The following is a 142471-nucleotide window of genomic DNA, read 5'->3' on the forward strand; positions in this document are numbered from 1 at the left end:
GTCTCACTCTGTTTCTCAAAAATAAATCAATGTAAAAACAAATTTTAAAAAATCAATTCAAGTCTTAGAGAATCAGTGTTTGCTCCTTAGGTCTTACTCCAATGTCATCCATATGATTTCATATTATTTGGTATTTATTGATCCTCTGCTGTGTGTCAGGCAGTGCACTATGTACTAGTTGTATAGTGATCACCTATAAATAATCTCACCCCCTCGCGTGCCATAGTCAAATTGCAGGGCCGGGTGAACTTTTGAAATAAATATTTCAGCCTTTGGAGGGCCGAGAGGCAAAACCAAGAAGATTATTCAGGTACTTCTATAGTGAGAGAAAACAAATTTCCACAAATGTGTTATTGATGAAATTCAAAATATAAAAGCAATTAATTTTTTGTGATACAGGTCTGCTAATGAGAAGAATAGCATTCTTTTATAGAGGGGATAATATTTCACTTAATTAGGGCTCAAAGTGAGTGTTCTCTATCATCAAAATCTCTTGCAATCTCAATACACCTGGTCAAGGTGAGTGTTTTCAGAACCTCATTTTGATTTTGTAATGAAAGTTGACAGCTTTTTTCCAAGAATCAACAAACTGAAAGCACTTGTTAATAAAAGTCTTACTGAAATAAAGCGGTCGCCAATATCCCTCTGTTAATACTTATCTGCAGTGAGATTTTATGTATTTCATCTTTGAGAAAAGTTTTAACCCAGATACACATTGCCAAATACTGATACCAAATATCTGATTTCAACTGAACATATTCATATTTTAGAAGGAGCTTATAGAATTCAATTGGATTCTTCTCTTGATATTTGCCTCTTTAGTGCGGCATTACATTACGGAACAATCACTTCCAACGGAAATTTAGGTGGAAGCTCCCGAGATGCACAGTTAAACTGATTTTTAAATCTAGAAATTTCCGTTGCGCTTTGCATCGAGTTCCGAAAAACACCACTGGAATTGTAAATTTGGACCCAGAAAATGTATTCATCGCAAATTGGTGAGGGAATTCAAATCCCGATTTTTGTTTTCATTTTTGACAGCGCAGGAAGAGATCAAAGTAAAGGCGTTACTTGTGATTGAAACAATGTTCATTGTCATTGAAATGACTTTACTGAAATACAAGTTGCACATACAAGCAGGGTTTTGCCTTGTAATTTTAGTCTCAATGCATTAAGTAACATTAAGCCTACAGCAAAAGCTAATTTAAAAAACAAAAAAAACCATCCAGTGTTTAATAGTGGTTGCAGGTGGTTCTTCTCATTCAGAAAACGTTCGGTCTCAGCCTTGAGCTCAAAAAAAAAAAAAAAAAAAAAAAAAAGGCTGGTTTTTGTTTTTTTTTTTTTTTAATTTTTTTTAACATTTATTTATTTTTGAGACAGAGAGAGACAGAGCATGAACGGGGGAGGGGCAGAGAGAGAGGGAGACACAGAATCGGAAGCAGGCTCCAGGCTCTGAGCCATCAGCCCAGAGCCCGATGCGGGGCTCGAACCCACGGACGGCGAGATCGTGACCTGAGCTGAAGTCGGACACTCAACCGACTGAGCCACCCAGGCGCCCCAGGGCTGGTTTTTTTTGACTGAGAAAAACTTTACCACTGCTGTTGGTTGGGCTTTGTACATTTCTCCAACGAAGCCTTGTTCTGCTCCGCACGTGTTTGCAACACATCTTAGCAGATTCTACTTCAGGTTGTACCGAATTAGTATTTTCTTGACTTCTTTGAAAACAGTCTCCTCTGAGTCATTCCACACAGACTATCCACACAGGCCAATTCTGCCATCACGTTAAACTCCGCATTAACTCTTTGAGTGAAGTGCAGCAACTGAACAGTATGGCCACCTCATTGCCCTGTGTTTTAATTTTTTTTTTTAATTTTTAAATGTTTATTTATTTTTGAGAGACGGAGCATGAGTGGGGGAGGGGCAGAGAGAGAGAGACAGAGAGACAGAGAGAGACAGAGAGACAGAATGGGAAGCAGGCTCCAGGCTCCGAGCTGTCAGCACAGAGCCCAATGCGGGGCTCGAACTCACGAACCACGAGATCAGGACGAACCACGAGATCAGGACGAACCACGAGATCAGGACCTGAGCCGAAGTCTGCGCTTAACCGACTGAGCCACCCAGGTGCCCCGCCCTGTTTTTGAAATGACTGTTGGTGTTGCTTCCAATGTCCTCAACTCTTCAAGCCAGTATTCTTGCTTGAAAGGTTGATAGTCGTTGCAAAGTTTCCCTGGGCCTATTTCCTTGGCTTCTGCAATCAAACGCGATTTAATTAACTCATCCTCAGTAAACAGCTTTCCTAGCTTGGCTAACGAATGAGCCACTCAGAAAAATTACTGTGGTTGCAGCCTCATTTTCGTTTTTGTGAAGAATTCTGCTATGATGAGATATCCCGTTTTAACCTTTCGAATTTTTCTAACCGTTGCTTTCCTGGGAGTTGGGAACATTGCCCTGAGCACTTCTTTTGGTAATGTCGCGTAGTGGATTGTTCCAGCAATGCTACGGTGTCATTGTGGAACAGGCACAGCGCTTTGACATCAAATGTGATAACCAAGTAACCTCCATTCCCCTGTGCCTTAAAAAGCATGACATTCCAAACCCACTTTTCTTTTTTTGACATGAGAGGTAGGCACTTGCAATAAAAAAAAAAAAAAAAAAAACCACCAAAAATGCCTTGATATGGTGGTACACGTGGCCTTCAAAATGTTGTCGAGTTACAGCTGCATTACCGCAGTTTGTGGTACACCCAGCAACGGTGTGATGACAGCGCCACGTACAGTCTCTGTCACAGCTACTCAGCTCTGCTGTTGGAGCACGAAAGCAGCCACAGACAATACAGGAATGAAACAGCATGGCTGCGTCCCAACGAAACTTTATTTACGGACATTGATCATTTGAATGTCATATCATCCTGTGTCATGAAATATTATTACATATCCTCCTTTTGATTCTTGCAGCCATTTAAAAATATAGAAAATCACTTTTAGCTTGCAGGCCCTAGGAGAAAGATGGCAGGGTGGATTTGGTTGGGGTTTGCCGGTGGATGTGGCCAGTTTGATTGAATTCCTACACCCAACATTGCAGCCGTGTATGTTAGTTTCCTATTGCTGTCGTAATGAAGTACCGCAAACTTAATGGCTTAAGACAACATAAATGTATTACCTTCTGGCTCTGGAGATCAGAAGCCCAAAATCAACCTCACTGGTCTAAAGTCAAGAGGTCAGCAGGGCTGGTGGCTCCTAGCAGCTCCAGGGGAAAACCCATTTTTGCCTCTTCCGGCTTCTAGAAGCTACCGCCATCCCTTGGCTCCTTGGCCCGTGGCTGTATTACTCCAATCTCGGCTTCCAGGTCACGTGGCCTTCTCTCTGAATTCAGACTTTCTTCCCTCTTATAAGGACTCATGTGATTACATCAGGCCCACTGGTTTTACCCTGGATCATCTCCCCATCTCAAGATTCTTAATTTAACCACATCTGCGAAGTCCCTTGTGCCATAATAAGGTAATATATCTATAAATTCCAGAGATGAGGACGAGAACATCTTGGGGAGGGGGTGCATTCTTCAGCCCAGCAAGCCACGCCTTTATTTTTGATTCTGCAACTTAGCAGGTAGTGAAATTTTATGTTCATGGCCCTAATTTCCTCACTTCTCTAAACATCACTACTTCTCTCTCCTCTCTCTCCCTCTCTCTTTCTCTCCTTATGTCCTAGAGGCTATCGATCGACAGCGGACTATTACTTTTACTGCCAAGAGCACGCACTGTGACAACTGTTGTTTCCTATAAGCAATTCTCTTGACTTGTCTTCTGAGGTTATTGGAGTCAAGATGGACTTTTTAAAAATATTTTTAAAGTATTTTTTGAAGATTTATTTATTTTTGAGAGAGAGAGAGAGCACAAGCACGGAAGGAGCAGAGAGAGGGAGGGAGAGGGAGGGACAGAAGATCTGAAGTGGGCTCTATGCTAACAGGAATGAGCCTGATGTGGGGCTCGAACTCATGAACCGTGAGATCATGACCTGAGCCGAAGTCGGACGCTTAACTGACTGAGCCACCCAGGCGCCCCTGTTTGTACTGAATTTTAGCAATAGAAGTGGGAACTATAAGGAAATAAAATTCCTTGCCTTCACTGGCTAACAGGAGTACAAACTCAGAGCCTCATAAGGCAGGAAATGATAGTTTATTCAGTGTCTCTCTCCAACCCAAAATAGTTCAGGAAAATCACAATCCAGTCTGCATTTTGAAGGCTTCATGAATGCAATTCCACAATTTCCCTAGTTATATATTCCCATATTTCACAGTCCTCCCTTTCAGGAAAATTCTCAGATCCTTGCCTATGGATGGTTTGGAACTTTTTATCTTTCCTGCAGCTGCATTGCTAACATTCTTTTCTTTGCACTGAAAAAGACTTCTATTTCTTGACCCCTGCTTTTGGGGAGGGGAGTGATGCTCGGCTGTGAAGAGGGTTATTTCTTCAAGATGTCAAGGTGAAAAGGGGATGGAAGGAATGCTTGGCCAACTATGCTATAGCTAGTATGTTCTACCCTGATAATCATCTGTGCTAGAGAGCAATCTTCTGTGTTGCTGATTGCTATGCTCCTGATGAGGAATGCGAGGGCACAGTATTTCTGCCATGTAATTCCACAGTGCAGTCAGGGCGTGCTCTCCCCGTACCCTGCTGCCACGGGGCTCCCAAACTGCTTTGGTTCATGTCCCTGAGTTTTCTTGATTAGGTAGTCAAAGAGCTACTCATCAGCTAGAGCAAAGGAGTTTCAGAAAATAAACAGGCCTCCAACAAAGTCAGATACATCTCTGGCCTTCCGTGAATTTCAGACATTGACATCCAGCGGCAGGAGCTTCCCAGTCTCCTTCCTGTTCTCCAGCACGTGATAGCAGCTTCTCAGCACCTATGAAAGCTATACCTCTAAAACCTGTCAAAGCTGCCTATCAAGCCTAAAGCCCTCATCCTTGCATTTGAGGGCATTTAATCAACTCTGTCACCCCCACTTTTCCAGGCAGACGTCTCGGCATTCCCCATTAGCCCTGCTAACCTGCCCAATATCCCCAGAACATGGTTGAGCCCCGTGTCTTTTTTTCTGCTGTTGTTCTCATAGAAAGTGCTTGACTCCTCTCCAAGCCTTGCTGTTGCTTGTTTTGAAAGAAAATTGAAACTGACCCATTCCAGGAAGCTCATTCTAACCCCACCAGACTGAAGACTCCCCCCACCCCGTGTGGCCCCTCAGCATTGATAGATTCACATGCTTCTGCTGTGTATCTTGTGGCCGCTCTGGCAGGCAGAATTCGAAGATTCCTGGCCACTGATGTACACCTACCTTCTTCCAGTTATTCAAACACTAATCTAGGTTCTGCTGTAAGGGCATTTTGCAGCTGTTGCAGTTAAGGTCCCAAATCAGATGATATTAAGATAAGGAGATTCGCCCATGGTGGGCCTGACCCAATTAGATAAGCCCATAATGTGAACGGGGCTCTTCCTGAAGAAAGAGTCAGAGCTTGAGAGGGATTTAATGGGAGACAAGTTGTCTGCTGCTCGCTTGAAAATGGAGCAGGCCATGTGGCAAGGGATATGGGTGACCTCTAGGAGCTGAGAATGGTAGGTGGCTGGCAGCCCGTGAGCAAATGGGGGCCTCAGTCCTACAACCCCAAGGAACTGAACTTGGCCAACAGCTTGGGATAATTTGTTGAGTAGCAATAGAAAACTAACGCACTCGCTTTTGTAGATTACATATGCGTGTATTAGACTGCAAGCTACTACACGAGAGGAAATTCTCAAGTTATTTTTGTACCTCCTTCCCACCACACTCACTATGCGATGCTTTTAGGGACACTTGCGTTAACTCCTGATGGGTTGGAGTCGGTGGGAGATATAATTCCTTGTCCGTGACTGCAGCTTCTAGAATCACTAGCATTCCCAAACATCCCCCGCCTCCCACCTTCGTAACAAATTTCTGCACATCTGACATCTTATGGATATCATGGCTCGATGTCTCACCAGTCCCGTGAACTCAAGAAGTCCCCAAACTTTCTCTCCCCAAACTGCCCCTCCCCACTCTGTTCCCCAATTCTGTTCATGGCACCTTCAAACCCCCAGTTATCTTGGGGCTTAAAACTCCAACCATTGTTGACTCCTTCCTCTCTCTTGCCTCCAGGTTCAATCCGTTGCCAAGTCCTCTCCAGTCATCCCCTCCTCTCCATTTTTGTTGTCACTGCCTAGTTCTGTATTTCTCACCTCGACTACTTCCAATGTCTCTTAGCTGCTCTCCTGGGACCAGTCTCTGGCTAGTTCGGTTCTAATTATGTTCAGCCACCTTCCAAAGAACCCATTAGGTTGGCGTTCGAAGCTGTCTATGATTGAACCGAAACTTACCTTTCTCATATTTTCACAAATTCGTAAATGAGTGTTCTGCCGACCTTGTAAGTTACTTTGGGTTGACGTTAACAAATTATTCTTTAAAACTGTTATTGCTTTTGCAGGTTCCACATACTAACCTGTGACTCTTCTCTGCAACCTGCAGCTTTTTCACGTGCGTCTTACCGTTACTTTTACTTCAGACTCTCTGCCCTTCCAATTCTCCGCAGTCGGATATTCTCATACCTTGGACTCTTCTGAATATATAGTAGCCGCTTGGCTTGTTGACGTGCCAAGGGGAAATGTGGTTCCAGAGCCAAATTGTGAGTGCCCAGAGCTAAAACCTCATTCTGCTTGCCTTAAGCTCTCATTCCCTCCCCCAGGACACACGCCACCATTTTATTCTGCTTTGGGGGTGATCACGGGCCTAAACATTGGGACCGGAATGCCGCACATTCGTCTCATAGACAAGGGACCCACAGCTCCCTTTCCTAGTCGGGGCCGGTTTATCCTTTTGCTTTGCAGTGGTTTTAACCAGTCACACAGCCTCCTCCCCCCCCCTTCTCCCGTGTGCACAGGGGGTCTACACCCTAGATTTCCCGCTTTTCAAGAACTAGATTTGCCTCCGTCCACTCTGTCCTCCTCTCTACTTAGGGACTTCCACCCTTCTCGCTACCCGCCCGGCACAGGGCGTACAGTACTGTAAGAAGTGATCATTTAAAAAAAAAAAAAAAAGAGAGAGAGAGAAAGAAAGAAAGAAAGAAAGAAAGAAAGAAAGAAAGAAAGAAAAAGAAAGAAAGAAAGAAAAGGGGGGGGGGACAGAAAAAAAGCTTCCCGGGGTTCGTTTCAGCCCGGGCAGGTGGAGACGGACCCCACTGCACCACGAATTCCTAGTGAATTACGGGCTTGCGCGCGGCCGGTAGCCTGCCTCTCACCCCGGCACGAGCCGAGCAGGGCGCTCCCCGCCTCCCGCTGGGGTTTAATGACCTAAGCAACTTTCCTTGCCACCCCCCTCCCCGCCCGGTGTTGGTACGGCCTGTCCGGCGTTCGGCGTTCCACACCCCCCCCCTCTCCTTCCAGGTTGGTTCAGCCCCCGTCTACTCTGGGGTGGTGCTTAGCCGGCGCCAGACCGACCCTCGACTTCGGAGGGGCAGCGCCGTTCCTCTGGGCGCTTCCTCGGCGGCCGCTTCGGCTCCTTCGGCCTCGTCGGCCTCTTCAGCCTCCTCAGCCTCCGCCGGGACCCGAGACGTCGGTGTATGCCCCACCCCTGACCCCGCTAGAGATATGTCCACCCCGGCTCGGCGGCGCCTCATGCGGGACTTCAAGAGGTAAAGCACAGGGAGCGCCGAGGCCGGGGGCTGCCAGGCGGGGCACAGGGCGGGTCCCGAGGCGGGCTGGCTGCGGTAGGGGGCAGCCCGGAGCGGACGCGGGGGCCGGATTGCGGAGCCCCTGTCTGTTTCCCTGAAGGTTGCAGGAGGATCCTCCGGCTGGAGTCAGCGGGGCTCCGTCCGAGAACAACATAATGGTTTGGAACGCGGTCATTTTCGGGTGAGTCTGCGTTCCGGATGGTGGCGAGAGGCGGGGGACGCGGGCCGGCCCAGCCTGCCCTCGGGGACCGGCCCCCCTCGCGAGGGCGGAAGGGGAGAGGGAAAATGTTCGGGTCCGGCTGGGCCTAGGCGCCTCCCCGGAGCCTGTGCCTCGATTAGCTCCGTTCCCGCTGCCAGGGGAACCGTTTGGGGTTCTGAGGGGGGCGGAGCGGGGAGTGGTGGCGGTCAGGCGCGGCGGCCTGCGCCGGGCTTCGGAGCCCGAAACGTGGATCTGGACTGGCTTTTCTGACCCAGGAAGCAGCGGTTTACCAGAGGTTCACTTGGCAGAGCTTGGAATAGCCATCTCTTAAGATGAGCCTCTTAAGGGAGAAGGGAGCCCCTTAAGCGGGAACTGACTGTTTTTCTCTGTGTTGCAGGCCCGAAGGGACCCCGTTTGAGGATGGTAAGAGAGTTTCTTTACCCACCTTTCAGGAGCCTGGTCGTCTCTGGGGGAAAGGGGTCCCGGTCATCCTGAAGTGCCTCCTACTTAGGAACCCGCTTCTCCCTAGCCTCTGCCTGCTAAAGGCTTGACTGGAATCCAATAAGTGGCCGGTGGTTCTGACCATTGTCCGCTTGACTAGAACTGCACCTTTTTCCTTGCTTGTTTCTTTAAAAAAAAAAAAATCAAAAAATCTGGGTAAGGCAGCCGCTTTTTGGAAGGAGCTTCATAGCACCGATGTTAAGGATTTTTGAGGTCTGGGCTGTGGTCCTGTTAAATTCAGCTCCCTCCCAAGATACTGAGCTAGTATCAACCCAGCGACTTGCTGATAGACTCAGAGACCCCAGGGACCGCCTAGTTCAGAATTCTACCACAAGGGCAGCAACTGTGTTCAGCAGGTGCTTAATTTGTGTTGGCCGGATGTTGGAGGGGTGCAAGAATCCCTTGCCCAGGACTGTCGGGTTTCTACCGTGGTCTTTCATGGCCAGTTTGAGTATAACATTGTTTCTCGTTTTAAAATGAGTTTTCAGTGTGCTTTTATCAAGACTTTACGGTGAGTAGTCTCCAAGCAGCTTCACAATTGAGGGTATCCTCAATGTCCAGCCTACTTGAAGGCACCATGTGTACCTATAGGTACGTGAGTTTTCGTGGATTCAGGTTTGACTTTTAAAAACACTTGAGTTGCTTTTTAAGGATTTAAAAAAAAAATTTATCTTTTGAGATAATTATAGATTCGTGTGCAGTTGTAATTAATAATAATACTCCAGAGAGACCTTGTCTACCCTTCACCCATTCCTCCACCCCTCTGGTAACATCTTGAATGACTATCCTACAATATCGCAACCGGGAAATTGACACCGATAAGAGTTTTATGTGCATCCAGTTGCGTGCGTGTATGTATGTGTGGTTGTTTTCTGAAAGCTTAAAACATTTAACACATGATTAAAAGTGTTTGAACTACCGATCGACATCTTTAATACTTGAGGTATTCAGAAAACAGAACAATCTTTGTTATTTTTTGCAATGACCATCTCTACTCATTTAGCAGTTGCCACATACACACACACACACACACACACACGTGCACACACGCATGCACATAACCCCGTTTGAAAGTAGGAACAAAAATATTACTGCAAACTACTAAGTATATACTTCTGTTACTGAGCTGGATTGCCTTTTGATGCTACCAGCCTACAAGACGTTGTGAGATGGGGCAACATTGGCCAGGTTTATACTTTGCCCGAAATACTCAGGTTTCCCGAGGAGACTGTGGACAGTCGCCTGAATACTTCGTCCACCCCCTGAGTGTAAATATCACTGCTCCTCAGTGTCGCAAGCAAAAGAAATGACAGCAAGAGTGAGTGATTCTGAAGGCACGCTCCGTGGGTGCAGTAGATCATTTGAGCACATCCGTACATAGCAAGAGCTAGCTAGACTTCATTTTCCTCTACTAGACTGGTGCTAGTTCTTTGTACCTGGGCACTGTGTGCAGATTAACTGTGTCTTTGCTTTAGCTCCAGCAGACTTTGTTTTCATCGGCTTTCTCTCCCCCCCACCCCCCGATTTTCCTCCGACAGCTTCATGCTGGGCACAGCTTTATTAATAGTACATCACTTTGCCGGAGGACTGGCTACTTAAATATTTCAAGGGTGCTTCACTTGTTTTAAGTGGTATGAAATGAGAAGGTACTTAAGGAATCCATTATCTACCTGAATCTTGCCCGTTGATATCACTTGTTCTATTTTTGATGATGTGCCTATCCATACTGGCATTACGGAAAGGAATTACTCCAGCTAAATAACAATACCCTTCCCTGATTCATTCTGTCGAGCAGTCTGCTATCCGTGGATGCTTCCTCGGGTGTCTAGAACACTGACTGTGGGGACAAAACATATTTTGACCATATTTTAATACGCTTTGTTTGCAATGAGGGAATTTACTAGAAAAGACTGATGAAGGACAAGTGTCATAATTGGTTGTGAGGTTTCCGATGTAGTATATAAATCAACAGCTCCAAAACTACTTTTGCTGCTTCCTTGTAAACGCTTTGTGGTGGAAATTTCTGAAACAGCCAGGCCCTACTTAAAGAGATGAAGACTTAAGAAAAGGAACCCTTCAAGGTATTTTGATTTAACTTCACACACTTAAAGTAAGAGGAAGATGTTCCCAAGAACTTACCTTGCTACCAAACGAAACACTGGGGGGCAATGCTTCCTCATCAGAATATCGTAGTGTGTATGCTGAATTCAAAGACTATGGAAAAAAGTATTCTCCTTTGCATCATCTAAAAATTATTAACAGACACAGTAAGATACTAGTATTTGCTTTTCGCAATAGGTGTATCCTTAAGAATTTGGGTGTAAGTCTTTTAAAAATGAATCACTTAACATTCACCGAGGGTGTTCTTAAGGTAAATACATCCTATGATGAAGAGGTATTATGTTAAAAATCAGAATTTCCAGTTCAAAACGAAACAGAAGCACGTACTTCGTTTTCTCCTCTGGGGTCACAAACTGGTGGCCAAATGGCAGAAAACACCTGGCGAGGTGTTTCCTTTGGCCAACATGGTATTTCCAAAAATTTGAGTTTGTAAATGTCTTTAGCAGAACATACACTCTCTAGTTTAACGATATCACTCCTCATTGCCATACACCAGCCATTTAATACATATAATTTCCCAGCCCCTGTGTATAGACGGATTAACTGATACTTTCCGTACAACGTTTTGTCCTCGTCGGGAAGATGAACACAATCAGTACCGATTGTGTACAGTGGTGAGGCTTAAGTTTTCAGTTAATTTAAAGCCTAATCTCAATATCCAGAGGATAAGAGCACTAGTCTCAATTGCATAGTGTTCTAAGATTTTGAATTTCCTTAACGTTTGTTTCGGATCTCCGAAATGGCATCGAGGGTTGTATTAAAAAAGAGATTCTGATTGTTTAATGTGGCTAAAAGTATAAGATTTGGGGTAAGTCCCAATTTATATTCAAGTACACGTAAGCAGGTGGCTTCTCTACTCAAGATACTAAATGAGCTGTTTTAAAAGACTCGATTAACTTCTTTGGTAGCTAGCTAGGTAACCACCTTGTTGAACTTCTGGGCGAGCATTAGGCAGAAAATTCAAGTCAAGAACCTTTTGAGAAAGTTTGAGAGCCACCAACATACATACTCACCTTGAATTCAGCTGTGAGCGTTTGGTGTAGGTCAGAAAGTAAGTACTGTTTAGGATCTGAATTCGTTACTTGTATATTTCTTACTGATGGTGAAGTTTGGATTTTTGGTTCTTGCCTCCTTCAGTTGAGCGTTTGCAATTTTTATAGCTACGGTATGTATGGAGCACTTGCTTTGTGTTACTGTGCGTATTTTCCCCTCCTTTAAACCTCACAACAATGTTGTCTGCTGGTTACTGTTCTTGATCCCATTTTACAGATGAGGAAATTGAGGTTTAGTCGAGTTGAGTGGCTTTCCCAGCTAGTAAGTAGCAAAGCAAGGAACTGAGCCCCCGTCTTGGTGCGAAGATGCTGTTTTCCCCACTATGCTCTACCGTTTCCACGCACGCCCGCCTTATGCGTTGCTTTACCACTTTTAGGCTATCCTCTTGAATCTAAAGTACCTGGGAGCTCTGTGTGCTATTAAATCCACCCAATTTTAGAGCAATTCCTTGATGATAAATCTCTTCTTACCTATAATCTAATCAGATTTCAACATCGAGCCAATGTGTTTATACTTGAGATACCTAAGGAAGCTCAAAGTTTTGGACTAACACTCATTCCCACTTTCTCCTGCGTATTTTAATATCAGTAGTACTGACAAGGAAGAACCGCTATTTTTTTCCCTCAAAAATAGGAAGATTTATGACCAGGTGGTAGGTTAATAAAGTAAAGTAGGTTCGGATGGAGTATAGCATGTTTGTCCATTGCAACATATTTTACTTTTTGCTCTTAGTTATAATGCACAGTATCTTCAGGTCTGGCTTTGCACACAGCTTAGGGAGTAACAATAGTTTGGGGGAATAGGTCTATGTTACATTTTAAATTATTCTGAAACTTCGGGAGACATGTTCATACTAAGGGCAGCTTTGTTACCAAATTGTTTCCTTGCAGTGTGCTGGTAGAGAACAAACTTTGGTATTGTTACATGTAACAGATCTAGCAACAGAAGGTAGTCTTTTCTTTTTTCTTAAGTGGTGGATAAACCTATTCACGGAAGGAGGAAATAAATTGCCAACTCTAAAGGAACCGTTAGCAGAGCATACTCCACGTGAAGGGTGGTCTGTGGTATCAGAATAAATGTATTCAGTGGACCAGAGTAATACAGTAGAACACCCATCACCTTAGGCCAGACAGTAACTGATTCCTTAAGATAACCTGAAGAGATTTCAGTCAGGAAAAAACAATCGCCCAATTGTTTCCTTGAATTTATTAAACCCAATTTAAAAACTGTTTGGGAGGAAATAGTCTCCCCCAATCACAACATCCTATGATTCTTGAATGAGATCCAGTTTGTTCATTCCCTATAAATAAGTCTATAGTATACTTTAGGGCCTCCTGCTACCTTCGTTGACGCGTATTCAAGGGAAATAAATTCATTTCACTAGTGGCCTAAACAAACATCATTAGAAAGGTAAATTTGCTGGAGACGTGAATGCAATCTAATGTGATTTTTTAATTATTTCTGCCATTAATTCCCTCTATTAGTGTGAATAATTGAGTTGATTTTATAGTGAAGTACCTCGTGAGTCATACTTAAGGACTTTTGAGAGAGATTGTGAAGTTTTTCCTGGCTTGCGTTCAATTATGTTTTCATTATAGTGTTGCTATTATACGAAAAGGAGCCAGTGAACACTTGTATACTTATTCCCTTCCATGTTAAAAAATAATTTGGTTATCGATTTGTATTTCTAGCATGGATTCTGGAACCTCTGTACTCCGTTCTTTTCTAGTCCATTTCCAAATCACCGGAGAGTTCAAGATGGAGGCCGGTTAAAACAGGCCTTTGAGGCCTTTCAGCCATCTAAGGGAAGAAGGCCAAATTCTGGCTCTTGTTTCTGGTCATTTTGAGGATGTCTTCAAAATGTACAGTGGCTAAAGTCATCCTGCAGGCCATAATTTTGCGTTTAGGATGGCTGTGTTTAAGTTCGGGGGAGAGTGATGGCAAAACAAAACAAAACAAAATCCCCTTTGGGCGGTGGTTCCTACCCTATCTATTTTTAGAGCAGTGTCTGGAGATCTTGCCTTCCCCCCCTACCTGGCCTCTCTTTCCTCTCTGCAGTATACCTTTGCATTATTTCATTTAATACTGGAAAAAATGCCACGTAGCATTAAAAGAAAGTGCTACCGAACAAAGTGATAAATCTGTTTCTTAAACCTTTCTTTTCCAACTACAGGAACATTCAAGCTTACAATAGAATTCACTGAAGAGTATCCAAATAAGCCACCTACGGTTAGATTTGTCTCTAAGATGTTCCATCCAAATGGCAAGTAGCACTCTTAATGCAACATTTTAATTTTTTTTTTTCAACGTTTATTTATTTTTTTTGGGACAGAGAGAGACAGAGCATGAACGGGGGAGGGGCAGAGAGAGAGGGAGACACAGAATCGGAAACAGGCTCCAGGCTCTGAGCCATCAGCCCAGAGCCTGACGCGGGGCTCGAACTCACGGACCACGAGATCGTGACCGACTGCGCCACCCAGGCGCCCCTCTTAATGCAACATTTTAAATGGGTACACTGTTAATTATGGAGGTGTCTCACGTTTCCTACTTATCGGTCTATAGTACCTGGGCATTTGTTTAGGCATCTTGCTGTTTCCTGACAACTGAACTCGTCCGTGAGGGTCTGTTGCTGTCTTGATCTCTAGTCACAGAACTGAAGCAGTGAAGGCACTTTGCCTTTGCTTGGAGCCTGCAAGCCGCCTGGTGCCGATGATCTTTGTCATTCACTTATTGCACAAAAATAAGGATGCTCTTGATGTTTCCTTTTAATGTCAGGCTGGGATTGGGGTAGTCTTGTGGCGTGGTTATTTTCACGTTAGAACAGTTTATTTATTTAGAACAACAGTTTTCAAATTTAGATGCAGATCAAAATGATCGTGGAACGTTTTCAAAAATACAGATGCCTTGGCCCCACTCCAGAGCCAGTGAGTATCAGATTCTGTGGCTGAGGGGCTACAGTGTATCGGAAGAGCAGCACAGGTGATCCCTAACTTACCTTCTGCCCTTTTTTTTTTCCCCCCTTTCTCTCCTCGTAAGCCTCAGAACAGCTTGCTTTTTATTCGGGTTAGTAAAGTATTTTCCAGGATATCAGATATTCTTATCTTCATGTCAAAAATGAGACTTTGCGAACTCTGCGCTATCTGTCGTTATTTCAGATAAGAGACCGAGTTTACACATTTTGTGGAATAAATTTCCCACAAATCGGGATGCCTAGGGACCCTGCCGGAAAAACGTGTGTGATGTCCTGGATAATACGGCAGTCTTTTCAGAAGAAAGAGCACAAAGTAGCTTCTAGTTTTATACCAATTCTCTTTGACATTCTCGGATTATTTCACTAGCAGTGATGAGGACTCTTTTTAGGAAGCTAAGTGAGAAGCAGCTTAGGAGTCTTTTTAAACCTCACGAGCAAAGTATTCTTGACTGTACTTGTCTTGACTATGTTACAATATTAACGGGTTTTATTGTGTTTAACGTACCGCTTCTATGCTCTCAGTCTATGCAGATGGTAGTATATGTCTGGACATACTGCAGAACCGCTGGAGTCCAACCTATGACGTGTCTTCCATTTTAACATCCATACAGGTGATTGTTCTTTAATGTGACCAGCTATGGCCTTTGCTGTGTGTATATTAGCACTTGAATTGTTTCTGACAGTCCTACCTTAGGGCAAAAGGCGGGTCATTAAGACCCAAGCGCCCCGAAATCATGGATTTGCCTAGCGAGCAGCGCATTGATGGTTACTCTAGGTTAGGATGCTAAGAGAGCACATGTAGTCGTTACTTAGGACAGTTCAGCGGATTGTTTGGAATATATACTTCTCTGCATCGAGGGACTGACCTGTTACAAATTGTTTCTATAGTCTCTATTGGATGAACCCAATCCCAATAGCCCAGCAAACAGCCAGGCTGCTCAGCTGTACCAGGAGAACAAGCGGGAATATGAAAAACGTGTCTCTGCGATAGTAGAACAGAGCTGGCGTGATTGTTGACCCGGGTGCAGCGAAAGAAGAGGCCGGTCAAGAGAAAAATCTATATTGATGTGTTTGTCACCTCCCTATTCTTCAGTGTCATTACATTTACTTTATTAAAAGCAAAATAGCTGTTGTGCTGTTTCCATCTTCCCTTGCCCAGCTTTTCCCACCCCTTCTCCCCTCTCCTTGAACATCAGAAAACACCCTCTAGGAGATCAAATGTACTGTACCTGGGTTACGTGCAAAATTGACTAATGCTCAACTCCTTTTCTGTTGTGTCTCATCTCCAGTTTTAGGGCAGGATTGTGCTACTGTGCTTTACACTGAGCTTTTAAAGTGAACCGTTACACAAGTGGTGCTTGCGCACAGCTCGATGACCAGGATGTTATTTTTAACAAAATGACTGCTGAAGTGTTTCATCCTGGCCGGCCCTTCACTCGTGTTGGATTTAGACGTGAATGTTTGCAATATGGCCTATGGAAAACGGGGGAACAGATCCATGTAAACACCCATTTTGAAAGAGCAATGGAAGCCCCAAACGCTAGGATGGTAAGGTCCAACCAGTACGAATTACAAGATGGTCTTTACCGGTAGGAAGGGAACGGTCAGTGAAAGGGCTCCGCCACAGGCGCGCAGCGATCGCCGTAACTGACACGTCCTCTCCTTGCGGGATGCTCGTCGGGCTCACCCGTGCTAAGTTTCAGAAGACCGAGGTCGTCTTCTGGGTTTTTGCTTTTTGAAGAGGTGTGGGAGCAGAGGAATGGAAACAATCATTAGTTTGAAGCTAGGGAACGTTAGAGATCCTTGAATCTTTTAAAAGGAGAAGTGCTACCCTAGATAGACTTCTAATCCCCCATCATTTTTTAGAGTTTTAATTAGCCCAAGGAAGGGAGCCTGTCTGTGGCAAACTGTTTTTCCACTCGACTCCTGAGTTCATGCTGCATGCTTTTAGTTTCTTCTTCCCTTTCAGTATTATAAGAACCTTAACGTTCTTTCTGTGGATATTTATACTTTAGATAGACAGTACGTTTCCGCAGCAGCGTGGGACAAGGCTTGTACATGTTTCGTCTAATGTTCCATCGTCCCCTTTTGTGCATTTGTCACTCTTCTAAATCAAACTTTGCACAAGTAACCCATGTAAAAAAATGTACATTTTTCAAAACTTGTAAATAAAAATAACCTTAAAATTTTGTAGTCAAGGTATAATTATATTTTAGCTCACTATGAACTTTTAGTATTAACTTATTGGAATCTCACAGCTACTCACTTTCCCCCTTGAAATAAACATGGTGAAAGCAAAATCACAACACTCTGCGAGAGGAACAAGAGGAGTAGATCTTGTTGGAGAGGACCTTCTTTCTTGTCATAAGTGTTAATGCTCTGTTCTTTTTTTAACGTTTTAACAAGAATGTAAAACTGTTAAATAAAACGAAGTTCCTTCAGCATACAGTATGGTCAATCAAGCGAATGAAGCGGGGTCGGGGGCGTCGACGCACCTGGGTGTCTCCGGCACCCTCCCCTACCGAGACCTAACTTGTCGATCCTGACATTCCACCCCTTTCAAAAGCCCTGGCTTGTAACAAATAGCACAAACTACTCTAGACCGGTACTTTAACCCCCCACATGAAGTTGGGGCGTACAGGTAGCCTCAGTCTGCCCTTGTTTAAACAAAACCGCTCTCTCCCGAGGAGCAGCCTAGCTCGCGCTAAAGACGCCAGAGCAGTGACTTCCTAGAAACTCTCCTCTCTGGTTCGGGGTAGGGGCGAGATGACATTAAACGGTCTTTACGGTGTGTGTACTCACTCAGCCTTTAAGACGCGGCACTTAGAGGGGCCTCCGTGGCAGAGAGCGTTCAACACGTCAGAGGCGGCAGCATCCTTACATGTGCTCACGATTTTCCCTTAAATCCATTTCTGCTTCGAAGTAGAGCCACGTTACATTGCTCTTTATTTGGTAGATTAGTTTGACATTAACTTTTTCACCCTACCGTGGCTGGGTACCTTAAATATTGACACTGTTCGTCACACTTGAAAAAATTAAGGTGAGACGCGGAGTGCGCAGATTTAATTTTTGTTTTCTTTTCACACACCTCCTGAGAAACCCTATTCCCAATTTGTTTCATGGGATAATCCTTTGAAAACCTTACACCCGAGTCAACAAGCTGATCAAGCTGATCTCTGAAAAGCATCATATCCCGAGGTCAAAGGCACTACAAAAACCATTCATTCAAACATTTAATGCTAATTTGCCTTTTTTTCTTTACATTTTTTTTTTTTTTTTACAAATGCCACAGGCTGCCTGCATATAATTATAACCAACAAGTTAAAACAGATTTGGAGGTCCCTTTATAAAATGACAGTGTGATTTGAACTTGAGTCTTCAATTCTGCACCTGCTGATACCGGGGTGGGGGTATGAGGAAGAACCAAAGTTGTAATCAAGAGTCCTTTATTTATTTAGGACCCATCTCTAGCTTCAGGGGTTATCACAGCAAAGTGAATGCATTGTATTCCACTAAAAATAGAATCCCAACAGAATGCATGAAATTCCCATTCATTTTGCAATCAAAGGGGAGGAGAAAAATCTAAAAAGTGTATCTGTGAGACTCAAGGCTATATATAACTGACAGAGTTACTTCCTCAGTATAACGTATTTAAGTAATTCAAATAAAACTTGAAGCAGCTCATGTATGCGTGCTGGTTTTATGGCAAAGGTACGGAGTTAAAAATGACTGCAATTTTGAAGAAAGGGAAAATACAGGAGCCAACAGAATGGGCACAAAATAGAGCAGCAAGGTTGCCCAACAGCTCATTCTCATTAAACCCATTTCTCAACAGATTTTATTTTCAAACAGAGGTAAGTGACTTCACCCTAATTCCACGTCAATAGGAAAGCTAACCTAAGAAGTTAGGAAATCTGGACCCTCAAATCCAGAACCAAATATATACTTGTCCCCCACCCTCCACAAATTGTGTATGTATGCATATATATGTATATGTACACACACACACACACACACACACACACACACACAATTTGGCCCAATTATTTGGGAGCCTTAACTGTGACCACATTAATATTCTGTTCCGTTGAACTTAATCTAAGTAAACCAGATTCATAGATAACATTTCCCTACTTCCCACCCCACCCACCCAGCCCCGCCCCCAAAATCATGCTGGGGAGAGGAAAGCAACGTAAAGAGAGAAAGGAGTTCTCTCACACCCCTTGATCCCCAAAGCCAACTCCTACTCAAGGGAACGAAGGCTGGCTTTTCCAACTCACTAGCTGAACCGCAGCTTCTCAAGTTTGGCATGAGCCTTGTGGGGTGGAAAAAAAAAAAAGAAAAAATCCTGTAAAATCCATAAACATGCCGGCTTCTGTTCCCTTTGCTATTGTTCAAACGTGAAGGGCCAAAACAGAACGCACACCTCGTTCCTCTTTCTACCAACGTCAGGAAAGGCCACCCACTGTAGGAAGAAAGGGAGTCAGTGAGAAGCAAACAGCACACACAGTTAATCACCGTGGGTGACTAAAAGATGGAGATCCAGGTGTAAAAGTGAATCCCTTTATATGTTTAAAATATCGGTTTAACTACCATGGACAGCTTCTTCATGCAAAATAGAGGGGAAAGGAAATTACTGTTTATGGTGGGCCGACTGCATGTCAGATACGGTGCTAAACGTTTTAAGACACTGTGAGCAACCTAACTGCCCTGTCATTTCGTTGGGAGTGTTTAACTATCGATATGAATAGTCCTCTCTAAATAGTAATACTGTAAATATTAATACCTGCTCTGAGATACAAAACCCAAATCACGTAAAAGTAAACAAACAGCCTGAGATCTGGTTGCAGCCGGCAGGCTGGGCCATAGGAAAACGTGACGGGTGACTGGCTAGCTGTTCGTATCTGCCAAGTCCTTTTATGTTCATCCACATGCGCTCTGGGGCGGAAATATTTTGTGCAAACACCACTTCCCCCCTCCAAAGATCCAAAGTGTCGCCACTAGGCTGCTGCCCGGAAATAAGCACGCCACCATTTTGATCAACTTTGGCTCCTTTTTATTCAGGAAGCATATGCTAATTCTTTTTATACATTTTTTTTTTTTTTTTACATTCCAGAAATAAGCGAAAATAGCAGTTTTAAATATGTTACAAAGTTGGCTTTTGGGGCTTGGTAAGCTTTTTGAGAGAGGGACCGGCCAACTGACCTTTTCATCAAAGCACCAATGTATCTGCAGTCTTTTTACCAAGTTCTACCACGGTTGTGGCCGCCTCGGACGTGCGGTACGTCCAAACCGTGTGAAAAAGCTATAACGGAGAGTTGCTGTGAGTCTCTCTGCAAGGCACCAAGAACAAACAGCTCCAGCTTCCTTTCTTCAGACTGAATCAAAGTTTTTGAAACTTTTCAACTGCTCTCTCAAGTAGTGCTCTCTCAGCATGAAAACTAGAATTGGTTAAAACTCCTATATCACAAGATACAGTAAATCACTTTCAATATTCTGGAAACCACATGGTAGAAGTTATAAATAAAGGAACACTAAAATTACTTTAAGAAAGTTTTACATCATTTAGTCGGTAAGGACATTTACACGTACAGCACAATTTACTGTTAAACATTCTTTAACTGGCTTCACACAAAGATGAAAATAGTAATACAAAACGATCTGACATTTTCAGTAAGTCTGGAATTAAGACGGTAGTTTTATTGTCGTCGATATCAACTTTACATATTGTTGCAGATTGCTGTGCTATGCCCTTTCAAATGAGAATTTCTCTCTCGGGGTGAAATTCCATTTGGACGTGTGTTCTCGCTTTGTACAAACTAGCAAAATCTGAGGGACACAGCGATATCAGAGACACAAACAATAACCGCACAGTATCCTCTGCTGAATGAAGCTAATACAAGTGGGCCGAGTTCTTCGGGTTCCAATACCTAATAAAGCACTATATGAAATGAACAAGGTGAAACATCTTAAGAATGAATATACTCTGCAGTCAGGACATGTAGCATTTCTTTAATTCACAAATCTGCCTCGTCGGGCATTTCCAAAATAAATTAGCAACATCTCAATTTGCTTGAGGCATCACAAGCTCGTAATGCCCCACCTGGCCTTCCTGTTTGAGCTGATCTAGGAGGTCTTCCTTCCGTCTCTTTCTACCTACCACCAGGTACCTATCGTGGCCTACCCCATGCGACTTACTCTTAAGACCGTACTTCTGGGCAATCTGATGTATTTGCTTCCGCTCATCGTTAGTCAGCTCCGTAGAGAAAGTCAAATCCGTGTGGCTCTCCGAGCGGGCATAGTTTCTGATGATCTGTTCAATATCTCTCTTGGCGATTTTGTTCACCCTCTCTACATCGAGACCCAGCCCTTCTCGCTTATGCTGCTCTTTGACGGAGATGGGCTCCCGAATGCCCTCGCCAGATTTACCTAACCCGCCACCCGTCCAGCCCATCTTTCTCAGCAGCTGATTTCCTATGTTATCTTCCTTGATTTGTTGTTTGTAAGCCTCCTCTGCCGAGCGGCCCTGGATTTCATTTCTTGAAATCACGTCTTCAATAGCTCCTTTCTTCAAGTTGTTAATGACGGTCGGCTGGGTCTTTTTGAGGGTCTTTACAGCTTCTCCAGCAGCTTCGTATTTGACGGTTTTCTTCACCCCAACTGCTTCTGCAATTACTTCGCTCTCCAGAATCACCTTGCACTTCCATCGGAGGCCCGTCATCCTTTCGTACACGTACTCGACCGTCATCCGGTTAAACTGAGCGGTGTCGTTCAGCGTGCACACCGGGTTCGAAGAATTCTCATAAACTACGAGATCCTTTATATCCTTCTTCTTTCCAGATCCCCTAGGTGAAGAACCTGTTTGGCACTGTGAACTTTTGACAGATGGGTAAGTGGGCTGTGTTTTCTGAAGGATTTTCAAAGCCTCATCGGCAGCTGCGTGCTTACTTGTTTTTTTGGTTCCGTAACCTTCAGCTAAACAGTGATCTTGCAAGAACACTCGACAACGCCACGTGCGATTTGGCATCATCTCGTATTTGTATTCAACTGACATTTTGTTGTATGAGGCAGAATTGTTAAGGATGCCAATGGCATCGTTTGCATTTTCCGTAAGGACAAAATTGGTCCAGTGTTTGGCGGAAGCATTAAAAATCGGCTGCCCAGAAGCATCTTTGGCCAGCACCACCAGCTCTTCTGGTGGTTTCAGAGCTGGAGGAAATTCATAGGAAGGCATGCCAATCTGACACACCACAAGGTCCTCCCCGATCGTGTGCTTGAATTTCCGTCGGACAACTCTAACTTCAATACGTTTCTGCAAGAGTTTTACAGCTAGCTCAGTGGCGCGATCCCTGGACCCATTCTTGCTGCCGGCATAACCTGTGGTTAAGTAGATATTTTGGCATCTAACTTCACAAGCATAACCATCTGTTAGAAGTTTTTTATTTTTGGGGATGTCAGCAGGAGGGATTTCTTTTAAAGGAGCGTATATATACTCAGGATTTGTCTTACATGCCTGAATACACCGAGTTAACATATATGTGTAATTAATTTTATCAGATCCAGAAGTCATCTCTGGATTAGAAAGGTTCTTCCAGATAGTCGCTGTTAATTTTTCAATAAAATACTGCTTCTCAGCTACCACTGACTCAGGAAATGTCTGTGACGGTGAAGGCTCAGGAGCTGACTGAGAGTTTGCCTGCTGTGATGTGCTGCTTGGGGCAGGGTTCCCACTGTCAAAATACATGTTGGCTGTTACAGGCTGGTCTTTTGTGAAAATAAATCCCGATGAATCACAATACTGAGAATTCCCATCTTGTATACTGAAAGAGTCTTGAGTATAATCTTGGTAGATGTCTCTCGGCATGCTGGCAAAATGTGTTTGTTCATTTACCTCTTTTGTCTGAGGGCCATAAGGATCTTCCTGTCTTTCATCTTTTGAACTACTAGCTACAAAATGTACAGGCTCAAAACGAGGTCTCGCATGGAATTTGGAACCGGCTTGCTTTTTAGGAGGATTTTGACCTATAGAATGAGTGAAATTTACAATTCATTAAAGAGGGAATATTTCAAAAGAAGCAAACAGGAAAAGAGCACCAACTGTATTATTTGCAAGTGGCACTGTCGGTACAAGATACTTCCCATCACAAAAACTTCAGGTCATCTAGGCAAAGGGAGTCAAGTATCAACGTAGGATTCCAGCATAAGGACGGATGTTCCCTGTCCTAAGTGTAAGGGAAGAAACTTGATAGAAAATATGCCACTGCATCAAGTACGCAGGGCACCACCACACGTGACTGGTGGAAACTTTTGTAGCCAATGAGTTCAAGCACAGGTGAAGTGCACTGAGGAAGAGGTAGTTCCAGTATACTCTCAAACCACCTGTGCTGAAAGGCGCCCTTCTGAAAACCTGCAAATGGAACAGATGGCTCTGATGCAAAAGAGAAGACGGCCAGTGGCGTTTACACAGCCTCTCTCTTTGGTACCAGGGGTGAGTGACTCTGTGATCGTTCTCTACAGAGCTGTGACTAAAACTCAAAGAATAATAATCATCAAAAGACCCCAAAGGTTTTCAAGTCAAAATCTTAGTTCCGACCTATTCAGCACAAAAGGGCGGTTTGCTATGTTTCATTTCTAGAACAAACAGCAGCTGGGAACGAATGATTTATGGGGGATATCAAATTTAAAGCTACGGAAGAACTCTCTGTCGAGGCTACAGCAGACACTAGAGCTTCCTCCCTGTAACACCGTTCAGTAGAAAGCTGGTCCATCTTGGACCCATCCAGGAGGATTTAGTTACTTAGATGTTCTAACGATCAGAGTAATAAGGCTGTTCTATTTGGAGGGAGGTTCCATGGCATGGACTTCAAGGATAGCATTATAGTGTGACCTCAGTATTCTTAGTGTTCAGTTCTATTTAGCATCCTCGGGAAAAACAACAACAACAAAATACTGTACATAACTAAAAGTTAAAACTCTTTTACGTAAGTCCGATGTTACCCATGCTATTTAAAATCACATAGCATGCTCATATCATTCTGAAAAAGCCATGTCGTTTCTTCAAATCCCACCTTCCAGAAACAAGCATACTCACCATCACATGTTGAGAGGTGACGTTTTTGACCTTTGGAAGGTTTGGACAGCATCAGATCATATGAAGGCATCTCCCCAATATCAATACCTTCAGCCATTTGCAGAATTTTTTCCATCAGGCGTGGGCTGTACCTATTTAAATTAATATAATCTATAGTTAAAACAGACAAGAATGTCGTTTTGAAAAAAGCTTCTAAATGAGCCAATCTTGTAATTGCTCCCAGAGGACCTTATCAACAGAGCATCTTGGCTATAAAACTGAAGAATCTACTCTAAAACATTTACCTATCAAATGAGTAATTATGTTATTTCATTACAAGACACAAAACATAAAATCAAGAAGTTTAAGTGGGGGCGCCTGGGTGGCTCAGTGGGTTAAACGTCTGACTCTTGATTTCGGCTCAGGTCACGATCTCACTTCGTCAAATTCAGGCCCACACTACCAGCGCAGAGCCTACTTGGGATTCTCTCTCTCTCCTCTCTCTGTTCCCCTCCACCCACTTGCACTCTCTCTCACTCTCTAAATAAATAAATAAACTTTAAAATATTTAGGGGAAGATCTTATCTTTGATTTGCAAGTACTCATATAGACTCATGATTCATTTTTTTCTATCATATATGTATACTATATGTAAATAACCACTTTATATATTTATAGAAGTACTAAGAGTGTTAAGAGTGGCTGGGTTGTTAACATCCAGACTGTGGTCTCTGCCATTTCCCACAAAAAGGAACCGGGGTCCTTAGGGGAATGGCTGATTCCAAGTCTGGAGCAGGTAATGTACAAGATGAACGTGGGAGAGATTACTGTGCTTGGAAACAAGAAAGCTATGAAAGACCTCATGGGTTGTGTCAAATGGACTCAGAAGCCAATCTGAATACACTACTACCGGCAAAGTGAGACAACTTGAGCATCAGTAAGGGAATCAAGTCATTATTCCAAAACAGGTAGTATTAAAGGAAGAAAGCAAGCATTTATCTGGAATTTTCCTGTATAAATCGTACCTCTGAGCAACTAAGAAATACTCAGCAACGGCCGCTAAATCTATTAGGTAAAAAGCTGATGGGGAAGAATCCAGAAACAACTCCCAGAAACATGCTCAACGAATTGTTGACAAAGCTGCAAAAGCAACTCAACAGCGGAAGGACAGCATTTTCAACCAATGGTGCTGGAGTAAGTGGGCATCTCTAGGCGACAAACAGAACCTCAACCTACAGGCTCCCGGCTGGCTCAGTCGGTTAAGCATCCGACTCTGGCTTAGGTCATGACCTCACGTGTTCGTGAGTTCGAGCCTCACATCGGGCCGTCAGCCTGTCAGCACAGAGTCCGCTTCAGATCCTCTGTTGTCCTCTCTCCGCCCCTCCCCCCTTGCGCCCGCCCCAAAAATGAGTAAATGTTTAAAACAAACCCTTAACCTAAACCTTACTTCTCATCCAAAAATTCATTTGAAATGTATCATGTACTTAAGTGTAAAATGTAAAACTACAAAACTGATTGAAAAATACAGGAGAAATCTTCAGCATCTAGGGCTAGGCAAATAGTTCTCATACTGGACACCAAAGGTATGACCCATAAAAGGCAAAATTGGTAAGAAGGACTTCATCAAAATTAAAGCCCCTGCGAAGAGGATGAAAAGACAAGCTACAGACTGGGAGAGATATTTGCAAACCACACACTTGACAAAAAACGAGTATCTAGTACAAACATCTCTCAAAATGCAACCGTAAAAAATACGTATTTACAAATGAACAAAAAGACGTGAACAACATTTAACCAAGAGGACAGGTGCACTGCAAATAAGCACACAAAAAGATGGTCAACACCATTAATCGTCAGAGAACATGTAATTTAAAACCACAACGGGGTATCACAACACACCCTCAGAATGGCTAAGTAAAAAACAGCGACATCAAACGCTGACAAGGACACAGAATGCGGATCATTCATATGCTGCCGGTAGGAGTGTAAACTGGAAGGGCCATTCTAGAAGACAACTTGGAAGTTTCTTACAAAATTAAACACACAATTACCACAGGACCTAGCAACTGCACTTTTTTCGGGCCGTTTATCTCAGAGAAATCAAATCTTATGTTCACACAAACACGTGTACGTGAACGTTTACAGCAGCTTTATTTGTAACAGCCAAAACGTGCAGTCAGCCCAAAAGTCCTTCAACAGGTGGGTGGTTAAGCTCTGGTACATACACACCTCAGAACGCTACTCAGCAATAAAAAGGAATAAACAGATACACACAATACTGCATACGAGGGGCAAGGAAAGGGATGTGCTTATAAAAGGGTCACGAGAGGGATCCTTGTGGTACCCGAACTGTTCAGTATCTTGACTATGGTAGTGGCTACACAAACCTACACATGTAATAAACTGTACTCAACTAAGTAAGTTGAGTACACACACGAGTAGTAGTAAAACTGGGGGGATCTGAATAAAATCAGTGGCTTGTGAACAAAGGCATTATCCTGATTATGATATTACACAATAATTTTGCAAAATGTTATCATTGGGGGAACTGATTAAAGAATGCAGGGCATCTCTGTATTATTGCTTACAACCGCGTGTGAAGCTACAATGATCTCAATGAAAATTTCAATTCAAAAAAGTGGATGGGAACTTTATAATCTTAGTATCACGAAAAATGAGACAAGCAGACATGTGTCCCCTTACGTGATGACAGGAATTTCAAAGCACTATCTATAAAGTATTCTGGCCCTCTAAATAATCGAACTCAAACCTAATCAAGCCCCTAATTCCCAGGAATATGTTAAACATCACCACAAGAACATAGACAGCCAAATCCAGAACGAAGGAAACACTATGTGACAGTCCAATTTCTTCATCAAATAGCGTGAAAATAAAAAGGACAGGGGAATGGGTTTCCAGGTTAAAGCAGACAGATCAACCAAATACAACGTATGGACCTGGTCTGGACCATGAATCAAACAAACCAACTGTAAAACACATTTTGAGGGACACCTGGCTGGCTCAGTCGGTACAGCATGCAACTCTTGATCACCGGGTTGTGAGTTCGAGCCTCACGTCGGGTGTAGAGATTACTTAAAAAATAAAATCCTAAAAGAAATACATTTTGAGACAAATGGAGAAGACTGAACATGGACATTGGATGATTCTAAGAAATTATTGCTCATTTTGTTGAGTGTAAATAATGGCGTTATAACTCTGTTTTTAAAAATTCTTGGGGGGGCGCCTGGGTGGCACAGTCGGTTAAGCGTCCGACTTCAGCCAGGTCACGATCTCGCGGTCCGTGAGTTCGAGCCCCGTGTCGGGCTCTGGGCTGATGGCTCAGAGCCTGGAGGCTGTTTCTGATTCTGTGTCTCCCGCTCTCTCTGCCCCTCCCCCGTTCATGCTCTGTCTCTCTCTGTCCCAAAAATAAATAAAAAACGTTGAAAAAAAAAATTTTATAAAAATTCTTGGGGTGCCTGGGTGGCTCAGTTGGTTAAGTATCTCACTCAATTTCGGTTCAGATCATGATCTCACAGTTCATGCGTTCAAGCCCTGCATCGGGCTCTGTGCTGACAGTGTGGAGCCTGCTTGGGATTCTCTCTCCCCCTCTCTCTCTGCCCCTTCCCTGCTCTCTCTCCATCACTCACTCAAACATATAAACTTAAAAAACATAAGTTAAAAAAATTATCTGGTACAGATACATACTGAAGTATTTGGAAAGTTTATTTATTTAGAGAGAGAGAGAGAAGAGAGAGTGCAAGGTGGGGGCAGAGAGGGAGAGAGAGAATTGAGAGTCTGATGCTCGACTGAGCCAGCCAGGTACCCCAAGATTTTAATATACTCCAGACTATCTCCCACAAGGAACAAGGGGCATAATAGATGAAACGAGGACAGCATGACAGACTGTTGATACTTCCGAAGTCAGGTGATGGGGCACGTGGAGGTCCATTAAGGTCTTTTACTTTTGTGTGTTACTTTAATTTTTTTAATGTGTATTTTTGAGAGAGAGAGAGAGAGAGAGAGAGAGAGAGAGACAGCACGAGGAGTCAGGGAGGGGCAGAGAGAGAGAGGGAGACACAGAATCCGAAGCAGGCTCCAGGCTCTGAGCTGTCAGCACAGAGCCCGATGCGGGGCTTGAACTCAGGAACCATGAGATCATGACCCGAGCTGAAGACGGACGCTTAACCGACTGAGCCACCCAGGCACCCCAAAACGATTTTTAAAAGGGCTCCTTATAAAGCAGATTGGCTGCTTGACAGACTATCATATAACTGCAGAGAAACAAACACACGGGCTCAAGTGAAGTTTTTGTTATCATGGGGACCTACTCACCCTTCCTACCTTGAGAGCCTTTCCTGGCCAATGACCAAAAGAGAGACTCTGGGTGCCATTTGGGAAGAAAGTTCTGAATGCGAGTAACTATCACCCCTTTACATGAATAGGTTCTGAACTTGAAGGAGGGTAACGTTTCCCACTTTTGGCACAACCGGTTCCACACCCATCGGACGGCTTTCCTCGCAAAGCGGAGCATCGAGACGCGGCGGCCTTCACAGATTACCACAAGCTGGCTCAGTCGTAACCTGCACTCTCCACCGGTAATCGCTACTGCTGCTGCTACCGGTATGGAAATGCCAAGAGCAACCTTGTGTTCACTTATTCTTACCTAAACAGCAGAAAGTAGAGCCTCAAACGCTGTACTTTCTATATATCACTTCCATCCATATTTGGGAGTTCGATTTCCAAGGTATGGGATGAACACAAATGACTGTGAAAATGAAAGTCTATAAATCTTAAACCTGTAATGCCACTTTTGCTACCTGAATTGGTACTATAGTCAAGCCACTCACCTTGAGTTCCAGGCATACCCTCCAGACCTTCAATTCCGGCCTGATTCCAAATATGCTGTACAGCTGTAAATGGCATGCATCCGGTGCTCATTCCGTTCACTTTTGTCTCGGGTTTCTTCCAACAGTAGTAATAATTATACCTACTTGCTGTTCCCTGTTCATTACATCTGCCACAAAATTCAACATCACCCATGGGCTATAAAAATAAACCTCTGCACAGGTTGTGAACACAGACAGCTTAGTATTAGTCATAACACTGAGGAAACCCAACCAGCTCAAATAATAATGGGAAAGACTGTATAGTCCCTAACTCTCAACATTTCAGAGAACAATGCAAATATTAACCTAGAGTCTTTAACAAGACCCTTAGGATTGCATTCCCATAAAATACTTCTTCTTATTTTTTTTAAGTTTATCTTATTTGAGAGAGAGAACAAGAACGAGTAGGGGAGGGGTAGAGGGAAAGGGAGAGAGAGAATTCCAAGCAGGCTCTGCCCTGTCAGTGCACAGCCTGACGGAGGGCTCAATCCCACAAACTGTGAGATCAAGACCTAAGCTGAAATCAAAAGTCTGATGCTTAACCAACTGAGCCACCCAGGAGCCCCAATTATTTTTATTTGAGAGCGAGAGAGAGAGAGAGAGAGAGAGCGAGCATGAGTGCGTGAGGGAGAGACCTAGCAAGCATGAGTGGGGGAGAGACAGAGGAGAGAGAATCCCAAGCAGGCTGTCAGCGCAGAGCCTGATGTGGGGCTCAAACTCACAAACCGTGAGATCATGACCTGAACCGAAATCAGATGCTGAACTGAGCCACCCAGGCACCCCAAGAACCTTTAAAAAAATTTTTTTTGATGTTTATTTATTTTTGAGAGAAAGAGAGAGCATGCGTGCAAGCAGGGGAGGGGCAGAGAGCCCAATGTGGGGCTCAAATTCAGGAACCATGAGATCATGACCTGAGCTGAAGTTGGATGCTTAACCGACTGAGCCACCCAGGCACAGAGGGAGACAGGAAAGGAGAAAGAGGATATCTTTGTTTTTTTTGTTTTTTTTTTTTTTTTTGAGAGAGGGAGAGGGAGACACAGAATCCAAAAGCAGGCTCCAGGCTGCAAGCTGTCAGCAGAGCCTGACACACGGCTCGAACCCATGAATCATGAGATCATGATCTGAGCTGAAGTCAGATGCTTAACTGATTGAGCCACCCAGGTGCCCCAGAGAGAGTGAGTATCTTAAGCAGGCTCCATGCTCAGCATGGAGACGGATGCAAGGCTTGATCCCATGACCCCGGGATCATGACCTAAGCCGATATCAAGAGTTGGACTCTCAATCAACTGAACCACCTAGGCACCCCTGGTTCCACAAACTGAAATTTTTTTTTAATGTTTATTTAACTTTCGAAGGGGAGAGACAGTGTGTGAGTGGGGGAGGGGCAGAACAAGACGGAGACACAGAATCCGGAGCAGGCTCCAGGCTCTGAGCTGTCAGCAGAGCCTGACATGGGGCTCGAACTCACGGACCGAGAGATCATGACCTGAGCCGAAGTCGGACGCTCAACCGACGAAGCCATTCAGGTGCCCCTGGTTCCACAAATTGTAAATAAGCCAAGCCAGTAAAGCTTTCATTACTGTTTTCCATTATATTTTTTCTGTAGGTTTATATATATATATATATATATATATATATATATATGTATATATATATATATATATACATATATACATATATTTATACTTTACTTATTTTTAAGAGAGAGAGAGAGAAAGCAGAAGAGGGGTGGGGGGTGGACAGAGGATCTGAAGCAGGCTCTGCGCTGATAGCAGAAAGCCCAATGCAGGCGCTCAAACTCACCAACTGTGAGATTATGACCTGAGCTGAAGTTGGATGTTTAACCAACTGAGCCACCCAGGCACCTCTGTAGATTTAAGTAACACCTTTACTCCAGAAATTTTAGAGAACCTACCAAGCAAAGCACCTGCAAATTCAACCACTGATAACTTCATTAACATTTTGGAGTTTACTTTTTATTCCTTTTTTATGCTTTCCATACCACCGCCCAAAAAATTCCTATCAGATCATCTATATGCAATCTGGTAGGGTGACGGCATCGTTCTTACAATAAGTTTTTTTCTACGTCATTACCACGTTTTTTTAAAATTTTTTTTTAACATTTATTTATTTTTGAGACAGAGAGAGACAGAGCATGAATGGGGGAGGGTCAGAGAAAGAGGGAGACACAGAATCTGAAACAGGCTCCAGGCTCCGAGCCATCAGCACAGAGCCCGACGCGGGGCTCGAACCCATGGACCACGAGATCATGACCTGAGCTGAAGTCGGCCGCTTAACCGACTGAGCCACCCAGGCGCCCCTTACCACATGAGTTTAATGGCTATACAATATTCTCTTACGGAGAGACCGTGATGTAAATAAAGGTCATTAAGGCAAATCTAATCAAGTGATTTTAAGATGCATGCGTATTATATATTTATGTCTATTAATTTACCCACTTGATCATAAATGCTTAAAAAACAAAACCAAACAACCTCAGCAGGTTTTTAGAGTCTTCAAAGACAGCTTATTATGTACGAAGCTTTTGGAAATCAGGACATTATTCAAGTCCCCTCATGCCTGGCATACATAAAGAGGATTTATAACAGACAAAAACATTTCACCTTATGAATCTTACGCTCTTTTTATTATTTTGAGAGAGAGAGAGAGAGAGAGAGCGAGCATACAAGCAAGCAGGGGCGGGGCAGAGAGAGAGGGAGACAGAGAATCCCAAGCAGGCTCCATGCTGTCAGCACAAAGCCTGATATGGGGCTTGAACTCACAAACCATGAGATCATGACCTGAGCCAAAATCAACAGTTGGACACTTACCCAACTGAGCCACCTAGGCAGGTGCCCCATGAATTTTACATTTGTGAAAAAAAGATACGTGCATACTTAAGATCTACAGTGGCACTTGAAATTTAACAAACATTCAGCAATGCTTCCAAAATTTTATTTATTTATATTTTAAGGTTTATTTTTGAGAGTGGGGGAGGGGCAGAGAGGGAGGGAGACAGAGAATCCCAAGCAGGCTCCACACTGTCAGCACAGCACCCAACACAGGGCTTGAACTCACGAACCATGAGATCATGACCTGAGCCGAAATCAAGAGTCTGGCACTTAACTGACTGGGCCATCCAGGTGCCTCAATGCTTCCAAAATTGAAAAAAAAATATTAAATTGCTCTACTAGGTTCAAAAAAAAAAAAAAAAAAAAGCTGAGGTTTCAAAACTAAGCAAAGACCAGAATTCCCAAGTATAAAATTATTTATTCAAAACTATTAATAAGACTCCTAACATCGTAAGTGAATAACACACAACCAGATTATTGATCAATCTTTTGAAAGCTCCCACTCCCACTTCTTTAGCTGGTGGCTGATGCATGCTATCGACGTGCAAAGTTATTTTCACAACGTGAATGCAACTGGCCACCTACCTTCCAGAAACCAGTCTCTTATCAACAAGGAAGAGACAAATAATCAAGGTGGCACACCTGGTTTCATCTTAAGATATATTTTTTTCCTATTAACATCTCATCAAAGATCAATAGGCCAGGATTCTTCTTCTGATCCTATCGATGAAGAACGATTGGAAAAGAGAATGCTCCACTTAACCAAACATTCTGCTTTATTAAATATGGTTGTTGCATTATCTACAGTTTTTAAGTAAAACACTGCACGGTTCCCTAGGCATTCATACAAACAATTATATAAGTGCTGTACGTGCAGCTGATTAGAAGACTGTGCTAACTTTTCTTTAGCCACAGGACATATCTTAGAAATTGCTTGCAGAAACAAATCTTGAGAGGTTGTTTACTTTTATGAAACAGACAAATAAGAGTGAAGAGAAATAATTTCAGCTATTTGAGCTTCCTGGCTGCCCGGAAAATGATGAAAAAGCTGACTGGAAAACATTGCTTATCCTATAAAGCAGTGGTTCTCATAGTGTGGACTGGTACCATAAAGCTGTTGTTAGAAATGCTAATTTGGGGGTCCTGCCCCATACCTCCTGAATCAGAAACTCTGGGGGTGGGGCCCAGCAATCTGTGTTTTAACAAGCCTGACAGGTGATTCTGAGGCTTAAGTTTGAGAACCACTGTTACAAGATACTCAAGCTTGTTGTGGGGAAAATCACTACTATCACCAAAAGGAATGAAACATGGTTTGCCTCCCTGATCATGTGGGAGCTCCTCCTGGCTGGGTCTTATGATCAAGAAGTTTTCAAAGCTATCCTTGACCTAGGAGGAGTTATTTCAGCCCCAACTAAAACAGAACACAGAAAGTCCTCCAGTGGGGGAATAAAAGTGCTATTATTTGCAACCTGTTCTAAAAGTCAAAGGATGAACTTTGAACAACAACAAATTAACAATTTAAATTTAGAACGGGCTGTTTCACCATGTATTCTGCAGTTCCTTCGACAAAACAGTCTTCTCTCATGGAAGAGACCAGAAAATGAGCTCTGCCAACATCAACCTTAACAAGTACTGGAATATAGATTTTACCCACCTGAAGATGACAGCTAACATAAAGCCTGACTCAAGTGGAAAACGGCACTTGGTCCCTAGCTTCCAAGATTCTTTCTTGCCTTTGCCCTTTCTCCTGTATCTATGTGATCAGATATAATGCAAACATTATTCTTGAGTTAAGCTATTTGATAATGTTATGGCAATTCTTGTATGGATGGAACTGACTTAACTAAAATGTGACATGATGAAGAATGGTGTCACACACACAAAATGTCCTGAATGCTTGAGCTTTTAACACCAACTACCATTGGCCTGTTTTGTGTTGTTTAATGCCCTAGTTACATAAAGGGCTGTTGTTCTTGGAACGAAATCCTGAGATATAATAATGATGTGACTTGTGTCAGTTACTTGCTCTCACTCCTGGTCCATCCTTCCCAAATATGGCAGCTGTGTCTCAGTGGAAAGAGCATCAGAAGACCTGGGTACTGGCCCCAACTGCGGGACCTTGGAAAAGTCTCTTAACTTCTTGGCCTCCATTGATTTAGCTGTAAAAATGAGACACCACCTAATTCCCAAGGCTGTTGTAGTAAATGAGAGACATAAATAATGAATACATTTTGTACAGTATAAAGCTATATTCATCTGTTCACTCCACACATATACTGAGTGGCTATTACGCAGAAGACACTCTTCTGGGCACTGAGGATAAAGGTGTGAACAAGAAAGTAAAGACCTCTTCCCCAAAGGAGCTCACATTCTAGAGAGAAGGTAAGATTTATTATTAACACAAAGGATAGCTGTTCTCCCCCATGTACATTTTTTCTTCAGGATTCAGATTTCCTGGGACTTTCTATGATATCAAGGAGATCTATAATTACAGGATAAAAGTACATTTTCAACTGCAAACAATAATATTGTTAAGTGAAGGTCAATTAGATTTATCTAAATTAATAACTGAGGCTTCCCCAGTTGTAACCAGTTCCTCCAGTGAAATCATTGTCTCTGGAGGCAGAAATTATACTAACCTAGAGAAGATAGGAAAAAAAATAGTGATCGAAAAAAATAGTGAGCAAAACAAAGTATATACTGGATACTACATTCAACAATTAAGGGTAGATGTGGACAATCCTATTTTTCTGTATCTGTTATGGTCATTCCTAGAACTGAATTGGCTGAATTTGATCTGATCATTTTCCAGAATTTCTCATCCTAATAAAAAATTCACCGTAAGCCCTAAGTGTCAAAAAAAAAAAAAAAAAAAAGCCTCTCAAGTCTACCAAAGGAATGATTAGTTTGGGGGGTTCCGAAGGACACAGGTCCAAGTAGTCTTGTTTTGTTTTGTTTTGTTTTAATGCGTTGGAACCATACTGCAGTCTCCATTGAATGCAAAGAGCTTTCAAAGAGGCCTGTTCAGAACATGCACCAGGTTCTAGGAAAGGGACACGGACACAGACACACACGCACACACACCCACCCACACCCCTAAAACCTCACCCACAGGCCAAATGTTAATCCTTCTGATCACATGCAAGGTGAAAGGAGAGCAATCCATTTTTAGAATAGATATATCCATCTCTTTGTTTGCGTCCAGGCACATTATGCGCAAATCTACAAGCAAGGCGGACCCTGCAGCTAAGAGACCTCATACAAACCGCCTCCCCAGCAGAACACAGTAAAACCCCGCCGGGGGGGCTGGTGTTGTTTTATTTAATGGGGCTGGAAAGAGGGAGTGGTCAGGAGGAGACTAGCAGGGATCCCTCCCCTCCCCCTCGCCCAGCAGACCCTCGAAGCCCCGACTGTCGAGTATCTCTGCGGCTACCGCATCCTTGGAAGGTCCTACGCAGGTCCGAGATTCTGCTATTCGTCATTTCCCACGCCCTCCCAAACCACCACCACAATGACCACCTCTCATCAGTCATCTTCCAGGTGCTGCTTTATTTCCATCCCTGGTCCTGGAGGAGCTGCTCCCGCGATTCCCGCACCCTCTACCACCTCGCGCGGCCAACCCCCCAGACCAATACCGAACCCTCTGGAGTCCTCCAGCACCTCCCAATCTCCATCCAGCCTCTAAGTCCTCATCCGTATCCTGCCCCCGTCTCTATCCCGATCCCCATCACCGAGCCCCCTGCCCCGGTCCGTAACCCGACCCTCACACCTTCCTCACCTGCAGCCCAAGAAAACGTGGTTGGTCCAGGCGGCGGAGAGCGCGAGGAGCTGGTCCAGGGCAGCCCCGGGATAGCTGTGCAGGTGCCGACAGATGAAGCTGCGCCGCAGAGCCCACTGCCAGTCACTTTCGTGGCTATAGCGCCACTGCTCCAGCACTGGCTCGGGCGGGGGCGGCGGGAGGGGCGGCAGCGGCGGCGGCGGGAGGGGGGGCAGCGGCGGCGGCGACAGGAAGTCGCCCCCCAACAGCAGACGTCCGCCAGCCATCTTCTCCGCCCCCAAGCAGGGACCCCGGGGATGAAGCCGGCTACCCACCAGGAGCGAGCGGGAACGGGGTGGGGGTCGGTGGGAGGGGCCGGGTGAGGAGGGGGTGCGCCGAGGCGCGAAGACCAACTCTCAGGGGACTGGAGTGTGTGCGTGGGGGGCGACCGTTAAAAAGGAAACGGCGAGCACGCGCTCACGTTCCGACGCCGGGGCGCACGCCCGCGGCACTCCTCCAACTCTCGGAGGCGCAGGACGGCGCCCGCCGCAGTCACACGCGCACCGGGGAGACCAGGCCAGGCCCGGTGCTCCGCACCTCCAGCGACCCGCAGACCCACACACTGCGCGGCGACCGGGGGAGACACCAGCACGCTCTGCCTCCCCTCCTCTAGGTTCTAGCCTACCTACCCGCGTGCCGCCCCGAGGTTGTGAGGCCAGTACGCGTGCGCCGCGGCTGTTCCCTAACTTCGAAATCCCGTCGCCGAATCTCGCGCGACGTACATTTTTTTTTTACTCCTATGACGACTACGGGCCTTTGACGCACTACGGAGACGAGCGGGGGGCGGGGACTTCGGGAAGGGAATTTTGGAAGGTTCTCCGACGTTCGGGAACTTGAGTCCGTGAAATCCCTGGAAGGCGCCCGCTGACGATTGCTGGCACGACGGCTCGGCCGACGCTTTGGCCTGGGTTTCCGAGCGGGTGCGACAGTGTGACCGTGCCCTTTGGGGAGGGACTTCGGTTTGGATTTCACACTTTAAAAAAAAAAAAAAAAGTCAGCTCGCCCAGGCGCCTTTTCTTCAGAGGCTAGCTTGAAAACCTCTGCCCCGTGCGTCATTAGCTTTGTATTTTATTGTGAAAACGTAGGGGAAAGGTCACGCTTGCAAAGAAAATCATCCACAGCGCCGCGTCTCAAGCCAGCCACTTGTATCGTCCGTACGCCATTCCAATTGCGGACAAATGGAGACACCATGTTGACACGGGGCTGACCGCAGTTGCAAGCAACTCCGTATACCATGTACCAATTTAAAACGCGCAACATAGTGCATTCCAAAAGGGGCCGAAAGAAGAGGGGGGAAAAGCTGCACAGTAGCAAATGGCTAAATCACTCTGGAGTGAAATGTGTCACTCTACCTGTGGAGCTTCTTCCCTCAGTGTCTGCCGCCAACCCGCGCTATTCAAGTAATCAAGAAGTGTCTCTCAGCGGGAATTTACACAGCACCTACTGTGTGCTCAGTATAATGGAAATACAAAGGAAAAAGGGACAGGGGTGTTCTCTGTTATCCTAGAACTGATTACAGTCTTGGTAGGGGGGAAATAGTCCTGCGTAAAACTCAACGTCCCGCTGGCAGGACCGTTGGGTGAGGTGACTTTGATCCATTGCCCTCTTTAAGTCTTTAAATGACATACTTAAAAAATATGTTTATCTAGGGGCGTCTGGTTGGCTCAGTGGGGTAAGCATCTGACTTGGACTCAAGTCATGATCTTGTGGTTTGTGAGTTCGAGCCCCGCGCGGGGCTCTGTGCTGACAGTTCAGAGCCTGAAGCCTGCTTCGGATTCTGTGTCTCTTTCTCTCTCTCTGCCCCTTCCTCACTCGAGCTCTCTCGCGCGCTCAAAATATTATTTATCTTTGAGCGAGACAGAGAGCGAGAGAGCATGAGCAGGCAGGTCAGAGAGAAGAGAAAAAGAGGATCCCAAGCAAAGAGAGATCGGGAGAGAGAATGCCAAATAGTGTAGATCCTGACGCGGGGCTGGAACCCACCAACCGTGAAATCACGACCTGAGCCGAATCAAGAGTGGGCACTTAACCGACTGAGCCACCCAGGCGCCCCTAAATTGTATATATTTTTAAATGACATATTTCTCATTGCGTGACACATCTAACGTGTAGGGGTGTATGGACTAAGAAGATATAGCACTTTTTACAGTTTCATAATGATTTATTTCCACGTCTGTCCCATTACACAGAGTGCGCTTGGTTTCTCACTCAATGGTAAGCGTTCAGATTTATCGACGTCATGGTGGTCTTCAAATCAAGTCAGAGAACACGATACTAGGAAGGAAGCTCAGAGCTCATACATTCAAGTCACCCTTGTATGAGTCACAAAAATAAGGCCCGAGAGGTAAAGTGACTTGCTGAAGGGTGTAGACCATTCCCGGCAAAGCTGAGATCAGAATCTCGGTCACCTGACTCCTTAGCCAGTGCTCCCCCAGTCATTTGCACTGCCCTGAGTTTGTTTTGCTTTGTTTTTTTCTTCTTCCTCACAGAATGTATCACCTTTTGAAATTCATTTTGTACAGCTTGGCTATTCCCGCCCTCCCCCAACCATGGCAGCTCCATGAAAACAAGGAACGCATCCATTTCGGTTTTAGCACCACCAACACCTGGCTCCTGTAGACGCCCCATAGGTACTTGTTGAATTAAATGAATTGCTGAATGAATGAAGGCTCTTCCCATTGTCCCAATCTCGTGAAATTCATTTTCTTGGAGCTTACATTTTAAGCCGATTTATTATTTCACAGCTGGGTTAATTTCAGCCTAAACTGCCAACTTTTATCAAAATCAGCATTGTATTCAATACACATCTCTCCTAGAAAGAGATTTGAAAAAAATAAAAACTCCTTCCTCTCAGCTTGGATTAAAGCTTTCCCGGGGCGCCTGGGTGGCGCAGTCGGGTAAGCGTCCGACTTCAGCCAGGTCACGATCTCACGGTCCGTGAGTTCGAGCCCCGCGTCAGGCTCTGGGCTGATGGCTCGGAGCCTGGAGCCTGCTTCTGATTCTGTGTCTCCCTCTCTCTCTGCCCCTCCCCCGTTCATGCTCTGTCTCTCTCTGTCCCAAAAATAAATAAAAACGTTGAAAAAAATTAAAAAAAAAAAAGCTTTCCCACCATATAGCAACAAATAATTGCAGTCTGAGTTTTGAACTTGGGTTATAAAATGAAAGGCTAGGGCACCTGGGTGGCTCAGTTGGCTAAGTGTTGGACTTCAGCTCAGGTCACAATCTTGCCTTTCGTGAGTTTGAGCCCTGCATCAGGCTCTGCACTGCAGAGCCTGCTTGGGATTCTCTCTCCCTCTCTTCCTGTCCTTCCCCCGCTCTCTCTCTCTCAAAATAAATAAACTTACAAAAAAATGAAAGGCAATGAAACTGATGTTAGGGGCCATTTCCCCTGGGACCACCATAACTGGATTTCATTTGTAATTCCCACTATGGAAAAAAACACTTCCATCCTCTAGAAAATGAAACAAAAACTTGCATGATATTCCATGACCTTCTTTCCCTGGTAATCCTTCTGATCAAAAAATCCTTCAGCCAACCTATCTTCAGCCCAGTGAGTAAGAGCTGAAACCTCTAAGCAGAATTATCTGAACCATGGTTGAAGGGAGGTGTGGGAGGGAGCAATGATAAAGTCAGCCATCACAATCTTTTAAAACAATTTTTTTAATGTTTTATTTATTTTTGAGAGAGAGACACAGAGACAGAGTATGAGCGGGGGATGGGCAGAGAGAGAGGGAGACACAGAATCCGAAGCAGGCTCCAGGCTCTGAGCTGTCAGCACAGAGCCTGACGCGGGGCTCAAACCCATGAACCACTGGATCATGACCTGAGCCGAAGTCAGATGCTTAACCAACCAACTGAGCTGCCTAGGTGCCCCAAGGCAGCCATCACAATCCTAAAATGATCCAGAAACTTGGTGTAATCATCCATCGTCCTCTCCTCCATCATCTTTCTCTGCTCTAACACAGGCCCTTGCCACTGTCTTTACACTACACACACACACACACACACACACACACACTGACAGCTCTGAGCTGTCCTTTCCCTGCCCTTTCCTGTGGGGGAGTCAGTGAGTGATGAAAAGAGGGAAACCTGGAGCCTGGCCCTACCCCACGCCCATAAACGACCCCAGAAATTAGATCACCGAAAATTCTTGACCACAGTAGTCTACACTACAATATCCTCTTGCGGAATGTTTCCTAGTGGATCAAAAGCAATAGCTGAGTGCTCCCACTGATCAACTCTTGGTAATTTGAGCATCAAAATTATTAAGGACAGTAATGAACTATTGAAAAAATAGGAAGCCTTAAGTCCACAGCGATACGAAGTAGATAAAGAAGTAACGTGGGAGAAGGGAATGCCCTCACTTACTATGTGCTGACCAGTAAAAATGAAGGGAGTGCTCGAGTTGGAAAATCGTCATTTTGCAGATTGGTTCAGGCAAGAATTATCAATAGATACTAAATCTAGGGGGGGAATTTTTGAGGAGCAGTAGGATATGTGCATGAACTTATGGTTTCCCCCCACAGATTATTAGTAGCAAAGAAGGGGGAAAAAGCCCCAGTAATTATATAGTGGAGAAAGTGGGCAACACCTTGACCTAAAATGAAAATAATCGATTTTTTTAAGATTTTGTCTCATTTAAAGTTTATTTATTTTGAGAAAGAGAGAGAGAGAGAGCAAGCAGGAAAGGAGCAGAGAAAGGGAGAGACAGAATCCCAAGCAGGCTCTGTGCTAACAGCCTGATTGCGGGGCTTGAATTCACAAACCATCAGATCACGACATGAGCCGAAACCAAGAGTCAGACACTTAACTGACTGAGCCACCCAGGTGCCTCAAGTGTGTGGATATACTTTATAGTATTCTCATAACTTAATTCCAAAATTAAATGTTTGAAAAGTGCAATAACTCCCTACATTGTTGGAAAATCTCAATCTAGCTACCTCTTACTTTTTATTGTGTGTCCAACTTTACTGGGCTCTCTGAAGCGCTATAAATGATGTTCCTACCCTTAGGAAGCTTAACATCTCTTGGGGAGGGATGTCTCTGAAACAGGAGGCAGCAGAGATAAAAGTTCAACTAGGAAGTTTGAAAATGGAGAAGAGATCAGGATACGTGGATGGGGTCAAGAAGGACGTCAAGGAGAAGGTAGGGCCTGAGCCTCGAAAGCAGGATTTAAATCAGTAGAGGATATTTTAGACAAAGTCACCAACTAGTTTCTGTAACTCCAGGAGAGGCCTGTGCAGACTGAGGGACTAGAATGAAGACTGGGTATCAGGAAGGATTGAAGCATCTGGTTGAGTAGATGAGATGCGGCTAGCCTGTAAGTTCCTCAAAAGCAGAATCTAACTGGATCTCATGCAAAGGTATCCCCCATAGCATAGGGCACTGGGCCGAACCCACAGAAGGTGTTCAGTATATCCTTATTGTTAGATTGAGCACAAGTAATTTAAGCCCAAACCCAAAATAAGGAGTTTGGCCCCAAGTCTATACATAACAGATAGACATATACTTTTTTACAGCTGTTGAGCCCAGGGCAGGGACTTTCTAAAGCCCAAGCCAAACAAGCTAGGAGGTGGTGCAGGATCTGGAGAGACACCAGTGTAAGGTAGGACCAGGCAGCAAAACCACAGTGAGGTACCACTGTTCTGATACAGAACTCTTTCAAGGGGTACCCACATTTGAAAAGAGTGGCTTTGCAAGAAAGCTGTGCTTGTGGCAAAGAGAGCAGTCTCCCTAAGTGGGGGCATTTCAGAGAGCAGAGGGTACTGCTTAATCTCAGGGCTTACAACTGGAGCCCTGGTTGCTAGGTCTTTGTTGAGGGTTCTAGGGGCCCAGCTCTTTCCCTAGAAGCAGTTGGCATTGTCACCTGCTCAGCAGTGCCCCAGGAGCACGCCCTCATGGCCACAGCAGGCCCCTGGCCCCACCGATGCTCCAGCAAAACTGTATGCACATTTTAGTTAAACCCATCCCCCACGCCCACCCCACCCCACCCCACCCCCCACTACCTTGCATTAAGTGTTCAGCCGTTTGTCTTTATTTCTGATTTCTTTTGACTGGCCAGTTACTTCTAATACCTTTGGTGTGGTTGATGCATCACTAAGCACTAAAATGCCTTAGAGGTGGGGTCGGCAAACTACAGCTCACAGGCCCAAACTGGTCCCACCGCCTGCATTTGAAAGGCCCTCATGCTGAGAATGGTTTTTACATTTTTGGATGTTTGGACAAAATCAACAGCAATAATTCAGGACATGGGAAAATGAAATTCACGCGTGAATTTTGTTTTTATTTTTTTAATGTTTCTTTATTTTTGAGAGAGAGACAGAGTACGAGCTGGGAAGGGGCAGAGAGAGAGAGGGAGACACAGACTCTGAAGCAGGCTCCAGGCTCAGCACAGAGCCTGACGCAGGGCTCGAACTCACAGACCGCAAAATCATGACCTGAGCCAAAGTCAGACGCTCAACTAACTGAGCCACCCAGGCGCCCCTCACGGGTGAATTTTAAATTTCAGTATCTATAAGTAAAGTCTTATTGGCACCCAGCCTATGCTCAGTCCTTTTACATAGTTATCTATGGCTGCTTTTGTGTTTGTGCTATAGTAACAGTTGAACAGGTTGCAGAGGCCACATTGCCTGCAAAGCCTAAAATAACTTACCAGCTGGTCCTTTATAGAAAAAGTTTGCTGACCCCTGGCTTACAACAATGGTTCTCAACATGGGACGATTTGGCCCCCCAGGAGGCATTTGGCAACATCAGGAGACATTTTTGGTTATCACAACTTGGGGGGAGAGGTGGGTGCTACTGACTTCTAGTAGGTAGGGACGCTGCTAAACAGGCTGCAATGCACAGGGCAGCCCCTACGACACGGAAGTCTCTGGCCTCAAAAGTCAATAGTGCTGAGGTTGAGAAACCCTAGATTAGAGGAACCTAAAGTGCTCCAAGTAAAGGGAAAACTCCATCCTTAATAAGGGCTGTGGCTTATGGAACAACCAGGTCGTTAAGTTACATTAGCTCACGTAGCTTTCACAATCACCCTGCAAGGGAATTACTTATATTCTCCTTTTACAGAGAAGTTTTTAACCCAACTTGCCCCGGAGCACACACGGATAGCAAGGGTGCTTGGCTCCAGAGCCTGTATTTTTCCACACCTAAGTGCCCGCCCCTGCTCAGTGACGTCATAAGCGAGTGTTTTTTTTTTTCTCTCTCTCTCTCTCGACTGCCCCCTAGTGTGCGAGCTGCGCAGACGCAGGCCAGTGTCGTTTCCTCCGGTACAGAGAGAGAGGATAGGGACCACGCTAGGGTCTCCCGCATCTGACCAATAGGAAAATGAAGCCGAGGAAAAGAAAACCCTACCTGGACTGCAACCGGAATTGTCGAAAACTGACCGTCCTCCCCTCTTGTCTACTTTCATGCTGGGGACAACAGAAGGCTTCCCTCCCTGGTAGACCCAGGACATAAAGTCCTACTTGCTATCTATAGACTGTCATAAAGAACAGTCATGTTCATGAATTTTCGGGATGCTCACATCACAGGGTTACATGAAAGAAAACATGCGGCGCAGAGTTCTGAATTTGCTTCAGGAATCAAAACTCATCCCAGAATCTTGGGAGGATCTGGCACTTCATTTCCAAGACACCTTTTATCCTGGAGGATAATCAGCTCAACGCAGCAGTTAAATCCACGCTAATGAAGGAAAAGTAGAGGACTTCCTGCCCCTGCCCCACCCCCACCCCGCCCCGTGGGAATTTCAGGCCTAAATGGGGAGGAGGGGCACAGCAGGGCCCACCTCCTAAGATTGCACACGGGCTCACCTCCCTGAGCCTCTTAAGTCATCCACGTGGAAGGCAGCCACCCACCCCGCCCAGGGCAAACCGTGGTGGAACGCATCCCTTAAGGATTTAAGATCAGATCACACAGCCATTGAGCATTTCTTTGAATTTTATTGAAAATTGACATGGACATTAGAAAGGTACCAAGCTAAACAGTGCTGGTTTCGGGAGGTTTCTCCTGGCGAGTGAAAGCCCCAGAGGGGCAGTGACTGGTCACACTCTTGAGCAAAAAAAAAAAAAAAAAAAAAAAAAAAAAAAAAGGAACGAAGGAGAAGAAAGGAAAAACAAACACAGATTCTGGAAAACATGCAAAGAGGCTCTCTCAGGAGACCCTGGACAGCGGAATGGCGATGGTGGTAGGGCTATACGGGAATAAGCACACTCACATACATGGTATTTTGATGCAAGTTAAACCAATGAATTCAAGGCAGATTTCTCAACATCAAAGCTCTCCTTGCAGAACCCGGGTTGGACGGAACCCTCTCTCAAAACCCCAACTGGCCTCGGAGGGTTGAATGAAGTCATTTTGCTCTAAGTTTAAACCCGCCTCCTGTCTCTCCCTTCCCCACCTGAGTGTTAGCGGATCCACTTCCCCCCTTGCTGAGAGGGGAGGTCTGCAGAAGGTCTGTGAATGCTGAAGATAGGACTGTCGCGTGGCTTTCTCTTCCGTATTCAAAGATGTTTAATGGTGGCCTTAGACAGTCAACCCATCGAACCGGAGAATTGGCATTTAAAGAGGAAAAACAGAAAACTTGTGAACAGCACATCCACACCCACAGCTGAGGTCTCCGGCCCCAGTCACTTACACTTGGGTGAGTCGTCTGCAGTTGTCTCTCTGAGGTCACATTTGGTCCATTCTCCAGCTCTGAAGGTTCTTTTCCTGCCTTGTTAGGTTAGGATATTTCCATTTAAAATACCAAGTAAGTCAGGAGAGAGCTTCTTGCCTGGACACAGGGACACATGAACACTTGTGGAGTGTGCGGTGTGTGTGTGCGCGCGCAGTTTGAGGGGAGAGGGGGTTGGTTGGTTTCTGGTTTGAGACAATATGGAACCCTAACTCTTCTATAATGGCAGTCTTCTCCTTTAGACTTAGTGCAGCTGCTGGAGACAAGATTAAAAAAAGCTAGAGAGGGAGAGAGAAAAGAGAAAGAAAACACGAAATTAGCCGAAGAAAAAGGACATCCAAAGTAAGACAAGGCAAGGGGAGTGGGCAGTGCGAGGTAGCAGAGATTACACTTGGAGAAGACAGGTTAGAGATGGGGACACTGATAGACGGCAAACACTGGGAAATTTGCCGAGAAGGTTTTTAAGAACACCACACACCAGTTTAAAGCTTCTTGTTTTAATTCAAAACAGCCACATGTGAATGCCAAATGATTAAAACCAAAACCAAAACCAAAAGTGATCTGCACCTCAGGTAGGAAAAGCAAACTTCTCGGCTTAAGAGAAATGAGGGTGTGTGTGTGTGTGTGTGTGTGCGCGCGCATGTGTGTTTGTGTGTGTGTGTGATCGTGATCGTGATCGTGATCACATGTGGGGATTTTCCAGGAAAGCTCGGACCATTCCTAATGACTGGTTTTCTTTCACCTGAAGTTAACAGAGTATTTAGGTACTTAAGAAAAACAAGAACCATTGTACTAATTTAATAGCCTTTTCACTGCAGAAGGAAAAAAGAAACCCCTTTCTGTCTACAGTGAGAAAAGCTACCCAATAAAATAACTATTTTAACCCTTTTAATCGGCTTTCTAAAGGCCTCATGTTCACTCCCAGGTTCGATTTTTTGTTTACCAAACTTCCTTGATTACGAGGATCATCTAGGGCACCTGGTAAACATTCGCAGGCCTGGGCCCCACTCCAGACTTCCAGGAAAGCCGACCAGCCAACAGGCACCGTCAGCAGAAACACTCAATTCAGGAGCTGGCCTGGTCCGCTGCTTTGCCCGCCCCTACCCACTCCATCCTCAGATGTTTTTCTCTGGGGGGGAAAAAAACCCTTCAAAGGCCCTGTGATGCTAACTATTCATTTTCTCCGAACATCAAAAGACCTGGGTCTCCAGGAACATATAGGAACAGGTTGAATCCAGTTGTGAAACGGATCGGGAGTCAGGACACACTGAATGTCGCCTGGCTTCTGCTGTGAAACACAACTGGGACATCTGGCAAGTCCCTGGACCTCTCTGGGCCTCAATTGCCCTTACCGGGGAGGGGCGGGCGAAGCGGGTCATTATCTGTTTAATGGACCGAAGTTTCTCCCTCGAGGCGAAATTTCTGCCTAGTCCCTGAAGTCCTCCCAAAGGCTGGGTGGGCTACTACTTTTGAAGTTTTCGGGAACTCCACAGGTCTCAAGTAGTTAATCCGTAAACAAATGTAAATGAGGGGGGCTCCTACTTGTAATGCAAATAATAACCCAGAATAATGGGAGTCCACTGGTTGTTTAAGTTTGAGGTTCTCGGGGGAAATAGCCGTAAAACCGGACACGGAGACATCAAAGCTGCAAATAAGATGCCTTTCCCAAGGAGACTTGACAACTTTAACGTAGCATCTCTCTGAGCTACTGGCTGAGTATCCACGTTTTTGTGTGTTTTATACTGTTTTGAACCTCCAAGCACGGGGTCTCCAAACATGCTCCACGATGAGACTTTCTAAAGGCCCTTGCTAATTTCTCAAGAAACTAGCTTATGTTTCATACTCGCCTCTGGTCACTAACCAATCAGTGACTCACCAAACAATACACAGCAAAACCGCGCGCTTGTTCTGCCAGCAAGAAAATGTAAAGTGTGTGTGTGTGTGTGTGTGTGTGTGTGTGTTTGTTTTTTCTACTTTTCGCTTCCTACCATGGAAGAGAGGAAACCCCCTCCCCATTCTCAACACTGCAAAAAGCCCGGAAAATTTGGCATAGCCTGGTTTAACTGTGTGTTTTGAAGAAGGAGGAAAAAAAAGGCGATAAGGAAAAAAAAAAACCTCAAAAAAAAAAAAAAGATATACAAAAGAAGGTCATGATCAGTGCCAGTGGACTCGGAGGCAGAACTCAAAAGAAGAAATGGGGCTCAAAGTGAAGTACACGGCAGGGGTGGGGGATGCTGCCTGGCACCCCAAAGGAAAGCTGTCAGTTAAAATAGGAGCCTTGGCTTTAAAAGGCTAAATGGAGTCCAGTCCAGCTGTAGCAGGGGATACTATTCAGTACACAGCCATGGATTACTGCAAAGGAAGGGCAGAGAAACGGCGTGTTAGCCACACATCATTGCCAGGTGACCTTCAGCTCGCTCGCTCGCTCGCTCGCTCTCTCTCGCTCTCGCTGGCCAAACACCAAAGGCCACACTGTACCTCGTGGCCCTGACGTTGGAGGGCTCTTTACCTCACACGGGTTCCCAAAGTCACTATCAGGTGGGCCCGTGATAAAAATTGGGGCTGGAACAGTTTTAGACTGGAGATAAGGTTTGGGACCTTCCAAAGCACAACACCTGGTGTTTGCCTCCCCAACCGATTGTCTCACCTCTTCTTATGGGGGCGGGGGGAGGGGGGAGGACACATGCAAAATACGGATTAAAACTCCTGACATGCGCTAAATAGACGGGAAGACCCATCAGTGCAAAACTGAAAGACATTGCTTTTTTGACCGCTCGGTTTGGCAGTTTCCAACGTGGGCCTGCTACTGGCTCTGCCTGATTGGGGTGGTGTGGAGCCCTAAGGGAGATTACAAAGATACTGAGACACCTCAGAAGAATTCCAGAAGTCTATCATTGAAGACACTAGGCTGGTGAGAATATTCAGGTTTATTCTCCCTTCTGCATTTGTGGGGTACCCGGCATTATAGAGAGGAGAAATCTATGCTATGTTCTTCAGCAGTCGAGTTTTCTGGAAAGGCCTCGGCATAACTAAACGCGTTCTGGATTTTTAACACCACTTGAGTGCACCTACTCGGAGCAACTCAAAACTGGAAAGGGCTGGGCTCGGAGGCCAGAGGGAAAAGGCACCAGAGGACCTCCTACTGGAGCCCTCTCAGAAGGGGCCGTGGCCCGGTGCCTGGGGACCAAGGGGAAGAGCCGTGCTGACTGGCTCTGACCCATCCACGGTGGACGCAAATACTTCAGGGGAACAAGCAGCAGTCACGAGCAGGGAAGCTGGTGGTGGGGAAGGGCAGATGGGACCATGGAACGTGTCACAGTGTGGCAAAGATGGCCGGGGAGAGGCCGGCGGGGGAGGCGCCAGGAGGGGGGCTGGGATGCGCCAGGCATCTCCGAACCACGGCGACCGCTGGCTTCTCGACCAGAGGCCAGACACCATCCTCAGACTCCCGGGCTTCTATAAACTTTGGCAGGAAGAGAGGGGAGGGCACAGGTGGCGTGCTCCCCCGGACGTGTTAAGGGGGAGTTAGAGAAAGGGAGGCCCAGCTCTGTTGCGCAGGAAAAGGGCGTCTACAGGAAGCCCAAACTGAAAATGAAAAGAGAAGTTGGGTTAATGAACGGATGGATTAATGTACCAAAAAAAAAAAGGTTAGAAGAAAATTGTCATGACGACTAATGGATAATTAGAATACAGCTATGTTAGAATAGGGTCTTAACTGCATTGGCTCCTGGGAACATGCTTTCTCTCTCACACACCCCCACACACCTCTGAATGGCAGGACAGTGGCGTTAAGCTGGCAAAATCATTATCAACAGCCACCAGAATACTTTCTTCTGAATTACTAGGTCCTAATGCCCTCCCCCCCCCCCCCCCCCACGCAGACACTACAGGAATCCAGTCAGCAAATCTCCAGGTGGCCTCAGGCCACTGGATAGAGCGCCAGGCTCTCAGGCTCTCAGCCACCGACCGCGCTGTCCCTTAGGGGAAGCAGAGGGGGTGGAGCTTACTTGGGAGCAGCCCCAGTCAACTGACTGGTGCCCCGGGGCAAGACGGTTGGAGAAGTATCCGGGGATGGTTGAGGGGTTCTGCAATAGGGTCCGGACCACAGTTATCTGACAGACCTGAGCTACGGCAAATCCATTATGGGTTTGTGTTCGCCCAGCACTTTCACCTTGCTGTCATTTAAACTTTCATGCCGGTGACATTAGCAGAGCCAAGTAGTATCAATCCCCTTTTGAAACTTACGAGGAGACGGGAACAGAGATACCGACGGACGTTTCCGTGGTCACAAAGAAAGAGTCACAGGATCAGAACCTGACTCCTTTGGCTCTTTGATCAAGACTCTTTCCATCACACTGACGTGTTCCTGACAACTCCTTGCCTGTGTTTCTAGCCTCCGTTTTATTACCCGCAAAGAATACGTTTATCTCATTAAATAAAAGCTATTAGATAGTCGCGAGGGATAGTTAAAGGCATATGCAGATGTGAGATGTGAGTATATTTGTAGTCACTTCCTCAGAGTGAACATATCCACACACCCACACATTCTCTCCCTCTCATGTGAATAGCCATTTATACCAGAAATTAGGCGTTCTGCTTTCTTGTTCCAGTTCTGCCACTAACTCACTGTGTGACCCTTGGTAAGGCTCCGAAATCGCTCACTCCTCCATTTGCTCATCTTGCAAACTGAAGATTAATTATTCCTTCCTTCTCTACCTCCCATGATTGTTGCGAGGTGAAAAGAATATATCGTCTGGAGACACGCTCTGGAAAGTGTTAAAACACTATACAAAATGCTCACCTCTTATTTTAGTCTGTCTACTCCCGAGGGGAAGAGAGGCCTCAACAACACTGCGATGGCCTATGCTCTAGGCTGCACGGGAAGGTGGATATATTTGGGCATGTGTGTACTGTCCACGTGCTGCACGCCCCCCCCCACACACGGGTCAAGGGGCCAGTAGCCACCGACATACGGTATCTGCGACTGCGTACGGGTCACAGAGGAATTTCTCTTACAATTGCAGACAGCGGGCCGCAGCACCTCAAGCAATTTCGAAAGCAGTGAGGAAACAGAGAGCCTCCCTCTGCTGGCACTCCAGTCAATGAGGGGTGGCCTTTGTGATCCGCCCCTGGACCGAGGGCTTTGGGGAGGGGGCAGGCTTCCTTTGTGGCTTTCAGATCCCATGGGGCCAAGGCCTCCCTCCCTTATTTGGATTGGAACCACTTTCGCGGTCTACTGGGGAGAAGCCTGCCAGGAGAAGCCGACACTCGGGGTTGGGGTTGGCTGTTCCCACCGTGTGCCAATTGCTTCTCACTGGTACGGCGCGGCTTTAATGATCGTTTCGCCAGAATTCATTTTCATAATGGCTACCGACAACGATCTACTCAGGGAAACCTGACCCGAGTTGTGACAAGCCATGTGCACCGAAACCCGAATCAACTGAGACCTAAGCTACCGCGATACAGCTTTCCTGCTGTCCTCACTGAAAATGGGGGAACAAAGAACGGAGCTCCTCTGGGCATCAGCCACTTGGCTGGGCACCAGAACTACAGCAGCAGACACGCGCTGTAGGAGCCCGTGGCCTTCCTAAATGGAAGTCGGCCCTTTCATTCCTGTCAACTAACAGGGGCCCCGAGACTCGCCTGTCAGCCAGACAATATATCATCTCGTTGTTCTTTGAGGGTTGTTCCCTTCGGCTGTTTCAGGGGCTTTATGTTCCAGAAGCCTGCCTGGACTTCCTCTTCGAGACTTGCTTGAAAGTAGGATGTTTTGCCCGCTGTCCAAAGTCCCCAGAGTAGTAGCTGTGGCCATCGGTTTGGCGACTTCACAGCGGGCTTGCCATTTAAATCATAAACTACATTGGTGAGTGGGGAGAAGTCTTCTCAGTGTTTTATATTCCCTGATCCAAACAAACCATGCGGAACAGGCATTTATGAGACAACTAGAGTATTCTGAACACTGACTAGAAATTTTACGTTAACAAATTGTTAATTTTGTAGGTGTGATAATGGTAGCGTAGTGGTTATGTTTGTTTTTTTTTAAGCATCGCTGGCTCTTAGAGCTACATGCTAAAGTATTTCCAGATGAAACGATGTGGGTTTTGCTTTCTAGTGCTCCAGCATGTTTGGGATAATAGAGGAAATGGGACTGGCCAGATGTTGACAGTTGTTTGGGGGCAGGGTTTGGGCACACGGGGCTGCGTTATACTATCTTCTCTCTTCTTTTGTTCCTGTTTGGAAGTTTCTATGATAAAGTGTAAAAAACAGTATTAGGCCTAATTATGTTAAATGAAACATATTTATGTTTCCTCCCTGCTCACTGAGCCTAGAAGAATAGACAGAAGGTGCTTAATCATTGCTACAACCAACCTATAAACCACATGACGTCAAGGACGGCTTTTATTCAGTCTGTAGACGTAACGCCCAGCCCTCAGGAATCCATGTTACCAAAGGTTACCTGCTTACCTTCTTGTCAAAGGCGTACATGAAAGCTGGTATTCATAAAATGAAATGTGAGGAAGTCTCTATAATATTTGAAATCTCTTTTCTTCCACTTTTACTATAGGGTTTTTTTTGGGGGGGGGGGAGAGGGGTGCACATAGCCAAAGGGAATTTGAGAACTTGAACCCCTTGAATAAGAAACAGCCACCACAGGGAAATAGAGAAGCAAGTTTCCATTGACTTGGAACATACCCAAACCTGGGGTCAATGCCAAGTGTGACATTGCAGGACAGCCTCGCAAACCCAAAAGCTTCCCTCGTCACTTACACGTTAGTTAATTTTGAAAGCAATGACTAAGGCACTTGTAAGAAAAAAAAGAACGGCCACAATTGAAACCTCAAATATTGAGGACCCACGGGATCCTCCTGCGCTACTCAACTCTTCCAGCAGCGAGTCCGAAAACGCTCCGCTTTGAACCACGCAGGCAAACATTCCACACGTACACCTGAGACCACAGCAAACTATGTCCCCATACTGTAAAGTCCCAAGAGCTAGGACAGTGGAGTGGCTTCTTGCGTGATTAGATGTTGGGTGGGGAGTGGGATGTGGGGACATGTGTTCTAGAAGCCACTGGCGGTTCTATTTAGAGTTAATAAAGCTTACCAGGACCCTGGGTCTCATGCAGCATGCAGCAAACAGCAGAGTTAACTGTAAAACAGTAAGAGCTGATGAAGAGGGAGTGAGCTTGAGGAGAAATCCAATATTATGAGCTGACACAAACAATGACAGGTTAGAGATCAAAGGAAATGAGGAAGAGTGGGGGCGGGGAGGAAGGGCGGGCTGGGAGGGACCCCGGGAACACCAATATTCTTTCGTAACCTCTTTCAGGGCAGCCAGTGGAAATTCTGAGTATGTGACTCTATTACATCCAACCACCAACTCTTAAGAAGTGCCTCCTGCCACCGCCTCTACCCTCCAAACCTCCCCCCCCCCCGCCCACCAGCAGCACTATGGGAGCAGAGTGGCCCAGATCTAAAGAAGGGTTTTCCAGAATTTAGCCAACTGTTCATGGCATCACAGAAGAAGCCCAAGGAGCACCTGGGTGGCTCAGTCCGTTTAGCGTCCAACTTCAGCTCAGGTCATGATCTCATGGGTCGTGAGTTCAAGCCCTGCATGGGGCTCTGTGCCGACGGCACAGAGCCTGGAGCCCGCTTCGGATTCTGTGTCTCCCTCTCTCTCTCTGCCCCCTCCCCTGCTCACACTCTGTCTGTCTCTTTCTCTCAAAGGTAAGTAGACATTAAAAAAAAATTATTAAAACAAAAAAAGAAGCCCAGGCCTGGGCCATTTCTGTGTCTGGAAAGATGGGAGACGACAGTCTATTTTGCCCTGATTGCTAATATGAAGTCCCACACGCCAGCAAGGTTTTCATACGTCTCGGAATTGGACAAAGGCGCCGCCACCAATTCCAAATATTCCTGGAGACTGGAGAGACACGCCTCCCTATATAGGGTCCTCTGCCTGGAGTGAGAGAGGGGGATCAGTTCATGTGAGACAACTAGGAGAGAACCTGGTCTGACAGAAACTTCCACTGAATAACTGAATTGGGAGTATTTATAGTTCAGTGTCAGTGGGGTCCAAACAAAGGAATCTCCTAGTTCCGGCAAGCGGGCCACGAAGCTGCCCCAGGGATTGAGTTGACAAATACCACAGGCTATGAAGGCAGCCGGTTGGAGCCGGAAGACACATTTAGGTTTTTCTGATCTTAAAAATAGGAACCCATTCCTGCTGGTGCAACTAACACACAATGCCAGATCCGTGTGTCCAGTGACACTCCTTTTCTGGCTAGTTAAAGCTTATCCATCAGGTAACACCAAAAAAAGTTCATTAGTCAGTGATCTGACACCTAGTGGTTTAACTCCGTAACAAACATCTCTGGACTGATTGGTGAAAGTGTTCAAATTACACTTTTGAGTCATTGGATTGCCAAGTTGAGTGCCTACAAATATTAGATCTTTTACTGTTGTACGGAAGCCACTGTTTCACTCCTAAGCGATTGGCCAGGCACAGAGGCAAGTTAGAGGTTTCCTCCTTCCGGCAAATGTCCAACAGTTGAGTCAGGAACAAGTAGCTAAGAACAGAAGGCAATGACCCTGGACACCTTTCAGACCCTCAGGCCCCTTTAGTAAGGACATCGCCCAACAGTGCCTCCAAGGGCTCCCCGAGTCCCACTGCAGAAACTAGAGCAAAAGGGACGACCGGACAGTTCCTGGTGTTGTGTACATCCCTCTGGAAATGCTTCCCTGTCCTCTGGCTCCGGGATGACAAATGGGTGACTTCGGCAAGCAAAGCCTGGCATTGGGTCAGGGTTACGGACCCACACGTAGGCGGGAATCCACGCTAGCCTGCCTTACCAGATCCCAGGAGACCTAGACACCCTGTGCAATCACTCTCCACCTTGAGGGTGGGCCACACGGAATCTACTAGCACCTGAGGTCTCCCCACCAAGTTCTCAGCAGCCCAGGCCTGAAAGAGCTAAGCAGCCAAGAGGGATGGAGAGCACAGGGTGGGAGACCAGGACTGGGCAGCAGCCTTCAGTAGCAGCAATTCAACTGCTGGCTGCAGCTAAGTGAGAATGGGGTTGGGGGGGGTGGTGGCTACAGGCATGGGGAGGTGAACACCTCGGACACAGGATGAGCAGGCCGGCCCGTGAGCCAGATCGGCGCCAACCTCTGGGGAGAAAGGGGGTGCCCAGAGGCTCCGCCAAGGCGCTCTCTCTCCCCCCGACCCTCTATCTACCCTTCCTTTCATCCATCGCTTTCTTACAACTCTAGAGCTCTTTTGATTTCCTTCTTTCTTCTTTGTCCCCTCCCACATTCCGGTTGCCTCTCCTCTCCTGTCCCTCCCTCTCCCCCTACCTAGAGCTTTGCAGGGCTTTCCTAAGCGGCCGAGCACAGGTGCCGGGCCTCTGGGACGTCAGCCGTCCCTAGTCTCAAGTCACCCAAACTCAGGGGACACTGAGGCCAGTTCTGGGTCCCCAAGTGCATCTGTCAGCCCACGGCTCACCTCGGGCCACCAGCCCTCAGGCCCATCTGTCTCCAGGCCCTGCACTGAGGGGGGAGGAGCAGGAGGAGAAAGAAGCCAGAAGCCCAGAGCAGCCTAGCACTTACTTTTTCTTCTCTTTGTCCCTTTTCAGCGTCTGGGAGCCTCCGGCCTGGGAGCCCTGCGACTGGAGCAGCTCAGCCGCCGTCTTTCTCTGTTTGAAGGCATTCACTTCATCGTCCAGAGATTTCTTCTTATCCTCCAGTTTCTTCTTCTCGTCCTGGTGTAGCTTCTTCAGCCGGTCAAACTTCTCATGCAGCTGGCGGGGGGCACAGGGAGTCTGAGGACAGTCCTTGCTTACAGTGAGTTCCCAGCTGAGCCGGCCCGGGGCGGGTAGGTACTGGCAGCGGGGGGGGGGGGGGCGTCCTTCAGGGCCCTGGGACCTTAGGAGACTCTCTGCCAGGAACTGATATGAGGGCCCCAAAGGGCACTGTGTTCTGGAGAGTTCCCTTCTCCTGCCACTTTACCTCCACGTTTCTGCTCTTGAATATGGGCAGGGAACTATGGCCATATTAATTGTGAGTATCAATAGCCTTTCTGTTATCATCTGTACGTCATGAGGAAACAGAAGGTTGGAGAAGTTAAGGAATTTGTCCAAGGTGAAACCATTCTTTAGAGGATGATATTGTGAGATCTCCCGATATGAAAGGGGCCCCTGCCTTTTCTTATGCGCCTTTTTTTTTTTCAACGTTTATTTTTGGGACAGAGAGAGAGAGAGCATTAACGGGGGAGGGGCAGAGAGAGAGGGAGACACAGAATCGGAAACAGGCTCCAGGCTCTGAGCCATCAGCCCAGAGCCTGACGCGGGGCTCGAACTCACGGAGCGCGAGATCGTGACCTGGCTGAAATCGGACGCTTAACCGACTGCGCCACCCAGGCGCCCCTCTTATGCGCCTTTAATCAAGGAGGATCATCAAGGATTGCAGAGAAGACTTCTGCAATGCCAAAGCTGGTCAGAGAAAATACTTGTCCTCAGACATGGAAGGAGAGAAAAGAATTTTATAAAATAGAATGAGTGCAGAGACCTCAGCTTTGACCAAGGGGAGACCCAGCTAGCTCTGAACAGAACCAGACACCCAGGGGACACCTGGGTGGCTCAGTCGGTCGAGCGTCTGACTTGGGCATAGGTCATGACCTCACGGTTCGGGAGTTCGAGCCCTGCATCGAGCTCGCTGCTGTCCATGCAGAGCCCACTTCGGATCTTCTATGCCCCACCCCCCACTCTCTGCCCCTTCCCGGCTTGTGCTCTCTCTCAAAATTAAGTAAATTAAAAAAAAAAAAAAAAAAAAAGAATCAGACACCCAAAGGAGAATGGGAAGAATATTCTGGCAGGCCATTGTGGTGGCAAACTAGAATGTGATCGATTACCCTGAATACTAAGAATGGACCAAGCATAACCTCACTCGCTTTTGGAGAGAACTTAGGATTCTGTGGCACTCGAAGCACAGGACGGAGGGGGCCAGGTGTCCGGGTCCTACAGGTATTTGGGACTGCCACGTAGTGAGGGCCGGTGGGTGCCAGGCTTGCCGTGTGGACCAGCTTTCAGTAGCCACTTGGGGTAGGGTGGTGGAAGCCCTGCCCATCAGCTGCTCTAACCTGGCTTTTGTTCCTTGGCCTTTCATTCATCTTTGAGATCTCCTCACAACTCCCTCCAAAACTACCGGGTGACATTTTTCTTTTGGAAAGTGACACTGAAATAAAATCAATATCCATGCCATGGACTTTGGTGATGACCCTAGAGAGCCACAGCAGATGACAGGGGGAAGAGACTTGGGAAGTAAGTAAATGCTTCCCTTTTATTTTTTTTTTAATTTTAAAAAATGTTTGTTCATTTCTGAGACAGAGCGAGACAGAGCATGAGTGGGGGAGGGGCAGAGAGAGAGAATCCGAAGCAGGCTCCAGGCTCTGAGCTGTCAGCACGGAGCCCGACGCGGGGCTCGAACTCACAAACCGTGAGATCATGACCTGAGCCCAAGTCGGTCGCTCAACTAACTGAGCCACCCAGGCGCCCCCCCGCCCCACTTTTTTTTAGAGAGAGAGAGAAAGTGAGCACGAATGGGGCAGGGGCAGAGGGAGAAGGAGAAAGAGAATCTTAAGCAGGCTCCCACCCAGCGCAGAGCCCAACGCAGGGCTCAGTCTCATGAACCGTGAGATCATGACCTGAGCCAAGATCAAGAATCAGACACTCAACCAACTGAGCCCCCCAGGCGCCCCGGTCCTTCCGTTCTGTATGGGTCTCAAGGCCCAGAGAGATGAAGCAGTCACTGATGGCTAAAACCGTAGCTGAGGCCACTGACTTGGGCAGCAGCAGGCAAACCAGTAGTGGACCTTGGGGACAAGGCAATGGTTGGAGGACGAACTTCACTCTGTCAGCCATGACTTACCTGATGAAAACCCCAGATAGACCAACCGGAGTTTAAAAACTTGCCAGGGCTGCACAGATGTTCCCTTATTGCTAATGTGAAATGGGACCGAATATCCAAGTGACCAGGGAAATGCCCCAGCTGTCACTGATGTAGGTTTCAGCAAGGTCCTTAGGACCGCCTGGGAACACCTTTCCCTGTGGCCGTCAGAGCAGGTAGCATGGGGTGGGACGGCCAAGAAAGTGATCACCTGTCCCTACCGAGCTCTGACCTGCCAGGAAGAGGGAAAAGAATGAGTCTGCACCTGACTCTGAGGGGGTAGGTCACGTCTTGATTCTTGAGCAGCGTTGCCCACTAGAACTTTCTGCGGTAATGGAAATATTCTGTACCTGGGCTGTCCAATCCGATCGCCACTAGTCACATGAGGACTGAGCATTTGAAATGCGGAGGAACCGAGTTTTCAATTTTACTTAATTTTAATTCATTTAAATTTAAATAGCCCCAGGTGGCTAGTGGCTACCATATGGGAGTGTGCAGCTCTAGAGAATTATGTAGCTCAGAGAACGAGAACACATCCTGGCCTTGGGGAATGAGGGATCAAAATGACATGTATCTGGGGCTGCCTGGGTGGCTCCATCGGTTGAACGTCCCAACTTTGGCTCAGGTCATGACCTCGCATTTGAGTTGAAGCCCCACGTTGGGTTCACTGCTATCAGCGCACAGCCAGCTTCGGGTCCTCTGTTCTCCTCTCTCTGCCTCTCCCCCACTTGGGTGCACCCTCTCTCTTTCTCTCTCAAAAATAAAAAAACATTAAGAAGAAAAGAAGAAGACATAGATCTCTCAGTGCCCTCGGTGCCAGCCAAGGCAGGGCTGCAGATACCGCACCCCTTCCTGCCTGGAAGCTGCAAGGCTCTAGCTGGCTGTGCTCCTGGGGCCGAAGCCCCTGCTGTGCCCAAGCTCAGCCCCCTCTTTCTTGCCTCCTGGGCACTCAGGGTTGCATTTACCTCTTTCTCCGCCTCTTTAAGTTCAGCTTCCTTCTCTTTGACTCTCTGGACGAACATCTGTCTCATCTCTTCCTCTTTCTTCTGGAGCTCCCCTAGGAACTCGTTCCTTTTGGCCTCATACGTCTCCTGTAAGCTGCAGACACGGTCAGGTTAATCCCCCTGCCTCTGGAACGGTTCCCATTCAATGAAAACTGGCGCCGGCGATCCTCCTCGGGTTCCCCCCAGCCTCCCCCAATTCCGGGACAGGTGCAAAAACAGAACCGCAGAGCTGCAGGCAGCTTGCCTAGCATGTGACTGCAGGATCACAGGGCTGCTTGAGGGGGACAGGGCAGCCCTGGTGAACGGACACAATATTTGGAACCGGACTTAGAACATCTGCTTCTGTGCCCTGGTTACACAGGCGAGGAAACCGGACCAGAGAGGTGAGGTGATTTGCTCAAGACCACACGGCTAGTCAGGCGAAGGGCAGGGACCGGAAGCTGGGTCTCTCATCTCTTAATCTGGATCCTTCCTCTGCATTGTGCTCCCAGGTCCTGGCTCTGAAACTGACTGCAGTTTCAGAGTTAATAGTTAATGAGCTATTAACTAGCTATAACAGTTCATGAGCTATTTCTTTCTTTTTTCAAGTTTATTTTATTTTTTTGACGGGGGGAGGGTCAGAGAGAGAGGGAGAGAGAATCCCAAGCATGCTCCATGCTCTAAGTGCTGAGCCCAACATGGGCTCGATCCTATGACCATGAAATCATGACCTGAGCCTAAATCAAGAGTTAGACGGTCAACTGACTGAGCCAACCAGGTGCCCCTTAATGAACTATTTCAAACACTTGGTGAGACTCCATCATGTGCTAGACACAGAACTAAGTGACACTATGCTAGTCACTCAACATCTAGAGCGGACAGCCACTATGCCCACCATCAAGGAACTCATGGTCTACTGGGAGATGCCTAGGCCAAGTCTCCCTGACCCCGGCCTGGACTCAGTTTTATAGAAACAGGAGTCAGCCTAGTGAAGAAGAGGAGGAATCATGCTCCGAAGAGGGCGGCATGTGGAAAGGCACGTGTGGAGAAAGGATGATGTACTTGGGGAACCAGGCGTAGTTCAACATGGCGGGAGGGGATCAAGCAAGCTGTGAAGTAGAGGGCGTTGAGATTCCTGAGTCTGTCTGACAGGAGAGAGTAGGTGTTGGACGCTGTGTTACAGACTTGGTCATGTATCCACTGCGGGGTTTTAAGCAGGAGGACTGGTTTTTTTTTTTCAGGCAATTTGAAAATGAGAAAGACCACTCTGGCTGCTGCATGATGGACAGACTTCCCAACAATCCAAATAAATGATGGGATCTCTGCCTCCCACACACACAAAAAGCCACACACACGCACAAAAAGAATGAGATCTTGCCATTTGCCACAATATGGATGGAGCCAGAGGGTGTTAACGCTAAGTGAAATAAATCTGTCGGAGAAAGACAAATACCATGAGATTTCATTCACATGTGGGATTTAAGAAACAAAACAATTGAAGGAAAAAAAGACAAACAAACAAACAAAAAAACCAGACTCTTCAATACAGAGAACAAACTGGTGGTTGCCAGAGAGGAGGTGGGTGGGGTATGGAGGAAATAGGAGAAAAAAGAAAAAGAAATGATGGGATCTGAATGTGAAGGGCTGGTAGGGACAGAGGATTTGGGGGAAGTTAGGGAACAGTAAGGGAAGCAGAACTCCTGGAGCTTGGACGCACTTTAAAATAATTCGGGGGGTGCCTGGGTGGCTCAGTCGGTTAAGCATCTGCTCTTGGTTTTAGCTCAGGTCACGATCTCACATCTCCAGGACTTCGAGTCCCACTGACAGCACAGAGCCTGCTTGGGATCCTCTCTCCTTCTCTCTCTGCCCCTCCCCAGCTTGCGCTGTCTCTGTCCCTCCCAAATAAATGAATACACTTAAAAAAAAAAAAAGGAGTAAGCTGAAGAAAATGGGGGTGCCATGAAGCCAAGAAGGAGTAGCGAGAGAAGGACTCAAACCAGACAGGTCGGTGCTAGAAAAGCCAGGGCAGAGAGAATTTCCGGAAAGGAGGCAGTGGGGTAGGAATATCTAACGTTGAGTTTAAATCAAAGATGGGACTCGGAGCCCATCTGAAAGCTTTCTTAGCCCGCAAATATCTCCCTGACTTCCTAACTGCGGCCTGACATTTCCTGAGAGGGGACTGAGCTGTAATAAAGGGCACCACATAATTTAAAATGTGGGGCTTGGGGCGCCTGGGTGGCTCAGTCGGTTGAGCGTCCGACTTCAGTTCAGGTCACGATCTCACAGTTCGTGAGTTCGAGCCCTGCACCAGGCTCTGTGCTGACAGCCTGGAGCCTGCTTCACATTTTTGTCTCCCTCCCTCTCTGCCCCTCCCCTGCTCACACGCTGTCTCTCTCTCAAAATAAATAAAGATTAAAAGAATTTTTTTTTTTAATGTGGGACTTAGGTCACGCCGCATGCATACAGATCAGACGATGATACTTGGCGTGTGGTTCCTGTCGGCATAGCAAACCGCTTTGAAAACAGTCCTCTTCTCTGAAAGCACCTCAAGTTCTGATTTGAGACGGACGTCAATGGTTATTAACACCCGGTGGTCAAAACCAAACTTGCGCCTGAACGCCAGACACTAGGGACAGCGCCTGAAGGGCCTGAAGTTCACTGATACGCGTGCAATGACGGCCACCTGGTCCCACCTGGTTTGATAATGGGAAGGAGGGGAAGGAGCGGGTTGGACACCCGGCGGGGCAGTCGGAGTCTGCTGAAGGACGTGGGTCAGAGGACAGGCACAAACTGCCACGTTGCAGAAAACAGCCTCGGCTCCGGAGTCCCCTCTGCTAGAGTTGCCCGCGGCTAGTGCGCATGTGCATACGTGCGCGCGCAGCAAGGAGCTTGGGCGCCCCGCCCCTGCCCGCCGCCCCCCGCCCCCCCCCCGCCCCCTCCCTGGGTCCTCTGGGCCTCCGGGGCCGGGCGCTCGACAAGCCCGCTCTGCCACAGCCGCGGGGGCGACAGAGTGGACCGGGCAGGTGACAGCCCTGCTGCTCTAAGGTCTCGGCACCCGCGTCTCGCCTCCCGTGTGAATTCTCCCGGGCAAGCCTTCCGCAGCCCCTGGGTGGGCTGGGCTGGCCAGAGAGGTACCTGAAGGGCTTGCTGTCGGGGTCGGTGTCCTGGAAGCCCATCTCCTCCAGCTTGCAGCGGCGGTACAGCTCGTAGTGCCGGCTGTGGGTCTGCTCCCGGAGGTCCTCCATGTTCACCCGAATCAGCATCTCCCGCAGCTTCACAAAGTCGCAGTGGGCCTCGTTCTCAACTGCACGGCAGGGGCGGGGACATTGAAAGCACACTGAAAGGCAGGCTAGGAGCAGCGGAAACGGACAAAACGACAGGCCAGGCGCCTAACAGCGACATCGCCTTTCCACCTCGCGTATGCAGAGCCCGCGAATGTGCCTCCCGATTCACTTTCCCGCTGCAAACGCCCATGAAGAGTCACAAGGATGACAGTAAGGGAAGATTGCAAGACGGCCAAAAAATACCTGGGAAGACATTCCGTAGCACCCCGACCCAAATTCGCGGAGCAGACACTCACAGGACTGTTTGTTTGCTCTGCACCGCTTTGGGGATAATGGCGAATGCACATTCAGCCATCTGTCCCAATACATATTTGCGGCATCTCTGTTGCCAGTATTGTATGAGGCGCCGGGAATTCAGAAACGAAGTCATGGAGTTTTGCCCTAAGGAGCTTAGTTTAGTGAAAAAGTAGATGCAAAGAGACGAATATAATACAATGTAAAAAATTACCAACACGGTGTATGGCCAAGGCACAGTGAAAGCCCAGAAGAAGGGGGCGGCGGGGGGGGGGGTGCGCTAAGAACTCCTAGCAGAGTGAAGCCTTCACCAAAGAGGCAATTCTTAAGTTAACTCTCGACGGAAGAATCAGAATTTATCAGGCAGATACGGAAATAGCCCATGCAAGGCCTCGGTAAGGGCAGGCAAGGTTATGTGGCTGGTAAATTGCAGTTAGGATTCAGACGCAGGCAATCTAAAGGCCAGGCAAAGGCTCTGAGCAGGTGCCACGTCTAAAGAAGGACATCTATAGATGGCAGTGACAAGGAGGGGTGTGGCCCATCTGGACTGTAGGTAGTAGCTTCAAAGGACGTGTTTTTTAGGGGGTGGATAATGGCCTGACAGCAGCAACGTGGCCAGGACAAAGTGGACCCCACTTTCCGGCCTGAACGAACGAGCCCCCTCCTCAAAAGAGTATGGCATATGGCAAAGGGTCTGCATGCGGGGCAGTGGCCAAGAAGGATGGAGACACAGACCAAAGCAAAGCAAAGCGGACTTCTGGTTGGAACGCCAGGCTGTGAGCAGCCTCTGGCCCGTGTCTCCTCCAGGCATGGCTCCACTGGGCTGCTGTGGCAGTGTCTGGCCTGACCATGTGGGGACGGTGGTGTCTGAGACAACCAACAGGCACACTCACCCTAGGTTCTGTCTTACTGGGCCTGGGAGAGGGTAGTGGGCGCGGGGAGGGGGTCTGGGACGACAGGGTGGGGCACAGTTGCAGCAGACTGCCTCGTGGCCATCAGAGCAACCTTGTCAGAGCTCAGATGGGCTCACATAACCCCTCTGCTTACGACCCATTGCCTTGGGGCGCCTGGCTGGCTCAGTCCAAAGAGCATGTGACTCTTGATCTCGGGGTTGTGAGTTTGAGCCCCACGTTGGGCGTAGAGATTGAATAAAACTTTTTTTAAAAATCAAAAAAGACCCATTGCCTTGGGGCTAAAGCCCCTCGCTGCCATAGAACCTAGGGTAACATTCAAAATCACATCAGGGGCTCCTGGGTGGCCCAGTCAGTTAAGCATTTGACTCTTGATTTTGGCCCAGGTCATGATCTTGCAGTTCGTGAGCTCGAGCCCTGCATTGGGCTCTGTGCTGACAGCACGGGGAGCCTGCTAGGGATTCTCTGTCTGTCTGCCTCTCTGCTTCTCTCTCTCAAAAACAAATAAACACTGAAAAGAAATCACATCAGTCAGGCAACCTCTCAGGTCACTCGAACACGACAGCGAACTCCAACTTCTAACAAAAACTTTCGAAAATCCCTTTGTTGGTTAGGTGTGTGTGATCTAAATCGGACGAAGTCACTGGAACCACGCCTGCTGCTTTCTCCTCATTTTATTTCAGGTTCCCGTCTCTCAGGCCACAAACTCATTCCCAGTTAGGACCGTGAGTCCAGGAACCATTCACAAATGTTCCTAGCAGAGGATCTCAGCCCCAGATGGCAGAGAAGGACCACAACCTAGCACAGCTCTGATAACCAGTCTTGTCCTATCTATGGAAAATCCAGCTATCACTGGAGGGTCTTTGGTGCGCCCTAAAGCATGCCAGCCTTGCATGGGGGTGGACAACTTCCCACCCTCTTTCTGTTGTTTGCTCAGTGGCAGGGACAAGTGTACTGTGAATCAGCGTCCCTCTGGCACACGGTGCCCCCGTGCTCAGAGACCCAGCTTATAGCTGAAGACTTGGAGGACCAGACACCTTCCACCCATGGCAGTGGCCTAGGCCTTGCTTTATCCACAGAACTGGCTAGCCCCAGGGACGACTTACAACATGTCAGGCAGACCACAAAAGGAAGTTTCCTGAGTGTACATATAATACATCTGGGCTCTTTTTTTAGAGACAGAGCATCAGTGGGGGAGAGGGGCAGAGGAGGAGAGAGACAGAAGCCTAAGCAGGCTCCACGCTCAGCGGGGCTCGATGCCGTGACCCTGGAATCGTGACCTGAGCCGAAATCAAGAGTCGGATGCTCAAGCGGCTGAGCCAACCAGGGGCCCCACAATACGTCTGGGTTTTTTTTTTTTTAATGTTTATTTATTTTTGAGACAGAGAGAGACAGAGCACAAGTGGGGGAGGGCAGAGAGAGAGAGAGAGGGAGGGAGACACAGAATCTGAAGCAGGGTCCAGGCTCTGGGCTATCAGCACAGAGCCTGACGTGGGGCTCAAACCCACGGACTGTGAGATCATGATCTGAGCCAAAGCCGGACGCTTAACTGAGCCACCCCAGGCACACCGATACATCAGTTTTTGAATTGTAAAATAATCCTATATATACAGAAATAAAGAAGTAAAAATGAATACCAATGTATGTACAACCCAGGTGAAATAGTACCCACACCTTGTGTCCCTTCCTGGTCTTGAAACGGGACTTAAGCACTATCCCGACTTTGGGCTTTATCATCCTTCATTTTTCCTTATAGTTTTGGCACTTACGTATGAATTCCTAAAAATATATTTATCTTGTTTAGTTTTGTCTACTTCCGGAATTCATATAAATGGCATCATGTATTCTTCTATGATTTATTTAATCCAACGTTATGTTTCTGAGATTCATTTATGCAGAAGTAACTGTAATCCATGCGTTGTCACCACTGTCTAATATCCCATCATAGGAACGCTTTGCAGCTCATCCAATCTCTTTTGGACGGGTATCTGGGTTGTTTGTTAATCATTTGCTATATTCTGGTACATCTCCTGGTACACTCGGGCCAACACACACGCTTCCTTGGCACGCTCCTTACCTTGCTTCACGTACATTTGTTTTTGTTTTGGGAACGCTTTCTCCATTAGAGACAAAGAGAGCTTGCTCGTGGCAGAGAATCGAGGTATGGGGCCAGAGCTTGCCTGTGGCTGTTTGAAGCCCAAGCCGAATGGGTAGAGACCCGGGACAAGTTAGACACTGGTCACACAGAGGCTGGAGACAAGCAAAGATGCAGATGGCAAGGGCTCCCTTGTCCCGGTCTCCTGGAGACTCACTCACCTTGCACCGTGCCCCAAGGATACTGCCGTGCCTTCATCATCTTGTTGCCTATCTTGAGTTCTTCTGTGCTGCCGATGACAGCAAACGGCAGGTGCGCCTGCAAATAGAAGGCAAACCAAAGCTCAGAGCTCCAGGGGAAAGGCACCGAGCGTCCCTCCATACGACTGCTGCCTGGCTCTGGGGCCTCGGGCCCTCATACCGTGGTGTCCCTCCCTGTCGTCATCAAGAGGCATTTCTTTTTTGTTGATTTTTAAAAAACATTTACTTATTTTTGAGTGAGAGACAGAGTGCAAGCAGAGGAGGGGCAGAGAGAGAGGGAGACACAGAATCCGAAGCAGGCTCCAGGCTCTGAGCTGTCAGCATAGAGCCCGACGCAGGGCTTGAACTCACGAACACGTGAGATCATGGCCTGAGCTGAAGCTGGATGCTTACCCGACTGAGCCACCCAGGTGCCCCAAGAGGCATTTCTTAAGCTCCAAGCTGTGTGGGCATAAGAGGCCTCACCCAGGCTTCTCCTGTTCAGAAATTCACAGCAGGTGATATTGACATGGCTGAATGCACACAGAACACACGAAGGTGGAAAACAAGGAGAATAATGAGCAGATACAACGATTAGCTAGTTATTCAGAATTCACAGGTGCTGATGGGGAAAGCCTCTGGAAGATGGGGAAGTGGGATGTGGCACCGACGTGTGGATAGAGAGGCTCAAGGGGACGGAGGGGGCTAGGATCACCGCCCCCTCCCAGAGGGCGAGAGCCCCTGGAAACCGGTACATACCGGTGACTGAGCTGTATACTCCTTGTTCTCATCCTTCCCCGGAGCAAGAGCTCACACCGAACTCTTGAGCCTAGAAGTCAAGTCCACAAGTATTTTCCCACATGCCCATGACTGTGCTGGGTTCTGTTTTAGGTGCTGTAAGGGAGGCAAAAGAAGTAGAAGACACACTCCCTCACCCTCTAGGAGCTTACAATCTTGTTGGGGGCACCTGAATTACATACCCAGACTCGTCTAAGACAGAATATGACCAAAGGTTCAAATGTATGGTCCCGTGCCCGCACATAGTAGGTGCTTAATAAACACTCCATGAATGGCAGTAGCAGGGCCATGAAAATGGTAGGGAGGAAAGAAAGACAAAGTACACCCAGGGGTATGAGCGTGGTGCTTGCAGGGGTAATGAGGAGCTAGGTCCGGTTGATGAAGGTTTTGTAGGTCAGAGAAAAGGCAGCTGACCCCAACTGGTAGCGTGGAGCTTGGGGAACACAGCACCCTGTCTCCCAGGGAGCTGGCCAGGTTACAAGTGCCGGGACCACTGGCCAAGTGGAGCCACTGAATAAAATAGTGTTTACAAACCAGGTGATCCTGGGTGGGGCTTTACCCAAAAGGGCTTTACACAGACAAGTAAAAGTCCGTTGGGGGAAGCTTCCTTGGCCTGCTTGGAGAAATAGGCCTCAGTCTCAGATATTTGGACTCATTTGCTTCCTCATGCGTTCTACAAATATTTACTGAGCCTCTGCTATGTGCTAGGCATAGTAGTACCACGTTGAGAAGGCTCAGAGCCTGCCCCTGGAGAGCGCACAGTCTGGTAGGGGAGAAAGCCATGCCAGCAATAATACTACAGTAAAGTCTAGATTATAAACAGAGATTCAAGAGCTGCAGGAACAGAGGAGGGAGCAGCTGACTTCATGAAATCTAAGCGGGGTTCACAGAGGAGGTAGTAACAATTGAATCTTTCCAACAGCACTGTGAAGTTAGGTATTATTATCCCCATTTTATAGAGAAGGAAACTGAGGCCCAGTTGCCAGCAGAGACACCGTAGTAAGGACCAGAGCCAGGGACGGAACCCAGGGTCTATCTGGCTTCAAAGCCCACCACTGGTCTGCCACTCCCATGTAGGGGGTTCGAGCAGCAGATGGGCTGAGCACTCTAAACCCTGGGGTGAACTTGGCCGGGCAAGGCCAGATTATAAGAAGCAGTTCAATTCTGGAAAAATTCAGGGGGCACCGAGGTCCTGAAAACCCTGCCCAAGGGCCAGAGCCTCCTTGACTTCTGCCACCCGGCTTTGTAGGAGGGACATCGGGGCACAGTTCATTCCCACTCAGGGCCCCAAGACATGTTGGGAACCTCAAATCCACCCTCCAACACTTTCTGGGAAAATGCTGTCTCTCTTGCACAGAAGAGGTTCCAAAGCTTCAGCCACGTGACACAAAAGTGCCAGAGGGCGGCGATGCCTGAGGGCTAGACCGAGGGAGGAGGTGAGAAAGAGAACCGCCTTGTATCTTTCTCACGCACCCCCGGCTCTCAGCTGAAAGTGATGGAGGAGGGCATGTCAAGTGGGAGGGACTTCTCTGGGTTCTAGAGGAAAGGAGAAAAAAAAAAAAAAAAACACCAGGAAGAGAATAAAGGCATAAAAAACGTCCGGTTTTTATTCCCTTGGGCCTGTTATTTTTATCTCCACAAGACACTGTTAGTTAGAATGACGGGGTCACTTGCTTCCCCTCTGCCTTACAGCGCTGTCATTTTATCTGTCCCCGCTCCAAGACACAGCCCCCGCCAAGGCAGCTTCAGAGGGCTCCTGAGACCTCCCACAGCACACTTTGCAACTGGCATCCAAGTCCGTCCCGATAAGTATATGCAAGGTATCACTTCCGAGGGCCCCCAGGCAGATTTCACTGGCTTGTCTCAACAGCCCTACTGGGCGGTTATCATACACCCCATTCGTGATTTGGGGGAAGCGACCTGTCTAGGTCCCTAAGTCCCAGGCCCAAATCTTCCTGGGGGGCAGGAAGGACACGGCGCTTTAGCTGCCAGCCTCTCCCAGCCACCCACAGGAGCCTGCGCTCTGCCTCCTGGCTTAGATGGCATCTGCCGGAAGCCAGCTAACCATGAAGGGCAGGGAATCACGGGGCTGGGCTGTCTGGCCCTCCTGCCACTCTTGAGAGCCCGGTGGCTTTGACAACCAGGAGGAAGTCGAGCAGAGCGGGGAGACGCTAAACCAACCAACCACACACCTGGGGGTGACACTTTGTATGTGGGGGCCCAGGGAGGAGACTCTGAAGGCCACAAGTTGGTGCGGCGGCTGAACCACGGGCAGATTTGCCCCCCAGGTGTCAGAAGCCCTAGTCCCAGAAAACGCAAGAGATACTCTCAAGCCTCCTCTTGGGAGTCTGTTCTCAGATTCACCTCGTGTCTACCCTAAATTCCTCTCAGTATGTTTTACAGTGTTTGGTGAGGGGTGTCTGGGTGGCCCAGTCAGGTAAGCATCCGACTCTTGATCTCGGCTCAGGTCACGATCTCACGGTTTGTGAGTTCGAGGCCCACCCCGGGCTCTGCGCTCAGGGTGCAGAGCCGGCTTGAGGTTCTGTCTTTCCTTCTCTCTGCCCCTCCCCAGCTTGTGCCCTCTCTCTCTCTCTCTCTCTCTCTCAAAATAAATAAACTTTAAAAATTAAAAAAAAAAAAGTAGGATCCTAACCGAACTTAAAAAAATAAAATAAAGTGTTTGATGATCCAATTGGCACGAATTGTTCTATTCCTGCTCCAGTACAACCATTACGCTTGGGAGGCTGGATGACCGTTTGCCTCAGCCTGGTGAAATGGAGACTGTCAGGACCGTTTATTCCTTGTCTGATAATAACCCGATCAGGAGTGGCTTCCTCCCAGGGTGGACAAGATTTCCCATTTCAGGCTCTGACTGGTGATGCTCGCCAAAGGACGCGCCAACGTTGGAAATGGCACTGCCGCCTCAGGAGAAGGGAGAGGCTGCCGGCTGTGGGTCTCCCTGCGACCCAACTGGTGACGTCACTCACGTGCCCTCAACGGGGTCGTGTGCCTTTGGGAGAGCCAAACCCAAGACCTCACAGATGGCCAACCAACTGAGCCGAGTCAAGTAGCTGGGCTTATTTCCTGGCCCCTGGCTGTGGTTTGAGCCATTCAGAGAACAACTTTCAATTTGAACAACGTAGCAATTTTTAGTATTTTTTTTTTAAATTCTTTTTTTTAATATGAAATTTATTGTCAACTTGGTTTCCATACAACACCCAGGGCTCATCCCAACAGGTGCCCTCCTCCATGCCCATCACCCACTTTCCACTCCGTCCCACCCCCCATCAACCCTCAGTTTATTCTCAGTTTTTGAGAGTCTCTAATGGTCTGGCTCCCTCCCTCCCTAGCTTTTTTTTTCCTTCCCCTCCCCCATGGTCTTCTGTTAAGTTTCTCAGGATCCACATAAGAGTGAAAACATATGGTATCTGTCTTCCTCTGTATGACTTATTTCACTTAGCATCACACTCTCCAGTTCCATCCACGTTGCTACAGAAGGCCAGATTTCATTCTTTCTCATTGCCACGTAGTATTCCATTGTGTACGTAAACCACAATTTCTTTAATGTTCATTTTATTTTTAAGAGAGAGACAGAGCGTGAGTGGGGAAGGGGCAGAGAGAGGGGGGAGACGCAGAATCCAAAGCAGGCTCCAGGCTCTGAGCTGTCAGCACAGAGCCTGACGTGGGGCTCGAACTCACGAACCGCGAGCTCACGACTGGAGCCAAAGTCGGACGCTTAACCGACTGAGCCACCCAGGCGCCCCGCAATTTTTAGTATTCACGTCCACAACCCTGAGAGTTAGCAGATCAAGGGTTGAAAGCGGTGGGCAGCCAGACCTCTCAACGCCCTTCTCTCGCCGACCCCCAATCTGAAGTGGTTTCTCAGACCCACCCATAAGCCAAGGCAGAGGCTGTGACCTCATTACTCTTATTTCCTGCTGTGCAAATCCCTAGAAAATCCCTAGCAGGGAGTGGCGGGATGGCCGCACACTCTTCTCCACTTAGGCAAGAGGCTTCTTCTACCTCCTCCAAACCAGTCCCCGTGACAACTGGCTGGGGTGGCTGAGGCTATGGGGCTGGAGTCAAATCCAGGATTGAAAGGCCAGCACCCATCCCTCCTGCCACCCACGCCCGGGTTTCTGATGACACGGCCCCGTACACCACAGCTTGTCCGAAGACCTTGGGGGCTTTCGACACGGCTGTTCCAGTGGCCGACAGGCTGAGCCATCCTGTGTATGTATTTCAGAGCAGCCACTCCCCACCCTTTCTGCCTCTCACAAGGGGCATTCACATGCATGCCCCCCTCCCGTGGGCATTGCCCAAGTCCAGGCCTGCGCTTTCCCGCTCAAAAAAGCATAGCGGGAAGTCGGGGAATGGGTGCTGAGTGGTGTTATTATAGGGATAACCCTAAAGCCGCTCAAATTTAGTTTTTCAAAGTGAAACACTGGCACGCTTGTAAGGAATGACCCAGAACCTCTTCGAAGCCAGAGCAGCGTGGCTGAGAACCTCGGCTTCAGAGCGCGAGAAGTTTCCAACCTTGAAGCTGAGCCCCAAATGACTGTCACTCCTGATCCGCAAAGGAGTGAGAGGTCGTTTTGGGGGACGCCTCGAGATTGCGGGGAACTCTTTACCTTGTTTGTTCTTAGCAAAGCAAACCGCAAGCCTGAAAGCTACCTGTAGGTAGCTGTAGGGAACCCAAGGTTTTTTTTTTTTTTAATTTTTTTTTTCAACGTTTATTTATTTTTGGGACAGAGACAGAGCATGAACGGGGGAGGGGCAGAGAGAGAGGAAGACACAGAATCAGAAACAGGCTCCAGGCTCTGAGCCATCAGCCCAGAGCCCGACACGGGGCTCGAACTCACAGACCACGAGATCGTGACCTGGCTGAAGTCGGACGCTTAACTGACTGCGCCACCCAGGCGCCCCAACCCAAGGGTTTTTTTTAATAATTTTTTTAAGTTTAGGGACACCTGGGTGGCTCAGTGGGTGGAGCATCCCACTTCAGCTCAGGTCATGATCTCCCGGTTTGTGAGTTCGGGCCCCACGTCAGGCTCTGTGCTGTCAGCTCAGAGCCTGGAGCCTGCTTCGGATTCTGTGTCTCCCTCCCTCTCCGCCCCTCTCTCGCTCCCTCAAAAATAAATGAACATTAAAAAAATTCTTTTAAATAATAATTTTTTAAGTTTATTTTATTTATTTTGAAAAAGAGAGAGCAAGAGAGAGAGAGGGGGAACACACAGCAGGGGCAGAGAGAGAGAGGGAGACAGAGAGAATCCTAAGCAGGCTCTGCACGCTCAGCGTGGAGCCCGATGCAGGGCTTGAACTCACAAACCGATAGATCACGACCTGAGCCGAAACCACGAGTCGGAGGCTTAACCGACTGAGCCGCCCACGCGCCCCAGCAGGGAACCCAAGTTTGAACGTTGTCTACGGGGCCTGATGCTCTGAGGTGACTGAACGTTTCCGGACATCAGGGCCAGTGACACCACGTGACCCTTCTCTCTAGGCTCCCCTCGTTCTGCAGGCCAGGCACCCTTTCAGGTTTTCTCTTGACAGAGCCTGGCTTCCATCAACACGCCCTGACTGCTTGAGAGAATAAGCACCCATCTCTCTGTTCACCACCCCCCCCTTCTTTCTCCTGCTCAGATCGGTCAGAGGATAGAACCCCGCCCATCACAAGCCACAGAGCCTCGCTCTCGGGGCCAGATCTGTCAGAGATGATGAGGGGCTCCTCGTCACGAACATATCTCAGGTGTACGGATGGGCAGGAAGTCAGGCGGAGACAATGATTTACCGCCCCGCTACGCTCATTTGTTGGCCAGTTCATAGGAGGTGGGCAGCTGATGCCATAATGATAACTTGGGGGCAGTGGCGGCAGAGAGGTTTTCTAAAAACGGCTTTTATTACCAGGCTTTCCTGAGTTTGGCTATACCCAGGCATTATGTCATCAGGAAAAACTGGTGCCTCTCAACAGGGAGGAAAAAAACAAATCTGTTCCCAAAGCAGAGGCTTTCTGAAAGCCATTAGCTGTCTCCTTGAAATCACAACATTGAAGATTTCACAGCAACAGCATCAACACGTTGTAAAGAAGCACGAGGACTCCCCGCCGTCCCGCGTTACTCATTCCTCCCGTTGGGGGCGGGGGGCGGAAAGGAGAAAGGAGAGGAAAGATGGCAAGTCGGGTGGTTTTTTTGATTCATTCACACTTAATAAAGCAAAGCATCACCCCGAAACTTAAAAAGAACATTTCTCTAGTCACCAGACAAATCGGAGGCTATATGTCATTTTTCCTCCTGGGGGCAGAGGGCTCCGTTCTCCGAGTGCGGATTATCCTGCAGTCTCGGGAGCAAGCCAACTTTTTGGCGGTGGTTGCCATGGCATTGTTTGGGTCAGAGATGAAGACCGTTTGCCTTTCTGGCGGTCCCGTGGGGGCTGGCTTAGACCAAGGCGGCATCAAAGAGGAGGGTGGCCGGAGAGGTCCAAATTCCCGGCTCCAGACTCTTCCTGAAGTTGCCCTTTCCCTCCCTCGGTCTCTGGCAATTAATCTCTACATCTCTGAGGCTTTCAAGCAGCCACCACTAGGGGAGAGGAGCTGTTTTGGTTCTGGGTCCTTCCTCACAAACCCCTGAGACTCAGATGATCGAGAGTTGAAGACACTAAAACGGACAGGGATGTCTAATGGCTAGTTTGTAAAAATAATAATAATACAAATAAACAGCAAATGGTCAGAAAGTTGAACCCCTGTTGAACTCACGTTCATGGTTCCATTGATCTCTGCCACGGACTCGTCATCTGTCGGGAACTGGTAGATCTGAACCCCGTTGCTGACAAGTTCACTGGTGATTTTGATTTTGAACTTCGTTAGCTCACTCTTAGAAATGGCATCTGATTTGGCAATGATGGGGATGATGTTCACCTAGGGAAGGAAGGAGCAAAGTGGGATCATTGCTGGTGATCTGTGGCTGAGTGCGTGACAGAGGACCTCCACCAGCTGTCAGAAGGAACAGCTCAAACCAATGGTCTAGGACTGGCCACCTCTGTAGCCAGGTTACAATAGAATAAATGACAATGGGTGCTGTTTGCTAAGTGCTGAGTACTGAACTAAGTGCTTTACAATGAGAAATTGAGGCACAGACAGGCTAAGTAACTTGTCCAAGGCAACAGAGCAGGTAAGTAGCAGAACTGGGATCCAGATCCAAGTTTCGCCTTATTCCTAAACCCATAGTCTTAACCAGCTCAGACCCAAGCTCATGAGCTGTGTGATATCTTAATATCAATAGCACTGCTTGGGTGATTCATTTTTTTTTTTAACGTTTATTTTTGAGAGACAGAGAGAGACAGAGCATGAGCAGGGGAGGGGCAGAGAGAGAGGGAGGCACAGAATCCAAAGCAGGCTCCCAGCTCTGAGCTGTCAGCACAGAGCCCGGCACCGGGCTTGAACCCACGAACCATGAGATCACGACCTGAGCCAAGGTGGGACACTGAACCGACTGAGCCACCGAGGCACCCCACTGCTTGGGTGATTCAAAGCAGAAGGATGACAGCTGAGAATCTGTGGTTGATGAGGGGGGAGGTGGCCACTCCTTGTTAACAGTGAATTGTCCCAACCTATCCAGTGCAGGCTCGCCCCAGTCACTGTGACAGTGACCCACCCACTCGGGTGACGGCACGGAGGGGAGGCAGGGCAGAGCTCGGTAAAGATGCACACCCAGCCCCCTTCTGGCAGCAAACTTATGGACCAACCCGGCTGGATGAAGGAGACCCTCTCAGTTACAGTCTGATCGAGTCTTCATGCAAAAAGGGTTATACTGCCCGAGTTCCACGATTAGTTTCCGCATAAAGCAAGCAAGTAGACATGCCTGATTTCAGACAGCAGGGGGAGGGCCCAGGGCCACCCCAAAGTTCAATCCACCTGAACCCTGCTCCTTGAAATTACTCCAAGAAGGCACAAGGCTTCTGCTGCTGGAAAGTAAAGAATCGTGAAATGCACATGCCTTCGTGAGACAGGGCACACCCAAACTCAGGTTCACACGGAGACCACAGGCGTTCCTGCCAGCAGGCTCCCGTGCGGCAGCGTGGGTGGTGCTTGGGCCCCGAAAGGAGCCCTACACTTGGAAGATGAACTCTGCCTGCTCAGCACTTTGCCTTAGGAGAACCTCTGGAGATTGCCTCCAGTTTCCGGTGCTAGGTGAAAGGACTGGACCCTGCAGGCACCTTTCTTGAAGTCTATTCAGGAGGCTGGTTGGGGGGAGGTCAAAGCCAAGGTGGGACAGCAGGCAGAGCAGATCCCCCTTGTCGCTTTTCACCTGGTCCCCATAGACACACCTGCCAAAGGCTGCCTACTTAACCCAACCCAGCCACCAGGCCACCAGCGCGTGGCTCTCTGCTGCCCTGTACAGGACATGCAGGGCATGATGACATTTCCAGAGCAGGCAGTTAGTCATGGGTTGGCGAGCTCGGTGCTGCAAAAAAATGAAAAAAATTACTCCTGTTTTGATCATAGCTGAATGCCGGTTTTTAGCGCTGAGGTGCTAGTAAATAGTGCATACAAATTAGACTTTTGTAAAGTGAAAACTCCTTGGAGTCAAAGAGAGCTAGGTCCAAATCGTAGACCTATCACAAGCTGTCTGACCCGGAGCAACCTACTAGGCTCTCTGTGCCTCAGTTTTCTCATGAGTGAATGGGAATAATAGTATCTGCCACCCTGGATTACTGGAAGGAGGAAAATAAAATATTGCATCTCACGTACTGGTCCCAGTGCCAGGCACATATGAAATGTCAGGGGGGAAATGTATTTTTTTTTTTTTTTAAAGAATCCCGCGTCGATTCTTTCAGGAAGGAAATAATCCTTTCACATGAAGAATTCTTGTCCAATCTGGTGTGGGACTTACGTTTTCCAGTTTCTCTTAAAGCGGGACGTGCCTGACCCCCCGCCCCCACCACCTTTCTCCGGAATGGAGGTCATATAACTCGGTGTCACAGATCCGAGTTCGAATCTAGATGCTGCCGGGAGCTGGCTATATGACAACAGGCAAGTCATTAGTCTCTTAGAGCCTCAGTTTTCCCTTCTGTAAATGGGGGATGATAGCATTTGCCTACAGAGTTGTGAGAATCCAAGGAGATGTTCCATGAGGTCCCCACACGGGAGTGGCATAGGACGAGGATTTGACAAGCAACAGCGGTCATTGTTGAAATAATTACGGATCATAGAGAACAGTAACTCTCAAAGTCAAGTTTTGCACGTTTGATCCTAGGACAGGCCAGTGAATACTGGAGCAAAGGGAAAACACCTTTCCGTTGCCAAGGGCTGAGCCCCCTAGGCCCAGCCGGCCACCTTGCCTGGATCCAGCCTTGCCCTAACCAAGAGGGATCAGGGCCGAAAGACGGCTCAGGATAAACCCACGCCCAGCGCTGGCAAAACAGATCGCGAAGCACGCAACACGGGCACTGGGTCCATGACACCAGGGCTAGGTTTCCCACCTGCCCCCGCCCCTGCCCCCGCACCTTACTGTCCAGCTTCTTCATCGTCACAAGGTCCAGAGACTTCAGGGAATGACCCGTGGGGGCGATGAAGTACAAGCAGGCGTGGATTCGGGAGTCATGGTAGGCGTGCAGGACCCTGCGGATCTTCAGCTCTTCCTGCAGGTAGGCCTCGAACTGGGCGTCGATGAATTCCACGATAGGCTTGTAGCTAAAGGGGGGAGCAGGGAAATGGCCTGACGGCTGCCAAAGCTGGGATTTCGATCCAGCCCCTTTTAGTTTAGTTTTTAATATTTGTTTATTCGGGGGAGAACACAGCGGGGGAGGGGCGGGGGAGGGGGACAGAGGATCCGAAGCGGGCTCTACGCTGCCAGGCTGACAGCGGCGCGCCCGACGCGGGGCTCGAACTCACGAACCGTGAGATCATGACCCGAGCCGAAGTCGGACGCTCAACCGGCTGAGCCCCCCAGGCGCCCTGATCCAGTGCCTTTTAGAAGTTTAAAATGCCCTCGGTAATCTGACTCTGCACATCCTGCTAGGTTTCTCCATCTCCCTTCGATGGGCCTCCGATCCCGTCAGGCCGGCCACCTCCTTGGTCCGCGCAGCAGCCAAACTTAGGCCTATCCGTGTACCTTCACTCTGGAATGCCCCACTTCTCTCTTCTCGTCCCAATCCTGCGCTCCCAGACCTCAGGAGCCATGGAATGTCCACCTTCTCTCCCACACGGCCTTCCCCGCCTCTGCCAGAAACCCCTTCTGTGACCTCAGATCGCTTACTCTTGCTTCACGAGGATCACCGTTCCCTCAAATAGACTGCGTCCCTCTGAGGGGCAGAGACCACGACGGGCACGTCTCTGTCCCCCATGGGGCCCCGATGCAGTGTGGCGCTCACTGGCATCTCTGGGGGTCGGGGGGGGGTGCTGATCGCACTCCAGACTGGGTCCCCCGTCTTGGCTTCCTCCGTCTCCCCCCAGCGCCTAGTATGGGAGCTGGGTCCCAGGGGGTGGCCAGGACGGGGAATGTTGGCAGAAGGCTCTGGGCTCTGCTCAGTCTTGCTGGGTTCATGGCACTGCCTACGAGGCTCCCCCGAGGGCCAGATAGTTTTCTGGTTCTCATTTCCTTCAAGAGCGTGACTTTAAAACCTAAGCATTTGGACAAAATTTGGTAAAGACACTCCCCTCCACACCCTCCACACATGTACGTACACACACACACACACACACACACACACAGCTCACTGAGTCTCCACGCAGAATCCCCCTTATGACCCCAAGTCCTGCCAGGGCGTCTTACACAAGAGCCAGCCCTCTGCTCCTCCCTGTCCTGGGAAGCTCGTCTCTTTTCTCCCAGGCCACTCCTGCCGCCCCTGCAGCCTCTTTCTGCTCTAACTAGGTCAGCTTTGCTTCAGCTTTGCCTCTGCTCTTATCTCCCCGTCTCTCTGATCTGTCTCTCTGATCTCCCGGTCTGTCTGCGGTGTCCGGGGCTTCCTCCCTTCAAGCTAGGAGAGGTTTGTCATCCAGCCCCGGGGAACTGAGTTTGCAGGTCCCACTGCTTGATGGAAACGTGATCAAAGGGGGTGCGGGGACCAGCCAACGCTTCCCACCTGCAGGAGGCCCCCAACTTGAGCCTTTTTGAAAGATCCCCCGGTAGAGAAGGGAAAATAGCTTAAAAAAAAAAAAAGAATCACCAAATCCTAGATTCTGAGAGCCACATACAGAGGAGAGATCCATGCAAGGTATCTCTGGAGCTCCAGAGAACAATCTAAAAATAAGATCCTTTTTTTTCTTCCTTTGATCCCTCTGAGCCAAACATCATTCTGAAGGGTAACAGCATCCAAGAATCTCTTGGTTGCAGACATCCTTAGAAGGTTCTTGAAGAATTAGGAGTAAGGGGGGGGGGTGGTGCATCCCTTAGACTTATCTAATTAACTTTTGGGTGATGGGCTCATTTGTCTCCATTATATAACTCTTTTCTTTTTCTTTTTTTTTTTTTACTTGATTTTTTTGGTTCTATGAAAGGAGCGGAAAGAGTGCATTTTGAGCTTTTTCTACCCCCCACCCCAGTCCCTGGTAATACCCTGGGCCTCTCTTTCAGCTCCTGCGTCAGGTTCTTAGGGGTCCCCGAGGCGGTGCCTGGATCAGACCAGCCAAACCAGGCAATGAACCCACAGCGTTCGGTTTAGACTAACCCTGAAGGGGTGATCTACCTTTACCTTTGTCTTACTCACCTGTGTGTCCTCGGTGTCCAGCATGCTGATCTGGAATAGAGTAAGCGTTCCACCCCACTCTGCTGTGCTCACTGGTCTCCAGGCCATGATAAACAAAACCCCTTACTCCCGGAGACAGTCTCTGCACAAACGTTCCCTTCTCCTGGGTGATACCTGACTCCCCTCCAAAGACGCGGCTTCCCTCATAAACCTTCTCAGCTGGGCAGTTCTACATCTCTCACACCCGAGCTCTGTGGAGGGGCGGAGAGGGCACCTTTCTTCTTGCTCCTCATTCCCCGCCTCCCTACAGTCTCTTCCATCTCCTCCAAAACCCATCGCCAACATAACCCACCCCTCATCGTCATTCATGTTTTAGGGCACAGGCTCTTCATCTGGGGTCCACGGACCTCCAAGGGGCCTATGGATAGAATTCACAGGATCCACGAACTTGGGGTAGGAAAAGAACCACCTCGTTGCCACTGAGCTCTCCCGAAAGCTTAGCAATTTCTTCAGGCACAAGGGTACGTAACGAGCTACAGGAATTTGAGCAGCACGTGTGATTTCACAGTCAATGGAAATCACCGGTATGTTGATTTCCTATCGCAGTTGTTGCAAATATCTCAAAATAGCCTTTATACTTACACACCTTCTAAATGATGAGAGTTGTGGACCTGTGTACAGATATTCTGGGAACTAATAAAGGACGTGGATTACTAAGTCACAAGTCGAAAACATTTCGGGAACTGTATTTTTAGTATAAGAGTCGTGTTTTAGGCATTTAAAGCCGTGATTCTAAGAATGAGTCCCCAGGCCTCACTGGCTAGCTAAGGAGGCCAAAAGCACAAAACAATTCCTTGCCTGGACATTATTACTTACTCCTTTCAGATAGTGATGTGTTCTGTGAAGACAATAAGATAATGGCGATAAAAAGTGACCAGGAGAGGGGCGCCTGGCTGGCTCAGTCAGTTAAGCTTCAGACTTCGGCTCAGGTCATGATCTTAACAGTTTGTGGGTTCGAGCCCCGCGTCGGGCTCTGTGCTGACAGCTCGGAGCCTGGAGCCTGCTTTGGATTCTGTGTCTCCCTCTCTCTCTGCCTCTCCCCTTCTCGTGCTCTGTTTCTGTCTCTCAAAAATGAATAAATGCTGATAAATAAATAAACAAAAGTGACCAGGAAGGCTTCCCTGGCAACGTGACCTCTGAGCTGCACCAATGGAAATAAGAGAGCCATGAAGGATCTGGGAGAAGAGCATTCCAGAGAGGAATAACAAAGGTAATGGTCCAGGGGAGATTTCCAGTAGGTAGAAGGCAAGGGAGCTAGCTGGGTCCAATGAGCTATTCACAACTGCCCAAAGGTGAAAGCAACCCAATGGCCATCAACCGCTGGCTGGCTGAATAAAATGTTGGATCTCCAAACAATGGGATGTTACTGAGTCCCTCAGAGGAAGAACAGACTGATATGTGCTGCCGTAGGGACGAATCTTGAAAACACCCTTCAAGTGAAAGAAACCAGACACAAAAGGACAAACATTGTCGATTCCACTTAGATGTGTGCCTAGAATAGTCAAAGTCACAGGGAGAGAAAACAGAATAGCAGTTGCCAGGGAATAAGAGGAGAGGGGAAAGGGAGTTATTCTGGGGGGATAAGAATGTTTTGGAACTAGGCAGACGTGATGGCTGCACGACACTGGGGATGTATTAAATGGCACTGAATGGTTCGCTTTCAAACAGTTATGATTATGAGGGACGACTGGGCGGCTCAGTCGGTCGAGCCTCTGACTTCAGCTCAGGTCAGGTCATGAACTCACAGTTTGTGAGTTCGAGCCCCGCATCGGGCTCTGCGCTGATGGCTCAGAGCCTGCTAGGGATTCTGTTTCTCCTTCTCTCTGCCCTTCCCCCATTTGTGTGTGCTCTCTCTCTCTCTCTCTCTCTCTCTCTCAAAATAAATAAACTTAAAAAAATTGTTTTTCAGATGACCTTGGGTTTCTTAAACATAGTGTAGAAAACTAATGATTTTACCGCTCAACGAGCACTTTTCAGTGGTCGTCCTCCTTGGCACTGTTGACCAGTCCCTTCTTTTTTTTAAAAAAATTTATTAACGTTTATTTATTTTTGAGACACAGAGAGACAGAGCATGAACGGGGGAGGGTCAGAGAGAGAGGGAGACACAGAATCTGAAACAGGTTCCGGGCTCCAAGCTGTCAGCACAGAGCCCAACGCGGGGCTCGAACTCACGGACCGCGAGATCATGACCTGAGCCGAAGTCGGACGCTCAACCGACTGAGCCACCCAGGCGTCCCGACCAGTCCCTTCTTAAAAACACTGCCCTCTAGCTTCACTGCCACCAGAATCTCCCGCCTCTATAACTCTTCTCACACGCCTTAAACCTGGGCCCGTCTGGAAGGTTCCATCCCGCGCCATCTTTTGGTGTCTTGCTCTGCATTGCACATGCATTCTCTGTGTGCCGGTCCTCTGTGCAGACGCAGCCATCCGAGACTCCCCTGCCAGAGACTCACGAGGCCTGGTCACAGACACCGTGCTTGAGCACAACCGTCTTGGACAGCAAAACCAAGGTGGCACAAGGTCAAGTCTACTGGAACAATGCCCAAAGTGATAACAGCTAATTCAGTCTATCACCATCCCTGCAGGCACCTCTTCTTCCCTCTACCCCCGTCCCTAGTCCGCTCTGTCCTCCCTGGACTCATCCCCACCGCCCCCCCCACCCCAGCTCTTGTCCTGTAAACACGCTCCCACTATGCCCTTTGAACCCTACCCCCCCCACCACCACTGAGCCACGATAAACACAATTGCCTACGGCTTTGCCACTCGGGCATGAGGTCCTTGGACCGCAGGCACGGGCATCAGCTGAAGGCTTGCTGGCAATGCAGTCAGTCCCCGACCCAGACCTACAGGACCAGAATCTGCATTTTCTCAAGAGCCTCAAGGCCTTGTGTGTGACATTAAAGTGTAAGCAGTGTTGGCCTAGGTCATCTTCCTTTTCAGAGAACTTGCCTACCTCTTTGCCCTAATGGAAACCTAATTCCGCGGCCCCCCACCCCCACCCCAGGATGCCGCAACCCTGAGGGCATCTGTACCTGGCGGCCGTCTCTAGCACAGGCAGTTTGTTCTCCCACAGCCTGTGTGCCTTGGGGTCAGCGGGGTGGGCATTCGTGCCGCCCCTCAGTGCCACTCCTGGACTGGGACTCCTCTCTACCTCGGTGTAAAACCCTTTCTCCTTTTGACACGCACACCACCCTCCTCTTAAAAAAGAAAAAAAAAAGTCTATTTTAAGAGAGAGAGAGAGCACGCGCAGGGGAGGGGCAGAGAAAGAGGGAGAGAGAGAAAATCCTAAGCAGGCTCTGAGCTGTCAGCACAGAGCCCGACGCAGGGCTCGGACCCACGAACCGTGAGACAGTGACCAGAGCTGAAAGCGAGAGCCGGACGCTTAACCGACCGGCCCCCCCACCCTCTTCTGGTGTCACCTGACCCACAGTCCTTCTCCCCATTCTGGGTGACTGCAATGTGCTTGCGGACAACCCATCAACCTCTAGCCTCTTTATGCCTTGATTGTCTGAACTTCACAACTGTCACCTCCCCCTGCTCCAGCCAACTCCATGCCTTACCATTAGCCAGACCAGCTTCACCCAAGACATCCTGCCTCTCACACCCCGCTCTCTGACCACAGGCTCACATCTCTCCAACCCCCCTGCCCCTCCAATCCTCCTAAACCCGGTCTTTCACCTCATGGAGTCCTCTGGGGCCTTGACCACTGTTATCTCACAGGCTGTCAGCCCCCTGTTGGCCTCATGTCCTTCAGCCCGGGCCGAACCCCATAACTCACGACGTGAACCACTCTTTTATCAACACCTTCATCTCCGTTGCACTCAGCACGTCGTAGGCTATTGTCTACCCTCGTCGTCGGCATCCTAGCTGACACGTTCGATGGATACATTTGGTCTTGAAAGGTAAACACTCAGAAGGGTTTTCTTTGTTTTAGGTTTCCCATCAATATAGATTTCATTCACTCGACAAATAGGTACCGAATACCCACTGTATGCCAGTTGGCTAACTCGTGCTAGATCCCCCACAACGATTTAGTTGCTCCGTGTTGTGGATTCTTTCTCTCACATCCTCAAAGCTTCTGCTCCTGTTCAAGCCCTCAACACCATCATCATCATCATCATCTCTCTCTCTGCCTCAGAAACATCACCCAAGGGGCGCCCAGCTGGCTCAGTTGGAGGAGCATGCGACTCTCGATCTCGGGGTCGTGAGTTCGAGCCCCATGTTGGGCGCAGAGGACTGCAAAAAATAAACTTTAAAAAACAAAAAAGAAGTCGCCCCTGACCTCTTTGTCTCCCCCTAGACAGTGCCTTATCTCTTTCTCCCAGTCCAGGAAAGCTTTTTAAACGAGCGGTCTACGCCCACTTTATCTGCTTCCCTTTTTTAAACTTCACTCTGTTCTAAATGTATTTTTAACTATGTGACCGATACATGTACTCACTCTCCTCTCCTAGGAGGTAACTACTATTTTCAGTTTGTTGATTCTCCTTGCCGATCTTTTTTTCTGTGCATTCATACGGGGCGGGGCGGGGGGGGGGAATGTGTTTGCTGTCTTATTGTGAAAGGTGGATTTATACCAATGGCATCACGATCTGTGTCTCATTCTGTAACTTCTCTTTTCACTTAATGACATGTCCATGTGAGTCTACGCAGACCTACCACATTCTTTCCAACTGCCAAATACAATGCCCTGGGGCGGCGGTACCACAGCTCACTTCGTGGCTCTGTTGGTGGAAATTTAAAGTGTTTAAAAGATTTTTGTATTCCCCTATCCAGCGCTGCAGTGAATACACTTGTCATGAAGTGTGCAGTCGTTTCTCTAGGCCGCATACCTAAAAGTGGAATTGCTGGAGCATAAGGTTTTCGCATTGAAAATTTTGACAGATCTCACCATATGTGCCCTCTAAAAAAATCTGTATCAATTTACATTCCCGGCAACATAAATGAAATCAGCTGGTGTTAGCAGCCATTGCATTATCATCTTTTATTTTTTGCAAATCTGATGGATGAAAGATCTATTTCATGGTTTCCTTTTGCGCTTCCCTAATCACCGTGACCTTGGGTGAGCATCATTTCATATGTTAATTGGCCATTTACGTCGCCCCTTCTGTCAATTACCTGCGTCTCACTGAATTGTAGCTCTTTTTACAATTGAGAAAGATCTTTTGTCTGTGGTATAGGTTGCAATTATCTCCTCCCCGTGTGTAGTCTGTTCTTACTTTTGTTTATAGTATCTTTCAATACAAAGGGTGGTTTTTTAATTTTAATAAGTTTAAATCTGTCGGTCTTTTCTTATATGGTTTTTGGATTGTGTCACAATTAGAAAAGCATTTTCTACCCCTAAAGCTATAAAAATATTCTCCTATATTTTCTCTTATATTTTTAGAATTTGTTTTTAATCCAACTGGAATCTATTTTTGTGGCCAGTGTTTGTGTGGGAGGGTCTCATTTTATTTTTTCCTAAAGGGTGGCCTATTTTCTTTTTTTTTTTAAGATTATTTATTTTGAGGGGGGCGGGGAAAAGAGACCGAGCCCTAGCAGGTTCTGCACTTTCAGTACAGAGCCCGTCAAGGGGCTCGAACTCACGAACAGTGAGATCATGACCTGTGCAGAGATCAAGAGTCGGAAGCTTAACTGACTGAGCCACCCAGAAGCCCGGATGGCCTATTTTCCCAGCACAATTTCCTGAATAGTCCATCCATTCCCTGCTGACTTAGATATGCAAATTCCCATGTAAACATGAACTTGATTTTGGTCTCACTTTTCTGTTCTATTGCTTTTTTTTTTTATTTTTTTTAACGTTTATTTATTTTTGAAACAGAGAGAGACAGAGCATGAACAGGGAGGGTCAGAGAGAGGGGGAGACACAGAATCTGAAACAGGATCCTGGCTCTCAGCTGTCAGCACAGAGCCCGATGTGGGGCTCGAACTCACGGACCATGAGATCATGACCTGAGCCGAAGTCGGATGCTTAACTGACTGAGCCACCCCACCCAGGCGCCCCTGTTCTATCGTTTTGCTACTTTTTTTAAAGTTTTATTTATTTATTTTGAGAAAGAGAGAGAGAGCGCACAAGAGAGGGGCAGGGGTGGCGGAGAGAGAGAATCGCAAGCAGGGGATCCAACGCGGGCCTCCAACTCAGGAACCGCGAGACCATGACTCGAGCCGAAATCAAGAGTTGGACACTTAACCGACTGAGCCACCCAGGCGTCCCTCTTTCTGCTATTCTGATGCCTTTATTTACTTACCTTCCATTCACTCATGGCAATTGAACTTCTACCCACAACCTCCCTGGAATTGTTATTCCTTAATGTACTAGTGACCTTCATGTTGCCAAACCCAGTGGATATTTTTCAGTTCCATTTATTATTCCCTCCCCAGATGCTACATGGTACAACTCTCCCTCGATTATTCTACCAATAAAAGTCACGATCATAACAATATCTTCTGTTCTTGAGTTACTGTGCCAGGCACTGTTTAAGCATTTTGCACACCAGACCTGTCAACTGTGCCTCACCACAACCCACTTTACAGGTGAGAAAACTGAGCCCTAAAGAATGGAAGTGTCTTGGGGCGCCTGGGTGGCTCAGTCGGTTAAGCATCCGACTTCGGCTCAGGTCATGATCTCACACTCCGTGAGTTCGAGCCCCGCGTCGGGCTCTGTGCTAACAGCTCGGAGTCTGGAGCCTGCTTCGGCTTCTGTGTCTGCCCCTCCCCTGCTCATGCTGTCTCTGTCTCAAAAATAAATAAAAACATTAAAAAAAACAAACAAAAAAAAGAATGGAAGTGTCTTGCAGTGTAAGCTCCAGAGAGTTGGTGTTTCTTTTTTTCAATGCAAGTGCTGGAGGCATCCACTTCAGAGATGACTGATTATCCCGAAAAAACACGGTTGCCAGCCACCTAAAGGTAAAGAGCCAGCCACCCCTCCGCGCCCGCCCTCCACCCCCCACCGGGCTCCTTTGTTTCAGAAATCTTGGTTGATTTCCTTATGTGACCATTTGGGCCATTTGCTTTTCTCTTCCAGCGCTTTAAATTCACGATCTCCCAGCAGCTGGGGCGCCTGGGTGGCTCAGTCGGCTGAGCGTCCGACTTCAGCTCAGGTCACGATCTCGCGGTTCGTGGGTTCGAGCCCCGCGTCGGGCTCTGTACTGACAGCTCAGAGCCTAGAGCCTGTTTCGGATTCTGTGTCTCCCTCTCTCTCTGACCCTCCCCTGTTCATGCTCTATCTCTCTCTGTCTCAAAAATAAATAAACGTTAAAAAAATTTTAAAAATAAATAAATTCACGATCTTATGTTTTAAAGTCACCGATCTAGAGCGAGCCCACCAAAGCCTGGGCCTAAACCCCCCATCTAGATAAAAGCAGAACCAGGACCTGTGAATAATAAACCTTTTTGGTCCTCAAATTTCCTGATGGTTATTGCTGAAGGCATCTTGTTAGCGTAAGAACCACAGGGGCGGGTCCAGCCACAACATTAGGCTGAGAGCAGCACAAAATGTTTGTCCAAGATCTCTGGGCTAGTAAGTGCAAGTTGGGATCTGAACTCAGGTCTGAGAGCAAAGCGTAAGTTCCTAAGCATGCCTTTTTCTAGCCTGGCTCAATCTCCCTCTTGCTCCTACGTCTTTTTTTTTTTTTTTTTAATCTTTATTTTTGAGAGAGAGCATGAGTGGGGGGGTGGGCAGGGGATCCGAAGCGGGCTCTGCGATGACAACAGCAGGCCCCATGTGGGGCTCGAGCTCACGAATCATGAGATCATGACGTGAGCCAAATGCTCAACGGTCTGAGCCACCCAGGTGCCCTGCTGCTACATCTTTTAAATAGTGGCTTTCCCCAGGATGTGGCCTGAATCACTGCTCTTCGTAGTTGACCATGCACCCTGAGTAAAGTATGGCATCCTGGTGTTCTGCTTTAATGAGGTTGCACGGACATATCTGTGCCCAAATGGCCCCGTCAGTATGGAGAAAACACCGCTTTTTATTACAAATCCCTGGATCTTACTCCACCCTTACTCCATCCCTGGGCGGATCTTACTGCGCCCCAGCCCACTTTCTGGCAGGCTTTTCATTTCTACTTCTTCGAGTTTGTATTATTTGATTTTCTATTAGTACGTATCATGTTTATAATCAGGAAAAACAGTAAGGATATTACAAGTGTAACGGAAATAGATTAGCCTCTAAAGTGCCGTAGTCGGTTCGGTCCTCCCAAACCATCATTACCAAGGCTGTTTCCAATGTTAGACATGCTGAATGGGGGCACCTGGGCGGCTCAGTCCGTTAAGCGTCTGACTTTGACTCAGGTCATGATCTCGCAGTTTGTGGTTTTGAGCCCCGCGTCGAGCTCGGTGCTGGCGGTAGAGCCCACTCAGGAATCTCTCTTTGCCCGGCTTACTCTCTGCCCCTCCCCCGCTTGCATTCTTTCTTTCCGTCAAAATAATGACTAAACTTAAAAAAAAAAAAAAAAAAAAAAGAGGGGCGCCTGGGTGGCGCAGTCGGTTAAGCGTCCGACTTCAGCCAGGTCACGATCTCGCGGTCCGGGAGTTCGAGCCCCGCGTCGGGCTCTGGGCTGATGGCTCAGAGCCTGGAGCCTGTTTCCGATTCTGTGTCTCCCTCTCTCTCTGCCCCTCCCCCGTTCATGCTCTGTCTCTCTCTGTCCCCAAAATAAATAAACGTTAAAAAAAAAAAATTAAAAAAAAAAAAAAGATATGTTGAATGTGTGTTACTGAGACTTGCCAGAAATTTAATAGAAAAGGTCCTGAGCAGTCTGCAGCTGAGATGACCCAAAATATCCCCTTTTCCCCAGGGTCCAATTTATTCTCAACCAAACAAGATTAGCACAATAATCAAACCTATAAAAAGCAGAGGTGTGTCCGTCTAGAATTCAAAATTTTTTTTTAACGTTTATTTTATTTTTGAGACAGAGAGAGACACAGAGCATGAACGGGGGAGGGGCAGAGAGAGGGAGACACGGAATCGGAAACAGGCTCCAGGCTCTGAGCCATCAGCCCAGAGCCCGATGCGGGGCTCGAACTCACAGACCGTGAGATCGTGACCTGAGCTGAAGTCGGACACTTAACCGACTGAGCCACCCAGGCACCCCTAGAATTTCAAATGGAAACCAAAATTCGGTTCAATCACTAAGAAGCTAAATCTATTTGTTCGTTAGAAGGAAATGAGTATGGCTGTTGGAGCTTTAAGGGAGACATAGGAGTGGGGCACCTGGGTGGCTCAGTCAGTTGAGTGTCTTGACTTCAGCTCAGGTCAGAATCTCGCAGTTTGTGAGTTCGAGCCCCGTGTCGGGCTCTGGGCTGACGGCTCAGAGCCTGGAGCCTGTTTCCGATTCCGTGTCTCCCTCTCTCTCTGCCCCTTCCCCGCTCGTGCTCTGTCTCTGTCTCTCAAAAATGAATAAACGTGAAAAAACAAATTTCAAAACAAGGGAGAAATAGGAGAACTGGGGATCCAGTTCATCCAAGAAGCAAGAGAATCCTCAAAGGATGAGCAGACCCTTCTCAAAGTGATGAACGGCCTTTTCCAAGACAGGTACGTGTGATAACCATGTGACATCTAGTTAAATCCAGATGGTGCCCGACCCCCAGCCCTCCACACACCCCCAGCTCTGAGGCACCCCACCCCTCACTCGCGCACCATTCTGAATAAAGCTGATATGAACATCATAGTCAAATTTGGTAACAACCCCCGCTCAGTCTCTCTGCAGAATGTCTTTTGCTCCGTTTGCTCAGTCAACATCCTAAGGTGTTCGTCTTTAGCCCAGCATTCTGATCCCTGGATGGTCTTACGTGGCTCTGTGGCTGGAACACAGCTCCCTATACCTTGATAACCCGAATCTTTATTTCCAGTGCAGACCCTCTGCTGACCTCTAACCCTGTATGTTCCCTTGCCTCCGCCTCGAGGTCATCAGGTCTCTCGGTCCCCAGACAGCTCAAACTCGACATGTCTAAAACACAGCTGATTGTTTTAGAACCTTGGTCTCTTATATTAATTCTTTCACTGAACACCGCCACCACTGGTAGACTCTCCAAAGCCAGAAATCTGGGCCTCATGCTAGATTCTTCTTTTGCCTTCACAACCCCACAGCAGGTCTCTGCCGAGTCCTGGTGATTCTACCTACTCAGCATTTACCAAATCTGCCTTTTTTTTTCCCCCTGTCTCGGCATCTGTGTCACCTCTGGCCTTGATCTAATTGGTCCAACAGTCTCCTAATTAGTCTTCCTACTCTCCATCCTCTTCAAAGGTCGGACTATCTCCTTCTACTTCATAAAACTCAATGGCTCCACGTCTGCACATTCTAGAAATTCCTCCATGATCTGACTCCTGTTGACCTCTTCAGGCTCATCTCCCCCTACTTTCCTCGCGCTCACGCCAAGCACTAGCCCAGGGGCAGACCCAGGTACTGTGGGACCTAAAGCTTACCCGATTGGAAAGGCCCTCCAAGAAAGGCAAAACACCATTATGACTAAAAATCAGCCACAGGGCCTTGGAAGGGCCTGTGTAAGAGGGGGCCCGGAGGCTTAAGTTTCATTAGCTTCACAGTAAACCTGCCTCTGAGCTAGCCAAACAGAGCAAGTGACAGTTCCTTAGAATGTTCTTCCACACTTTTTTTTTTAATGTTTTATTTATTTTTGAGACACAGAGAGCATGAGCAGGGGAGGGGCAGAGAGACAGGGAGACACAGAACGGGAAGCAGGCTCCAGGCTCTGAGCTATCAGCACAGAGCCCAATGTGGGGCTCGAACTCACAAACCGTGAGATCATGACCTGACACGAAGTCGGACGCTTAACTGACTGCGCCACCCAGGCGCCCCTCTTCCACACTTCTTTGTCTCTGTACAAACAGTCCCCCCAGCCTGGACTGCCCTTCCCTCCCTTCCCTTGTCTGTCTGGCAAGAGTTCATCCTTCAAGGGCCAGCTCAGGGGGCACTTCCTCCGTGAAGGCCTCCCTGACGTCCCCACCTGGAACTGACTCTTCTCTCCTTCATGTGCGCATGGTAACTTGACCTTCAGCTCTTTGTCGCCTGTCCTTTACAAAGCATATCGCACTCGATGGAACTTATTTGCTCAAAACCGGCCTTCCCTGTGACTGCCTCAAGGGCAGAGACAAAGTCATTCCGTTTTAGGTCGTCAGGGCATGGCAGTGCCCCGGCATGTCTACCCAATGGAATGGAGACCTCACCCACGTATACTGGAAAGACACCCTTCTTTTGGCAAAGCGGGCCGAGTAGAATGGTTGATGTAAACAGGGACCCCGGGGGGAGGCGGCGCTTGCGTCGGCAGCCTGCACGCGCCATTTGGGGAGGACGTCCAGGAAGGACCCCGTGGGGAGGTCCTCCCCGTGGCTTCCCACCAGCCTCCACACCCCATGGCTTTCCTTACCTGTCTTCCTTGTTGATCTGGTCCCCAAAGCCCACTGTGCTCACAATTGTGAGCTTGAGCCCCACGTTGCTCTCTTGGAGGTCATAGGTGTTGGACCGGAGCTGGACACCCGGCTGCGTGTGGGTGGCTGGCTCCCCCTCAAACTTGGTGTTGAACAGGGTGTCCATGAGGGTCGACTTGCCCAACCCTGTCTCTCCTGAAAAGCAAAAGGATAAATGACGGTCTGTTCACACAGGGACCCTGCACGCATTCCGTATCAGGTTTTGGATGTCTTTTCATTGACATGGCAACATGTACACGATGAGACAGTAAATGAAGAGCGTATGAAACTATACAGACGAGGGGCACCTGGGTGGCTCAGTCGGTTGAACGTCGGGACTCTTGATTTCCGCTCAGGTCATGATCTCAACAGCCCTGGGATGTATTAGCCAGTAGCATCTCAGGGTAGTGGCATTGGGGTAATTCTCCTTTTAGTCTTCCTACTTTTGTGTTCCTTGAAGGTTAATACGCATTGCTTTTATAGTGAGAAAAAGAAACTACGTACAGGCAGTGATGGAGAGGTAGGGTTATACCTGGGAAAAGCCTGGAAGGAAATACAATATACTCTTACCAAGGGCTACCACTGGGTGCTGGGCTTATGCTCGGTTTTCATCTCTCCCTTTAAATGCTTTTGTGTATTTTCCAGGTTGGCTATGTGGAACACAGATAGCTTTTGTAAGAAAGATTAAAGGGCTATTTTCGATTTTAAAAGAAAGGGACAGTGGTCCCTTGTCAAATAAATTATCTTCTGAGGATGCCCAGACGTGTACCCCAGGAAGGGGGGGGGCATTTTTAGCTAATGGGGGGGGGAATTTAGCAGGCCACAAATTCTCCTCCTTCAATTTCAAACAAACCCGTCGTGTGTTTGTTGAACTAACAGGCTGCAGAATACTAATAAATTAAACCACAAGAATCTCAAGTCTTGACTTTCACACCAGGGAGACGAGTCGGGGAAAGGCCATGGGGACCGGCGAAGCATTCGGGAGGTCATTCCTGGGGGATTGGAGGGGATGTCAAGCCACTGCCAGGAGCTAAGGGGTCTTCAGGGAAAGAAGACATTGGGGGAAACTTGGTGGCATGGCAGTTGGGCAAGAATGTCCCATGAGGCCACAAGCCGGGCCGGGTACTACAGGCCCTTATCATCTCCATGGATCCAGACTGTATTTGGGCCTCCGCCCCAACGCCCGGCGATTCAGGAATGCCAGGAATAGAAGAGTCAGTAGCTAATTACCCTGGATTGCCTCTGGAATACCTAGACCACCCTGCTATTCCGGTATCCTCACCCTTTGCTCCCCTTCCCCCTCCCCACCCCTGCGATGTCTCCCCAGGGGGCAGTGGGTCAGCACTGGGCAAGTCCTGGCCTGGCAAATCGCCCCCGCCCTTTTGTGACCGACAGTCCAAATCTGCAAGGGGGGGGGTCCATGGCCAGGGTTGGAGCTACAGTGTGTATAAATGCACAACGGCCCGTCTGCTCCCCACCCTCTGGGAGGAGGCCATCTTACATGCCTTCTGTCGTGAATAATGAGCTCTGAATGCAGGACGTGCTTTTTCAAATATCTGTCAACGATGAGAGAGCTTTCTATGTGTGCAGAGATTGGGTGAGAGAGAGAGAACAAGAAGAACATTCAGCTCAGCCCGGCTCCCCAGCCCCCCAGCCCAATTCCACAGCCAGGTCTGACTAACGTGGTTGATTGCCAGGGTGCAGGGAACTGGTTCCTCACACAGATCATGTTTCCAGCCAAGGTCTGCTATACCTATTAGCCGCAAAGATTCTCCCAGAAGAGGCCCCTTTTTCTTCCTCCCTAAAGGAACAGGAAGTATTTGGGGCTCAAGAAAAATTTGGTGAGGTGGGGCCTTTGCAATGGGAGGTGACAGAGTTGGCCAAGCACCGGAATGTATCACCCCCCCCCCATCCCCGCCCCAGGTGGGGGTGTGGCACCTCTGAGGAGGGAACACAGCTCACCCTTAAATCACCTTCCCTCTGGGCGCTGCCGTTCAAGCTACATTTGAGCCCATCTTTTCTTTTTTAAGTTTATTTATTTATTTTTGAGAGAGAGAGGGAGGGAGGGAGCTGGGGAGAGGGAGAACCACCGGGGGAGGGGCAGAGAGAGGGGGACAAAGGATCCGAAGCGGGGCTCGAAGCCCCGACCCATGAGATCATGACCTGAGCCAAAGTCAGACGCTCAACCGACTGAGCCACCCAGGCGCCCCTTGAGCCCATCTTCGGGCGTGCCTGATGAATTTTCCATGTGCATCCGCGCCTCCACCCCCTTCTGTTCCGTGAGCTCTTTGCTGAATGCCCCGCAGCTCCTAGAGTGGTGGGCCTTGACTCCCCCGCACCCAGAGCTGGCTCCTTGGCCCCCCACCCCCCATCCTAAGGATTCGAAGAGACCAGGGGATGGGGCATGTTCTCGCACTCCCGGGCGCGCCCGACCAGGGCGCACACAGAGGCGTCAGGAGCAAGGTACAGACTGCCTGCCGGCTGCTCTGTTTGCACAGCTGGACGGATGGAGGCCGGCCAGGCAGGGCAGGGCAGGGCAGCAGGGAGGAGCAGCAGGACAAATGACCACCCGAATGCCTGCCAGCACGAAAGGGCTGTGGAAATTAGATGCCCAATGATGAGTGGAAGAAAAGAACCCGCGGGTGTCCAGGGAATCGTGATAAATGCAACGTGAGAAGAGGGCAGAAAATCAAGCGAGCCGGTGCCACGGCTATCGAGTGCTCCCGTTCCCATTTCCCATCACTGTGGAGCCTGGGGGGCGCGGGGGGGGGTTGTCTCTCTTAATGGTTGGCACAGACCCAGCCTGAGCCTAGGATGCTGTCTCCTCCCACGCTGCCCTGGGCCCAGCATTGAGGAAGATCAGGTCAGCCGCCTCCACACCCCTGCAGGAAGGTGGGGACTTGGCAGATTCCAGCAGGAAACCTCGGGAGCCCCGAGGGGTCCATTTCTCTCTCCTCCTCCCTCCTTGTACAGACGGCAGGGTTTCTGAGCCCTTTTTAAGCCATCACCACCGGCCAGGAGGATTCCATCTCACTTGGCCTAATGTAGACGGTATTCTGGAAACACCAGGTTTTTTAGAAACGAGTTGCAGTTTACAACACGTAGTGTGAAATACGCCGTCGCAAACTATACCCTCTGGGATCGTCCGATGTCGACCTCTCTACTTAGCCCTCCTCCTCATCCGCCGCTAATATCTGCGTCCTCTGGCACCTTGTGTAAATAAGTCCTTGCAAGCGATGAAATGCAGAGTCCCAGCCGGGTCGTCGGTGGATGCCCAGCCAAGGGCGTTCCCCTCTCTGGGCCCCAGTCTCTTTTTCCATAAAATGAGCAGGTTGGAGTAATGATAATAGCTACGGTTTCTGGAGCACTTACTATGTGCCAGGCACCTGCTGGGATACTTCTATTTTCCTTATCCATTCCCCACAATAAACCTATGAGAGCTACTACCGTTTGCCCTTAATAAGAGTCAGCCAAGCCGCTCCCCAGCCGCGTGAATTCGCCCCACTCTTCGGTCTCTCCGCACCTCACCTTCTTCATCTGTAAAATGTGGAGGAAAGAGCTGGTCTAGGGTCACGACGTAGTAAGTAACCGAGTCGGTACTGAATCCAGTCAGTCTGACGCTGGAGCCCATACCTCTGACCCACATGCCTTCCGTGCGTCCCGCAGGCGTGCTATGGTGGGGTTCATTGGGTCACTGGACCAATGTTCACGGAGCCTCTAACAGGAGCCACGCGCCATTTTAAGGGGCCAAAGAGACAGCGATGAACAGGACGGCCACAGTCCCTGTTCACACGGAGCTCAGGGTCACATGAAGCTAAAGTGCCTGCCAGCTCCAAATACTGGAATAAACCAAGAGAGCGGTCCGGGAGTTCAACAAGGAGGTGATGTTCAAAAGGACACCCTCCAGGAACTCTAGGGAGCCTACGGACAAGGACAAGGTCATGCCTGGCTCTGTGAGCTTCCCGATCTTCTCTCCTTCCTGATCTTGCCGAGGCCTGGCCGACAGGGGCGCGCTGCTCCCCCAGCTTCCTGCAGACGGTCCCAACCCCTCGTGCAACCGCGTCGCGTTGGCACCTTCAAATCAGCTGAAGTGGGCAAAGGCTACAAACCAAAGCGGCGTTTCCCCCGAGAGAGGGTTGCTGCACGCTCTCGCACCACGGCTCGCAGCCCGCCTTCGACAGGTGAGCGGCTGCCCTTCCCAGAGATGAACGCGTGACACCATCGGCCCCTGACCTTGACAGAAGGCTAGCTGTCCCTCCCCGCCTCTCCAGTGAGCCTCAATCCTGCTTCTCTCGTGCGTTTCCATTCCAAGTTCAACACAGCCAAGTTGAGCCTGGAATCCCGAGCAGCTTCAAAGTAAATATTATCATTATGACTCTTTGCACTCCTCACAGGCATTCCTGCTGCTGGCACATTCGGAAGGCTGTGTCTCTTCGGAGCTCTTTCCCAGCAGTGCAAAGCAACGGGCCCCAGAACACGGGTACTGCTGGTTCCGGCGTCTCCTCGGATGCCCTCCTGTACTGTATCTAAGCTAGGATCATGGGACCTTTGCAATTTCCAAAGCTAAGCGACTAGTATGCGGGGTTTTTTTTTGGTCAGGGGAGTGGGAGGGCGAGGGGAACCTCATCCCATTCAGTAATTATCGCCCAGCATAGAAAATCTGCTCGAGGGGAGTCATGATATGCCCACACGCATGTGCCTCGCCCTCTGAAAATAACTGTGCAGCACCTGGGTGGCTCAGTCAGTTGAGCGTCTGACTTGGACTCGGGTCATGATCCTGTGGTTCGTGGGTTCGAGCCCCACATCCGGCTCGCCGCTGTCAGCCTGTCAGTGCGGAGCCCGCTTCGGATCCTCTGTCGCCGTCTCTCTGCCCCTCCCCTGCTCGTACTCTCCCCAACCCCAAATAAAAATAAGTATCTAAAAAAAAAAATGGGGTGCCTGGGTGGCTCAGTCGGTTAAGCATCCCACTTCAGCTCAGGTCATGATCTCACGGTTTGTGGGTTCCAGTCCCGCGTCGGGCTCTGTACTGACAGCGCAGAGCCTGCTTGGGATTCTCTGTCTGCCTCTCTTTGCCCCTCCACCCCTCAAAAATAAGTAAGTAAACTTTTCAAAAAATGTTTACTTATTTTTTGAGAGAGAAAGAAGAGAGCGTAAGCAGGGGAGGGGCAGAGAGAGAAATAGAGGATCCGAAGCAAGCTCTGCCCTGTCAGCACAGAGCCTGAGCAGGGCTCAGACCCACGAACCGTTGAGATCATGACCTGAGCCAAAGTCGGACGCTTAACCGACTGAGCCACCCAGGCGCCCCAATAGATAAACGTTTTTAAAAATGCCCTATGAAAAAAGCAGAGAAAATCCTTTGGGGGCATATAGTCTATGCCTCAACAGAATCATTTTATAACAGTCATCAAGGGAGTAAACCTGATAGTTATGCACAGGCGGTAAGCATGACAGAATGGCCACGGAAAGTCCCGCGAGAGAAAAGGTCACCTTCGGCAGTCAAGCTGCGGACCCTTCACCAAGTCAGTGACAGTACCCGGCCCCATGGCTGAGCTGAGATTGCAGCCTTAGAGACATTCTAAACCACACGTGACCTTGGCCCAAATTGGGGGTTCTCTGAGCAATGACGGGGTTGTGAACACAGACAGAGAGCAGGATGCATGAATCACAGGCTGTTTGGGATCAGGGATGGGGAATGAACTTAACCCAGGCCAGGTTGGGGGCATTCAAGGCAGGCGCCTGCGGCGCCAAGAGAGGGGCTCGTAGGGCTATTTCCGAGACCTGGCAAGCAGGGAAAGAAAGAGAGGGGGTGGGTCTTCGGGGGCGAGGGTCTCTTTCCGACTCCTCCCCCTCCTGAAGGGTCTGGGGCGGTTCCCCAGCAGGTGCACGCGGAAGCAGCTGTAGCCGTCCAGCACCTGGGTGGGAACTGGAGGACAGGGGTTTACTTACTATTTCTCCCACCCACTGCCTGGAGCTCGGCTGCCTCCTCCTCTGGGCCCTAGGGGAGCCCGTGGTCCCCAGATCCCATTGCCCTTCACCTCTGGCCCTTGGAGAGCCGTTCTGCTTTACATGGCCTCCCTCCTGAAGCTTTACTCACCCACCCAACTGCACTCGGTTGAAAGGCTGCTGAGGGCGGGCCTGTCATTTCACCTTTCATCTCCTCAACTTCAGTACAGGTCATACGGAGCTCTGGGAGGAATGCCGAGGGAATCCAATATGTTTGTGCGGAAATCTTTCAGTAATCAAGTATTATGCGAAATAAGTTGGCCAATAGCCAAAGACTGGAGAGGTTTGGCAGTGCTAATATTGGATGTGATAGCACCTTGCGGTTGATCACCGTGGCTTCTGTTGATTTTGTGTCCTTCTCCTAACCACGAGCAGGCTTCTGGCATTTGAAGAATTAATGGCCTCGCTGCGGACTCTAAAGGCCCGTGACGCGTCATTCTGTAAAGCACACATTTCCATCTCACGGGCTCCCAAGCCGATGTGTGGGAGTGAGTCATTCGGCTAGTGAGTGAGCCTAGCTGACTGCCTGTCGTCCATACTGAGAAGTGGCCTTCTTCTCTCTTCATCTTCCAGTGGCCAGTTACTCACCTGCAGAAAACGATCTGACAAAGGGTGCTAAGGGTAGAGGAAAAGAAAAATAACAAGTCCTAGAAAATGAATGAGCTTAGACAGAAAACAGAACTTTAGGGGCGTCTGGGTGGCTCAGTGGGTTTAGCGTCTGACTCTTGATGTCGGCTCAGGTCATGGCCTCACGGTTCATGAGATCGAGCCCCGCGTCGGGCTTTGCACTGACAGCACGGAGCCTGCTTGGAATATTCTCTCTCTCTCTCTCTCTCTCTCTCTCTGCTCCCACCCCACTCGTGCTCATGTGCTCTCTCGCTCTCTCTCAAAATAAATAATAAAAAACAAGAAAGAAAACAGAACCTTAGACTACATTAAAAGAGTAAAATATCCAATTCAGCAGTGGTTCAGAGCCTGAATGAGAATGAGTTCCCCATACACTCTCTACAAAAATAAGGAAGAGCAATTAGCCAAAGTGTGTGAGTGTACCAACCAGCGGGAAAACGGACTCTATTATGGTATTTACACAACCGTTAAGGTTTAGAAGTAGGTCGCTGAAAATACGCAGGTACACTTTACTGCACTGTGGAGTGAAAATTATATGCTGTGATTGTGTTTGCAAATTTGGGATTTTTTTAAGGTCTTAAGGAGAGATTCTGAGAGACTGGCAAGGAGCTGTTGCTCCTCGGCTCCAAAGTGCCTTTGTATTCTCAAAGGATGTCGCCCCCCCCCCCACCTCCCCACAGTTGGAGAAACAGTGGGAGGGGCCAAGGGGGTGGGCCAGACCTGGGGCTTTGTCCTGGCTCCGCCACTTATTCTGGGCTGCCTCCCCTGACTCTCTAATCCTCCCCAAATGTCTGGGTCTCCACCTGCCCCGTGAAGATACAAATGCCACTCGCTCCCTCTGCTCACTTCGCAGAGTCCTGGTAAGGACTCAAATTGCTACCATGCTGGAGTGTTTGACAGGGATAACAAGTGTTTCCTGTGGGCTTAACTCATTCATTCATCTCAGAAACATTCCTGAGCTCTCTTTGTGCTGTGATTGGCACATTCGAAGTGACTAAGAAGACATGGTCCCCACGCTGGAGACTAAAGGTCCAGGTGGAGACAGGCTATAAGAGAATAAAAGAACTTGGCGCTCGGCCGTATGGTCCCTGAACTTGAGCTCCAACTGTGGCAAGCGCAACAGGGCTACAGAGGAACAGACAGCCCCAACCCACTGCCCACAGCTGGCGGGCAGGCACCCTTCCACAGCCACTACCTCCCCCGCCACCCAAATTCTGTCCGGCTCCGGTTTTCTCAGTCCAAAGGAACTTGACAGCCGTAGCTGAGCCAGCCAGCACCCTGACCACATTTCCACAGGGTGTCACAGCGCTCAGTTTCCCCCAGGGTACGGCCACGCCTTCTGGTCTGGCCAGGGAAAAATACAATCACAAGCCGGCTGCTTACCAAAGCAAACAGAGGGATAAAAGAGGAAGAAGTGGGGAAAGCACTTTTGCAAATAGATCAGAATGGCTCAGTATTTAACCTAATTACCTGCAAAGCCACATCCAGCCATTAAGGATCCATATTCTGTAATAGAATTTCCTGCTATGGAAATACTCACCCACGCACAGGATGTTGAAGCAGAAACCCTGGCTGACTGACTTATTCACCAGCTGGTCGGGCAAGCTGTCAAACCCCACATGTCCAGCCAGGGGGACAGTTCGGCAGCCTTCACCCTAATTTGGAAGGGGAGGGAGGGGAGAAAAGGAAAACGTGCTTAAAAGCAACCTGGGTCTCACTTCTCATCCAAACCATCTCCGAGCGAGGAAGTAACGCCAGGCCCCGTGTGTCTTATCTTCCCATAGCTACTCCCGGCTCCAAAGCAGAATGGCTTAGAAATCACCACCGGCTTAGAAATCACAGATTCCTGGGGCACCTGGGTGGCTCAGTCGGATGGGCGCCCGACTTCGGCTCAGGTCACGATCTCGCGGATTGTGAGTTCGAGCCTCTGTCAGCGCAGAGCCCGCTTCGGATCCTCTGCCCCCCTCTCTCTGCCCCTCCCCCGCTTGAGCTCTCAAAAAGAAATAAATATTAAAAAAAAAGAAAGAAAGAAAGAAATCACAGATTCTTAGGTACGGGCATCTCCAGGCTCCGCGATGAATGTCACCTTAGTTCCAGACAGAGCCAACTGCAGAGGGGGCTCACGACAGGTGGGAGGGCGGGTTCAGGGGTTCACGGACTTGGGTTAACTCTTGCCTCCACCACTTACAAGCTGGGTAACCTCTCGCAGACCCCGTTTCCTCCCACGTCTGTCCTAGGAGACAGGGGGTCTCGAATGTGCCACAACGTCCAACGAGCTTTAAGCACAACGCCTGGTCCATGCCTCTGTGCTCAGCGAACATTACAATAGGACTTCAAAAAAGCAGTTAGTCCTGTCTCGAGGGCATTTTGGGCAACCACAAAGGTGGCTCGGTGTAGAGGTGAAGAGACTAGGCTTTGACCTCTGACAGGTGTCCGTGTGAGAATCCTGCCTCCTTCACCTTCTGACCTCGGACAAGTTACTTAACTTCTCAGAGCCTCCCCACCTGTAAAATCGGGGACGCGTAGTTCCTAGCTCATAGGACTGGGGCGAGGAGGACACAGGATAATGTTCCTCAAGCACGGAACACGGTGCCTGGCCTGTGGTGGGCACTCCGTCAACAGCAGCACCTGTTTTTCTTGCACTGTGAGATCACCCATGTACTCGGACTCCCCCAAATAACACGCGATGCCATGGAACGCCTGTGTCTCCCCCCCCAGCCAGAGAGAGCGGCCTCCAGGCTTCCGCGGGACCCCTGGTCTCCACAGGGGTCGGCCAGGCCAGTCGCAGCCCCGCAAAGCAGAGGGCCTTTGCTTCCTTCACCTGCTAGTCCCAGAGCTTCCTATCGTTAATGGTTTTACACCAAGATTTCGGTAAACCGGAAAGGCGCCAAGAGCAGTCCAAGAAGGGCATGGTTAGTGCCAGGAGGCCCGCACCGGCATCCCGGGCGGTTTGTTCTAGCAGGCCGTCTTCGTGGTCGACTGCACCTGCTTTGAGCCTAGGTCCCACGGAGAGGGATGGGCTGGGCCCCCTCAGCAGGTCTTCCAAGAGCGAGAGACAGGATCAGGGCCGGGAGCGCCATCTGGCAAGTTCATTACCCTCATGCGTCTCACCCCTCCCCCCACAGTCCCGGTGGAGTATTCCTGACACAGCCATATGCCACAGTCTGAGTTGGCGTATTGTGGACCCCAGAGGGGCGCCTGTAAACAGCTGGGTTTCATGCGTGGCCCACACCACTCGGGGCTTGTTCTACACACACCCCTTTCTGCTTCCCCTCACCCTCCACCCCTTTTCTCCTTTTTCTTAAAGCAGACGAACGAAGGTGGAAGTTTCCCACCGTTTGCTCTCGGTCCTCACCACTGCAGGGGAGAGAGACTTAAGGGCCAATATGCTTTCTCGATGGATCCTCTTCCGTAGCGGGCATCGGAAATTGGGACAGACTCAGAGCTGAGGTTTCCTGAGCCGTATTTTATCGCCCCTGGCCGCCTCTTCCTGTGTCCAAATTCAGCACCGTGCAGCTCTGGCCTCTGGTCCAAGGGCCAAAAGGAGAGGAAAGGGACTTTTCAAACTGAACGCAGTGGAGAGATGGGGCGAGCCCCACACCTGATGCTTAAAGACTTACGTCATTGTCAACAAAAACTCACAAGAACCTCCCATGTGCCCCTTCCCCGTTACCTCCCACCTAGCACAGTGCCGTAAAGAGTGGAAGGAAGCGTGTATGGGCTTTATTCCCTAGGCAACGGGGTGTGGGGGCCCTTTGAGTGTCTTGAGCGGGGAGAGCCATGATACAGGTTTTCGAAAGATCATTCCAGCTGCGGGGTGTTTGACTGACTGATTGGAGGAGAGAGCGAGCAGAGGCAAGAAGACAGAGGACTCCACTAACACGGACCTGGCAGAGAGGCATCCAGGCACCGTGCCAATACGTGCTGCTTGAACTGAGCCGATCTGACTTGGGACTCAGGAGGGAGGAACAAACTTGAGAGATGTCCTAAAGAAGGGCGATCGCTCAATCAGCGATTGGTGAAGAGAGGGCGAAGGGACAATCAGAGCTCTAAGGCTGCAAGGTTCTAAGCCTGGGAGCTTGGATTGGTGATGGCACCACGGACAGAAAAGAGAGAAGCCAGGAAAGGGTGCTCGCTTAGTGGGGAAGTTGAGGATTCTGGTTTTAGATAAGCTATTACGAAAAAATTACGTGCTATCGGGCTTTTTATTTTCTAAAAAGTACGCAAGGTGCACTGTAGAAATTGTAGAACATAGGGAAAATTGTAAAGGAGAAAACAGCAGTCACCCATAACAGCACCCTCCAGAGATAACCACTGTTAATATTTACATACGTTTCCCTCCGGTCTGTATACCTTTTGTTTCTTACAAAATAGGGATAATTCTGTATGCTCCTTTACAAAACCTGGCGCATAATATAGTATGGACCTTTTCTTGAGAAATGAAGCATACTTCTAAAACACTATTTGTGTTGGCCATATAGCATTCCATTGTAGGAATTCACCATATTTTCTTAAGTAATTTTCCACTGCTAGACGTTTAGCGTGTTTCCAAGTTTTAAACAATATGAACAATAATTCTCATTCTTACAGGTGTGCATAGATCTTTGATTATTTCCTTAAGTTAAACCCCTAGAATTAAAGCCTGCTGGGTCCAAGGGCACACACATTTCAAAGACTTCAGTACAGGGGCACCTGGGTGGCTCAGTCCGTTAAGCGTCCGACTTCGGCTCAGGTCATGATCTCACAGGTCGTGGGTTTGAGCCCCGAGTTGAGCTCTGTGCTGACGGCTCAGAGCCTGGAGCCTGCTTCCGATTCTGTGTCTCCCTCTCTCTCCCTACCCCTCCTCCCCTCAGGCTCTGTCTTTCTCTCTCTCAAAAGTAAATAATCATTACAAAAATTTTTTGAAAAAGAAAGACTTCAGTACACGCTGAGGAATCACTCAACAGAGAATAAATAGTACAAAGGTCTACTTCGGTCACCAATATGCAATAGTGTCTGTTTGCCCACACTTAGACCAACACCAAGTTTCTGAGGCTTTTTAACCACTGGGGATGGAATCATTGAAAACTGGTATCACAACATTTAGTTTGCACGTGAGGGGGAACATTCCTTTTATTGTGTATTCTGTATTGTGTATCTATACATGCATTGTGCATATGCACACATGTATGTGAGTTGCCTAGTCAAGTCCTCGCCCATTTTTTAGAACATAGGTGTCTGTCTCTGTCTTCTGGATTTGTAAAAAACATTTTATATGGTAAGGACAATAAGGCCGGTTTGATTTTCTGGTGAGATATGCAAGAGAAGAAATCTAACAAGTACTTAGCAATATGGGCTTGTAGGCTCAAGGAGAATTCAGCACTGGGGGATGAATTTAGAAGTGGGAGGAAATTGGATGTGTTCTTTAAGAGATAGTACAGGGAGAAAAGAACTAGGCACTGAATGCAGGAAATGTCCATAAGTAAGGAATGGAAGATGAAAAGGATTCTTCCAAGAGGGGGGAAATGATCGGAGAAGTTGGAGGTGACCCAACAGTCTTCTAGCACCAGAGACCAAGGTTGAAATGAGGAAGAATTACAGAGAGCTAACCATTAGTCTGGATTTGATGAAGGTCACTGGTGGCTTTAGAATCCCTATTTTTCTCTGTATCTTCTTACCCAGTGTCCATCCAATACACCAAAATTAACTGGAAGGTTATGGAGACTTGGAAGCATGGGAGCTGGTTACTGTGTTCTTCCTGCTAAAGATTTAAGCAGCAAACTGTTTAAAAATATTTATTTATTTTGAGAGAGAAAGAGAGCATGTGGACAAGTGGGGGAAGGCCAGAGAAAGAGAGAAAGAAAGTATCCCAAGCAGGCTCCGCACCGCCAGCTCAGAGCCAGATGCAGGGCTCGATCCCATGAACCGTGAGATCATGACCTGAGCAGAAACCAAGAGTCAGACGCTCAACCGACTGAGCCATTCGGGCGCCCCTAAGCAGCAAACTTTTTGTCTCAAGGCTTAGAGTCGAGAAAGCTTCAAAAATGTATTTGTATATATATTTCCTGCTTTAGGAAATCCTGTCTAGTGAGCACTATTCACTTTTGTTTTGATGAATCTTATAAGATGTCAAGGTCATCATGAGTATCAGTTCTCATTGTTCAGAGCTAAATATGTGGAGGTAAAAAAGGACATCGGACTGAATGTACACTGACCCCGGGACAGCTCTGGAAGTTTCTTCCCCCTCCCTCACTAAAGTTCTGCTATCTCATCTCTCTCCTCTTTCTCCTTAAGGTGGCCTGATGAATTGAGGTCTTGATTACAATGTGCACCAGAAAAGATGGAAGTGACAACCCAACGCTAATATCTCAAGTTATCACCTGAGTAGTGGGTGGTGTCACGTTCAAGGCTTGAACTGAGAGGCTAGAAGGATCACAGTCAACAAAATGTTAAAGGGCCCATCTCCTGTCCCCCTGCAACCTCCCCCGGGAATCTATTCTACAGAAACTCACGGGTCTGTGCAAAGATCCACGTATAGGGAAATTCATCACAGCCTCGATTACGATACTGAAAAACAAGGGGGAAAACCCACAGATGTCTGATAATAGAAAAGTATTGAACTAAATTGTGATACATGCATAGTCTGGAATATTCTGCAGCCATTGAGAAGAATGTGGTAGGTCTGTATATTCTGATGCAAACATCTCCAAGACATATTTATATTGCAGCAAAAAGAAGCTCGTAGTACAATAAGCACAGTAAGAGCCCATATATGCAAAAAAAAAAGCCCTATATATGTGTATTTGCACATAAATGTATGTGAGTGCATAGAAAGGGGACAGAAAGGAACCCACTAAACCAGGAACGGTGGCTACCTCAGGGGAGCAAGGTGGAAATGCGGTGGGGGGGGGGGCTTCCTCAGGGGGACATTCAACGTGCTTCTGTATTGTTTGATCCTTTTACAGCATGAATGTATTCACACATTACCTGTGTCATTTAAAAACATGTTTAGTACAAGAAAAGAGTTCTCACTCAGCTTTGCAACAGAGGTAATTAGGATGCAGAGTCTGAGAAGAGCTAAAAGAAAGGCAAAATGAAAGAGGGCTCCCTCGAATCGAGAGAGCCCCCCCCCTCCCCAATTCCATTTCCTGTTTTCTCCCCATCTGCAGTCACCTGCGGTTTGAAATACGTTATACCACATTTCATATCACAGGCAGAAGCTCTGCTCTCTTTCTCTTCCGCCTCCTCCCCTGAGGACACACCAATCTCATTTTTTAATTGAATATTCAAAGGTTCGCGTTACGAAGAACAAGTTATGGCGGTTCCAGCTGTGCATCTTCCTCTCACTGCTGTTATTCGGAAAATAAAGAGTCCCATAAGCACCCAAGTGGGCAACCCCTGGCCCCTTCTACCCCCCCCCCGCCCCGCCCCTCTTCCAACCTTAGTGGCAGAGGAAGCAAACAGTATATGAGGCCCTTGGGAACTAAAGGTGTGTCAATATCAATGGAGTTTCTGGCCTCCTATTTCAAGCCCCGTGGCTAAGTCAGTAGCTGACGTTCTGAAGGATGAGACCAAAACCAAAAGGTTGGAACTCATTGCCGACCACTGGCCTTTCCCTAAACTTGCTCCTCTGGCCTCTCTGCACCTCGTCGTAGACACACTGAAATAGGATTCTCTAGTGGGCCTGATCTCTCACACCTTCCCTTTTCTCCATCATAGACCCTGCAAACCTTCAGGATGATCAAAATCAGTGAATAGTTCAGTGATGCACAATGGAATATTAAACAGCTGATACAAATATCTTCTAAGAAAATTTAATGACAAGGGAGCACCTGGGTGGCTTAGTCGGTTAAGTGTCCGATTTCGGCTCAGCTCATGTTCTCCCAGTTCGTGGGTTTGGGCCCCAGCGTCAGGCTCTACACTGACAGCTCAGAGCCTGGAGCCCACTTCGGATTCTGTCTCTCTGTCTGTCTCTCTCCCTCTCAAAAATAAATAAACATTAAAAAAATTAAAAAGAGGGGCGCCTGGATGGCTCAGGCAGTTAAGCTGACTTTGGCTCAGGTCATGATCTCACAGTTCGTGGGTTTGAGCCCCATGTTGGGCTCTGTGCTGACAGCCCAGAGCCTGGAACCTGCTTCAAATTCTGTGTCTCCCTCTTTCTCTGCCCCTCCCCCGCTCTCTGCCTGTCTGTCTCTTAAAAATAAACATTAAGGGGCGCCTGGGTGGCGCAGTCGGTTGAGCGTCCGACTTCAGCCAGGTCACGATCTCGCGGTCTGTGAGTTCGAGCCCCGCATCAGGCTCTGGGCTGATGGCTCGGAGCCTGGAGCCTGTTTCCGATTCTGTGTCTCCCTCTCTCTCTGCCCCTCCCCCATTCATGCTCTGTCTCTCTCTGTCCCAAAAATAAATAAAAAACGTTGAAAAAAAATTTTTTTAAATAAATAAATAAATAAACATTAAAAAAGTTTAATAAAAAAAATTAAAAAGAATATTTAAGGAAAAGGAAAAATGATCACCAAATATGATCAAGCAAATAACAAAACAAAACCCCAATCATTCCAATCATGGGGGGCGGGGAGTGTAGATGTATTTTTGAAAGCTTGGAAGAATATTCAGGTGACCCTTGAACAACACAGGTTTGAAGGGCCTGGGTCCACTTATTACGTGGATTTTTTTTTCAATAAATACAAGGTAGTCCTATAAATGTATTTTCCCTCCCTTATGTTTTTCTTAATAACATTTTCTTTTCTCTAATTTACTTTATTGTAAGAATATAAGTATATAATACATACAACATACAAAGTAGGTGTTAATGTTACTATTTATGTTATCAGTAGTAAGACTTCCAGCCAGCAATAAGCTGTTAAGTTATTAAGTTTTGGGGGAGTCAAAAGTTATACGTGGAGTTTTGACTGTGTGGGGGTCAGTGCCCTTAACCCCTGCATTGTTCAAAGGTCAACTTTACACCAGAATGGTGACAATGGTTACTTTCGGGTGGAGGGAATGCAGGTTGTTGCTTTTCTGTGTTTCCCAAATTTTCTACAATAGGCATATTTTACTTTTGGGGAGGGGGGGCATAGTTTACTTTTATAACCAGAATAAAAAGATTCCTTTCTAAAAAAGATTCTACAAGTACCAAAAAGGTGCTTTAACATACAGATAACTAGAAAATTCGGTTAAGTATTCAGCTTTCGGGCAGTTTTATTGTATGTAAACACTTATTTTAGCAATAATACAATAAAACCCTATTATTATCCTTATTATAACATTACTTATTATTATACGGTATAACTTATTATTATAAGGATTCATGTGAACCAGCAGTCGAGTCACATATCCGGAAACATGCCGCTAAAAGACTTGATGAAGCAATCAGGTGGATGAGAGCCCGATCTGCTGCCTCCAGCGCCACCAAGAGAGCGGACGCCACTGTATCATCAGCCATAAGAACCCCCAAAAGCCCCAGAAAAGCCTTTCGGTGGGGGGGCCGGGGGGCCGGGCAGCTTAGGGGGCCCTGGGGAGGCACGAAGGAAACCATGCTTACCATACAGGGAGAAAGGTCCGTTTGGGGCAAATCGAGTAGATGAAACTCTGGATTTTAATACACCAGATCAATTCCCGAGTGGCTTTTCATTCTATAAAAGGACTCGCAGCAGGATTCCATTAAATGGCCAGCTCTCCTAGCGCATTTAAGATGGGATTCAATAGACAGAAATTCAGCTGTCGCGTACCTCTATAAGACGACAGTGGCAACACACCCCCACCTGGACAGACTGTCTGAAGGGCTGTTTCTATTCCACTTAGAGAGACCCTGCTGAGCTAAAAGCACAGACTTGCCTTTTCCACAACTCTGTCTCTCCACCCAGCTCAAGGAGTCAAAGCAGGGAAGAGATGGAGTTAACCACCTCGGTCGGAAGCAGAAGCAGGCAAGAGCCTCAAAGAAATTCAGCTGCGGGACCAGGAAACACTCAGAACCACACAAGGTTGGAGCTGGTAACGCCCTTCGGGCTCCGACCCACTCCGACCCGCTCATGTTACAAAAGGGGAAACAGAGACTCAGAGAGAGGAAGTGACCTGTCCAGAGTCACAGAGTGATTTAGTGGCCGAGGAGTGGTGCTGGGCTCCAGGGCCCTTGTCGAGAGGACTGCTACTCTCAAATGGAAAAGCTGACTGCAGTGACAGACTTCTTTACGCAGCTGAAATGTGAGGGCATGGGGCCTGTGGCCTGATGACAGTCCAGAGGGAGGAGGGTCACGGAACACGACCTGGAACCCTACGGGCTCCGCAAGGCGGCTCCCACCCACAGAAGGCAACTGAGGCAGCAGAAGCCATGGAGGGGCTGGTCCTCCTCTTCTGGGTTCCCTCTGCCCTTTCTCTCCTTTCGGACTCGGGCCTAAGCCTCCGGCCCGGGGCCACTCCACCCAACTGGCCAGATTCTAGGTACAACAGCTCTACCTCAGGCCAGGGGCGACCCCCGCTCAGGGTGGGTCAGCCTCTCCCACAAGAGCCAGACTTCAAGCCAGGCTCTTTAAACAGAGTTTTCTAGGTGTTCTGGTCACTGTTATCTCCAATCTGCTAAAAAAAAAAAAAAAGAAAAAAAAAGAAAAAAGAAAAAAAGAAAAAGAAAAAAGGTTTACTCACAGGCCTCTGGATGAATGCCCAACTGTCCTCTAGGGAGCCTGAATTTGCCTCTGCCTCCATCTGGTCTCATTTAAAGTGGATCTGAAAAAACCCAGTTCCTGCCTCAGCGCCGGTGTTCAGAGCTGGGGGCCTCTGCTGGGAAAGGAAACCCAACACTACCTCACACCTCATCAGGGTCGCCAAAGCGGGGTTCTGCTCCCGCTCTCCCCCACCCCAGGGTCTTCAATGGGGGGGGGTCAGAGGGGGCCCTGGCCGGAGAAACCGGAGCCCTGAGTCCTGTCCCCGCGGAGGCCTGCAAATCTCTTCCCCAGTCCCCTGTAAGTGAGTGGAACGGATGACCCAAGCCCAGGGCGAGCTGAGAGCACGTGTCACAATTCAGCAGATGGCTGCCTTTAATGGGGAGACACAGGACAAGAGGATAACATTATTTCTCACCCTCCTGAGCATGTGGCCTCCTTCCTCTGTGCAAGCAGCGGAGAAACCCACGGTTTCAAATCCCAGCAGCAAAAGCCTTCTCCTGCCAAACCGAGGAGGAAGGGTCTGTGTTTCTAATTTATTCTGCACCCCCCCCCAAGTTGTTACTTAAAATAATCCATCATTACACGGCTGGTGGCTCCAAGATTTTTATTTAAAGCAATATGGAAAGAAAGAAAAAGAAAGAAAACCCACACGTAACCCGTGGCTGTGCGATCTGGGATTTAAGCTGAGGATCTTTTTAACATCACCGAGTCTTCAAAGAACCCAAGTATACTCTTCTCTGACCCGAGCATGCTGGCGGGGGTGGGGGAGAGGCGGTGAAAAGAGGGGGAAGTTGGGGTAATGGCAGGATTTTTATTGCTTAGAAACATCACAAAAAGGGCAGGTTTGGCTTATTTATTTATTTATTTATTTATATTTTTTTAATGAATCTGTGTCATCTGTTATGTGTTTCATTGTTTCGTCCACTGACCAGCGATATCGCTTTGGACTAAGTCACTTGGTCTCCCCGTACCCATAAATGAAGAAAACAGGAATACTTGTTCAGGAAGCTGTTGGGAAAAATGAAATACAGATGGAAGCATTTGGAGATCGCTGAAAGAAACATGTTATACTTATCTATGGTATTCTCTGTCTTCCTCTTCTCTTTCTCTTTCTTCAATGGGGTCTTAAAGTACCTGCAACTTAAAAGCCCTTCTCAATTGTTCATGCTAATACGAAACCACGGCTCTGATAATCCAGAAACCCAGGCAAGTCCAGAAATCAGTCCTATTTAGTTTTGGAATACCTTTTTCCAGGGGGCTTATCTTCCTAATTAGTTTTTGCTCAGACTAATGCTCCGGGTTTGTTCCCTTACGGCACACAAAGGGAGGGGCCATGCTGGGTAACAAAGCCAGCAATTAACAGAAAATTTACAGCAGAGACTCCACAAGGTAAATGCTATGCACATGACTGCAGATCAAAATCTCATTATGCTATACAGACAAATCGCTCAGCTGTAATGCAGTTTTGTAATAAGAACACCGCTACCACTCAACATTTCCAGGATTTAGGAAATGAAAGGAAACGGGACTGATTCCTGCCTGTCATCTGGAAGCTTTCGGAGGGCACGGTCCTGTGTGCCTCGGCACCACCATATCCCCGGCACCTGGCACAGGGCCTGGCGGAGTTGGTGCCCAACCAACTCTGTTGGAGGAATGAATGAATGAGAACAGAAGCGTGTGAATTAACAAATGAGATGTCCCCGGCCGGGGAGCAGGGTGAGAGTTCAAGCATCTTCACACCTACCCCTTTCTTAGCTGAAGCCCTCAGGAAGCCTTTCCAGTCACCCACCGCCCCGTTCACGGCTGGATTAGGTCCACTTGTAGTGAATTCTCACAGTGGGCGGCAGCTCCTCCTGCGGCATGGACCACGAAGGTAATCACGTGGCTATTTAAATCTGCCTCCATTATTAGATTGTAAACTCCCTGAGGGAAGGAAGGGCCGTATGCCTTTGGTGGGGGGAGGGGAAGACATTGTCGTCCCCCCCCCTTTTTCTTTTGAAAAGTCTCAAACACATAGAAGAGTTAGAAAAATGGTACAATGATCACCCATATACCCTTGACTTAGATTCAATAACTTGTTCTATTTGGGGCCATGTAAATTTTCGTCTGTGCTGTATCCTCAGTGGAGGTATGGGTACATACTGGGGCTTTGCTCTCCCGGGTCGGGGTATAATATTACTTTTAGTGTGAGGTGGTAGATATGGCTGAGGCTGGAGCTTCAAGGGAAATAAAGGGTTAGGTGCCATTTGATAGCAAAGATCAGAATGCAGAGACCAGCTTCTCCCCGCCTGGAGGCGGTTGCCCTGAGACAGCTGCCCCAGACCAACCCCAGGTAAGGCAAAGTTGGCCCCTGCAAGATCCTTCATTAGGGAGAAAGACCATTACCAGGCTGCCAGTGGAGGAGAGCATCATTGCCCACATTGTGGGATTGGTTCAAGCCAGAACCAATGAGCCGTTCTTTCTATGGGACAGCACTTACAGTCTGGACCCCAAAATACAACATTGAAAGAAACAGCTCGATGAAAGAGCCAGAAGATACCGCCCCTGAGGCCTGGGCTGTGCCTTGCTTGGTTACCATGGAGAAGTCATATGACCTCAAAGAGTACACCCTGGGGCACCCAGGTGGCTCAGTTGGTTAAATGTCCAACTCTTGGTTTCGACTCAGGTCACGATCTCACAGTTTGTGAGTTCGAGCCCTGCATCAGGCTCTGCACTGACGGTCCGGGGCCTGCTTGGGATTCTCTCTCTCTCTCTCTCTCTCTCTCTCTGTCCTTCCTACGCTCTCTCTCTCTCTCAAAGTAAATAAATAAACTTAAACAAAAAGAGTATATATTAATAGCAGCCCAAGCCACCTCACGGGCAAGGGTTGGGAGTGGGGATATCCCAAGAATCTTCTACAGTTCTCTATTTCACAGTAGCCACAACTGGTCTCTCCAACTAGACCATAAGCTTACAAGCCAGAAACTATGTCTACTACTTTTTTTTTTCGTATAGTTGACAAGGGCTAGCCATAGTGCTGGACACTGAGCAGTCAAAAATAAACGTCTGTGGACGCAATGGAGAGAGAGTTTTGTCACACAGAATCTTTGTGGTGTTCATTCAGATGGGATCGGGTTGTGTTGTGTACGCCAGAGCTGAACTTCCAAGCTCCGTGCATGCCCAAAGAAGGGTCCTATCCAACAATTCTGTGGCCTGTTTTAAGTCACTAATGATGTTGCCTTACTAGCCATGGTGACCCTCAACCACACACACACACACACACACACACACACACGCGCGCGCGCCCCAGAGCAATGCATGTGTGGCACCATGTCCGGGAGCTCATTCAAAAGAACTCCTGAGCTAGGTTTATTCTCCAGACTTCTCTTTCCAAACCCCTCATGCATATTCCTTGGAAGAAACAAACAGCCATCAGCCGTCCAAGGTCTCCTGAGTCAATTCCATCTTCCCCAGGCGAATTACAACTTCTTGCAGACACAAAGAGCAGAGAGACAAATGACACATAAACAAGAGCTTTACAGCCTGGGGGAGGGGGGCAGGGAGAGTGACGTCAGTTTTCCCAGAAACCCATTTATCCCGATAACAAGGTTTCAAGTGCTTGGGCTGCTCTTTCAGCTTCAGAATCTGGCATACAATTAAGTTCTTCACCATGCAGTATGGGCAAGGCCAGCCAGAGCAAACGGGGACCATGCAAAGCAAACCAAATGGCCCTAAACCACCCCCCAACTCCCATCCGCAGAACAAAGGGGACCTCCGGGTGGCCCAAATTGTGCCTGAGGTGAAGCACAACCTTCTGGAATGTTCCCCTTTACAACATCTGCCCTGCAATCCTAATCCAGGCAAGGGGAACTGGCGGCAGAGTATGGACAGGTCGATGCAAATTAATTAGCTGACAAGAAAAATCATTAGCATCCTTTTTGGTCACTAAAAACGGAGCAAGTGTAATCCAGGAGAACAATCCCTCGACTTCGGCCATGCCATCTCTAAAATGCAGGTAACAGGGAGCAGAAAAGCTCTCTGAGAACCCTCAAGATGCCACAGCAATAAATATTACAGTGCCAATCTTAGAGCAAAGAGAATCCTCTCAAATTCCATGATCACAGAGCACTGTCTCCTATCTACTGGTCCTTGCACATCAACATAAAGAACTGGGTTGAGGTCTACAGGGGTTGGGGAGGTCCAAATGAAATCACCGTGCCCTTCCAAACAGGGACCAGAGAGTGTCATGAATTCATATATATCCTGTAGAGAAAATGCTATCAGATTCTGGAGACAGATTTTGAAAACAAATCAATTTCAATGGCACCAGATACCTAGAGGCTTTTTTTTTCTTTCTTTTTGCACTGGAATTGCAGTGCATGGATTATTTCCCTGAAGAAGTAAGCCACAGGGTTTAAAAACTTGCGTGTGTGTGTGTGTGTGTGTGTGTGTGTGTGTGGTTCGGAGATTTCCATCAAGTAGCATTTGATGTTCTGGAATTTCATCTACCTCTACTTCACTCTCCTTCCTCACCAAAGAGTGTAGGTAACTGTGGGCTTCTTAAAATCTCAGACACCCATGGATGAAAAGAAAGGCTAGATTGTTGCCCCAAATGGAATCATCCCCTCCCTGTACAAGCACGCCTCTGGTCTGAAAACACAAAATAAAATAAATAAATAAAAACCAAACAAACAATCATGGAGCCTCAGGTCACTTCAGTATGATTTCTCTGAACATCCCAGGCTGGAAAACTTCAGTTCTTTAAAAGAACATTTTTTTTCCCCCAGAGTCTGCTGCCAACAAAAAGAGAGACGGCATCGCTTTTACAAGCCTCACACTTATTTTCCTGAGTCCCCGCAGAAAGAAGCCGGCTCCACAGGTTTTGGCATACCAGCCCAATTACACCGAACACGGAATCCAGACAGACACCCAGTGGCCCGCAAAACCCGGGTCAGGTAGCCAGAAACACGCCAAAATACGCAGCCAGCCACCTACAGGCCAGCGAACTGCACCCCCGCCCCCACCCCCGACACACACAAATGGGACCCAGAGGCAAACAGCACAGAGGAGTCGGGACACACGCGCACACACCACGGGGGTGAGCGCACGCAGAGAAACAGGCGGACTCATCTAGGGTCACAGACAACCCGGGCGCCGCCGCCCGCCGGGGAGGCACGAGTGCGCGCGCGTGCACTCACACGCACACGGTGATACACACACAGCCGCAGTCACATATGTAATGCACATGGAGAAACCCTACCCCCCGCCAGTCACCTCCCCGCCCCCCTCACCGCTCACCGCCTCCTGCCCCAGGCTCACCCCAGCCCCGCGCCCCTCTTGCAGGGGAGGCCCGGGTCCCGGCCGGCGTCTGGGCTCCGGGGCGCGGCCCGGCGCCAGGAGGAAGCAAGGCCCGGGGGGAGGGGGGGGCGGGGGGGGGGCCGGGGACCCCGAGGGCTCGGCGGCTGGCGCGGCCATTCATTCGGCAACGCCCAGCGGCGCGGCGGCAGCTGCAGCGAGGGAGGCGGCGGCGCTCGCTGCGGCTCTCGGGCAATGCAAGTTCGGCCGCCGGCCCGCAGCCTCCGCCGGGGCCCCCACCCGCCCGCCGCCACCGTTCCCGGGGAGCGGCCGGGAGAGTGAGCCGCTGACCCCGGGAGCAGAAGTCCCGCCGCGCCTCGGCTCCTGGATGCTGCCCGCTGCCCTCCTCGCCGCAGCGGCGGCGGCGGCGGCGGCCGGGTCTCCTCCGCCCTTCCCAGGCTCCCGGCACCCCAGCCCCGCACTCACCACCTGGCGAGCTATATCGGTCGCTGCCATCGCTCCTGCGTCCGCCAGGGCTGCCACGGGTGCCGCCGCCACCGGAGCTACAGCACAAGAAACAGCGGAGCTCCGCCGACAAAGAGAAAGTGTTACACTTCGGGCGCGACCAAGTCCGGTGGGGGGAGGTGCAAGGGAGGGGCCCCCGCGCCGCTGCTCCAACCCCAGCCTCCCCTCGCTGGCCCACCCCTTCGGAAGTGGGGTACGGGGAGGGGGCGGATTTCACGTGCCGCTTCCCCCTGCGACGAGCCCCGTTCCAATTCTCCCTGTAACCTCGGCTGTAGGCCTTTGCGAAGGGGGGCGGGGGCTCCCCTCGGTGACCACGTCCTCTGCCCCCCCCCCCGCCACTGGGCTCCGTGGTACGTCCCGACCTCTGCTGAATTGTCACACCCCCCTGCTCTCGCCTTACATCCCCGAGTCCCCAGACCCCAGAGGCTGGGAGGGAACCCCCGCCCCTCCCCCTCCCGCGCACAGCTCGGCGGCTGAGCTCTGCAGTCGCCCCCCTCCACTCCTCCCCGTCCCCCGTACCCCCTCTTCTTGTCCTCCGAGATGTCCGGGTGCTCCGGAGGGAGCGCCTGCGGCTGGGGACTCGAGGCTCCAGCACACCTCCTCCCCCCGCCCACCCCACCCCCAGTGGCCCGGGAGTGCGGCTGGGGCCGGAGTAGGGCGGGGGGGGGGGGGCAGCTGCGGCACCTGCCGCTCCACGGTGGAGCTTAGAAAGGGGGCAGTTGGGGGGAGCCGCACTGCGGCCCCGCAACTGAGCTGTGACGTGCGGAGTCTGGGACCAGCGGACTCGAGGTCCTCTTCTGCCCTGGGGTTTCCGAGCCTCGGATGCTGTGGACTATAATTTCGTGGAGGCGAGCTCACCACTGTTGGGTACTTAATACAGACGGACCCCACGCCTCCTCTCCCTACCAAGCCCTAGGCGCTCAGCGAGTGAGCGGGGGCTCAGACCACCACCCCCTTCTAGTGCCGGGGCCGCCGGGGAGTCTCAGAGGAGGAGCGTGGGAGTGACGCGGGGCGGCCTCCGGTGGCTCTGTCCCGCCCGGATTTCCCCTTCACCTTCGCTCAGCCCGGGAGAAGGCGGCCGGCTGTGCGCAGTGAGAACCTCCGAAGGCGGAGGCTGTGCCAGCCTGCTTTCCTCTTCCTCTCGGCCAACCGCCGCCGCGGGTCCTCTCCCTTGCCCGCGCCACCCCTCCACCTCTCTGGCCCTGAAGCCCCCCGCCCGTCTCCCGGGAGCGGCTCCTTCCTAGCTCCCTGGGACTGGCGAACCCTGGCCCACTTGGCGTGCCCGAGGCTCTAGCGGCCGGACACCCTGCTCCGCTCCTCAATAGGGCTGGTGCCCTGGTCTCGGAGAGGCACCCAGACCCTCGAGTGGAACCCGGGACCGCAGGGGTAGGCCGGGCCATGGGCAAAGGCCGGGACAGCGAGGTGGCCCCGGATGGGGCGGAGGAGATGGCCCGAGAGCGGCCCAAAGGCGGGAGCGGCGGAGGGGGAGGCAGGAGGGAGGAAAGAAGAAAAACAGGAACCAGGGAGAGAGAAGGAGAGGGGACCCGATACCGAAGCCCAGGCCTGGGGAGAAGGAGGGAAGGCAGAGAAATGGGGTGGCCACATGAAGTGTCTCCCTGGCACTTGCTTCCACCTGCCGGGACAGTGCTTCTCACACTGACTCGGGGAGCTCTCTCCATGCGCAGTGTGAACCGGGACTCGGCAAAATGCATCCCCAGTGCCTAGTTCTGGGTAGGGCATCCAGGAAGTGCCCAATTAAACGTTTCCTGAACAGGAGGGCAGGGGATTTTGGATGGGGGAGGGGCGGGTACAGAAGAAAGACACACAATGAGAGGGTAGCAGTCGGGACAGTCGTGACGAGCCAAGTATTGGGGGCGCCCACTGTGCGCCCATCATTGTGCCAGAGACCCAGGAGAGGCCAAAGGAGAAGAGCCGGGCACAATCGAGGACCAGTAGGGGGGACTTAGGCAGACAGCGCGAGGCCTCAGGGCGAATGGTGATGGCTAGGAAGAGGGGCGGCTTTTGTCTCCCAGTCCCGCCGTGGGGGGGGGGGGGCGGGGGGAGGGCTGGGGCAGGTCTTGGGGGTGGCGCCAGGCCCTGGGTTGGGGTGGCAGCAACACGAGGGACCAGCGCTGTACATGAGGAACCGCCGCAAGGCAGGGCCCAGACCGGATGGGGGCGGGGAGTCCGAGGTGACCCGCCGCTTCCCGGCTGGGCGTCTGGGAGGGAGAAGGGCCCGAGGTCACTAAAGGATCTGGACATGGGTCTTGGGTGGTGGCGGGACGAGAGGCGCGCGTCTGGAAGCCAGGGTGAGAGCTGATACCCCGAGGGTCGCGGGCCGGGAGGAGGGCCGGGTGGAGCGGGGCTCCCCAGGAATCCTTCCTGCTCCCCGGCCCACTGTCCTCCCGCCCCAGCGCTCCGCGCTGGCCACAGCTCGGTCCATTTCAGCCCCTCCGGGGGCTACCTTAGCTCAAAACCCTTGGCTCCCTGCCCACGTGACCCACTCGGCCCGTCGGTCCCTAGGGACCCTCAGAACCTCGGAGGCTTCCTCCTCCAAAACGCTGGACCTCGCAAATTGGAACCAAGTGTGTCATTCGACTGTCCTGCCGCCCTTTGTTCCCTCTAAGATCGGCCACCCGCGGCTGCAAGCCCTCGCTGGGGCCGGGGCATCCCCGTTTCCGTGGGATGTGGATTGGTGTCTACGTGGGAGCAGGTGTGCCTGTGTCCCTGTCAGCGCGTGGGTCAGCTATGTGTCTGGGTTTCAGTATGTGTCCGTGTGTGTGTGTGTGTGTGTGTGTGTATGTGCAGAGAGGCCTCCGCTCACAATGTTCTCAGTTGTACGTACCTTGCCTCACCCGGTACAGCGGGCGGATAACTGAGAGGTGCGGCTCATAATGCTCATTTCAACCAAGAGGTTTGGGAGCTCACTGGGTTGGCGTCACCCAATGTTTGGCCCTGGGTCACCTGCCCAGGCACAGGGCGGGCAGGAAGGCTGAGGCAAGAGGGCCTGGAATGTCTGTCCCCATGGGTGAGCAGAGCAAAAGATCCCCTTCGTGAAGGGGCGTTGTGGACTCTCGGGCACCGCCGTGAACACTTGCTCGTGGTCCCTGTGCCCTGGCAGGATCCTTGGGCCCAGCACAGCGTCTGGCAGGTGCTCAATCAATGTTTGTTGAGTGAATGAATGAACGGAAGCATTTAAATGTGGTGTTTTCAGTGTTTCCACTGTCCGCGAGGAAGCTGGAGCGCGCAGCGACTTCCCAGGGCCAGCAGGTGACTGTCATTAGCATGCTAATGTTGTTTGTGGAACCAGACTCCCGGGGAGGGGAAGTGGCTACCCCTGCTAGCTAGGAGTGGACCCTAATTGGAGCCAAGCTTTAGAAAGATCACTCAGACTGCTGGGGTGGGGGCGGGGGTGCTAAGACTGAATGGGGGAGGGGAAAGAGGGCAATGAAATGGAGCTGAGAGCTCAGGAAAGCCTTCGTCCTGAAATGGTGGCTTTATGGAAGCAGAAAGAGAAGGATAGCCACGTCGGGCGAGAGCGAAGAAGCTCGAGAACAATCCGAAAAGATCAGAAAGTTGGAGGGGGAGGACAAGGCAAAGCAGAGGGAAAGTGATCCGGGAGTAAACAAATCCAGATAGTGCTGATAGAATCAGAGACTCAGTTAAGGGGTTCGGCCAGGATGAACTAAGGAGTCCTTTGTGCATTATTACCTGCCGCCCCGGGTCGTACGTTCATTTATGCCAGCGGCTCTCAAAATGTGCTCTTTGTCTAGCAGCGTCACCTGGGAAGTTAGTAGAAATGCAAATTCTCCGTCCCCACCCAAGACCCACTGAGTCAGAACCTAGAGAGGGCTGGGCCCCAGCAATCTGTGTTTGAACTCAATGCGAAAGTGTGAGAACCGGAGGGACGGGACACAGGACTGGTAAGGTGTGGTAGGATATCGAGGGAAAAGCGAAGCCTGGACTCAAGCCGTAATGACAGATCCTGGTGGATTTCTACATGGACAGCATAAGGGTACCGAGTGCATTGGGTTGGGGAACGGGTGCCAAGAAACGTGCAGGGAGCTGGAAGGTTCTAAAAATAAACTTTGCTTCCTTTGCAATTTTACTCACTCGTCCCACAGATATGCACAAGCCCCCCGTTGCACATCAGCCACTGTGCTAAGTGCCAGAGAAAAAAAATGGGTGACGAGAATCCCCACCGCGACGACCCGAGGGAGCTCCCAGGCCAGTTGCCAGATACCTTGACAACCAGGGAGGTGAAAAAGGGTATCATCAGCCAGGAGCCAGACCTTGGGGAGATAGAGACCCAGAGAGGTGAAGAGAGGCACCTGAAAGGACAATGCCCGCTCAGTTTGGAAACATGCCCATCGCAAATGGATCGGATGCTCACAGTGGGGAAAAAATAAAATCAGATAATGGCTAGAAATTGCTCTATTTTACCTTTTTTTTTTTAACCATAATTTTTTCCTAAATCTTTGACAGATGCTCTTGCTTATCCGCTAGCAGGCGGCGAAATGAATGAACGAGAAGCAAATGAATATTAAACAGACGATCTCAGTATTGATCATGCTTAATTCAACAGTTTATTTTTTTCACGGACATCTGTGCTTGCCGCTATGATTTCATATTGCGCACACATAAGGTAGACGTATTTTCTGCCAGCAGAAGTATTCTTCTGAAAAGTGTTTCGTTTCATATGGCGCGATTTAATATATCAATTATTTCGTGGCATTCTGGAAAGGACACCAGGGCGTCCAAATGCTGTGCCATCTGAGCCAGTTAAAGAAACTGTCCCTCGGAGAATGAAGAGCCACTGAATGGTTTTGAGCAAGGGAATGATATGAATGGGTCTGCGGATTTTGGAAGGTCACTCTGGTGCCAGCTTGGGGTCAACATTGGAGCAGGGAGCGACGAATGCAGTTAAGGACTTGGAAATCAGAACACTGTTAACAGCAAGAAATGATGGCGTCAGTGACATGAGAGTGGCGTTCGCATGGAGGGAACAGAGTCAGCATTCAAAGGGGCCACCCATTCTCGGTCGGCTAAGCGTCCCACCGGCTCAGGTCATGGGCTCAAGCCCCGCGTTGGGCTCTGCGCTGACAGCTCAGAGCCTGGAGCTTGCCTGGGACTCTGTGTCTCCCTCTCTCTCTGCCCCCCCCCTCCCCCGCTTGCACTCTGTCTCTCAAAAAATAAAATAAAACTTTAAAAAATTTAAAAAATGGCTTCAAATAAAAATAAAAGGAGCCACCCATTAAGGGCTCTGTGTGCCACGCTGAGGGTGCTGAAGTTCCAACCTGTAAGGACTAAAAGATTAGCCTTTGAGACCGTGTTTCTTCGTGGATGGTACCTGAACGTCCTCCTGTGTCAGAATCAGCCACACGGCTTCAGGTGGATACAGAGGCCCGGACTCCACCCCGGACCTGCCGAATGGGACTCTGTTCGGGAGAAGAACAGGTTTCTCGTGAGCTTCCCTGGTGGCTGGGAGGTACATCCCCAGCTAGAGAACCACACGCAGCGAGATCTGCGTCCACACCACACGAAGAACTGGTTGAATGAGGGCAGGACTAGAGGCAGGCAGGCCAGTTACGAGGCCACTCCAAGAGTTCCAAGCTGGCTCCCCACGTTGGGCAAGAGCCAGAATTCCGGAGAAGGCTTCCCGCCCACATCATGATCCGCTATTTCTCTTTATAGCCTGATCTGCACACACAGACTTAGACAAATGAAACGATTTCGTATTTCCTCAAACAATTCTTCTTTGTCGAAATGAGTCTTCAGCGGTCTTCCCAGAGTCACGGGGTTAATCTAAGATGCATAACCATAGAAAGTGCATATGGCACACCTACTGTACCTGTGGCCCTCACAGCACTAGGCACTGCGGGAGGTATAAAGAAATGTAAGGGGGCGCCCAGCTGGCTCATTTAGAAGAGCACGTGACTCTTGATCTCAGGGTCATGAGTTTGAGCCCCACATTGGGTGTAGAGATCACTTAAAAAAATAAATAAATAGGGGCGCCTGGGTGGCGCAGTCGGTTAAGCGTCCGACTTCAGCCAGGTCACGATCTCGCGGTCCGTGAGTTCGAGCCCCGCGTCGGGCTCTGGGCTGATGGCTCAGAGCCTGGAGCCTGTTTCCGATTCTGTGTCTCCCTCTCTCTCTGCCCCTCCCCCGTTCATGCTCTGTCTCTCTCTGTCCCAAAAATAAATAAACGTTGAAAAAAAAAAAAATTAAAAATAAATAAATAAATAAATAGGGACGCCTGGGTGGCTCAGTCGGGTTGGGTGTCTGACTCTCTCTTGATTTCGGCCTGAGTCATGATCTCACGGTTCATGAGCTCGAGCCCCGCGTCGGGCTCCACGCTGACAGTGCAGAGCCTGCTTGGGATTCTCCTTCTCTCCTTGTCTCTCCGACCCTCCCCTGCTCACGCTCTCTGTCCGTCTCTCAAAATAAATCTACTTTTGGGGCGCCTGGGTGGCGCAGTCGGTTAAGCGTCCGACTTCAGCCAGGTCGCGATCTCGCGGTCCGTGAGTTCGAGCCCCGCGTCGGGCTCTGGGCTGATGGCTCAGAGCCTGGAGCCTGTTTCCGATTCTGTGTCTCCCTCTCTCTCTGCCCCTCCCCCGTTCATGCTCTGTCTCTCTCTGTCCCAAAAATAAATTAAAAAAAAAAAAAAATGTTGAAAAAAAAAATAAATCTACTTTTAAATAAATAAATAAAACTTTAATTAAGAATAAAAAGAGGGGCGCCTGAGTGGCTAGTCGGTTAAGTGTCCGACTTCGGTTCGGGTCATGACCTCGCAGTTCGCGAGTTCGAGCCCCGCGTCTGGCTCTGGGCTGACGGCTCGGAGCCTGGAGCCTGCTTCCGATTCTGTGCCTCCCTCGCTCTTGGCCCCTCCCCCACTCATGCTCTGTCTCAAAAATAAATAAAAACATTAAAAAATTTTTTTAATAAAAAAAGGAATATAAGGTGTGATTTCTGTTCTCAGGGAACTAACTGGGGAGATTAGCTATATACGCACTAAAAGCCAAGGAGTAAGTCCCAAATGTGTCATAAGGCAGGATCCAACATGCACCATAGACAATAAATACCAATGTTTTATTTCTTAGCCTGTGATGGTCACACAAGTGCTTGTTTGCTTTATAAATATTGATTTTTGCTGTATACTCTTTAGGAACTCTTCTGGATGTGTGCTACATTTGGCAAGATAAAGAACAGTTTAAAAGGACAAGGAGCGCCTGGCCAGCTCAGTCCGTGGACCCTTGATCTTGGGGTTGTGAGTTCAAGCCGCACGTTGGGTATACAGATTACTTAAAAATAAAATCTTAAACAAAAACTTTAAAAAGTAAAAATACAGTAAGCTCTATGAGTTGAATGATATTAACAATCGCTTCTCGGCCTTTTGGCTAAGATCAAGTGTGAATGATATTAACAGCCCCTAGACATGGTACCAAATCTAGGGAAATAAGGTCTTTACCCAGTGTCCTTACAGTCCAAAGATGAACCACAAGCACTCTGAAAGGATTGAAATATGAGACAGAAGGACCCCTGCCTGGCTCAATCAGTAGAACGTGCAACTCTTAATCTCAGGGTCGTGAGTTCGAGCCCCACGTTGGGTGTAGAGTTTGAAAAAGAAGAAGAAGAAGAAGAAGAAGAAGAAGAAGAAGAAGAAGAAGAAAGAAACAGGGCGCCTGGGTGGCTCAGTCAGTTAAGTGGCCGATTCTTGATTTCGGTTCGGGTCACGATCTCGCGGTTGGTGAGTTTGAGCCCCGCACAGGGCTCTGCGCTCACAGTGCAGAGCCTGCTTGGCATTCTCTCTCCTTCTCTCTCTGCCCCTCTCCTGCTCTTTCTCTCTCAAAAATAAATACAAATGTTTGTAAAAAATTTTTAAGAAGGCTGATGTCTTAAAAAAAAAAAAAGGTGAGGTCTTCATTTGTTTCAATCTCTCAATACTTTGAATTTAGGTGCTGATTTATCTTTGTATCCATATACATGTGCACATGTATGTGTGAACATGCACACACACACACACACACAGCATCTTATTCCAAAACAGATTTTATGGGTCAATAAACTAGGAATAGCACATCAGGATTAAAAGAGATAATTCAAATATGCTATTTATAGTGGGTTGAGATGATTGCTGTGATAAAGCTTTAAATATGATTCTTAACTTCCTGGAAGCCTTAATAAAAGGAGAAATACTAACTGGCCTACTTTTATGAATTCCCTACACAAGGGTCACTAAGCGATTCATTAATCCCACAAATATTAATTGCGTGCCTACTGTGCGCCAAGTCTTAGACTAGATACTGGAGACCAATGGCGAGCAAAACCAGACTTGGTCCTTGCCTTCATGGAGTTTATGGTCTAGTGGGGAAAACAGACAAGAATCAAATAATCACACACGTCAATGCAAAAATAAAACTGTGATAAGAGCAATTTTTGTACCCTGAGAAACTATAATGGTGAGGTGGGGTTGGGGGGGATACAGACGGGACTTAGTCTAGCATGTCAGTATAGGAAGGGGGCTTCCTGGAAGAAGTGACATTTGAATGGAGATTAAAGATTAGATAGGAGTCAGCAAGGTGCCGGGAGGACAGGAGGGATAAGAGCATTCCAGGCAAAGGGAGGAGCGTGTGTGATGGTTCTATTCAAGAAACAGAAAGAAAGCTGGTGTGCCTCGAGTACAGAGGGACTGGAATGGTATGGAATGAAGCTGGAGTCGGACAGAAGAGCCAGATATTTTAAGGCCCTAGGCTGTTGCACGTTGTTTATTTATTTATTTTTTAGTTCTAAGCAATGGGAAGCCACTGAGAGGTTTAAGGCAGGAGTGTGGCATGATCAGACTTGCATTTTGAGACGTTCCCTTGGCTTCATCACGGAGAGCATATTGAGGGGAAGAAAATGGCGGCAGGAAGACCAGTTAGGAGGTGATCGCAGTAGTCCAGCTGAAGGATCATGGAGGCTTGTACTAGGGTGGTGGAAGTGGACCCGGAGAGAAGAGAACTTACCTGCGAAATACTTAGAAGGTACAGACAACCCAGTGTGAATGATGGGGGAGAGGAGGAAGACAGAGATGCTAAAGTTGGCTCCTAAGTTTCTGGCTTATATCGTGGTATGTTTTATTGAGAAGGGGCACAGTAGAGAACCTCTGGTTTGAGGAAAGGAGAGAAAGCCTTTGGCTCCAGGTTGGGAGACGTGGAGTCTGAGATGCTTTTGAGACACTGAAGGGGAATCATTGTCAAGTAGGCGATTGGAACTCATAGAAGAGAGGCCAGGCCTGGAGATATAAATCTAGAAGTCATTTGCTTATAGGTCATGTTTAAAGTTATGGGAATGGATAACATTACCTAAGGAGAAAATAGAGAAGAGAAGAGGACTCAAGAGTAATCGCTGGAAAACACCAACATGTAGAGGTGGGGAATGGGAAGAAGAATCTGAGAAGGAAGCTGAAAAGGAGGAGCTAGAGAGGTTGGAGGAAAACCAGGATCCTGTATCACTGAGGCCCAAGGACAAGGTCTCAAGAAGGTAACGGTCAAGAGAATTGAATACTGCCAAGAGGTCGAGGAAGGTAAGGGAAAACTCTTCATAGAATTTAGGATTCACGGAGGTCATTGAGCTGGGCAAGAGCTGTTTCAGAGGAGTGGTGATGGCAAAAAATGGCTTATGTGTGTTGAAGAATGATTAGGAAATGAGTAAATGGATTCAGAGAGTCTAGTCAACTCTTTGGAGAAGTTTGTCTGTGAAAGAAGACAGAGATGGCATGGTAGCTAGAGAAGGATGAAGAATGGGTTGTTTGGGTTCTTTTTAAGTTTATTTTGAGAGAGAGAGAGAAAGAGGGGCAGAGAGAGAAGGAGAGAGAGAATCCCAAGCAGGCTCCTCACTGGCAGCACAGAGCCCAATGAGGGGCTCCAACTCATGAACCGTGAGATCATGACCTGAGCCAAAACCAAGAGTCGGATGCTTAACCAACGGAGCCACCCGGGCGCCCCGGGTTGAGGTTTCTTTAAAGATGGCAGAGAAGGCTCGAGAATGTTTAAACATAATTGGAAAGGAACCAGGTGAGAGAGAATAACTGAATATGCACAGTGGTTGCTGGTAAATGTTTAACAACCTGTTCTCCAAGGGAAAAAAAATCAAACTCTAATATTGCAGATTTCCATGGCGGAAATACTCTCACCATGCCTGATTTCAAGCGATCGGGATGAGCTCTCAAGCCCTCACTTAGGCTCCAACATTCCACTAACAAGAGAAAGAAGGATTAAAATGTTCAGTTACCACCCAAGTGTATTTTTTCTTTTATGAATTTCCTGTTCAGGCACCTTGTCACTTTTATATTGAAACACTTATTTTCCTATTAATTCATACGAGCTCTTTATATAGTATGGATACCAATCCTTTGTCAATTTTAGGACGGATTTTTGTGTAAAGAACTTAAAAAATATGTATACAGTCAAAATCTATCAGTATTTCCCTTTATGATTTTTCCCTCAGTGTTCTGCATTTCTTTGTAAATTGGTAAATTTGCCCCCCCGCTTTAATTAATGTGAACTTGGCTATCATGAACTTGTTTTCTTAGATTGAAGTATTTTATTTTTGTTTGTTTTTAAAACTATTATTTTTAAAAAAAAATTTTTTTTTAACGTTTTATTTATTTTTGAGACAGAGAGAGACAGAGCATGAACGGGGGGAGGGGCAGAGAGAGGGGGAGACACAGAATGGAAGCAGGCTCCAGGCTCTGAGCCATCAGCCCAGAGCCCGACGCGGGGCTCGAACTCACGGACCGCGAGATCGTGACCTGAGCTGAAGTCGGACGCTCAACCGACTGAGCCACCCAGGCGCCCCTAAAACTATTATTATTAGGGGCGCGTGGGTGGCTCAGTCGGTTGAGCGTCCGACTTCGGCTCAGGTCTTGATCTCACGGTTCGTGAGTTCGAGCCCGCGTCGGGCTCCGTGCCGACAGCTTGGAGCCTGGAGCCTGCCTCGGATTCTGTGTCTCCCTCTCTCTCTCTGCTCCTCCCCCACTCATGCTCTGTCTCTCTCTCTCCTTCAAAAATAAATTTAAAAAACATTTAAAAAAATTTTTAAAATTATTATTATTTAGTCATAGAAAAAATACCTAACATGAAATTTACCATTTTAACCAATTTTTAAGTGTACAGTTGACTGGCAGTAAGTACGTCCACACTGTTGTGCAACCATCACCACCTTCCATCTCCAGAACGTCTCTTGTTTTCCAAAACTGATACTCGATACCTTTTAAATAATAACTCCCCATGCCTTTTGCCCCCAGCCTTTGACAACGACCATTACACTTTCCGTCTCAATGAATGTGTCTACTCTAGGACCTCACGTAAGTGGAATCATACAGCTATTGTCCTTTGGTAACTGACTTATTCCACTCAGCATAATGTCCTGAAGGTTTATCCATGTTGTAGCATGTGTCAGAATTTCCTTCCTTTTTAAGGCTGAATAATATTCCATTCTTGGCATGTATGTAGCACATTGTGTTTATCCAGAGGCTGACGTGTTCTGAGTTGCAAAGGTGAAGAACAAACCGTGGGTCTTAGGAAATTCACCAGGGTACTACCATCCTGTGAGTTCTCTTGGTGGCCCGGGAACCCCTCTGACCTCATCTTTTCTAGTAATTATTTCAAATATCATAGTAGGACAGAAAGTTCTTGCGAAGAGTCTGCCCTCTCCTTTTTAAATTTCTGCTCCAATAATTTGAATCTGCACCTCGATCGCCTGGACAGATATTCTCCCCACCACGGTGAATAGACCTGGGAACCTTTAGTAAGCCAGTGCCATGATTCTATCATCACTTGTCAAGAGATATCACAAAAAGTAATCATTCGTGGTATTTTACTCCTTTTAGAGGCAATTAAGATAAAATTGTAGGGGTGCCTGGGTGGCTCAGTCGGTTAAGCGTCCGACTTCAACTCAGGTCATGATCTCGAGGTCCGTGAGTTCGAGCCCCGCGTCGGGCTCTGGGTTGATGGCTCGGAGCCTGGAGCCTGCTTCCGATTCTGTGTCTCCCTCTCTCTCTGCCCCTCCCCCATTCATGCTCTGTCTCTCTCTGTCTCAAAAATAAATAAACATTAAAAAAAAAATAAAAAAAAGATAAAATTGTAACCATTGACTTTAGCACATACTTTGAGAACTCAACTGGTCAATATTAAATAACTTTATAAAGTAGATTCAGTCACCTGAGGGCATATTGACTGGCAGCTAATTCAAGCAAGCCAACGCATGGAGAAGTCATGTTACTTAAAATCAGACATTTCAGGGGTGCCTGGGTGGCCCAGTCGGTTAAGCAACCGACTCTTGGTTTTAGTTCAGGTCATGATCTCATGGTTTGTGAGACTGAGCCCCAAGTGGGGCTGTCAGCACGGAGCCTGCTTGGGATTCTCTCTCTCCCTCTCTCTCGGCCCCTCCCCCACTGGCTCGCACACACGCACGTGCGCGCGCTCTACCTCTCTCTCTCTCTGTCTCTCAAAAAAATCCAGAGGCGCCTGGGTGGCTCAGTCGGTGGAGCGCCCGACTTCAGCTCAGGTCATGATCTCACCGTCTGTGGGTTCAAGCCCCACATCGGGCTCCGTGCTGACTGCTCAGAGCCTGGAGCCTGCTTCCGATTCTGTGTGTGTGTGTCTCTCTCTGTGCCCCTCCACCAGTGACACTCAGTCTCTGTCTCTCAAAAATGAATAAACGTTAAAAAAAAATTTAGACATTTCATAGTGTCAACCTCCAGCTAAGGGTTCAAGTCAAGGACGCAGCCAGGGTTTGAAGGAGTGGTCAAGCCAGTGGAAGGAATTCACTTGTTTATTCAATAAAGGTCTATGGAGCATAACACCAGGGATACAGCATGACCAAGTACTATTACAGAACTTACATTCTCGTTGGGTGTGGAGAGAAAAAGACATACAGGCTCTCTTAATACAGTGTGGCAAAGAGAACAACGTGGCACTCTGGAATACCTCATGGGATAGGTACCTAATTCAGACTCAGATAATTCAGGAAGGCTTTCCAGAGGCAGCGATAACTCAGTTGAAGTCTCAACGGCAGCACGGGTTGGTTGAGTGGAGAAGACAAAAGAAATTATCATCTTATCAGGATGAGGTCTAAGATTCAAAGACCAGTAACCAGAGAGGGGCTGAGAAATGACAACAAAGTGGTCAACAAAGGCTCAGGAGTGGATTCCAGTGGTGGGAGTCCATTATCTTGAGCTGGAATCAAAAACTGTAGGTGATCATGGGTGTGTATCTGGGAGGGGGAGGGCATAGTTTCTGGGATTAAGAACCTTTGGTTGTCCCTGCGGAGACATGGGATATGGGAACTTGGGAGAGATCTCTAAAGGAAGGCTGAAATAATCACGCCTCAAGTGCAGGTGAGATCTGGTCAGAAGAAACAAACACGCTTTGGAGAAGCTCATTTTCATATGGTGTGCCCCGCCCCGACTCCTCAAAGGGCGCCTATGTGGTCTTTCCAGAACTGGAATAGTATTGACGTTATTGGTTAATTCCATGCTTCATATTGTGAAACTCAGGGACTCAATAAAGCACTTTTTTGACATGCTGGCAAATACCCAAAGTTGTCTCTTACGGAAGATCTAGGCTTCACTGTAAGTAGTTTCATGGCCCACCTCCAGAGGTCCTACGACCTTCCATTTAGGTGAGCCCAGAGGTTAAGCTTCTCAGTTTTCATAACAGAATATCTACCAACCACCTTCCTCCATTGCTTTCCAAAATAAATGAATTAGCCCTCAATAAACAAGAGAGAGAAAATACTAGCGCTCTAAGCCCCTTATCAGATGTTACAGGTTTAAATGATTTCCCACGTAGTTCTGATCACAAATCTAGACAAGAAAACTGAAATTTCAGTAAAGTTTGCTTAAGGTGGGGGGGCATCCACATTTTTTCCATCGTAGGTCACATAGTAAAAGATACAGAGATGTGCATGCCACATAAATGGGTAGTAATAGTGAAATATGGCCTGTTGGCCATTCATTGATATAGATTGTAAAGACAGTATTACAAAAGCATCCAGGAGGTGCCTGAGCAGCTCAGACGGTTAACCGTCTGACTTCCGCTCAGGTCATGATCTCACAGTTTGTGAGCTCCAGCCCTGCATCAGGCTCTCTGCTGACAGTTTGGAGCCCACTTTGGATCCTCTGTCTCCCTCTCTCTGCCCCTCCCATGCTCTCTGTCTCTCTCTCTCTCTCTCAAAAAAAAAAAAATTTAAAAAAAGCATCCAGAAAAAGTTGGATCAACTATGTTTACTCAAAAGTGCATTTAAAAAAAATTTTTTTCAACGTTTATTTATTTTTGGGACAGAGAGAGACAGAGCATGAACGGGCGAGGGGCAGAGAGAGAGGGAGACACAGAATCGGAAACAGGCTCCAGGCTCTGAGCCATCAGCCCAGAGCCCAACGTGGGGCTCGAACTCACGGACTGCGAGATCGTGACCTGGCTGAAGTCGGACGCTTAACCGACTGCGCCACCCAGGCGCCCCTCAAAAGTGCATGTTTATGGGGCGCCCGGGGAGGCTCAGTCGGTTAAACGTCTGACTTCAGCTCAGGTCATGATCTCACGGTTGGTGAGTTGAGCCCCGAGTCAGGCTCTGTGCTGACAGCTCAGGATCTGGAGCCTGCTTCGGATTCTGTGTCTCTTTCTCTCTCTCTGCCCCTCCCCCACTGACACTCTGTCTCCCTCTCTCTCTCTCTCTCTCTCTGTCTCAAAAATGAATAAACATTAAAAAAAAAGGTGCACGTTTATAGGCCTATTGTTGGTCACTGGTCAATTTCATTTGGTTCGATAAGAGTAGAACACTGATATTTAACAAAATGAACCAGAAGAGCAGGAGCTATTCAGTCCGGGCACGTCTCATGCTGACTCCAAAGACAGACTCTCGGGGGCTTCAATTTAGCAGTTTCAAGAAAGAGAACACGCTTTCAACTGCATCAGGGAGACCTCGTCTAGAGACTGGCTCTCCAACTGGAGAAGCTGGGATAAGGTTTACTTGCAAATTCCCGGTGGACCAAGTTCACTGAGCTGAATGTTCACACACCCTAGTAGGGGGTTTGATAATTTAGCGACGGGCAGGGGATGAATAAATAAAGGACAACCTAACGTCCTCTCAAGGCAATGATAAAACATGTCTTTTAAATGATATTTTGTTTGTTTATGAAAATTGAGGACTGTTGGGTACTTGTCAAAACGTATAAACTCAATCAATTGTGTGATCCGCGGATTGTATCTACTAAAACCGTAATAACTAGAGAAAACGAAACCTTTCAACCTCCTCTCACCATCCTGCCTTTGTGTCTTAAATTCAGCTGGGTCCTCTGCATCATATCAAGGCTGCTACACAAAATGCGGGGCAATCAAGCATGTGTGGTGCCTGCCAAGCATGGCCCAGGCCTGGAAGTTGGCTTTGATCTCGCTGTTATTGCTCTGGGCTTTTTGGCTTGCAGATTCCTAGCTCTGTGCACACGCGTGCACGCGTCTAACCTAAGGTAAGAGACTCCCTCCTCCCTCCTCCCGCCTCCCTCCTCCCGCCTCCCTCCTCCCCGCTGCCCTCTCCTGTCCTTGGCTCTCAGGATCTTATGGTCTAAACTCTCCTCTGCACCCCTCCTCCTGCATCCAGGGAAGAAAATCCTCGCACAAACTGACCGACTTCCCACCAAATAGACGGTAGCATTCTTCAAAACCCATGAACGCATTGAACCCAAGATAGCTCGGTAAATGGAAAATGCGTGGCTTCCACTTGGAGTCTTCGTTTCCTTGGGCAAATCAACAGAGCTTTTGTCCCCCGCAGTCTCAAGTGCAACGTGTTTAGACGTCTTGTCACATCCAGAAGAAAATATAATCTTGCGAATCGCTGGAGGTCTCACAAATTGGATTTGGGAACTCTTATTCCAAACGCCCTTGATGAGATCAATCCCTTCTAAATAGCTCATGAACTGCTCATGATTAAAGGCGTGAGCACAGATAAAATTCCCAATCTTTATTGCTTCCTCCAGCACATCATGTGGTAAACCGGACGTGCCAAATTTATGACATGAGGGCAATGAATACATTGTTTAAATCTTGTTTGCCTTTCAAAGCAGATGCTCCGTGTATAGCAAGTGAACTTTTTTCTATGTTTAAAACTTTATTTTTTTTTTAATTTTTAAGTAAGTTTTATGCCTAATGTGGGACTTGAAGTCATGACCCTGAGATCGAGAGTAGCATGCTGGGGGCGCCTGGGGTGGCTCAGTCGGTTAAGCGTCGGACTCTTCGTCATTTCCGGGCAGGTCATGATCTCACAGTTCACGGAGTTCGAGCCCCGTATGAGGCTCTGTGCTGGCAGTGTAGAGTCTGCTTGGGGTTCTCATTCTCTCTCTCTCTCTCTCTCTCTCTCTCTTCCCTCTCTCTGTGCCCCTCCCCCACTCACGCTGTCTCTGTCGCTCTCAAAATAAATAAATAAACTTAAAAAAAATTTATAAAAGAGTTGCATGTTCTAGACTGAGTGAGCCTGGTGCCCCTTTAAAACTTTTTAAGGCCCTTACTTTGAGCTGGTTGGAACTTTCCAATTCATGTGGGTTGATATAAAAATGCATGGCCTCTGGAGCCAGACCCCCTTAGGTTTAAATCTGGGTATACTTCTTACCAGCTATGTGATCTTAGGCAAAATGCCTCACCTCCTTCTGCCTTGGTTTCTTCTTTCCCTATAAAATTCAGAGAATGATAATAAGAGTATTTTGTGGAGCCATTATGAAGATTAAATATGTTGAAATTTGCAAAATGCTTAGGACAGTACTGACATATAGGGAGGTCATATGTCAATTGTATCTCAATACAAAAAAAAAATAAAAGTTAAAGAAAGGGCAAATGGTCTGAATAGGCACTTCTCCAAAGAAGAAAGACAGGTGGCCAATAAGTTTGTGAAAAGATGCTCAAGATCACTAGGCTTCAGAGAAATGTCGGTCAAAACCACAAGAAACACCTACTCCCACACCCATGAGGAGAGCTACAATAAAAAAGACATACAGTAACAAGTGTTAGCAAGAAAGGGGAGAAGTTGGAACCCTCCTTCACTGCTGGCTGTAACATATAAAGGGTGCAGCCGCTTTGGAAAGCAGGCTGGCAGTTCCTAAAATGTTAAGCATGGAATCACCCTATGACCCAGCAATTCCATTCTTAGATATTGCAAAAGAAATGAAAACATAGGTTTACCCAGAAACTTGTATGTGAAAGCACACAGCAGCACGAATCGTAATAACCAAAACGTGGAAACAATCCAAACGTCCATCAATGAATGGTTGGAGAAATGACAGGTGGTACGTCCATACAATGGAATATTATTCTGCCTTAAAAAGGAATGATGTTCTGGGGCACCTGGGTGGCTCAGTCGGTTGAGCCTCCAACTCTTGATTTCGGCTCAGGTCATGATCCCAGGGCCATGGGATCGGGCCCCGAATCAGGCTCCACACTGAGCATGGAATGTACTTCAGATTTTCTTGCTCTCCCTCTGCCCCTGTCCTCTGATCTCTCTCTCTCTCTCTCTCTCTCTCTCTCTCTCTCTCTTTCTCTCAAATAAAAAAAAGTGTCCAGAATAGGGAAATCTATAGAGACAAAAGAGTAGATCCATATTTGCTTAGAGCTGAAAAGACTAGGAGGGGATGGGGAGCGGCTGCCGATGGCTATGGGGTTTCTTTTTGAGGTGAAGAAAATGTTCTAAAACCAGATTGTGACAGGGGCGCCTGGGTGGCGCAGTCGGTTAAGCGTCCGACTTCAGCCAGGTCACGATCTCGCGGTCCGTGAGTTCGAGCCCCGCGTCGGGCTCTGGGCTGATGGCTCGGAGCCTGGAGCCTGTTTCCGATTCTGTGTCTCCCTCTCTCTCTGCCCCTCCCCCGTTCATGCTCTGTCTCTCTCTGTCCCAAAAATAAAATAAAACGTTGAAAAAAAAATTTTTTTAAACCAGATTGTGACAATGCTTGCCCATGTCCCTGAAATGCTAAAGGTCACTGACTTGTACCATTTTCTTTCTTTCTTTCTTTCTTTCTTTCTTTCTTTCTTTCTTTCTTTACTTATTTATTATTTTAATTTTTAGAAAGAGTGCACACACATGAGCAGGGGAGAGAGAATTTCAAGCAGGCTCCACGCTCAGCACGGAGCCCAGGGTGGGGCTAGATCCCATGACCTGAGCAGAAATCAAGAGTCGGATGCTCAACCAACTGAGCCACCCAGGTGGCCCTGAATTATACCTTTTTTTTTTTTAAGGGGATTAAGGTTTTTTTTTTAATTTTTATTTATTTGGGGGCGGGGCAGAGAGAGAGAGAGAGAGGGAGACAGAGGACCCGAAGCAGGCTCTGTGCTGACAGCAGGCAGCCTGATGTGGGGCTCAAGCTGACGAACCACGAGATCATGACCTGAACCAGAGTCGGAAGCTTAACCAGCTGAGCCACCCAGACGCCCCTGAATTGTAGCTTTTAAAAAGGAGAATCGTCTGATGTGAATTATGTCTCCATAAAGCCATTATTGAGACAAATCTCTGCGGTGACAGGTGCAGAAAAGAAACCGGAGGCGGTGAGACTGGAGGCCACGGAAGTGACTGGTGCGTGGTCGGGGCGGGAGAGGATGAGTTCTGAGCTGGAACAGGGTTTACGGAATAGATTCAAGAGAGAGATTCCAGATGGAGGTAGGCCAGGACTCGGTGATGATTGGGTTTTGGCTTGAGTCTTTGTTCCATGGTATCGTCGGGCATTGCCCTTTGTGTACAAAACGACCACACTGCTCCAAGCTGCTACTATCATAAGTCATCTTAACTACTGCCCTCTTGGGTGGCCAACCTGCGTCCACTCATGTTCCCTGCCTATCTGTTCTCTACACTGGAGCCACAGTGGCCTTTTCACACTGCAAATCTGACCATGTCGTCCTCCTGCTTTAAACTCGTCAATGATTTCCCTTTGCACTTCAGGGAAAGACCGAAACCCTGAACCCACCTGAGCAGCCTGAATGTCCTAGCCCCTGCCTATCTCTCTGACTTGCCCTTCACTCTTTGTGCTCCGGGTCCACTGACTGCTTGTAAGCACCTCAGCGTGTTTGTTCCCTCCTACCACAGGGCCTTTGCACGTGTTGTCTTCTCTATGGAATACTTCCTTGCTTCACTTGGTGACTCCAACTCTCCCTTCAGTTACCAGCGTAACCATCACTTTCTCGGGGAAGCCTTCCCTGATGGCCCAAGTCCCCTATTTTTTTAAAAAAAATTTTTAATTTACTTACTTTTAAAAATTTTTTAACGTTTATTTATTTTTGAGACAAAGAGAGACAGAGCACGAGCGAGGGGGGTAGGCAGAGAGACAGGGAGACACAGAATCCGAAGCAGGCTCCAGGCTCCGGACTGTCAGCACAGAGCACAACGCAGGGGTTAAACTCACATGGACCACAAGATCGTGACCTGAGCCGAAGTTGGACGCTCAACCAGCTAGGCCCCTAAGTTTATTTTGAGAGGGAGAGAGAGAGAGAGAGCGAGAGAGAGACAGCATGAGTAGGGTAGGGGCAGACAGAGAGGGAGGGAGAATCTCAAGCAGGCTCTGCACTGTCAGCCCACAGCCCAATGCAGAGTTCGAACCCACAAACCATGACATCATGACCTGAGCCGAGATCAAGAGTTGGATGCCTCGTCGACTGAGCCACCCAGGCGCCCCCCAAGTCGCCTATCGTATGTTCTCAAACCTCTTTGTACTTCTCCTTCATGACCCTTATGACAGGTGCAGTGTCATATTTATTTATGGTATCCTTTGATTAATGTCTGTGTCTTTCATTCAACAGCAAGTGTCATTAAGATCCGTATCTGTGGCCATTTTTGTTCACCATTGTATCTCCGGTACCTAACACGGAGTTAGGCGCATAGTTGGTCCTGAATTATATCTGTTAAATAAATAAACCTCGGGAACAATTTTAAATGCTAATTAAAGCCAACAGCGATCTACCCTATTGTGCCCACAGGTTGGCAAAGTTTAAAAAGATTAAAAGTACACATAGGCCAGGATTAAGGAAAACAAACACTATCCTACTCTGGGCGCTGGGTGTGTAGATTGCTATGTCCTTTGTGGAGGGCAATTTAGACCTTCAAATGGACCCCACAATTCTACCCATGAAAATGTATTCCAAGAAAACAATCACTCGTGTGCATAATGGTATACACAGGGAACGCTCACAGAAGCATGGTGTGTAATAAGAAAAGGCTGAAAACAACCCAAATGTTCAACAATAGGATATTAGTTCAATAACTCATGGTGCCTTCATACAACGGAATACCGTGAAGCCATGAAAAATAATCATTAAATTGTATTTATTGACACGATAAGACGTTCATGCTAGTAAAAATAAGCAGTTACTGGGACGCCTGGGTGGCTCAGTCGGTTGAGCGTCCGACTTCGCTCAGGTCACGATCTCGCGGTCCGTGAGTTCGAGCCCCGCGTCGGGCTCTGGGCTGACGGCTCGGAGCCTGGAGCCTGCTTCCGATTCTGTGTCTCCCTCTCTCTCTGGCCCTCTCCCTGTTCATGCTCTGTCTCTCTCTGTCTCAAAAATAAATAAATGTTAAAAAAAATTAAAAAAAAAAGCAGTTACTAATAAGTGTGATGGAAGGATCCAACGTTTTCTATTTTAATGGTATGTAATATAGATAATCTAAATTCATAGAAAAACAGCTGCCAGGATAAATGCGAAGCTATTTACTATGAATTGCTTCTGGGGTCTTGCACCTTTTATCCTATATTATTCTATATTGTTCTATATTGTGCTAAAAGCTTTTACGAAAATCTACTCATGTATCACTGACATAATGGACGAAGTTTCAAATCCCAAAAAGAAAAATAAAGATAGAACGCCACAGGTAAATATCCATATACGACCAAATGCATATCTGTGGTAGATAAACACGTATATTAAAAGGATCCAGATAATAGTTACTACAAAAGGACGAACAGCGGCTGTTCTGGGTTGTGGGGGATTATGGGTAACCTTTATGCCTTTCTTTTGCTTGTCTGTAGCTTCTATAATTAGCATCTATTAGTTTTGTCATAAGAGAACGTCATGAAATATATTTCGTTTTGGAAAAACATTATAATGGGGAAAAAAAACTGCATTACGGTGAGAAATCGAGGCCACGAGAGAAGGACTGGTTGTGCGAGCTAGCCAGCCCATTAGGCCCCCTGGGCAGATCCATGAGAGGGGCCACATTTTAATGAGAAGGTTGCTTAGTGACCGTAGAACCCGAGCCAGGGGCTTAGCTGGATGGCTTTCATGTCCAAAGACAGCAAGCTCCATGCTCTGCTACCTTCACCTCCGCTGCAGCCGATAAACTGCCCGCCCTGGATACACAGCCTTTGAAACAGCCTCGCATACCTCGTGCCCCAAGGATCCACCCAAGATTGTTTGATCCCGTTGTGCTGGACCCTCCTTGCTGTATAGGACCCTCACCTGACCGGTCCTAGAGACCGACAGGAAACTCTCACCTGCACCGCTCAGCTTTGCATCCATTTGAGGTCTGCGTCTGACCCTCTGTTCTGGCACTTGCCCTTGGTCCCCGCCGCTTCATTTGCAGCCTCTCCCCGATGGCTTTCCCTCTGGACTTGTTCCTTGACTCTCCCCACTAAGCTTCTCTAGCTTCTCAACCCCAGCAGGGGCCCTGCCTCTCCGTGCCCCACTCCTGGGGTGGGGGCAGGGTGTGGGGATTCAGACGTGCACCTGACAAGTGGCCCAGACATTTCAAGAAGCTGACGGAGGCCCTCAGACGTGATGGCACTGGGTGGACCCTACCAACTCATTTTCCAGTTCCTGTGTCTGTAGCCTTAACGACTCCCCTTCTGACCAACACATCCTCTCTTCAGCTTATAACTAACTCTCTGTTAAGTTACAATCAAGTTTTTACTCTCCCTGCTTTGGGCCTGGGAAATATTTTGCCCTTAAAGTATTTTTTGTATTTTTTTTTAATGTCTGATCTTCTCCAGATTGAAAGCTGCTAATCAACAGAAACCAAATCGTGTTTTACAAACATTTTTTAATGTTTTGTTTACATTGATTTTTTGAGAGACACAGAGAGAGAGAGAGAGAGAGAGAGAGAGAGAGACAGCATGAGCTGGGGAGGGGCAGAGAGAGAGGGAGACACAGAATCTGAAGCAGTCTCCAGGGTCTGAGCTGTCAGCACAGAATCCAACACGGGGCTCGAACCCACGGACCATGAGATCATGACCTGAGCCAAAGTCGGACGCCCAACCAATTGAACCACCCAGGCGCCCCACCAAGTCACGTTTTAAATCTCTCATATACCCTTAGCATTGAGCACAAGTGCACATATAGCAGGTGCTCCGTAATAACTGAGTGAAAGAATGAATTCAGCAAAAGCAGATTCGAAACATACAGACAACACAGTGGGGATATTGAATAAATCAACTTTTTAGAGTTCGAGTCTCAAAATATAAATTTATTACTAATTGCACAGATAATACATGAATCCAATCTTATAAAAGACGAAACAAGGGGCACCTGGCTGGCTCAGTCAGTGGAGCACACGACTCTTGATCTCGGGTTATAAGTTTGAGCCCTGCACTGGGTGTAGAGATTACTTAAAAAAATTTTTTTTTTTAATATTAAATAGGGCACCTGGGTAGCTCAGTCGGTTGAGTGTCCAACTCTTGATTTTGGCTCAGATCATGATCCCAGGGTTGTGGACTGAGCCCTGCATGGGCCTCGAGATGAGCGCGGAGCCTGCTTAAGATTCTCTGTCTCTCCCTGCCCCTCCCCCCCACCTGCGCACTCTCTCTCTCTCTCAAATAAAAACTAAAACATAAATAAAGTAAAATAAAATGAAATACGTAAAATAGAAAACAAAAACAAAAGGATAAAGTCAAAGTTCCCAGGGCATCTGGCTGGCTGGGTCAGGAGCATGGGACTCTTGATCTCAAGGGTCATGAGTTCGAGCCCCACGTTGGGTGTAGAAACTACTGAAATAAATAAATAATTGTTTCAAAAATGTCCAAGTGCCCATTTGCCAAACATCTCCAAACCTAATCTCTCCCCTAGAGGTAACCACTGCTTGACATGTACCTTCGGAAGCACTTTATATGTATATCTCTACCCAGCACTGCCACGGAGTGAACTCAGAGATGCATTGTTAAACGAGAAAATATTGCAAGGCGATATTTACAATCTGACACCACATTTTTTTTTTTAACTCTAATTAACTATGACTTTGGTTCCAGACCCAATTCCAATGTGTAGTGGTGCGGGGAGGGAGGCGGCAATTCTTGGATACCATTGAGTTGAATCCTCAGTATTGAGTATATCCAAGAATTGCCGCCTCTCCCCGCCCCCACCCCACCGTCGTTCCCCCCCCACCCCCCCCCCCCCCCCCCCCCCCCCCGCACTTCAGATGTTAATGGCAAGTATGGGTTGTTAGGGCTATAAACCAGATGTTCCCACAGCCCCCTCCTCAGGCTCAATTGATTGGCTAGAGTGGCTCATAGACCTCGGGGAAACGTGTTTACCAGTTTATTGCATGACGAGGACGAAAATGAACAGCCAGATGGAAGAGACGCAGAGGGCAAGATGTGTGGAAAGTGGCACGGCGCTTCCATGACCTCCCCGGGAGCGCCACTCGCCCCAGTCTCCATGTGTTCACCAACCCGGAAGCTCCCGGAACCCCATACTTGGGGGACTTTATGGAGGGGTCATCACGTAGTCATGATTGGTCATTAATTCCACTCTCAGCCCTTCTCCCTTCTCAAGGACATAAGGGCCAGGGCTGAAAATTCCAAGCTTCGAATCAAGGCTTGGTCTTTCTGGTGACCGGTCCTCAGCCTGGAGTCATCCAAGAGCCCACCAACAGTCACGCCAAAGACACTCCTGTCACCCTGAGATTATAAGGGTCCAGGAGTCCTGTGTCAAAAATTGGGGTTTGGGGCACCTGGGTGGTACAGTCGGTTGAGTGTGTGACTCTTGATCTCAGCTCAGGTAACCACCTCACACCTCGGGAGGTCGAGCCCTGTATCGGGCTGTGCCCTGACGGCACAGAGCCTGCTTGGGATTCTGTGTCTCCCTCTCTCTGCCCCTCCCTGCTTGTGCTCTCTCTCTCAAAAATAAATAAATAAAAAATAAAAATCCCCAACGTCAGAACCTTGGGGAATTACAAGGGTTCAGGAGCCTGTGCCAGGAGGCGCGACAACTATTTTTCCATTATACCCAAACCTTTTCACCTTTGGGGAGGACATTAGGTCCAGCCACTGCGCTGGTCTAGACCACGGGCGGCAATACCAGACCAGCAAGCGCCTTGCCTCAGTCCACCGGTGTTCACATAGAACGCGGTTCACAGGCACAGAGCTAGCGGGCTCTCTTTACCACCAGGCAGTAGGGCCGCGTTTTCTGTTAATCCAGGCGAAGGGGAGGCACAACCCGCCCCCATTAGGCCCTTGGAAATTCTGACACACAGGTTAAAATCATACTTACGCTTTCTTGGTCAGGAATCAGCCCTGCTCCCAGCCTTCGTCACTGCAGTCCTGGTCCCGTGACCACCGCATCGAGTAGGAGGAACAAAGAGTTGAGGTGACGTGGGGAAGAAGAAACAAAACGTACAGTCATGACACCTGTGTCTCCCCTTGGCAAGAACTGCAGAGTCGATACTGTGTTATGCTACGTGAAATAAGACGGAGAAAGACACTCTATGATTTCACTTACGTGTGAAATCGAAAAAACCAAACAAAGGAACCAACGAAACAAAACAGAAATAGACTCATAAGTACGGAGAACAAACTGGTGGATGCCAGAGGGGTGAGAATGCCTGAAGTAGATGAAATGGATCGAAAGGTAGAAACTTCCAGTTATACAGTAACTAAGTCACAGGGATGTAAAATACAGCATAGGGAGTATAGTCAGTAATATTGTAATAATTTTGTGAGGTGACTACGCTTCTTGCCGGTGAGCATTTTGTAATGTATGTCATTTGTATAATTTGTAATGTAATCTCTATGGTGGGTACCTGAAACCGTTTTTTTTAATGTTTTTTTTTGAGAGAAAGAGACGCAGAGCGTGAGTGGGGGAGGGGCAGAGAGAGAGGGAAACAAAGAATCCGAAGCAGGCTCCAGGCTCCGAACTGTCAGCACAGAGCTCGATGCGGGGCTGAACCCACGAACCGTGAGATGGTGGCCTGAGCCGAAGTGGGACGCTCAACCGACTGAGCCACCCGGGCTCCTCAACCTGAAACTAAGTTTTAAAAGGAATTGGATTTTCTTTTTCTTTCTTTTTTTTTTCTTTCTTCTTTTTTTTTTTGAGAGAGCATGCATGAGCCGGGGAGAGAAAGAAAATGAAAGAGAATCTTAAGCAGGTTCCATGCCCAACATGGAACCCAACACATGGCTCAATCCCACAAATGGTGAGATCATGACCTGAGCCTAAATCAAGAGTCGAATGCTCACCTGACTGAGACATCCGGGCGCCCCAAGGATTGGATTTCTAAAAAATGAATTGAATAGTCATATCGGCGTCACCCCCCATCCCCTGTCCCTCAGACCCACCAGAAGACAGAGGAACCTGGCCAGTGGGGACTTCATGTTCATGTTGGACGTGAGCACACACTGGTGAAGGCATGTAAGCCAGCCCTTCATGCTTTTATGTCCCCATGTTAGACAACCGTGGTTTCTCATCGTCCGTTCCATTCTCTGTTAAATCGGTACCCCGAGGACATCTCCCCGCCCATTGCTGGACCTTATGGGCTGCCAAATGAGTCCCGTGGTCTGAAGAAATAACAGTCAGCTGTCCAAACAGCTTCAATGTCTTCTGTTCCAATTCTTTTCTTCTCTTCTTTCTTTTCTTTTCGAGAGAGAGGAAAAGAGAGAGTGCACGTGCATGCAAGAGCACGAGCAGGGGAGGGGCAGAGGAAGGAGAGAGAGAGAATCCCAAGCGGTCTCCACGCTCAACGTGGGGCCGGACTCAGGGCCCGATCTCACGACCATGAGATCATGACCTGAGCCAAAATGAAGAGTCCAGCCTAACCTACGAGCCACCCGGGTGCTCCCATTCTGCCTCTTTGATCGTAGTCAGAGCATTTGCATCTAACACCGGGTAAGCAACACCCAGTCTAGCTAGGGTCAGTGTCTATTCCTGTCGGAACTCATTTGGTAGCCCCAGGGCTGCCACCATCAGGCTACATTCAGGGCCTTCCCACCAGAGAATCGGCCACACAGCCATCTGACGTGTCCTTCTTGAATGCACCCCTCTAATTTCCACAGAGCCACACCCCGCACAGGCCTCCCTTTCAGAGGCCACATTTTCATTGTCCTCCTGTCTGACCATATGACCGGACCATTGGCTGCTTCCCAGGAGTCGGTAAAAAACCCCAACAGAAGGGCTTTGTCCACCGAGCTGATTGGGTTTTACCTTCTTTGGTCAGAGTGGTGGCCATCCAAACAAGGTGCTGTCCACTCAGCATGCACCTGCCACCCACGAGTCAAGCAGCTCTTTGTTGGTCCATTGAGAGCTGTTTATAGGGCACTTTCCGAGTCACAGGAGACACCAGCAGGTCCCCATGCAGTTCCTGAGTCAGTCTTGGCGGGGAGGGGGGAGTCTCCTTGCTCATGAGCATTTCCTGCTCACGATCCTGTATGAACTGCTTCCATTTTATTGTGGAATTCTTCTGAGCACTGCCATTTCCATTAGAGCTTTGTTCCAACCTCACCCAAGACGTTGTGAGCATTTCAGGTTTCAAGAACATCTTACGTCCTGGGGCACCTGGGTGGCTCAGTCGGTTAAGGCATGAACTCTTCGTTTTGGCTCAGGTCACGATCACACAGTGGTGAGATTGAGCCCCACGTAGGGCTCTACATTGAGGATGCAGCTTGCTTGGGATTCTCTCTCTCTCTCTCTCTCTCTCTCTCTCTCTCTCCCCCCCCCCCCTCTGTCCCTCCCCACTGTGTGTTCTCTGTCTCTCTCAAAACAAACAAACAAACAAACAAACAAACAAATATCTTATGGCTTTCGGTCATCAGGGTAGCTTCCATTAATGTCTGAAAGCAAGATGGTGAATGCCCCTCAAATCAAATTCTCTAGTCCAAAGTGCCAGTAGTCATCGCTGGGAGGTTCTCATAGACTTTTGCCATAAGTCCTAGTCCACCGCCTGCACAGGGCTAGCGGCCAGACAAATTGTCCCTACCAATATTGTGCAGGCTCAGTCAATCTTCCTGATTGCCATTTAGCATGCCAACTTCACATTGCTTGAAAGGCTGATTTGCATGCTTTCTGTTTTAAAATACTAGGTAGGGGAAACATTCCCCAGTCAGGTATAACGTTACTTTCCAAAATACAATCAAGCAATGACCCAATCATTTCACATAAAGACCGTTCAAACATATCAATGCTCCTATAACCTTTTACCGTATTTCCATCAACCCTTACATTCCTAACTGTAGCCTCCATTAGGACTTCATCATCATATTTTGCTTTTACTAATCTGGAGAGGGAAGGTGTTTCCGGGCCAGACATAATTAATGCCCATTCCCACGTAGGGGAGGGCTGAGACTTCCCTGTAATAAAAGACAGATTAACGGGAAAAAAAACACAAACGGAAGTTTAACGACATGCATACCTCCTGTATACATGGGTGGTACCTGGGAAAAGTAACTTCTAGAAACGGCCCAAGCCACCACCTCAAATATCTCCAGCTAAAGACAAAAGCTGGGGGGTGTAGGAAGCAGTTATGGGAGGTTCCCAGGCAAAGCACAGTAAAGAGGGTAAGGTTGTTCTACAGATTTAAGTCCCTGCCTTCTCCACTGATAAAAATTTCTAGAGATTTCTCAGTCCTCCTTTTCTTCCTGGTACGCAGAGGGAGACACCCTTACAAATGGAGATTTCCTTTATAAATGTAAATGTCCCTTACAAAAGGGTAACTTGTACTTGGTTTTCAGACTTTTGTGTCTATGGTTTCTTCAAAACAGCCAGCTCAGGATAATCCTTATGCCAAAGAGACTTTTTTGAGGTGGTCAGTTCTGCTCCCCTTTACTCATAAAACATTCAGGAGACACAGCTTATTTACATAGTAATACCGTTTGCATTTTCCAGCTTCCACTATCCTATCAACCATTATATTTGAAAATTCTTGGGGCGCCTGGGTGGCGCAGTCGGTTAAGCGTCCGACTTCAGCCAGGTCACGATCTCGCGGTCCGGGAGTTCGAGCCCCGCGTCAGGCTCTGAGCTGATGGCTCAGAGCCTGGAGCCTGTTTCCGATTCTGTGTCTCCCTCTCTCTCTGCCCCTCCCCCGTTCATGCTCTGTCTCTCTCTGTCCCAAAAATAAATAAACGTTGAAAAAAAAAATTAAAAAAAAAAAAAAAGAAAATTCTTTCAATCTACTTATAGCCTGAATCGTGGTTTCACCAATGTTTTGGTACCAGAGTATATGAGGATCCTATATCTATGAGTCTTGGAAACTTCTCTTCTCCAACCCCTGACCATTTTACCCACTCTTGTGCAAAAGGTTTGGGTCCACAGCAAGGGACCGAGCCAAGGGACGCTGGACTTTTGTCGATCTTTACTTTGATTAATCTGCCTAACCATTGTCCCAAGTTACTGTTGGTCAGATTTCTCATAATAATCTCTACTGTCCAGCTTTTATTTTATTTTAATGTTTGTTTATTTTTGAGAGAGAGAGAGACAGAGAATCCCAAGCAGGCTCCACACTGTCAGCACAGAGCCAGATGCGGGGCTTGAACTCATGAACCATGAGATCGTGACCTGAGCAGAAACCAAGGGTCAAACACTTAACTGAGTGAGCCACCCAGGGACCCCTCTACTATCCAGCTTTTAAAATTTTAACACCAGGGGCGCCTGGGTGGCGCAGTCGGTTAAGCGTCCGACTTCAGCTCAGGTCACGATCTCACAGTCTGTGAGTTCGAGCCCCGCGTCGGGCTCTGGGCTGATGGCTCAGAGCCTGGAGCCTGCTTCCGATTCTGTGTCTCCTTCTCTCTCTGCCCCTCCCTCCTTCATGCTCTGTCTCTCTCTGTCTCAAAAATAAAATAAAAACGTTAAAAAAAAATTTTTTTTAAATAAAAATAAAAAAAAATAAAATTTTAACACCAAACAGGAATAAATAGAGTAGACTTACTTGTGTCACTTTAATGTTGGGGACCAACAGGGACTCCCTTTGTTCCACACAGCCTTTGGTAATACTGATTAAAACCTTAGGGGCACCTGGGTGGCTCAGTCAGTTGAGCGACTGACTCTTGATTTTGGCTTGGGTCATGATCTCACAATCGTGAGATCTAGCCCCGAGTCGGGCTCCGAACTGAGCACAGAGCCTGCTTGGGATTCCCTTTCCCTCTCTCTCTGCTCCTCCCCCACTCACGTGCGTGATCTCTTTCTCTCTCAAAATAAACAAATAAACCTTAAAAACGATACCTTCAGGGGCGCCTGAGTGGCTACGTTGGTTGAGTGTCAGACTTCGGCTCAGGTCATGATTTTGTGGTTCATGAGATCAAGCCCCCCATGGGGCTCTGCGCTGACAGCATGGAGTCTGCTTGGGATTCTCTCTCTCCCTCTTTTTCTACCCCTCTCTGGCTCACACTCTCTCTCTATCTCAAAAATAAATAAACATTAAAAAATATATATTGATGCCTAAGGGCCCCTGGGTGGCTCAGTCGGTTAAGTGTCTGACTTTGGGTCAGGTCATGATCTCGCGGTTCGTGGGTTCAGCCCCCGAGTCCGGCTCTGTGCTGACAGTTCAGAGCCTGGAGCCTGCTTCGGATTCTGGGTCTCCCTCTCTCTCTGTCCCTCCCCTGCTCGTGCTCTGTCTCTCTGTCCCTCAAAAATCAACATTAAAATTTTTGTTTAAAAAAAGAAAGAAATGGGATGAACAAAATGGACACGAATGGGGTTAAATCTGTTCAAAAGCAAAATTCAGCTGAGCAAAATTTGAAGATCTAATCGACTGTATTCAGCGATTCGTGAACTGGGCAGCGCGTCATCTGGCAAGTAGAGGGACACCCCCAGAAATGCAAAACGGAAGGGTTTTTGTAGGAAGGAGGATGGGGCAAGAAAGCTGCAAGCAATGAAAAGCCAAGATTGTTTCAGGCGAGATCACCTTCCCTTGGGAGAAGGACAAGGGTCTTATGATGCAGGGTCTGACACGGGTGTCCATCTCGTGAACCTTAAGATCATGACCTGAGCCAAAATCACGAGTTGGACGCTCAACCAACTGAGCCACCAGGGGCCCCTCATCCCGTTTCTTAATAACCGCCTGAAGTCTTTCACTCTGCCAGGGAGAGCATGGTGGCTCTTTCCTTCCTGTTTCTTCTTGGTTTTGCCCTTTTCTTTATTAATCATTAAAAAATTTTCACCCTAGGGGTGCCTGACTGGCTCAGTCCATAGAGCTTGCAACTCTTGATCTGGGAGTCATGAGTTCAAGCCCCACATTGGGTGTAGAGCTTAAACGCACACACACACACACACACACACATACACTAAAAAAATAGTAATTAAAAATTTCCACCTCCGGGGTAAGAGTCCCATAACTCTGCCCTCAGCCTCTGCCCATTCTGTTGTCAATTAATCTACTGGGGTTTGTTGTTGTTGTTGTTGTTTTGTTTTGTTAAAGATTTTTTTTTAATGTTTGAGTAATCTCTACACCCAATATGGGGCTTGAAGTCACTACCTTGAGGCCAAGAGTCGCCTGCTGCTCTACTGACTGAGCCAGCCAGGTGCCCCTCCCTACTGTTTTCATTAGCCTCTGTAAGAACCGTCAGGGGAAGCTGAGGCAAAAAATTCCATAAGGCTTCCAGAACTGTTTTTCAGTTTTGCAACTCTAAGGTTCTGCGGTGTGCTCGTGTGAAAAGGGCCCCCTTAAGCACAGCATATACCGTGACCCGGATAACAAGCAGGTGTTATATTATTTGGCGGGTGAATATCACGGTCACTGTAAGGCCAGTCTCACGCAGCTTGCATACGAAACACACCAGCTGCTTCATCTGGGGTGTTCCACTGGCATTTATAGGGGGAGACCGAGAGTCCCCTTTCTTGGGCTGAACGGATCTTACAGTGGCTTCTACCCAATCCACCAGGCTGGCTGTTTCTGCAGGAATAACCTCCTGTGTGTGTCTGCATCGCATGTATGCATATGTGCTTGTGTCGCAGTGAGCTGTGGGTCCCGCATCACCCCACATGTGCTCTTTCACTCGGCAGCATTGAAACCCAATGACAAAAAACAAAGAACCCTAATTCAAAAGGATACAGGCAACCCTATGTTTACTGCAGCACTGTTTACAATAGCCAAACAATGGAAGCAGCCCAAGTGTCCATCAATAGATGAACGGATAAAGAAGATGTGGGGTGTCTTGCCATTTGCAACAACACGGATGGAGCTGGAGAGTGTTGTGCTAAGTGAAGTCGGTCAGTCAGAGGAAGACAAATACCACATGGTTTCACTCATACGTGGAACTTAAGAAACAGAGCAAACGGGCAAAGAAAAAAAAGGGAGAGAGACAGAGACAAACCAAGAAACAAGACTCCTACCTCTAGAGAACAAACTGATGGCTACCCTACGGGAGGTGGGTGGGGGATGGGTGAAGTAGGCGATGGGGATTAAAGAGTACACTGAACATGATGAAAAAATAAAACAAAATTATTTTTAGGAAGCCAAAACAAAGACGCTCCTCCCAAATTAGTCACTCTCATAATCCAAAGCTTATTTATTTTTGGGGGGGGGGGCGAAGGGGCAGAGAGAGAGGAAGACACAGAATCCGAAGCAGGCGCCAGGCTCTGAGCCGTCGGCACAGAGTCCGATGCGGGGCTCGAACTCCCGAACCGCGAGAT

General features: G+C 48.4%; 3 protein-coding genes across 10 annotated transcripts; 1 reads left to right on the forward strand and 2 right to left on the reverse strand.

The window, feature by feature from the left end:
- Positions 1-7375: 7375 nt before the first annotated feature.
- Positions 7376-17017, forward strand: UBE2A (ubiquitin conjugating enzyme E2 A). Its single transcript, XM_043571430.1, has 6 exons — positions 7376-7689; positions 7829-7909; positions 8325-8350; positions 13776-13865; positions 15096-15184; positions 15462-17017. The coding sequence occupies exons 1-6, from the start codon at positions 7646-7648 to the stop codon at positions 15588-15590; spliced, it is 459 nt and encodes a 152-aa protein (XP_043427365.1). The 5' UTR covers positions 7376-7645; the 3' UTR covers positions 15591-17017.
- Positions 17018-19606: 2589 nt separating this feature from the next.
- On the reverse strand, positions 19607-35861 carry NKRF (NFKB repressing factor). Its single transcript, XM_043569657.1, has 3 exons — positions 35160-35861; positions 23665-23795; positions 19607-22595 (listed from the first exon to the last, which is right to left on the reverse strand). Exons 1-3 carry the CDS (start codon positions 35423-35425, stop codon positions 20638-20640), a joined length of 2355 nt encoding a protein of 784 aa, XP_043425592.1. The 5' UTR covers positions 35426-35861; the 3' UTR covers positions 19607-20637.
- Positions 35862-43112: 7251 nt separating this feature from the next.
- On the reverse strand, positions 43113-110748 carry SEPTIN6 (septin 6). Of its 8 annotated transcripts, none has more exons than XM_043571112.1 (12): positions 110604-110700; positions 100698-100752; positions 95747-95861; positions 87537-87732; positions 73914-74100; positions 71164-71325; positions 63597-63693; positions 59927-60095; positions 56774-56906; positions 53475-53665; positions 50971-51015; positions 43113-44144 (listed from the first exon to the last, which is right to left on the reverse strand). In XM_043571112.1, exons 2-11 carry the CDS (start codon positions 100731-100733, stop codon positions 51012-51014), a joined length of 1290 nt encoding a protein of 429 aa, XP_043427047.1. In that variant the 5' UTR covers positions 100734-100752; positions 110604-110700; the 3' UTR covers positions 43113-44144; positions 50971-51011. The 8 variants fall into 8 exon arrangements, with proteins under 8 accessions (XP_043427047.1, XP_043427039.1, XP_043427044.1 ...); XM_043571111.1 differs by lacking the exon at positions 43113-44144 and adding an exon at positions 46776-47451 and having other exon boundaries at positions 110604-110699; XM_043571104.1 differs by lacking the exon at positions 50971-51015 and having other exon boundaries at positions 43113-46218.
- Positions 110749-142471: the final 31723 nt, after the last annotated feature.

This window comes from Prionailurus bengalensis, chromosome X (assembly GCF_016509475.1).
Source record: "Prionailurus bengalensis isolate Pbe53 chromosome X, Fcat_Pben_1.1_paternal_pri, whole genome shotgun sequence".
Lineage (NCBI taxonomy): Eukaryota > Metazoa > Chordata > Mammalia > Carnivora > Felidae > Prionailurus > Prionailurus bengalensis.

Excerpts from the sequence above, each read along its gene's own strand:
- UBE2A (XM_043571430.1), top strand. The coding sequence starts at position 7,646 with ATGTCCACCCCGGCTCGGCGGCGCCTCATGCGGGACTTCAAGAG. Across the intron at positions 7,910-8,324 it reads TGGAACGCGGTCATTTTCGG|GCCCGAAGGGACCCCGTTTG; the intron begins GTGAGTCTGCGT and ends TCTGTGTTGCAG. Across the intron at positions 15,185-15,461 it reads CCATTTTAACATCCATACAG|TCTCTATTGGATGAACCCAA; the intron begins GTGATTGTTCTT and ends TTGTTTCTATAG.
- NKRF (XM_043569657.1), bottom strand. The coding sequence starts at position 35,425 with ATGGCTGGCGGACGTCTGCTGTTGGGGGGCGACTTCCTGTCGCCGCCG. Across the intron at positions 23,796-35,159 it reads CACGTTTTCTTGGGCTGCAG|GTACAGCCCACGCCTGATGG; the intron begins GTGAGGAAGGTG and ends TAATTTAAATAG. Across the intron at positions 22,596-23,664 it reads TCACCTCTCAACATGTGATG|GTCAAAATCCTCCTAAAAAG; the intron begins GTGAGTATGCTT and ends CTCATTCTATAG.
- SEPTIN6 (XM_043571104.1), bottom strand. The coding sequence starts at position 100,733 with ATGAATTTCCCTATACGTGGATCTTTGCACAGACCC. Across the intron at positions 95,862-100,697 it reads GTGGATCTTTGCACAGACCC|GGTGAAGGCTGCCGAACTGT; the intron begins GTGAGTTTCTGT and ends CTTCCAAATTAG. Across the intron at positions 56,907-59,926 it reads CCCGACAGCAAGCCCTTCAG|CTTACAGGAGACGTATGAGG; the intron begins GTACCTCTCTGG and ends CCGTGTCTGCAG.